This window comes from Juglans microcarpa x Juglans regia, chromosome 8S (genome assembly GCF_004785595.1).
Source record: "Juglans microcarpa x Juglans regia isolate MS1-56 chromosome 8S, Jm3101_v1.0, whole genome shotgun sequence".
NCBI classification, from domain to species: Eukaryota; Viridiplantae; Streptophyta; class Magnoliopsida; order Fagales; family Juglandaceae; genus Juglans; species Juglans microcarpa x Juglans regia.
In genome coordinates, this window is record NC_054609.1 from 85,359 (window position 1) to 208,765 (window position 123,407).

At 35.3% G+C, this 123,407-nt stretch overlaps 11 protein-coding genes and 1 long non-coding RNA gene across 17 annotated transcripts; 6 read left to right on the forward strand and 6 right to left on the reverse strand.

Moving 5' to 3' along the window:
* Positions 1 to 2,206: 2,206 nt before the first annotated feature.
* LOC121244512 (pyruvate kinase, cytosolic isozyme) lies at positions 2,207 to 6,173 on the reverse strand. Its single transcript, XM_041142610.1, has 3 exons — positions 5,754 to 6,173; positions 3,809 to 4,270; positions 2,207 to 3,244 (listed from the first exon to the last, which is right to left on the reverse strand). Exons 1-3 carry the CDS (start codon positions 6,009 to 6,011, stop codon positions 2,432 to 2,434), a joined length of 1,533 nt encoding a protein of 510 aa, XP_040998544.1. The 5' UTR covers positions 6,012 to 6,173; the 3' UTR covers positions 2,207 to 2,431.
* Positions 6,174 to 7,115: 942 nt separating this feature from the next.
* Positions 7,116 to 14,068, reverse strand: LOC121244365 (WD repeat-containing protein 26 homolog). The gene is given in 7 exon segments (XM_041142412.1): positions 7,116 to 7,513; positions 8,460 to 9,089; positions 9,370 to 9,482; positions 11,494 to 11,888; positions 11,890 to 12,046; positions 12,049 to 12,305; positions 13,771 to 14,068. Coding segments are annotated over 6 exon segments (1,743 nt in total). The 5' UTR covers positions 12,278 to 12,305; positions 13,771 to 14,068; the 3' UTR covers positions 7,116 to 7,294.
* Positions 14,069 to 23,857: 9,789 nt separating this feature from the next.
* On the reverse strand, positions 23,858 to 27,420 carry LOC121243962. Of its 2 annotated transcripts, XM_041142017.1 has the most exons (6): positions 26,858 to 27,420; positions 26,669 to 26,770; positions 26,220 to 26,397; positions 24,935 to 25,032; positions 24,251 to 24,312; positions 23,858 to 24,167 (listed from the first exon to the last, which is right to left on the reverse strand). In XM_041142017.1, exons 1-6 carry the CDS (start codon positions 27,314 to 27,316, stop codon positions 24,044 to 24,046), a joined length of 1,023 nt encoding a protein of 340 aa, XP_040997951.1. In that variant the 5' UTR covers positions 27,317 to 27,420; the 3' UTR covers positions 23,858 to 24,043. The 2 variants fall into 2 exon arrangements, with proteins under 2 accessions (XP_040997951.1, XP_040997952.1); XM_041142018.1 differs by lacking the exons at positions 23,858 to 24,167; positions 24,251 to 24,312 and adding an exon at positions 24,460 to 24,794 and having other exon boundaries at positions 24,936 to 25,032; positions 26,858 to 27,411.
* A 9,588-nt stretch (positions 27,421 to 37,008) lies between these two features.
* Positions 37,009 to 41,525, reverse strand: LOC121243964 (mitochondrial intermembrane space import and assembly protein 40 homolog). 2 transcript variants are annotated; one of them, XM_041142020.1, is made up of 4 exons: positions 41,278 to 41,513; positions 39,148 to 39,179; positions 38,945 to 39,070; positions 37,009 to 37,368 (listed from the first exon to the last, which is right to left on the reverse strand). In XM_041142020.1, exons 1-4 carry the CDS (start codon positions 41,396 to 41,398, stop codon positions 37,189 to 37,191), a joined length of 459 nt encoding a protein of 152 aa, XP_040997954.1. In that variant the 5' UTR covers positions 41,399 to 41,513; the 3' UTR covers positions 37,009 to 37,188. The 2 variants fall into 2 exon arrangements, with proteins under 2 accessions (XP_040997954.1, XP_040997955.1); XM_041142021.1 differs by having other exon boundaries at positions 37,122 to 37,295; positions 41,278 to 41,525.
* A 1,303-nt stretch (positions 41,526 to 42,828) lies between these two features.
* On the forward strand, positions 42,829 to 50,614 carry LOC121243963. Its single transcript, XM_041142019.1, has 10 exons — positions 42,829 to 43,139; positions 44,384 to 44,618; positions 44,761 to 44,847; positions 44,951 to 45,120; positions 45,854 to 45,993; positions 46,486 to 46,663; positions 46,761 to 47,382; positions 48,439 to 48,551; positions 48,704 to 48,947; positions 50,205 to 50,614. The coding sequence occupies exons 1-10, from the start codon at positions 42,976 to 42,978 to the stop codon at positions 50,430 to 50,432; spliced, it is 2,181 nt and encodes a 726-aa protein (XP_040997953.1). The 5' UTR covers positions 42,829 to 42,975; the 3' UTR covers positions 50,433 to 50,614.
* Positions 50,615 to 50,886: 272 nt separating this feature from the next.
* On the reverse strand, positions 50,887 to 55,630 carry LOC121243965 (G patch domain and ankyrin repeat-containing protein 1 homolog). 2 transcript variants are annotated; one of them, XM_041142023.1, is made up of 4 exons: positions 55,446 to 55,630; positions 55,221 to 55,274; positions 53,108 to 53,230; positions 50,887 to 51,184 (listed from the first exon to the last, which is right to left on the reverse strand). In XM_041142023.1, the coding sequence occupies exons 1-4, from the start codon at positions 55,512 to 55,514 to the stop codon at positions 51,071 to 51,073; spliced, it is 360 nt and encodes a 119-aa protein (XP_040997957.1). In that variant the 5' UTR covers positions 55,515 to 55,630; the 3' UTR covers positions 50,887 to 51,070. The 2 variants fall into 2 exon arrangements, with proteins under 2 accessions (XP_040997957.1, XP_040997956.1); XM_041142022.1 differs by having other exon boundaries at positions 50,887 to 51,202; positions 55,446 to 55,606.
* A 7,033-nt stretch (positions 55,631 to 62,663) lies between these two features.
* LOC121244720 (phytochrome-associated serine/threonine-protein phosphatase) lies at positions 62,664 to 88,110 on the forward strand. Of its 2 annotated transcripts, XM_041142913.1 has the most exons (11): positions 62,664 to 62,873; positions 64,205 to 64,351; positions 64,457 to 64,524; positions 75,824 to 75,881; positions 76,666 to 76,689; positions 76,780 to 76,890; positions 77,004 to 77,054; positions 86,063 to 86,206; positions 86,278 to 86,373; positions 86,458 to 86,529; positions 87,692 to 88,110. In XM_041142913.1, exons 1-11 carry the CDS (start codon positions 62,793 to 62,795, stop codon positions 87,773 to 87,775), a joined length of 936 nt encoding a protein of 311 aa, XP_040998847.1. In that variant the 5' UTR covers positions 62,664 to 62,792; the 3' UTR covers positions 87,776 to 88,110. The 2 variants fall into 2 exon arrangements, with proteins under 2 accessions (XP_040998847.1, XP_040998848.1); XM_041142914.1 differs by lacking the exon at positions 76,666 to 76,689 and having other exon boundaries at positions 62,665 to 62,873.
* A 1,421-nt stretch (positions 88,111 to 89,531) lies between these two features.
* Positions 89,532 to 92,243, forward strand: LOC121244722. Of its 2 annotated transcripts, none has more exons than XR_005936486.1 (3): positions 89,532 to 89,561; positions 91,243 to 91,289; positions 91,367 to 92,243. It is a non-coding gene; the product is annotated as an uncharacterized LOC121244722 (long non-coding RNA). The 2 variants fall into 2 exon arrangements; XR_005936485.1 differs by having other exon boundaries at positions 91,248 to 91,289.
* Positions 92,244 to 93,768: 1,525 nt separating this feature from the next.
* Positions 93,769 to 101,408, forward strand: LOC121244721 (phytochrome-associated serine/threonine-protein phosphatase-like). The gene is made up of 10 exons (XM_041142915.1): positions 93,769 to 93,991; positions 95,230 to 95,376; positions 95,482 to 95,549; positions 97,617 to 97,674; positions 99,058 to 99,168; positions 99,288 to 99,338; positions 99,901 to 100,044; positions 100,117 to 100,212; positions 100,297 to 100,368; positions 100,991 to 101,408. Exons 1-10 carry the CDS (start codon positions 93,911 to 93,913, stop codon positions 101,072 to 101,074), a joined length of 912 nt encoding a protein of 303 aa, XP_040998849.1. The 5' UTR covers positions 93,769 to 93,910; the 3' UTR covers positions 101,075 to 101,408.
* A 1,125-nt stretch (positions 101,409 to 102,533) lies between these two features.
* On the forward strand, positions 102,534 to 103,912 carry LOC121244748 (probable leucine-rich repeat receptor-like protein kinase At1g35710). The gene is given in 3 exon segments (XM_041142954.1): positions 102,534 to 102,618; positions 102,711 to 103,781; positions 103,784 to 103,912. Coding segments are annotated over 3 exon segments (1,266 nt in total). The 3' UTR covers positions 103,894 to 103,912.
* A 243-nt stretch (positions 103,913 to 104,155) lies between these two features.
* Positions 104,156 to 106,023, reverse strand: LOC121243854 (high mobility group B protein 7-like). The gene is made up of 8 exons (XM_041141920.1): positions 105,767 to 106,023; positions 105,452 to 105,534; positions 105,278 to 105,329; positions 105,079 to 105,195; positions 104,824 to 104,881; positions 104,694 to 104,738; positions 104,520 to 104,606; positions 104,156 to 104,423 (listed from the first exon to the last, which is right to left on the reverse strand). Exons 1-8 carry the CDS (start codon positions 105,874 to 105,876, stop codon positions 104,373 to 104,375), a joined length of 603 nt encoding a protein of 200 aa, XP_040997854.1. The 5' UTR covers positions 105,877 to 106,023; the 3' UTR covers positions 104,156 to 104,372.
* A 12,986-nt stretch (positions 106,024 to 119,009) lies between these two features.
* Positions 119,010 to 120,137, forward strand: LOC121244751. Its single transcript, XM_041142958.1, is given in 2 exon segments — positions 119,010 to 119,554; positions 119,768 to 120,137. Coding segments are annotated over 2 exon segments (915 nt in total).
* Positions 120,138 to 123,407: the final 3,270 nt, after the last annotated feature.

Here is a 123,407-nt window from a genome sequence, read left to right on the forward strand (position 1 = left end):
GCTCTAATGTTTTTGTACAAGTTTTGTTTCTGCATTCTGAAAGTAAATGTTTTGTTCGGCTTATCTAATGTTATAAATGCTCATGTTTACATGCTAGTATATGCACTTTGCTTACTGAGTTGTTGATAACTCACCCCCCTTATCTCCATAATATTTCAGATGACATTGGTGGTTCAGCTGAAGATCAGTATTAGAGTCTATGGAGAAGATTAGCATTGATTTGTTGTTGGGTATCTCATAATATTAGTGTTGGTGTTGGAGGTTAATTATCTTTCTTAAGTTTGCTTCAATGGATTTAGACGGTTTATGGAAACTATGTTAATGTTTCATTATTTCTAGTTTGTTATTTGAGACATGAAGAAGAGTTGATTTTATTTGGGTTATTGGATTGAATATTGGATAAATGAGTTTATTTAATTTATTTAATTGAAGTATTTATGTTCGATTTGAGGTTTGATAAATGGATATATTCTTGAATTTGGAAGTACTCTAGTCTTGTTAGAGCTGATTATCAGGTTTTATGAATTAACTCTCTGGACTCTCGAGATCGGGGCGTTACAGGTACACGGGCAACTTTCGCAGTCCAAAAATACGGCCAGTAAATAAATAGTGCATTGATATTGCCTCCGTAATTTTGGGCTGTTTAGATTTTATTTTCGGCATCCTGTTTGATCTGCTACTTGAGTGTTACGGGTTACCTCTGAACGACACGCGTTGCCAACAAAATTAGAAACAGTCGATCTTCAAGCTAGAACAGGTGTTATCGACAACGGACTGATGTGTGAGGCAGCAGTCATGCGCGGCCTGCGTATCCAGCCCAGAGCGACACACTGCACTGCCCTCCTCAACAACATTTGCTCTCCAAGAAGCGTCCATAGGAACTGCTCGTTAATCGACGTGTGCACCACGCGTGCCTACCTAGAGCTCCATGCTCCCGAGGTGCCCTCCCATGCAAAGCAAACTGATTGACAATCTTCTTATGTTCATCCTTTCCTCTAAGACCACAATCATCATAATTCTCTCCAAAGGAGTTGAGAACTACAATATTTGATTTCATATTAAAAGCCACCAAGCTACACCAATATAGGACTGCATTGGACCCTATTGCCCTACTTCCTAACATAGGTTAGCAGTTCACTTTCCGTTGCAGCTCAGGGAAGAGCCCACCACCAATCAAGGTAATCCTTCTCTTGGCATTGCGCCTAGAGAGCAATGGAGTGGACTCAATAGAGTTTATTTCCAACTTTTATTTTTTATTTATTTGTAGTTATAGATTTCGTTTCCTTTTTCCTTTTGTAGTTTAGTTAAACTTAATTTGTGGTAGTTATTGAGACGAGAAATGATTTATACAAGTCTCAAATATATGAGTCTTATACAAGTCAATGTAAAAAAATGTAAAAAAAAAAAAAAATTATTATTTATTAGTGGGACTCATTTTTTTACAAATGATTTTTATAAGTCTTATCTATTTGGAACTTATATCTAGTATTATTGGATTGAGATACCATCATTCTTTCTAATTTTTTGAATCTTAAGCTGTATTTAGTAAATGAAGTAGTGACATACTATTTCATTATTATTCATAAATAATTAATTATTATTTATAAATTATTCACTATTATTCATAAATCATTTAAAATCATCCCATCCAAACCTAACTTTAATAACATTATAAGTTGTCCCAAAAAAAAAAAAATCCAAGCGTATCAAATTTTCTCCCTAACGTTCAACGCTTCAAGGACGCTCCAGAGTTTATCTCATACGGCCAGAGTAAATGCCAAATGGGCCGGGTTACAAGTCATTGCAATTCAAACTATAATAAAATTTAATGCATGAAAATTACTAGCTCATTTTACGCTGTGTTGGGACGTTAAAATGATATTAAATGATCTGAATTGATCTGTAAATAATAATATTTTATAAATCTTATTAAAATATATTTGAATAGAAATAGGTTGAAACATGTATTTGAATGTATGAAATAGATTGAGACAAGTTTAAACTTTTTATAGAAAGTTAAAAAAATAATATTCCATCAATAATTAGTTTAAAATGGATTGAGGAAATATTGACATCCAAACATAATCTTACATTGGACAAAACATCAGCACGGATAAAGAGGGAAATCCAGAAAAATAGAATACGAGAGAACTCCAAAAAGAAAAAACTAGTAATGAAGATAAAAAAATGATGTGGTGCAAACATCTAATTGCGGCCTCCAACTGCCAAAATATTAGAAAGGGAGCCCTGTTTCTTATGTATAAATTATACCGGGAAAATGATATAGTATTTCAACATTAACAGGAAAAACAGTCCAAGACAATCTAGAGAAACCCTCCAACATGGCTCAAGAAAGACAAAAAATAGAACAAACATAAAAGCAATAAAAGGAAAACACAAGTCCAGTAGATCCCTAGCATTGCATGCCATATCATTTCACAACGCAGATCTTAATAACTGAGGCAGCTCCAATTCGATGAAGTGCCACCACCGCGTCACCAGGCTTGCACAACCCCTTCTCTGTTGCAGACTTCAGGGCAGCTTCCAAAATCACCTCTGTGGACTCTGCATCAGTGGCCTTAGCCGATCCTTCAGCCAGCAGAGGAATCAGACCACGGTATATCAGGCTATGCCTTGCTGGCGTCTCATCACTGCAGGTCCAATCAAATGAATCTGTGGTCAAAACTGGAACAACTACTGAGAGGATTGGAACAGCTGGCCTGTACTTCGCAACCAACTTGGCCGTGGTTCCTCCACGTGTCATCACAACAATGAGTTTTGCTCTGGCCTTGTTAGCAGTCCGAACAGCAGACGATGCAAGGCTCTCCAACGGGCTCATTGGAAGTGGGGTTGACCTAATCATTTCCTTAAAAATAGCACCATAGTCAAGGGATGATTCTGCCTCTATACAAATTCGAGCCATGATCTTCACAGCCAGTTCTGGGTAGGCCCCAGCAGCACTCTCACCACTAAGCATGACACAGTCAGTGCCATCAAGGACAGCATTAGCCACATCGGTGGCTTCAGCTCGGGTTGGCCGGGGAGACTTGATCATGGATTCAAGCATCTGAGTAGCAGTGACAACAGGTTTGCCCACAAGATTGCACTTGTATATCATCATTTTCTGTGCCAAGAAAATTTTCTCAACTGGAATCTCCATTCCAAGATCGCCACGGGCAACCATGAATGAGTCAGTTTCACGCAAGATCTCATCAAAATTGATTACTCCCTCCTGGTTCTCAACCTGAGAACACCACAGCAGCCACAACAATCACGCCTTGACCAATAAAAATGAATGTGGTGTGGCACAGCAACAAGCAAAAAATCAAATTGCAAAGAAAGAAAGGAATTAAAAAAGGAAAAGAAAAAAAGAAAAAGAAAAGCAAAAGCAATAGAGAACAAACAGGCATTACATTGTGCCCTACTATGTGTCTAAGGAAATTATAAGACTGCATAAACACATGCAGATTGAGAGAATGGCTTTCGGCAAGCGCACGTGCGCGCGCATGCAAAAACACACATACACACACACAAGCCTCCAAATGAGATGCCACATCAGCAAATAATGGCTTACTTCTCTCAAAAGTAAAAGAAAGCATTTTTTATTTGGAAATTTCCACTGCACAATAATTTATTTTTCCTGACTAAGTGGTAACTCATGCTTGGAGGGTGCAAAACCAGGTTTTGGAGATTGAACATATAAAACATAAAGGTCGTAATTACAGGAAAAAACGGTTACATCTAATTAAGTTAAATATTGTACTATATGAATGACAGGAAAACTTGACATCAGAAGGAAATAACATACCTTCGACATCAATTGTATATTCTTGGAATGAAGCCCAAGAACCTTACGGACATTAACAAGATCTGAGCCCTTGCGTACAAATGAAAGAGCAATCATATCTATTTTGTTGGGAACACCCCATTGCAAAATGTCTTCCGTATCTTTCTCTGTCAGAGTTGGAAGATCCACTACAACACCAGGAAGATTGACATTTTTTCTCTCCCCCAGTATGGCAGTATTCTGACAACGGCATCTCACAGTCCCAGCATCTGCATTACAAGACAAGACATTGAGTGTGATGGTACCATCGGCACACAAGATGGTATTTCCAGGCTTTAAGTCCTCGGCTAGTTTTTTGTAGCTCATGGAGATCATCTCCTCATCTCCCTTGATGCTGTAATCAGTTGTGACAGTGATTTCCTGACCTTCTTTAAGTTGAATAGGTTTTGAATCCTTGAGAAAACCAGTTCGAATCTCAGGTCCCTGCAATAACAAAGGGGAACACCAGATCAGTCAGTGATTGGGAACCAGTAACGCAGACCAGTCAGTGACCAGTAATTCCAGCAATGCAATTTGTAAATGTGTACCAGATCCAAAATTAAATTCAGTGCAGAAAAAGGAATATTAAGAGAACTTTCAGCCTGGGGCTTGCAAAACATGGAGGTATCACGCAATCAGTGCTGGGATTGACAAAATATGACTCAAGGGACTGATTTACGTTTTCTTTCAGTTTTAAATTGAAATGTTCATCTGTTTTCTTTGTTTGCATGTAACATGAGATCCACTGGACTGATTAGAACATACTCTTAATATCAATGATTTTTAGAACAACAATTGTGCTGTCCCATGAAATTCAGAAAATCCTCCAGTAGACCATGTTTCCAATCATAGGTTATGTATAGGTAGTGTGAGAATTGCCACTGAGCTGGAGGTTAAATGGGACCTCCTCCACTCATAAGAACAGAGTGGAGAGCAAGGTCATTAATCTATGATTCACCATATATGTGTATAACATAGCAGTGAAAAACAAAAATGATATAAGCATTGGATTTCCCTTCATCAAAGTCTTTATTCCAAACAGAAATGGAAGATGTCGGACAAGGTTACTGCTAAAGTAGGTCTTCTTCCTTAGTGATAATCTAAGCAGGACCATATTATCTATGCAGAGGGTGCGAATGGACAGATGGATGTGAGAAGTAAGTGCTGAAAGCATAAATGACCTATTTTATCTTCTGTGTATTTTGCTTTTACCTCTTGGGAAACCTGATTTTACTTTAGAAATGTCAGTGCTTGCCTCTTTATTTTCATGGTATTAAATATCTGAAGTTTGAAGCATTCAAAGTTAAAATGCTTAATTAAGCTACAAGCAAAGAAAGACACACACGACCCTCAAACCATCTTTAATAGGTTAGTTTTTACTTCAATTTCATGCGACCCTCAGAATGTATTACTCTGATTTTGAATGTCTTCTTAAATGCGTATCCACAACCTTCTGTCCTAGATATGTGTGACCATTACATTTTGTTTGTTGCGAACAAAACCTTAAATCCAGGCATGCCATATCCTTATGTTGAGCCGATGCATATGATGACTTTGGGATCAGCCTATTTTCGTGGAATCGTGTGTTTTTTAAAATCAATCATGGTAGAATCTTTATATAATTAGGTTTTGTCATGATTTAAATTGTTATTTTCAAATAATAAATTATCGTGCCTTCTAACTTCACTGGATCAAATTTAAATATTCTGTCGAGTAATACCTTTTTTCTATGAAAGTGCAACAGTGTATACACGGGCTTACATTTTTACCAGTCAGTTTGAGCATTCTTTTCAGAGATAGCATGGAAGCTCAACAGTATGCCCTCCATCCCGTGAAGCAGAATGTAGAAACCCAATACACTAACAACCCCTAAAATAAATAAATAAAGGAAAAAGGGCAATCAAGCAAGTCGAAAAAGAAGGAAGACCTTGGTATCGAGCATGACGGCACAGAGAATCTGAGTGTTGTGCATGGCAATCCTGAGATTGTTGAGGGTCTCCTGATGGTAGTCGTGTGTGCCGTGGGAGAAATTGAAGCGGGCGACGTTCATACCGGCCCTGAGAAGCTTCTCCAGCATGGGCACCGACCGAGATGCGGGACCCAGAGTGCACACGATCTTCGTCTTTGGGAGACGACCATCGTTCGGGAGCTCCTTAAGCATTCCCTCTATGTCGATGTTGGCCATCTATTTTAACTACAAATTCGCAGGACAACGGGAAGAGGATCAGTAGAGGGGAAACGGAGAAGAACCAAGTGAGAGAGAGAAGAATAAAGGAGGAGGCGAACCGATTTAATGCAGATTCGAGTGCACAATGCAGGAGTAATAGAATATTGTTTCCGAGAAGAAAATATTTTACCGCGTGCGTCGCCACCTGATTTGCTAGCAAGCATTTGAACTGTTTTGAAAAACATTCTCAAAATTTTCAAACTCCAACATTTTCCACAACCACACCTTTAAAATTTTCAAACTCAAAATTTTATGATTTTATATTAAATTTAGATAATATTGTAAGGGCATTCTCAATGAATTAGTAGGCTTCGTTGAGAAATCAAATTCATCTCAACTTATTATTATAAATTTTTTAAATTTTAACATAAAATATAATAAACAATTTAATTTTTTTAAATCCTAAAATAATAATAATATTAAAAAATAATATTCTAACAATATTTTATCATCTCAACTCAATTTCACATCTAAACGTAACCTAGTTAAATAACACTCAATGGATTAACCAAAACTAAGGCTGCATTTGGATGTTGAACTAAGTTAAGATGATAAAATATTATTATTATTTTAGAATTTGAAAAAGTTGAATTGTTTATTATATTTTATGTTAAAATTTGAAAAAATTGTAATGATGAGTTGAAATAAATTTGACTTCCAAACAAAGCCTAAAAACATTTTTTATGAATATGAAATGAATTTAACTTTTGACTATTCCATTCACATAAATTTCCACGTAATTCTATACTCTTAAATCTTATTGTGGACTATAACACCGGTTTGGAAGAACAATAGGAGGGAGCACGCAAAAAGGAAAAGGGCTACCGCATCAAAAACATATACAATAAAATAATGATCAAAATAGATGGCCAGACGACTTCACTAGCCACATTGTGACCAGGCCAAATAGACGACGATAAAATTACTGTTTATTTAGCTAGTTTGATATTAGTGTATTTTGAACTGGCCAAACTTTTGCTAGATTTCAACTTTAGCTAGCTCACTAGAAGTACCCTTTAGCATAGCTTGCTCATGCATCTTGTGCAGCAGAATCAAGCGAAGAGAAACAAAAGAGTCACCTGGTTTTATTGCTTGATTGGCAGATAGCAGTAGCATTTTTTGCTGCTATAGATGCCAAGAACTTAAGCAAAAGATAAATTTCATCAACTGTTATAAATTCTTTCAAAGAACATTTGCTTTCTTATAGTCTCAACAAATTTTTGGATGTCTAGAAAATCGTTTCAAATTCTTCCATCCGAGCAGCGAGTGATGCCATTGCTCTGAGAGTCTCTGCGTATCAGGTTGAACTCATCTAAACCCCATATTCGAATAGTATGATCATCGCTGGCGGAAGCCAACATGTGAAGATTTGTAGGATTCCAGCTCACGCAATTAACAGCTCCCGAATGCCCCAGCAATGCCAGTAGGAGTTCCTCAGAACCTCTGTGCCATATATACACCTACATTAAGAAATTGCAAACCTCGAATTTCAATGGGAGTGCGCTTCTTTTTTATTGAAAACAAAAAAGAAACATATCAAACCATTTTATAAATAGGGTGAGTGAGAAGAAACAACAAACAGTTGCAAGTTCTTTCAGGTATGTCTACAATCCAATCGATTTGTGATTCCCTACTGAAAACTTTCAGATCAACTGCCTCCCTTGTATTAGCAAGACTTTAACCAAGGTCGTCATATCTATGGTGCTCTCATCTTAGGCCAATGATTAATAAAAATGATCAAATATGACGAATTTAAGAATTTAAGATTGCATGAAGCACCCAAAATTATTTCTACTGAGAAGAAAATAACTTTTATGATCATAGGCCACAAATTGCACCACATCGAATGCAATGTCGATTCCATGATAAGATGTTTCTCAAAAGAGTCGTGCAACTCATAAGCCTCACACACTGCACACCTACTTAAAAACATGTCATTTTACCTTTTTATCCTATTTTACTTACAAACATGTCTAGAATCATTTTCATTACGTGGGTAAAAGAATAAAATGACATGTTTTTTAAGTGGGTGTGTTGGGTGTGAGGCTTATGTCTAGAATTTTTCTTCTCAAAAGAATCTCCAATTTAAATGAAAAAATAAACAAATGATGAGAGTCAATGGTTGAAGGGATCCCTAGCAGCATGATCTAGCAACCCCCCAACCCCCCCCCCCCCCCCCCCCCCCCCCCCCCCCCCCAAAAAAAAAAAGCCTTTTCCCTATCCTTCATTTTTATTTTATATTTTACATGATCCTAGTGTCCACCCCTTGCTTCTTGGGACTGAAGATACCATTCAAATCCAAAGGCCATGAATGACGTATACCTTCAGACCACTATCCCTGCAAATATTCTTCTAGAGAATTGTAATTTCATTAAGACAAAAGAGTTTGGTCCAAAGTCAGCTTACCTGTGAATCCTCACTCCCGCTGGCAATAAAGGCTTGCTTAAATCCACCCAAACAAGATCTAATGACAAATCTGGCACGCTTGTGACCTTTGCACTTCGCCACAACCTTCAGATCACCCTCTATGCTCCAAAGATGAATTTCTTGATTTATAAGATTGACCAGTAGGAATTTATTGTCCTTTGACAAGGAGAACGAAGTAATTGCTACCTCCTCTTCAATCAATCTCTCAAATTTTGCCTCCCTGTCAAGCAATAATATTGAGGTTTCTCTGCATATGCTTATGATCCTCTTTCCATCATCAGTTACAGCCATGTCTGATATCCTGAGTGTTTGCTGCCCTTTCCAACATTCCAGCTCTCTTCCATCCAAATCCCAGAGGCAGATACTCTTGTCAGTCATACCAGAGAATATCCCTCTACCATCAGGGAACCATCCACAAGAAATCAGGCCAACACCGTTTTTCTCATAAACAAGGAGGCATTCTCCAGATATGGCATCCCAACGTTTGATGACCTCCTCCAGTCCACATGTGAGGAGCTGATGATCATCTGGACCCCATGACACCATCAACACTGGCTTCTGGTGGCCAGTTAGTTTATGCTTCAATGAAACATGACCATCCTCTTTAACCTAAAAGGGTGGAATTCTAAATCCTTTAAGAGAACATTCTGAAACAAGAATTGACATTTGTATAACTGGGAAGGTGATATTCCAGAAACAGAAACAAATATAGTAAGATAAATGGTGCAACAAGAAATATCTGACAGTCAGACGTCTGCAATTTCTGCCATTTCCTCAAATACCCAGATGCCATGCAACATCGTAAGGATCCAATTCACACAGAAAGAGAGAGTAAAAGTTAAATTACTTTCGACCGATGATTAAAGCCAATAATCAGACAAACAGTTACCTCCCATATAATTGTTGATTGATCTTTCGATGATGAAGCTAAATATTTCCCAGCATGTGAAAATTCCAAAAACCAAACTTCATTAGTATGTTTTTGAAGTATCTGTCGGATTCAATGAGCAAAATTTTCAATTTACAGTCCATCTCTAAGGCACATAAGACATAAATAAAACGCCCAAAACAAATTGCATAGGCAGCTTAACTTCAATAAATCACAAATATACAGCAGCATTTTGAGAGACTAGAACTTCATTATCAGTGACAATAAAATTTTAAACTGGCATGTATAATGTTTCATTGGAAATTTTTTTTAACGAAAAGAATCTCACCAATACTAAAGGCATTATAACTTTTTTCGATACTAGGGCCTGACAGGATTGTTGACCCTCAAGGCTCAAGGCTCGACTGGGAAATCAATGACTTACCTTCTCCTCATTCGGGTGGGCATGAGGGGCAATAAGACAAAAACCTTAGGCAAGAATAGTTTGGTGCTTAGTACTTTGACAAACGCTTGCAGTGGTTTGACCATGATACATGACACATGTAATGATCTAAGAAAGGCTTAAGCCACATTTGGCACTATACTCCAAAAAGACTAGTCAATATTATAATTGGAGCTAATTGAAATCATTAAAAAGGGTAGGAAATTCTCTCTCCCAAACAATGTGGGATTTAATTTTTTTTTAAAAGTACTTTTTTTTTTGTATTGGCATCGGATGTCTGAGAACAGCGTCCCTAATCCCGAGGATGCACAGACCCTCAGCAAGAAGTCCTCCGCAAGTGCAACTCGAATAATTCAAGGGGAAAATCCTCTAGTCCAATGGCCCCTAGAGATTGTTTGCACTCAAGGGGATTTGAACCTTAGACTTGGGGAGAGGATACCCCCAAGCCCAAGGCCTTTACAACCTAAGCCAACCCCTAGGGGCTAAAAATGTGGGATTTAATTAACTATCTTCTTATACTCATTCCAAGGTATTACAATATCCACCTCTTATATACTTGACGTCTTTACCAAGCCCTTCCAACATAAGTGGCACAACTAAAGTCTCACACTTCTGGCTGAATTTGACTTTAATACCATTTGTAATAACCCAAGAAAGGCTTAAGCCACATCCTAGGCCTACACTCCAAAAGGAATTGGCAATGTTGTAATTGTAGCCCATTAGAATCATCATAAAAGGCAATAAGTTCTCCCTCGCAAGCAATGTGGGATCTCATTCACCACCTTCATATATCCAAAACTGAGGTATTACACATTACCTTCATTAACACATTACCTTCTTGTGGAATGAGGTTTTGAATCAGTTTGGTCTTCTTTGGGTAATGCCCAAGGAAGTGGTGGATTTATTGGTAGGGTGGAAGGGATTGAAGGGTAGCAAGAATGTTGTTGATATTTGGAAGATGATTCATTCTAGTCTCATGTGATGTCTATGGCTTGAAAGGAATAGAAGATGCTTCGAAGACAAAGAACATTCATTAGGAGACCTTAGGGATTTTTTCTTTAGTACTTTTGAGTTTGTGGGCTAAAACTTTTGTAATGGTTGATATTTTCCAGAATTTGTTTTAAATTTTCCTTTTGGTTTTAGAAAGTAGTAGGTATTTCCTTTGTATATGTCCTATTTAATTGGGCTTATGCCTATTCTTGAAAATAAAATATCTTATTAAAAAAAAACACTTGGGCATTAAAATGGAAATCCTTACTTTGTTTGTTCTCATCAGTAAGAATATGAAAATACGATGTTAAGATTTCTGCAAGTAATGATGCTAACATTGTCTTACAGCTCATGCCATGTCGCATGGCTAAGGTATGAGTCTCGAAATCCAGCATGCCTCCATGGATGTAAAAGGTTTTCTATCATTGGAGTTTATCAGATGTATGAACAAACCTTAGCTTTATGCTAACACAACATAAAAGCCAACAAAAAAAAAACTTCAACGTACAAACTGACATCAAGAAAATGTTGACAGATCCCAATACAGACAGGAAAATAGATTATCTTCACTGGTTTCAATAAATAAACCATCCCAATAAGCAACAATTGTATTATATTTTGCATGCTCTACAAACAAAGCCCAAAAACTGCAAATGAAGCAACTGGAGAAAACAGGAATAAACAATCATAAAGAGAAGGAATTTGGTTTTTCCCACACTGATGATCTGAGTACAAAGACAAATCACTATCCAAAGTGTTGTGAAATATACACGCATCTCGCTGCACATCAAGAGCCTGTTCAACTAGATGTTCTAACCTTTTTCCAGGTGTCATTACTGCTGCAGGAAGCACCTTCTGCAGTTTCTCCAAAATATTTAACCATGACTTTACAACATCAGTATCTTGACTGGAAAGCCCAAGTCTTACATACTGTGAAGGTGAGACAATGCAGGCAGCAAGCTCATGAACTCGGCTCACATTAACACAGAGAGGTACAATCTCATTCCGTAAAGTATCTAAAGCATTAGTTACTTTTTCCATTTTCAGAAGCTCAAGGAACTTCTGCTCCAATATCAGGAAAGATTGATTTCACAGTTTTCTCATCCAAGACACCAATTGTGTGCAGCATAGCCACACATTCATTCCATTTTCCATCATTCACTTGCTGCATAAGCAAATTATATATTAATGAGTGCAATGTTATACCTGACTCTTCCTCTAAAAGGGCCCCACTCTTATCATACCAAGTGAATACAATGCCCTAGTTATAATTTTGATGAATTCTGCTCGTTTGATAATTCCTTTTAAACCAATAGTTTCTTCATCCCCATGCGAGGGTAGAGGCCTAGCCATTGAATATCCCATAGAGCAAGCTACAGGCTGCATATGAGATAAGTCTTCCAATAAGCTATTTGATTCTGCCAAACGAATTTTTGTGCGTTTCAATGGCGGTTCATTGTCCTCTATACCTCTCATGAAATGCTCGACTTAGCCCATATAAATTCTACAAGTCAGAGAGGAACAAACTTTAATAGGAGGAAAACCTTGATCTCAGAAGAATACAAATGAAAAACTACCAGAAATTATATAATTAAGTAGGCAATGAGGAAGGTTTAACAAAGTACATGCAGACTATGGTTGCGTTTGGGTAGTGATGTGATTTCAGATATTCTTTTTTGATAAGTAAAATATTATATATATCAATAGGAGTAACCAAGTACACTGAATGTATATAAGAAAAGACCTTGCCCATATTAGAAAGCCCCTATGACCCAAAAAACCCGTGAAAAACAACCAAAAATACACCAAACCCTACCCCAACCCCTTGTTTCCCGTAGAACTAAAACTCTACCCGAAAATCCAACCCCAACTAGCCCCTAATGATCTTAGATATTCTGTGAATAGTACTGAAAAAGTAATAATAGAATATTGAATAGTAGTGAAAGGTAGGTGAAAAATAATAATAAAATAATGAATAGTATTCCACTACCCAAACTAGCCCTATAACTCAGCACCAAGATCAAAGGACAAGAAACTTAGATTAAAAGGGAAGACAATGATAATAATAAACGGTAATAATGAACAATGAGAAAGTAACAAGATCAGGAAAGCGAGAAGCAATATTCTTTTTCTTACAATTAACTGTAATCATAAGCACAAGAGACCAAACAATCCTTTTAAACTACCTGAAGGAGCCAAATTTCATAATCTCAAACACAGGTCTCCTTCAAAAAAATCAGAAAGCTCAATTTTACGAAACTGAGGACTTGTCTGGCTAACACAACTACACAAGAATTTATAATTGAAATTCCGCCATCGCCATAACGAATTAAAAGAAAAATGAAAGTGGCATTTAGATGCAGTTTTGAAGATGAGAAATGTAATCAGCTAGTATTCTTTATAATCAATCATTTTCGTGAAAGTAATAACAATAACCAAACAAAAAGAACACGAAGAAAAAACTGACCAAAATTCCTATCATACAGAAACAACACCATCCCCCAGACCCCTAATCAGACCAAAGAGAGCGATGACTTTTCTCTGGCATGACAGAGAAAACTGTATGGAAAATCGCGAAATAAAAATGTAAATACAATTACCTATTAAAAAAATAAAAATGTAAATACAATTGCATAGAAGCCTGGAAGGTAATGCTAAAAAGAACAGAACATCGAGAAAATATTATCATCGAATAGAAGAGTTCTTCATCATTGCAATAACGGTACCAAAAACCAAACTAAACACATCGGAACAGTCAAGATTAAGAGTAAAAACAAAAGTAGCATAGAAAGATGAAACCAATCTATGAACAAGGAGTAGAATTTCTCACCAGAAGCATTAACCAGAAAATACTATCTCGATAAAAACAATCCAAGTCAAAGATTCTTACTAAAAGGACAAAGTTCTCACAGGGCAAAATATGAGAGAAATCTAAAGAAAAATGGGTTTTCTACGGAGAGAATGTGTACGGAGATAGACAAGGAATAACTATACACGGAACTCGGAAGACCAAAACAGGCAGCACCGATTCAGACATGCAAGGAGGAGTGATATATATTGATAGATAGGGATATGAAATATAAATCTTAAGGACTAATACTGCTTTTGGCAGTGGGCAGAGAGGTGAAAGGGGCTTCAGATGGCTAACACGACTAATGTGATGACCACGCAACATGGATTGGAGAGAGTGGCGTCTGTCTTTGTCTCACGAGGCCCAAAAAAAGATCATGAAAGGAGGCTGGTAAATCTTACCCGGAAGTAAACAAATCAAAAGATGAATACCATTCATCTTTTGATTTGTTTAGAAAATAAATCTCTATCTCATTTAAAAAATAAAATTCATACATCATTAAACATAAATATTTTTAATTTTTTAATTTTTAATTTTTTTATCTAATCATTATCTAATTATTATAAATTTCTCAAATTTCTAAACAAAATACAAAAAATAATACTACTTCTTCAAATTTTAAAATAAAAATTATATTAAATAATTATATCAAACAATATTTTAACTTTAAAATATTTTTATTCAACTTTTTTTATCACATTTTTAAAATCTAATAAAATATTTTAATTTAAACTATTTCATTACTATTCACAAAATTCTCGTCTCAATCTCATTCTCCAATACCGGAATAAAGCCTATTACTTGCTATTCAATTACATAAGTATTATGTTGTGATAAGCTATCCGTATTACAACAAATATTAATATTTTTTTTAAGGAATATACAGCAGAATAACTTTTTGAGTGGATTCATTTTCATAGGCCTAATTTGGATAGTCAATTCATCTAATCTCATCAAATATTTACAATTTTTTCAAACTTCTTAATAAAATACAATAAACAGTTCAATTTTTTTAAATCCTAAAACAAAAGTGATAATAAAAAATAACAATACTGCTACAGACGGTTCTTGTCTGTAGCAACCGCTGCGTTGATTTATTTAATTAAAAAAAATCGAAGACGGACAAAAAAAAGAGGAAAATTTTACATTTCAGAACAAAAAAAAATCAACAAAAACGTAAAACCGTGAAAGAATAAGATATTGAGCTATGAGGCAATCGATTTTCTGGTCTAGAAGAACCGTAGATCTCCTCGTTCGTGTTCGTGTTCGTGTGAACAGCTATGAGATCTCTTTCATCTTTGTTCTTCGGCTTCGTGTCTCCGTCGCTAGCTTCAGGTAAGACATCCCACATCGTCTGCTTCCTGTCTTCGTGGCTTCCTTTCTTTGTATGTGGTATTTTTGTTGACATTTTGGTAGCTAAAAACATCTATAAGCATTTTTAGTTTTTAAAGAGGAAGGCTCCAAAGCCACAATGTTCGTGGAGGTCAGCCAAAAAGTGTGTAGGAAGTAGGAAATAATTTTCTACACTGGTTATCTCCATTAATTTTGCCACATGGTTTGCATTTTATAGATGTTAGTATTTCATTTTGCCGCTTGTTGCGTAGATAATGTGGTAGTGCAAATGGTCTATTTTTGTTGGCTTCTTGGTTGGCATTCTGTTTTCCTTGGATTAATGGCACATTCACATGTTTAACTACATGAAGACATCATATTAAAAAAATAGAAGGCAATTCTTGAATTACATAATGCAAACAAAAGGGTATGTTATGATTCAATGGGTACGTGGTCATTGGTTCAGTGAATAGTTTGGGTTGGTGTAGAGTACCTCCTGCAAGAATAAGAAGACATTTAGATAATTAAGTCAAGAAATATTATGTGAGATAAATTAATTGAAGTGGACATGTGGAAGAAAAGAGTACTGTATTTTTTTTTTATTCCATAGTCGATTTTTTGCGGAATGATTTATAAATTTCATACTAGGTTCTAAATTTCTAGTAATAAAGGTGAGTGATAGCATTAGTGAGCTGATTTTTGGGTTTAGAAACTAGGTTGTTCAAACAAAACCATTTTATAGTTAATTATTATTAAGAAATTTTCAAATGATAGAGTTCATTCTTCAATTGTTTTTAAATAATCAATTTCTTTTGCTAATAAATTTAATTCATTGCACATGCTAATTGTTAATGTAATTATTTTGTTAACTTATTTGGATCATTTACATTGATGCCTCTGACCTTTGTTTTCACAAGGATGATCAACTTAATCTGGTGATTTTCTTCTTGTTCTTGCAGGAGGTATAGTTTTCCTTAGGATTGTTAGCATGGAAAAATGAGAAGACCACTCAATTGGGCTAACACCAAGTACCTCAAATCCTCCAAGCACGGTATGTGATATTATTTTAAAGATTTATTGGAATGTATTGAATTGATGTTTCATGGTTGCTACTCTCATTATTATTTTTTATGTTAGGACATTCTAACAACTACTCCAAACCTTTCAAATTATATGCACATTTGGCATGGACCAATGCTTGCATAGTCACCGGCTTCTATGCCATATCCAGATGGCAACCAATATCCAATCAACATTCAGATGGTGATGCAACTTTATTAGTATTTTTTTTAATAAATATGCTTTTTCAAAAAGTTTAATTGCGTTAATTTTTGTGATTTATGCAAAATGCTGGTTACAAATTTCAATATGGGATGGGACCTCTCATTCCTTTCATCACTACCAACTCCGCAACGGGCTCAAGAGTTCATACAGAGGATCCACCCAATTGTAAGGAAATTGAAAAACCTGATACATCCTCTAGACTTGATGAGGAGAGTAAAGAGAATACACTAGATTCACGGGATACCGAGGATCGCAGTGCTGGAACACCTAAGTGTGTCCAAATGGACGGTGGTGATACGATTGAAGAGCCAAAGTCGGAGATAAAATTTAATTCTTTTGAAAAGTTATTGACCTATTATAAGTAATATGATAAGAAATGCGAGTTTGGGGTGATAACAAAAATGAGTGAAAAGGTCGAGGATGGGACTGTTAGATATGTCACCCTACCTTGTGATCGCGGTGGGAAAGCCAGGAATAGGACGTTGAATGTCGTCAAACCACGTCCTATAGGAAAGACGGAATGTGCGGTTGACAACATGTCATAATATCCATAATCACGATTTCAGTCCACAGAAATCCTATTTTTTTTGTTGTAATAGAGAAGTTAGCGAGACCGTAAAAAGAGTTCTAGCTACAAATGACCTGGCTGAGATTTGAATGAATAAAAGTTTTGGCAGTCTTATCGTTGGCACGGGTGGATTCGAGAACCTCAATTTTTGGAAAATGATTGTCGTAATTATATGGACAAGGTAAGACATTTGCGACTTGGGAAAGGTGGCGCTGAAGCGCTTCGAGATTATTTTTTAAGGATGCAGTACAAAAATTTCAGATTCTTTGCATTGATGAACTTAAATAATGACGGGAAGTTGAAGAATGTCTTCTGAGCAGACCCCCGTAGTAGGGCATCATATCAATATTTTGGTGATGTGGTCACATTCGACACCACGTATCTAACCAATAGATACAGTATGCCCTTCGCACCATTTGTTGGTGTAAACCACCACATCCAGTCAATTTTGTTGGGAGCAGGATTGATATCCAGTGAAGATACCGAAACATTTGTGTGGTTATTCTAGACATGGTTGAAATGTATGGATGGTATAGCTCCGAGAGCCATAATCACAGATCAGGACAGAGTTATGAAAAAAACAATTGCCATTGTATTCCCAGAAAGTTGACATCAATTTTTTTTGTGGAATATACTGAAGAAAGTTCCCGAAAAGCTTGGCTCCCATAGTTCGTATAAAAGTGGGATGAAAATTGTTTTGATGAAATCTGTATATGACACCCAAAGTGTTCAAAAGTTTGAAAAATGTTGGGAGCAGCTACTCACCACATACAACTTGGATGAAAATGCCTGACTATAAAGTTTATATGATGAGCGTGAGCATTGGGTACCGGCATTCTTGAGGGATAAATTTTGGGCTGGAATAAGTACTATGTAACGGACCAAGAGCATGAATGCATTTTTTTATGGTTATGTTCATGCTAAGATAAATTTGAAAGAATTTTTTGACCAGTTTGACAACGTATTGAAAAAGAAAATTGAGAATGAAACTGTCGTGGACTTCCATTCATTTAGTGTCTTAATTTCCTGATATCTAGATCTCCAATTGAAAAGAGATTTCAAGATCTATAAACGAATGCTAAATCCAGGGAAGTTCAACAGCAAATTACCGGCATTATTGATTTGGATCCAAAGTTACTTAAGCATGATGGTACATTAAAGACCTATCATGTAGAGGATGAAGTTCTAGTTGAAGAATTCACTAAGCTGGTTACACATTATGTGGACTTTAGTGAGGAAGATACAACTGCAAAGTGTTTGTGTGGGTTGTTTTAGATGAGGGGAATATTGTGTAGGCATATTTTGATAGTATTCAAATGTAACGAGATTAAGTCTATCTCAAACATACATTTTAGATCGATGGATGAAGGACATCAAAAGGAGGTACATGTTAATCTATAGCAGCTATGACGCAGGAGATCAGCAAGCAAATGCTGACAGATATTCAAGTTTGTTGAATATATGTTATCAGACGATTACTCATGCTGCGAGTTCATTACAGCATACTGAGGATGCAACTACAAAATTGAATGTAATGATTGACTTATATCGTGCCAACCAAGAACCCCCATCGAGTCCCATAACTAGGGCGAATGTTGGTTGTGTGGCAAATGATACAACTACAACTGGTAGTTCAAATCAAGTACTCAGTCCGAACGTTGTGAGACAGAAAGGCAGACCTTCATCTCTAAGGAGAGCATCGAGGATGGAGAAAGACATGCGAAAGTTAAAGGAAAAATGAAGAGAACATCAGTGAAGGGGAAACGCAAACATGTGCATATTTTAAATATTAACGAATTTAAAATACCATTTAATGCAAATATGACAAAAATACTAAACATTATTTATGACTTATTCATTAGCGAGATGGGGGAGAACCAACAGTCGTTTACACTTGCAGGAGGTTATTTGGCCATTCGGAGATGGATACTCCTAATGTTGGACAAGTCTAGGCCCGAGAAACGGTGATTGGTAGTCAAGAAAGTGTAAGTGGATCTCTTGTGTTGTCGATATTTTAATAGTATTAGTTCAAAGCAAACTAAGTTGGTGTTTACCATTTACAGATGCAATTTGGATTAGATGGATCCCAACCGGAAGAATTTGGGTTGAGTAAATCACAACCGCCGCAATGATTTGATTCATTAGGTATGTTATTAATAATACTGACATTTAATATTGTTACAATTGATATTTTTACTTATCATTTTGGAAACTAAAGTGATCTATGCTGTATGTTTTGCAGGGCTTAGAAGACTTGTTGGTAGTTGTGTATATGGATCCAATTTTTGTTGTTTTGTTAATTGGAAAGCCATTTGTTGATAGTTTGTGTATTGGGGCATTTGTTGGTATGTGTGTATTGTGTAGTGGCAGGTGGAGTGCTGGCCAAAGTGAAGTAAAAAGTAATGTTGGCAATATGGTTCATGTACTCCATTACTTTTATGCTCAATTTGTTCATGTTATGAGTTCCACGTAATTCTTATTATTTTGTGTAATACAGTTTCGTGTTTGTCATTTTGTGTTATCACTTTTTACAAAAATGCTCCACAAAATGCTCAATGGTCAAAGTGAAGTAAAAATTGCGAGCATCTGAGAACAAGTTTGAAAAACTACTCTATAACAGTTATATTATATGTACAAATTGCTTATACAAATTGCATTGTACAACAAACTATTCATTGCAAACTACTTCTCAACAAACAATATCTAACAATGTGCAAAGTAAAAAACAAACTAAGGCAAACTGGTTTACAACCAATATCCATTACAAAACTGCATCCATACAAATTGTACATAACAATTTTAAAAACTACTCAATTTCCATACAAACTGTAACAAATTGCTTTATAAACTACATCCATACCAACTGTACATAACAGTTTTAAAAACTGCTCAATATCCATTACAAAACTGCGACAAACTACATCCATACAAACTGTACATAATAATTTTAAAAACTGCTCAATATCTATACAAAACTGGTTTACAAACTGCATCCATACAAACTGTACGTAATAGTTTTAAAAACTGCTCAATATCCGTTACAAAACTACAACAAACTGCATCCATACAAACTGTACATAACTGTTTTAAAAACCGCTTAATATCCATACAAAACTGCAACAAGCTGCTTTACAAACTACATCCATACCAACTATACATAACAGTTTTAAAAACTGCTCAATGTCCATACAAAATCCATACAAACTGCTCATACATTAACCTAACCATATTGTTTACAAACTGCTTATACATTACATCACTATTTTACAGTTTTACAAACTGTACATTTTGGGAGTGTTACAATCTGCTCAATATCCATACATCAACTACATAGTCCAATACAAAATCAAAACTCCAATACTACCAAGTAACAACCAACATGCAACTAGAAATACAAAAGCCCAATACAACCGAAGCAGTTGGCGTGAATGCCTTATTTCAGCTTCTTATTCCCGAAGCACCAACTCCTTCTTCATAACCTCAATCTCCCTCTTGTGGACATCGTCGAGTATCTTCTCGAGCTCTTTCTCATTTCTTATCAAGTCATTGGTTCTTCCTCAAAGTTGAAGCTCATTCTCCTCATTACTATCTGCCCACTTGAAAAACTTGAAGCATGGTAATCTCTGATGATTTTAAACATAAATAACAAATGTTAGATGTTTTAATATTATTCATTACATGAACAAAAATGTTTTATATACAAATGATGTAGTTACCTTAGTATTGTACTTTGAAAACCTTAAGAAGGGTCGTCCTGGATTCTTTGCAGTACTTGAAAGTCTCAGTGTGGCTGGCTCCTCACAAAAACAAAATGATATACCCAAAGCACATTTAGCAAGGATGAAGAAGCATCCTAACATGTAGCAAAATAACAATTGGTTCAAATTGGAGAGAGGGAACATATAAAGCAGTTTTTGTAGGAAACAAAAAATTATTGGCATTTTTATATTAATTGGTGTTAACAAAATAAGTACAACACTATATCATCCCAATTGATGCTAACCATTCACTACTGTTTTTGTACTCAAGCATAAATAAAAATGTGGATAGGATAGCATAAACAATATTAATGTAGTAGGTACATAGATCTGTCTACTTGGTTGGGATCCCCGAAAATTCATTTATGAAAAGTTTCTTTTCAAGATTCAAAAAAAAATGTGGAAGTTTATCAAGAAGATCAAAAGTTAAAAATTACAGTAAATGTTGTAATGGGAAAAGGTGACTGACTTATCGCATACATCTTCTGGAGTAAAAATTACATTTAATGTAACAGTAAACATACCAATAACAGTAACAATATAACATCTTAATGTAACGAAAAACATCCCAATAACAGTAAATTTTTAACATTTTAATGTAACAATAAACACCCCAATAACAGTAACAGTGTTACATTTTAATGTAACATCCCATTAATATTTAAATAATTATAGTTTAATACAATTTGCTGAAACATCCCACTAAAGGTGTAGTTTTATGCATTCCATAGAAATGCTACTACTCTCATACATGAGTGGAATTTATAAATTGGCAACTTAACAAGGAAGATATGGTATATGATTTGAATAATTACATGACTAAATAGTTAATGCAAGAATTATCATCATAGGCAATGTATTACATAACTAAATGTACAATGTATGATAAAGAATTATTGACTTTCAAATATTTGGAAAGTAAAACCAAAGCACAGACAAGGAGAATTAATGTAACATCCCACAAACATTTTAATAATTACAGTCTAATACAATTTGCTGAAGTATCCCACTAAAGTTTTATTTTATGCATTCCATAGAGATGCTACTACTCTCATACGGAAATGGAATTTATAAATTGATAACTTAACAAGGAAGATATGGTATGTGATTTGAATAATTACATGATTAAATAGTTAATGCAAGAATTATACATCATAGGTAATGTACATGACTAAATGTACAATGTATGATAAAGAATCATTGACTTCCAAACATTTGGAAAGTAAAACCAAAGCACAGGCAAGGAGAAAACAAACGAGATTTTTGCAATGAGGAAACGTTGAAACTCGGCCCGATCGATAAGGGTGTAACCGGTCCGGTTCGGTCCGGTTTTAGATAAAATCTAGGACCGAACCGGTATGTACCAGTTTTGTATTTTTCAAAACCGATTACGTCTCGGTTACCATCCTAAACCGGTTTTACCGGTTTCCAGTCTGGTCCTGTTTTCCGGTTTTTTAAAAATGTAAAAAATATATAATAAAGTGTTACTTCTTATGATAAAATGTTATTAATAATTTAATATATATATTATGTTTAAATCATATGATCAATTAAATTTTCATCTTTAAGATTAAGCTTTTATTTTATAAATTATAATAACATTATCTTACATATAATTATATTACTAACATATGATCAAATAAATTATAAATGTTCATATTTAAGATTAACATTTTATGTTATAATTTATAAATTATAATATAAAATTATTTCATATATGATATATAATTATATATATTATATATAAATATTTAATATAAAATTATATGTTATATATAAATATTTTGTATAATATATAAAATTAATTTTTATATATATTTTTCTAACCGGTCCGATTCGGTTTGGTCCGGTCCCGAAAACTACGGAACTGAAACCGGATCGGATTCGGCCTGTTTTCATAATATAGGAACCGGTTCCGGACCGGAGCGGTTCAAAACCAGACCAACCGGTCCGGTCCAGACCGGTTTTCCAGTTTAAATTTACACCCCTACCGATCGATGATTACAAAAAATCTTTTGAGGTTAGGGTTTGGGTTTGGGTTTCAGATCTTGATAACCAAACAAATTTAGGACTAGGGTTTTGGGCCTTGATAACAAAATAAATTTGGGTTATAGTTAGGGTTTTGGGGTTTTGTGGGAAGGGGATTTCATATCTAGGTGTAGAAGAAGAAAGAAGGGGCTTTGATGGGTTCCTGTGGAAGACGAAGGGGAATGTGGCTTTGTGGCTTCATGGAGAAGACGAAGAGAAGACGAAGACAGTGACTTCGGGTGTTCTTGGGTCCATGGGTAGGAGGGTTCGTGGAGAAGACGAATGGGGCTCTGTGGCTTCGTGGAGAAGATGAAGAGAAGACTTTGCAAAACTGTTGGTTCATGGAGACCACGAAGACTGACAGTAGAGAAGAAGAAAATTGGGCTGCGATGGCTTTGTTGGGTGGCCAGTTCATGGAGAACGATGGGGATTCATGGATGTAGAAGATGAAGAAGAAGACAGAGCGAAGGAAATTTTCGTGGTAATAGACGAAATGGGAAAGGAGGCCAATCAACTCCTTCTGTCTTCGAGGGAAAAGAGCCAAACAACGATGTTGCACATTTACATTTCTGTTTTCTCTTCTGTCTTCGAGCAAGTAGCAAACGGCAATGTTCCAATAATGAATGCCACATCAGACACGATGCCGCAAGGGTGCCACTACCCGATTGCAAGTAGCATTTTTGAAAAAATAATATTCTAATAATATTTTATTCAACTTTCATCTCATCTCATCTCATATCAACTCACTATCTAAATTCCTACAAAAAGCAAAGTATTATTTTATTATGATTAAGATTATTATATTATTTTTAAAAAATATTTTAAATCTGTACAAAATATTATATTTGACAAAAAATGTTTTTATACTTTTCAAGTGTATTTTTTTTTTAAGAATTTAAAGAGTGATTTTTTATTTTTAAGAGGAAAAGAGGATAACATCACAATTTCTTGATAACTTAATGGAGTGATTGGTGATTAGAATAAGTATGGTAGTTTCAAGTTTAAGGGTAATGTGTATTTTTCCCAAAAAGAAGATTTGTATAGCATTTTTAGGCTTTGGTCGTCATGCGTGCATCTTGAATGTAGAATGTGTTTTGGATAAGAGTACCAGTCGCGATGACAAAACCAACCCTCGTGAGAAACAAATGCAAATAAGCTTTATCTTCGGTAGCCGAATGCCACGAGTTCTAGGATCTCAATCCCCCACCGCATTCCATATGTCAATGAGCCCTCGCTGATTTCCATGTGCTGGATTATTCCTAGCCAAATAAATTCATACATCGCTTAAAAATGACCTGCGACAGAATCTGAACCGATGCACTCACGACCTCGAAAATGCCAAAGATAGTTGAAACAAGTAACGAACTTTCTAATAAGGCCCTCGTAGTCCCAAACAACATCTGAAATATTTCGCATGCGAATCAAGCAGCATAAGATGATCGCCCACTAGAATCTTCTGAATCTGAACCATCAACCATCTTCTCAAGGGAATCCATATCCCCAGCTTTAGAGAGGGTGTGTATCCTAAGCTTGTCTGCATCTTCACTGAGTACAAAAATAGATATCATGAGCATGGCTAACAACGTTTTCAAAGTTTTGACTTAATCAAGAAAAGGATAGAGGCATACTCTGTAACTCCAAAAATTTCCTTGACAACCAAGGAGCTGTCTCTCGAACAGAAGTCTGGCAGCTAGCCAGAAAATGAAACAGAAGAACAATCAATTCAAGGGATAATACAACACCTCCCACCCCCCCCCCCCCCCCCCCCCCCCCCCCCCCCCCCCCCCCAAAACACCAAATAAAAACAAAAGGTAAAGCTTAGAATTTACTAAATTCATAATGAAAATATCTTTCCAATTTTATTTTATTCTAACAACAACATGCATAAAACCGTGCAAAGTTTCAAGCACACAGATACACTGGGAATTCTTGCATGCATGACAGACATGTGCCAGGCTTCATAAGGAATTAAGCTTCAAGATCTTTGAGTCAGTGCCAAAACTGACATTTTGATTCTCTTTTACAGAAATCAAAAACCATTTCTATTCAAGAACGTTTTGAAGAGCCAAAGAAGACAGTTCAGCTGTAGGCCACACTCTCAAAACCACTATCCTTAACATCTACTGATCCTTCCACCCATGCAATAATGCAGCTTGAAGCAGGTTTAACTACGGAGAACATGTTTGAAAATTTGATGAGGAGCAAGGACCAAAAACTTTCAAGGCAGTTTTCCTGCTATCACAAGCTTAAATTTTTCAAGGCAGCAGTTTATTAAAAAAATAAGCCCATGCATCAACTTTTCAGCCACTTACCTCAGACAGATAGAAAACCTTTCCAAAGAGGGCCTGGACAGCTAGTTTTCTCTTGAAACCCTTTTCAGAATAACCTGACATGTCCAAGACAACAGGGCCTGAAAATCATAGACAAGCCATAAGTATCTGGTAGCATTGGAGCTACAGTGAGGCATTTATCTAACTAAAATCTTATTCTTGAATTGTTCCTCAAGAAGGTTAATGAGCAAGTTCACTTATGCATCAAGTGCACAAGACGATGAAAAAATCATCAATGCAGACACCCCAACACTAATAGAAAGTGAGAGAGAAGCAGACATGAAGAATAACAATGGGAGAAAACGAGCATCAATTTTCAATATAACAAAGATCTCCTTCCCATAAGTTTCCAATTTTCAAAGGAATGTCTTGGTTTATCTTGTGAACAGCTTTAAATAGAATAACACATCCTAAAATTCAGCAGAACAAAAGAGGAGTCCCAAACAAACCCAATGTGCGTCCGTGCATGCAGCAGGATTATGAAAAGGGTGAAAAGACCTTCATGAAATTCACTGTGGAGAGACTATGGTTTTCTTCCCTTCAAGATTTTAAATGGCGTTCGTATGGTAGGAAGTTGCAATTCCCAATCACGAAAAAGTGTTGCTTGTCGCAAACCATATACAAAGTAATTTCAGAAAAAGAACATTCAGTCTGGAGCAATAGGTTACAACTCCACTTGCATGCGATGGGTTGTAGAGTTGAGATTGTTTAAGCAGACATGAGACAAAAGAATACAATCTAACACTAACAGTGCCATACTGTCATTGCATTGCGACCTGAAGGAAAAATCATTAAGACTCTCAAACAAAAAATTATTAACTCAGGATAAACAGTGTATTAAATTATTAATACTCTTGAATATATGAAGCTAAATCGTAGGATATTTGGAAAGCAAAGCACAAACTTATCCGAAGCATTTCTTATCAAATTACTAGTCTACGTACAACAAAAGTGAAAATAAGTTTTCATTTACACTAGCAAACGCCCTAATCCTAATGTTTTAAATCCCAATAAATTGTAAAAGGGCAATATTGTGGCTTACAACATGATAGGACAATAGTTTTCATTAGAGATTATATAGAGAAGATAAAGTCGAGCGCGTGTCTATGATGCTTTATGTCTCCATCAACATCCAATGTACAACACGGGTGGGAAGGAAAAGTCCTACCTCAATGTATCCCCATCAGATTAGACTTCTAGATAGGCCAGAAGAGAACAGTATGAATCAGACCATACAAGTGCCGCAAGCGATGGAACTAAGAGTTACCTTTATCTCGCACAATGCGTCTTGAAATTTCGTTTAAAATCTCAGTCACTTGGGAATCATCCAACATAGAAGCTTTCCTAAGCTCAATTAAATTGGAAATCAAGTCGGGGTTGAAGGGCTTCTCATTCAAAGCATACCGAATGTACTTGCGCAAGATTTCCTCCATGCCGAAACCAGTCTGGAAATGAATGGGTAGTTGAGTAACAAAACTGAGACAGCTTTTTGTGCGAAACCGACCAACACAAGGAGATCACCCGAGTCATGTTATAGAATAATAAGGAAAATAATCATGATACTCGACACAAAGCAGTTGTCTTTCTCTAGGAACAAGCGACTGGCGCGGTTAGAACAAAGTAGAGGATGCAAGCATAATACATTAGAATGGGAAACCCATCAAAATCAATCAAATTGCATGTGTGCAGGTGGGTGTGCTATGCATGTCATCTCACCTTTCTCTCAAGTCTCTTGAGAGCATCATCAAGTGTTTCGTTATCTCTTTCCTCCAGAAATACCTCATCAATTGATTTGCAAAGCATCACATTTTTATTGACCTGAACTAAGAGAAAAACACCCATTACGAAGATAAATCACTGTTAAAAAACTCCATGGAATGCACCAAAAAAAAAAAAAACTCAGACCAATCGCCTGCGCTTTTCTCTTGGGGAAGTGAACTTTCGGACGGTCTTGACAAAGGCGATGACGAAAGTCAGGCCGGCATATACCAAAGGAAGAGCGAGAATCCAGGGCAAGGAGCTGGAGCCAACTCTAGGCCCGGGAATGGCCTGAGCGACGGAGCCGGTGAACTCCACGAGGTCCAAGGCCTTATCCTGAATCCAAGGCAAGTCTTCCTCCTCCTCCACCACTTGTTCCTTCTTCTGCTTTTTCCCTTGCTCCTGGGGAACGGCGTTGAGATCTTTCTTCGCCGCCGCTAAGCGAGTTGAGGGGTTTCTGTGTATTGTGCGTAAACGAGGGATTTGAATAACACTGTGAGCGGTACATGAAACAGAAGAAGAAGGGAACGCAAATGTGGAAAACTTGGAGCGGGGAAGCAATTGAGACGCATAGGAGCAAGTACAGGCAGCAGCCGCCATAGCCATGGTTAGGGCCGGGGACGGTCACGGCAGAGTAAAAAATACCGAAGGCAATTTATCAAGTTTTGGTAATTAGCGTAGTTGGGATACTGGCGGCATTTCTTGTTATTTATCTATGTATTAAGACAATAAATGGTCATTTGAAGACATTTTGTAATTTGTAGCACTAATGTAAGAGCATTAGCATTGACGCAGGTAAAGGTAAAGATAAAATTCGATTAAAATCACATATTTTATTTTTTATCTATTCCATTTAAAAGAGTTTTTCACATTAAATTATCCACCAAAATAATATTAATATTGTTTTCTTAAATTTTTTTTCATATTTTATAATCATACTAATTATATGTTAATTAATAACTTAATTTTAAATTAAATTATTATTTGTCAACTATCTTTTTCTGCCAACTTAATAATATTTTAGATGAGAGAAATAACTTACAAAATATTCAATAAATGGAAACAATAATCATCCAAATATGTAGATTTATTGTAATTTATAAGTAAAAAAAATGCATTTATCTTTTTTAATGTAGATAATTTAGTAGGGTTGTTAACTAAATCTTGGTTTACATTTATATTTGCCTACACTGCTCTAACAGATTCAAGCACATTAATTGTATTTGAGTAATTTTAAATGCATCAAATTTGAATTTATTATTAATGTTATATTACTCTTCACATTTATAAGGCGAAGTAGAATTGTAACTGCGAAACCACGTTCCCTCGACAAGTTCTATCTATCAGCTACCACCGTATTGGGTTCAGTTTGATCCGATATCGGTTCGGTTTTTCTTAAAATCAATCTGGTTTCGATATATTTTTTTTTTTTAACACTGAATCAATTCATATATATATTTTAATTTTTTATATTGTATAAAATATTTTTTACAGGATTTTTTATATTATATATAATTTTATATATAATTATATATAAAATAATTTTATATTATATGATAAATTACTAATTAATATGACATTAAATCTTAAAATCCTATATAAATAACTATATATTATCACTATGTATCATAATATACTATAATCGTGTCTTAACAAATCAATTCATTTTGATCTAAACTAATTTATATCAAATTTAAGCTCATTAATTTTGTGTCGTTTTCATGTTATTTTGTATGTAAATCATTTTTGTATACAAAGACTAGCGCTGGGCTCGTCTTCGATAAAACATTAAAATTGCTTTATTAATATATGGGTGAAGGGTATCATTGTTTTAAATTTTGTTTTGATGATAATTTCAATTTAAGTATTTAAATTGAATATTTCGGCATTCTTGCATACCATTTCGAGATTAATGATATATATACTTATATATAAAAATTAATAACTAATATAATAAATACATGTCTATATACGTGTATATCATATATGTGTGTGTATATGAAAGAGTTTTTTTTTTTAAATGAATAATTTCATTTATTCATATAGTTTGCAACATAGAACGGATACAAGGAGGAACACTCTCCAAAATAATGCTCTCCCCGGAGAGTTTTAATGCATCCTTTGCAAGACAATGTGCCAGTCCATTACATTTCCTAGGAATAAAAGAAATCGACCAATGCTGAAAGTGTTGCAGCAACAATATAATATCAGAAATCATCAAACCAGTAGGAGTCCAATGATCTACTGCCCCTTTAATATCATTCACCACCTTTTGGGCATCACCCTCCAGAATAATGCTTTGCAAAGTTGTTTACCAAGGATAACAGCTTTAAGTGCAGCAAAAGCCTCAGCTAGATATGCATCAGGGAAAAGATCACGTTGAGATCGAAGTGAGCATATAACTTTCCCAATCCAATCACGTACAATAACCCTTACCCCAACTCTGCAGTTGACTTTATCAACTGATGCATCCCAATTGACTTTAAAGACATGAAGAGGAGGAGCCCTCCACTGGAAAACAATCTGACTTTCAACCACTCTGCCCTCATCAATTTTCTGATTAGCAGCCTTGAAATCCATGTTCTGCTGAATAGCCATTTGCAATAAAACATTTGGATCCAAGAACTTGCCTTCAAATACAAAAGAGTTCCTCCTTTTCCATAACTGGTAAACAGTTATTGCAAAAATAGCCATTTCATCTTCATCTAGAGCAATAAACAAAAAACTCACCAAATCCTTAAAGGAAGAATCCAATACTGCCACCTTCTGCAGTCTTTTGAAACTGAATCCTCACACATCTTGAGCTGATTTGCAACGCCATAAAATATGAGAATCTGACTCAAGTTCCATTCCACACACAGGGCACAAAGAAGATTCAACAATCTTTCTTTTAAACAGATTCTGGTTGGTGGGTAATGACTCGTGGCATGCTCTCCATATCATCATTCTGACAGCATTAGTAGTATTCAGCTTCCATATCATAGTCCAAAAATCTTTCCTCAGTGATCTCTTCGATGACTCCCCCTTTGCAGTTGCCTCCATAACACAAAGCAGGTGATAAGCACTCTTTACAGAGGACTTACCATCACCATTTCCCTCAACAGAACCCGGTTCCAAGCACAAGTAGACTTATCAATTAGGGAGCTAACCTTCCACCCAGCATATCGAGCTTGCATAAGAGATTGAATTTTAAAAGTGGAAGGACAAGGGATCCACTTATCAAACCATATGTTCACAGATTCTCCATTGCCAATTCCCCATAATAAGCCTTCTTGCAAAACTGTCTTTGCTGTCATGAAGCTTCTCCAGAGATAAGAAGCATTGCTACCCACCTTTGCTTGAAAGAAGTTGGATTTAAAAAAATACTTAGCTTTAAGTACCCTGGCAGCAAGTGAATGAGGATGTTGCAAAATTCTCCAGCCTTGTTTAGCAAGGAGAGCCATATTAAAGTCTTCAAAATCTCTGTAGCCAAGTCCTCCTTCCAGTTTAGACTTACCAAGCAATTTCCAAGAAATCCAATGGGTTTTGGTCCTGTCTCCTCTACTGCCCCACCAGAATTTCTGCATAAGTTTGTTGATGGCCATCAAAATTGTTCTGGGAAGCTGGAAGATACTCATGCAGTATGTTGGGATAGCCTGCACCACTGATTTCAGCAACACTTCTTTACCTGACTGAGAGAGAAATTTTACTTTCCAACTTTGCATCCTATTTTGAATACTGTCCAGGATGGGTCTAAAAGCTGTCATTTTTTGTTTCCCCACATAAGAAGGGAGACCCAAGTATTTCTCAAAAGACTTAGCTTCCTTCATTCTTGTAGTAGAGAGAATAGCCAGTTTTGCATCAACTCTAGTGTTCTTGCTAAAGAAAATAGCAGATTTGTCAATATTGAGTTTTTGACCTGAAACAGCTTCATAAGAGTTGAGTAATTTGAAAAGTCTGCTCCACTCCAAAGGATTAGCCTTACAAAAGAGCAAACTATCATCTGCAAAAAAGAGATGGTTAACCAGTAAAGATCCTCTAGCAAAGGGAAAGCCAGAAATAAAACCTCTTTTCTCAGCCTTATCCAACATTTGACCCAACACTTCTGAGCAAAGAATGAAAAGATAAGGGGAAATAGGGTCCCCTTACCTTATACCTCGAGAGGGATTTAAAGTTTGCTGAGGAGAACCATTAATCAAAATGGAATATTTCATTGTGCTAACACACTTTATAATCAGGTCTGTCCATTGGCCCCCAAACCCCATTATTTTCAACACTGCTTCAAGGAAACCCCATTCAACTCTGTCATAGGCCTTGCTCATATCTAATTTGAGTGCCGTGTACCCTTCCTTCTTGCCTCTCATTCTGTTTTGCATAGAGTGTATGGCTTCATAAGCCACAATTATATTGTTTGAAATCAAACGACCAGGAACAAAGGCACTTTGAGCATTAGAAATAATGTGGGGAAGAAGAGATTTAAGTCTGTTGGCTAGAACTTTGGAAACTATCTTGTAGACCACATTACACAAGCTAATGGGTCTGAATTCAGAGACAAGACTAGGATTTTTCTTCTTTGGATAAGGACAATGTATGTTTCATTAATAGCTTCAAAACCTGTACCAGCAGAAATAACTTCTTTCACTGCAGAGACCACACCTTGACCTACCACATTCCAATTCTCTTCGTAGAAGCTTGCCGAGAAGCCATCTGGCCTAGGAGAGCTTAGAGGGTTCATTTCAAATACATCAGCTTTCACCTCTTCATAAGTGCATTCCTTTTGAAGTTGCCAGTTCATCTCATCACTAATAACAGGTTCAACCTCCCTCAGAATCTCATCAGAGCTGCTAGGAAAAGAAGAAGAGAAGAGATCCTGGTAAAACTCTTGAAAGACCTTACAAATGTCTTCCTGATTATTAGCACACTGACCCCTTTCATTAGAGATCCTCTTTATTGTGTCAACTTGTCTTCTATGAGAGGCACACTTATGGAAATACTTAGAGTTTCTGTCCCCTTCCTTCAGCCATTTCTCCTTGGCTCTTTGTCTCCACTTTAAGTCCTCATCCTCCAATAAAACATCAACCTCTTGTTGGAGCCCCTTAATCGTCGCATTAAAATCCCCTTGATTGATATTATGTAATTCTTGAATCATAACCCTTTTGAGGTTTAATTGCTTCCTATGGTCCCCTCTCACGGTTTTGGACCAATTTGTCAGTTGGCTTCTACAACTAGCTAGGCCAAGCTTTAAAGAGTTCATAGAATTACAACCTGTGATTGAAGCACCCCATGCCCTTTTAATTAACTCTTTGCACTCTTGCTTCTTGGACCAAAGGGCTTCATATCTGAAAATCTTGGCAGGTATTCTTTGCTGCTCATCTTCACACTCACAAGAGAAAAATAAAGGATTGTGATCAGAGTGCACCACAGGTAAGACTTGGACAAGACAGTTACTGTAGGACATTTGTAGATCACCATTGCCTAAGACCCTGTCTAGTCTTTCTTTGATGAATTCTCCCCCTTCTCTCTTATTGCTCCAGGTAAACTTGGATCCCTTATACCCCAGATCAGTTAGCTCACAGTCATAGAGGGCCTCTCTAAAACTCTCCATCTGAGAGAATGGTCTATTAGCAGCTCCAAACTTCTCATCATTAGTGAGAATTTCATTAAAATCTCTCATGCACAACCATGCCATATGTTCCAGAGGTTTAAGCCTTCTAAGTAACTGCCAACTTTCTTTCCTTTTTTCCACCAGAGGGTTGCCATAGAAGCCAGACAGCATGCATTTCTGTGTGCCAACCTCCTTAGTAAGAATCAGAGAAATGTGGCTATTTGAATAGGAAAACAACTCAGCATTTACTTCTTGTTTCCAAAACATTGCTAGCCCCCCACTTCTACCAACACAATCCACCACAAAACTACAATCAAAACCAATTCTATTACGGATTTTCTCAAGCTTTTCCCTCCTACATTTAGTTTCTGACAGAAAAAACCACCACTGGGACCTTATCTTTCACCAAAAGGTGAAGCTCACGAACTATCCGAAAGTTCCCAAGCCCTCGACAGTTCCAACTTAGAAGTTTCATGGTGATTGGCAGGGCTGCTCAGCAGCCACTGCCAATGAAATCTCCATATTAATTGCCTCATGAATCAACTTGTGCCTCTTACCCGCCACTAACTCCTCTTCACCCAGCTGCTTTCTTTTATGAGAAATGGAACTCAATTCTAATTCTATACTTCCATTGTTTGGCAACTCAGACACATGAGAACCTGCACGTGCTCTTCTTTTCCAAGTAGAGTACTTTGTAGACCCTGCCTTACCAGCTGGAAGGTAACGAACCTCTTGATTACTAATGCTGACTTGGCCATTTGGTGGATGAGTCATCCCAGATTTTTCTGTTGACTTCACTCCATCAACAATTGTTTCCTCGAAAAGACTGCCCTTGTTTGAAACAGCAATTTCTAAAAACGATTCTGCCTCCACTGACTCAACCTCCACCCCACCTTTATTATTGTCAACTTTCCTTGTAGAGAAAGGAATAAATGAGTTACCAAAATTGGTCTCCTTCTGCTGAGCCGACCCTTGTTTCATGGGATTCTCCTGATTACAAGCCACAGAATCCTCCACATACTGAAGCTTACCATCTTTGGACCCTTCCTTACAGGATTCACTAGAATCCTCACTCCAGCCAATCTCCGATGAACCACCATTACCAGAGACCTTCCTCTCCATAGAAGACTTGTTGAAGGGGCCATTACTCGAAGCCCTCAACCATGCACCATATTGCTGATTGAATCCATCCACTAGAAGCTTTCCTTTTTCCAGTTTTTCACATCTACCTACCTTGTGTTTAAACAAACCACAATGGTAACAAAAGTTAGGCAACCTCTCATATTTAAAAGGGATCCAATACTTAACATCACCCAAAGTAAGAAATCTGCCTCTAGTAAGGGGCTTAGTAATATCAATCCAGACTTTCACACGTAAAAATTTCCCCCAACATGCACCACTGCTGTCAGCATCAACCATAATGACATCACCCATAGTGTTTTCCAATTTTTCACCAGTTCCAATATTCATCCCTGCAAACGGCATATCATGGCATTGAATCCAGAAATGTTCAATATGAAACTGCATCTCCTTAAGAGAATCAACCCCCACACAATCTTGAATACAAATAAGGTTCTTGTCAAAAGCCCATGGGCGCCCATTGAGAATTCTCTTTTTGTCAATCACATCTTTAAGTTCAATTAAGAACTTGTTCACTCCACTTCCTTGAAGACGACCTTACCTTCAACCTACCATACTTTTGCTAAAGTTGTTTTGAAAGCCCCTCGGTTGACTCCTTTGTCTGACATCACGCATGCCATAATGCAAGTCTTACTTTTTGTAACAGAAAAAGAAATGTTTTCCTTGCTAATCTCGACTTCCTGTAGTTCCTCCTCAGTCAACTTCAAACCTTCACATAACAATGACAAGACCCCTTCCATGACACCAATCTCTACAGGCCAAAAACCCAGGAGAAAAACCAACTCTAAGTTTACAGAGAAACTTAGAGAGAAAAACCTCACTTTCTCTCAGAGAAAGAAGGTATTACAAGCCCATATCTGAGAAGCCTGAATAATAGTTATATTTATAATTAATACTACATATTTTTACTTGTATATGAAAGAGTTGGCAATTTATAAAATGAATATACATCGAAAAATTAAAAAAATAGGGATATTGGTGTTAAAATAAAATATTAAAAAAATTACATACTTGAGTTGAGAAACAATAGAAAAAAACAAAGAAAAAAATTAAACGAACTGAAAAAATATTAAAAACAATGATATTTAAAAAAAATAATTAGGGGACATATTTAAAATTAAAAAAATATATATATATAAATACAGTTCATATTTTAGAATTAAATAAATTCCATATAGATTTAAAAATTACAAGAATGCCATCCAAACCCAATAAAACTATAAAACTTCCATTAAAACATTCCACAACAAAATAGGGTTCAAAATGCAAATTTTGGCCGGAATTGCTAAAATTAGCAAGAATGGGCTAGAATTTGGAACGAAAATTAACGATGAGATACAATGTACCGAATACTATACCGGAACGGAAAATTCCAATTGAAATGGCTTGAATGTAATGGAATTGGAAACTATGATTTGTATCCTTCCATCAAAGTCAATTCATGTAAGGCTTGGCAAAAATTTTATCTGACACCTGATCCGACTATATGGAAGTTGAAAAATTCGTAGTTTGGACTCAGAATCCAAGCTCTTAAAATAGTTAGAGTCAGAATCGGAGTTCAACAAGACTCCAAACTACCAACTACCAACTCCGACTCCACTAAATATACTTAATATATTTTATATTGTAAGATAAATGATAGAAATCTGAGTAGCCTAACAGTTGGGACATTTTTTGTAAGCCACATTTTCAATATTCGAGCCCCCACGAAACCGAAATAATGAAACTTTTTATTTTATATGTTTTTTAACAAATTCTTAAAACAATGTCGTTCTGCTCTTCCTATATATTCATCTCTTTCAGGTATTTATGTCTTTTGTTCTCCTCAATTGATTTGTTCTCTCTCTCTCGCTCTCTCTCTCTCTATTTGAGTCTCTTATTCTTGTCTTCTTAATCTTAATTCTTGCTCTTGTAGTCTTGTTGCTGCCTAGACATGGGGTGTAGATACGAGCCATCTCAACTTGTCATCGAAGATTTAAATGAGAGAGTGAGAGATGGGCTATGTGATTATAATTATTGCCTTGATTCTATTATTATATTTGAAATCTATAAGATTATTGTTGTTTTTAGCAGTATAGAAATTTCTTATTATTTGCTTGTATATTGTGAAAGTGTGAATGGGTAGGAAAATTTCTTAATTTTTGTTTGGATGTTAGGAAAGAAAAAATAAACTCAAAATGGAAACTCTCATTCCGTTTTGATACCGAGCAAGTGAAGCGGAGCCAGAGTTAGCTCTCTCTTGGAGTTGGAGTTGGAGTTCTTTTGGACTTTGACTCTTATCGGAGTCAGAACTATGAGTTGAGAAATCCGACTCCATTAGAGTCAGAGCCCACCCTTAAATCCATGTGCTCAATGCCACTGAGTCAATTACACTATGGGTCATAATGTCGATTCCAATTATTATTGCGATAATTCAAAAAAGTTTCATAATTTATTTGTTTCTAAATTAATTCGTTACTTTTGAAATAAATCCAAAAAATAATATTAATAACAAGTATTTTATATAATTATTTTGAAAAAAAAAATCTTAAAAGGGAAATGATTTGTACAGCTTTAGGGTGTGCAAATCCCATGTAATGTTTTTTAAAAAAGTAAGAAAATCCAAGACCCATGTAAAAATCATATTTTTTAATAGTGAATTTTACTATTTTTTCAAAGAAATACATGTAGCTTGTACATATTACAACTATACTTAATTTTACGATTCTAATAATTTTAGCTAAAAATACCTAAAATTTTAGGCAAGCCAATACTAGTGCTCTTAACTAAACAAAAGATATAAAAAAGAGCCAAATGGGAATGCAACTTACGTGACTTTGTAAGCACGGTCCACTGACGGATATCATCCCGGACAAATTCTATTATGTAAAAATAAAAGAGAAATCTTTTAATAACAAATAAATTATACAAAAATAGATCTACAAATAACATAACTTGATGTAGTACATTAGATTATAAAATTATTTTTATTATAAAGTAGATTTAATAAATTACATGAAATCACATTATTTTATGAGTTTACTTATATATAATCTACCTAACATTTCAAACAATTTTACCGCCACCATATTGTTTGCAATACAGGAGTTTTCTTGGGTAGTGATAGACTTACTACCTATCTACTACTTATTTACTACTTATAGTGTTTTTATTTTTTTATCATTTTATTTTAAGTATTTTTTTAACATCCTTAATTATTAAGAAAAAATTAAAAAAATATATAAACTTACCACTAGTCACTTTCTTAACCACTAAGTAAAATTAAAAAATTAAAAAAAAATCAAATACAAAAAAAATAGTAAATAAATAATAAGAAAATAGTAACTCTATCATTTTCCTTTTTTCTTTTGTCGTAAATAGTTGTACATAAAAGTTCACATGCACTGCTCATTTCTTCTAATGTTGGGCGCTCATTGAAAGGAATGGCTAGGGGACGGGTCTCTCGATGTCGTTGCGTCACTATTTTGCTTGTTCCAGTAATATGTGCAACCATCATTTGGTCTTGCAAGGTATGCTTCAGTTCTTCAGTAGACCTCTATATTGAAAAATTCATATCCTGATGTGAAATCGCGAAGATGGGAACAATGTTGGGCCATTTTTTATCATTTCAAAACATCTTCATTTTATTCTTGACAATATAATGTTCGTTCTCCCATTCATGAAGAAGAATCAGTCTTTTCTAATCTCTAAGCAAAAAATTACATATGGAAGGGCAAGGGCAAAAAAAAAAAAAAGAAAAAAGAAAAAGGAATTCTTAGAGCTTGGATTTTGAACTTTTGGATTCTCTGGACCATAGAGGGAGTCTGATGTACTCCTGAGTTGGCTCTTCCCCTTCCTTGACTTTACCCTCTTCTAAGATGCCTTTAGAAAAGGCATTGGGGTTAGCTTTAATACAGTTCTGCAAAGTCACAAATGGATGCACACAGTCTGAACCCTTCAAAATAGTGGAAATTGTTTTAGATTAGTACCTCTTGACAAGCTTCGAGAGTGAGATGAGATAAAAATTTTGTGAATGAATAATGCTATGTACATTCCCCATTTGAGGACTGCCCATGCAAGCCTGGATAATTTTGTCTTTAAAAGTTTTTTAAAATTACAATAATATCCCCCGCAAATTACAATAATTTCTATTTAATAAAATATATCAATGGGTCTGCACACACAGTCCTCATTTAGGGACTACAAATAGAATTTCTTTTTGTGAATAGTAGTAAGATAGTTTATGAATAGTAGTGAGATATTTTGAGATAATGTTTTATGGGGCTTTGTGAAAGGAAAGAGAAAAAGTTAAATAAAAAATATTATAAAATTAAAATATTATTAGAATATATGTTTTTAATATTATTTTTGTTTAGAAATTTGAAAAAATTGATTTGTTTTTTATTTTTTGTTTGAAAGTTTAGGAAAATTGTAATAATTAGTTTGAAAAAGTTGTAATGATTAGTTTGAAAGTATTTGTGTTTGAGTGATGTTTGGGAAGGAGATGATATGAGAATTTTGGGATGGAAACTTTTTCCAAACAAGCCTTAAGGCTGCGTTTGGGTAGTGAGAATACCTGAGAAGTGTTGAGAATGTTTGTGAATAGTTATGAGTAGAGATTAAAGTGGGTCTGTGGGTCCCATTGAGAGTATTTTGAGTTGTTTGGATGTATAAAGTATGTTGAGTTGTTGACTTTTGAATAGATAATTAAAAAAAGTGTAGGTCCCATCAATGATTTATTTATTTTTAATGATGATTTTATTTATATATAATAATGATAAATATTATAGTGATTTTATTTTTTATTTATATATAATAGTGATAAATATTATAGTGATTTTTGGAGAGACTTTGGTACGAAGATGGTTCATTGTGTTTAGCATGTGAAGTATTTTCATCAGTACGAAAATACTTGAAAAGCGTTGAGAAGACTTTGCTACCCAAACGTAGCCTAAGAGACTCTAGACACAAAAAAAAAAAAAAAAAAAGCATAATGATCCTTTAACTTACAAGCATTTAATTTATGTAATTTCTAGCTATCGACCATGTGAAACCCAATTGACAGCATGATGTTGCCATGAAACTAAATAATACAAACACTCTGAATTCATATTTAAAGTTGAAAAAAAGAGAGAGATGGAAAACCTTTCCAAACTCTGCTCACCAGTCTCCTAAGGAGCCCAATGGATCATTAATCACAACCGACTACCTACATCATCTGCTAGAAAGCAACTTTTTTGATCGGTTTCCAATCAAGGGTTTTAAAGAAAGAAACTTAAAAGAGACCATCTGTAAAGATCTATGATTTCATAACACTACAGTATCTAAAAGAGCTTAGTATGTGCTATTGCCCACTTCAATCTTGACATTTGAGGAGTTGTCTCCCCCCCCCCAACCCCCCCCCCCCCCAAAAAAAAAAAAAAAGACATACGAATTTATAATATAAACAAGATATACAGGAGCGAATAATTACTTAGTAGAGATGTACCATCACACTAAGTGCCATTTACCCCTATTAAGTTTACAATTACCTTTTCCTCAGCGGTACTCTTGAGGTAACAAAAGAATGCCTCTGAAAACTGGACCCCACATTGACCATTTCGCAAGTCAGCAATGCAAGGGCATTCTAATGCTTTCTGAGCCTTTGCATCAAGAGACTGAAAAGTGAAAATTTTATGTTTTTTACTCACTTTTAGAAGGAAAGTGCATGTAAATATATTTAAAGTGGACCAACCTCACTCTCATTGTTGCCATATGACGCAGCTTCTGCAAATGCAAAACATTGTCAGCTATTGCATCAATTTCTAAATTTAATCATCCAGAAAGATACGTGATATAAATTCCTTTGGTGTCCCCATCAAAGCATTCTACGCTGCTGAATATAGGAATGTCATTTATCATTACTAAAACAAAAATAAGAGTACCAGAATAGAGACTAGTCCAACCTGTGGACATGCACCTGCACCTGTCACTCATGCTAGAGTCCATGTAAGTAGTGTTTCATGCAGAAAAGTTTTAGGTCCATTGGGGCAGCACTAAAGTGCAAGGAGTATATGCAGTGAATCCTATTACATTCCTCAATTGCTGAGCCCTGAGTTCTATGACTTTCGGACTTATGATATGTCAATTCAACTTCCCGGTCTGAGAAAATAGAGTTTGAACCTGGGAGGGGGTTCCGTCCTACAAACCCACAATCCCAAATTATTGGTATTTCATTTTCTACACAAGATACCAAATCGGTCACATATGCAAGCCCTGAAACAAAATAACTATACTAATTTTTTTTTCTCATTCTCTTATTTTTTTCCTTTCTTGTTTCTCATCCTGAAGAACCCTAGTTTGATTCCTCCATGCAGCGTGTCAAATGGCAAGGTATCATATTAATAAGCAATCCCAATGGTTTCTGTAGATTTTTATCTAAAAATAGCTAACCAAAAACTACTCATCTATTTTAAATAATAAAATTTTAAATCCACTCTACATCTACTTATCTACTCTGTCCCTATATCATTTAAATGTATTCTTAAATAATGATAAAGAAAGTGAGAGATGAAATAGGGAGGGGAAGAACGAACAGAGAGAGAGAGAGATTCATAAAAAAATCATGCATTGATGATTGAAAAATTATACTCATCATTTCTACACCACACACCTGTTTTTATTTTTTATATTTTTATTTTTATTTTCTTTAGCAAGTGTGTGGTGTATAGATGATGAGTAGAACTCTTGATAATTAGTGTCAATCCAAATGTGGGTTGGTATTGTGGTAGAGGTGCATTTTAGATTTTCTTTGCATAACGATATGGGAGGTTTTTTTGAGGTTTGGTTAGCTATTTTACATATAAATGCATAAACCATTGGGATTTGGGAATGCCGTATATATTTTGGTTGGATGATTAATTATAGAAAAATTTTATTTATAAGCCTAGCGCTTACATAATATAATTTGATTTGGAAGAAAAATTTTGTAATTTAATGCTGTGTTTGGATGTTGAGCTAGACTGAGTTCTTTATGAATAGTAGTGAGTTGAGTAGTGGAGAAAGTTATGTGGAGCCCATTTAAACTGAGTTTAAAGTGTGTTTGGATGTTAAGATGAGTTTAGTACTTTTTATGAAAATTTGAAAAAGGTTGTGAGTTCCACGTATAAAGATATTTTAAGTTGAAAAAAGTTATGAATCTCATATGTAAGAAGATTTTAAGTTAAAATGAGTTTAGTAATTTGATAATTGGGTATTTAGATATTAGACTCAACTTAAAATTAGATTGAATTCAGCTGAGTTTGAGAACCAAACGCAGCCTAAATCTTAGAAAACAAATCTTACCATTTAGGTGATGTGAATGATATATTATAAACACCAGTTTGGGAATAGAATAACTCTTATTTATATAAAATTTAATAATAAAGCGAGAAATTTACATGATAGTATAAATAGCCACTTAATTTTCCTTAAGCCCTTTAAAGAAGAAAATTAGAATGCTAGAATGATATAGTGGCATCCCAAAGTCCAAACATTTTGGGAATAAATTACTAAGCACAAATATCATTTTGCAATCATTCGATATTACAATAAAAAAATTCACGAACTAATGAGCAGCCTACATATGTAACATACCAGTTTCTAAACCCACGGAAAAAAAAAAACAAAACAAAACAAATAAAAGAGAAGCAAGACCCAATTCCTAAACTCCGAATAAAATTTTAACAAACGCATGAAACCCATAATCAGATTCCCATTTAATTGATAATTGAATGATATTTCTCATGGATAACCCTTAGAATTTCTTCACGAAAATTTTTCACAAATCACAAAGATGTAGGTGCGCACACAGAGACAGAGAGCTAGTTAGGGTAAATGCTGGCACCTGCAATAAGGGACTCCATGGATGGGGGAGGAGGAGTAGCCTCAGCATCGGGTAATGTTGCTGGGGAAAACTGCTCTCCTTCATCTACTGCCGCTGCGACGTCGCTCTGAACTTGACCCATTGCACCCAAGATTCTGCCGAGGCCTCCGTCGATAACAATTAACACGGAAACAGGAAGTCTTTATAGTCAGTAGTACAAAGACGAAACTCGCAGTCTGAGTTGAATATAGACTGGACTGGGCCCATTAGCTTAACCCGCAATTATATTTCGTATCACCCAGCCCATATCTTTCCTGCCCCCAGGACAGTAATGCAAAAATAAAATTTAATAAATTAAATTATTAAAATTTAGGGATGTTAGAGTATTAGGCATATTTATCTCTTTTGTATATCTTTTGTATATCTATTTTGATATTTAAGCAAAACTTTCACATTAGTTTAGGCATATTTGAGATTATTATTAATTTTTTTCTAAAATCAAATTTTTTATATATATCGTGCAATTAGCATTTACTATATAAATTTGACATTAATAATATAAATATAATAATAAAAAATATAATTTTTTTATATATTATATTAAAAATATAATAAAATGAAAAAAAATATATCATATATTATAATAATAAAATAAATGTGCAGGTGAATATTTGTTGTATTGTTAAAGGAAGAGGATAGAAAAGTATTGTAAGATAGAGAAATAATGATTAAAATATATTTTGTAGAGTGAATAATAACTCTTCAAATTTAGATAAGTAATGTTCATAACTAACTAAATATAAGGAAATGCATAAGCTAATGTAAATGAATTTAGGTTCATATTATACAAATATGACTTTGTATATACATATACATAGATCAATGTGAATACTCTATGCATATCCATATATTTAACTAGCTATGAACAATACTTATCTAAATTTGAAGAGCTATTATTCACTCCACAAAACATATTTTAATCATTATTTCTCTTTCCTCCCACTCTCTCTCACAATTCTTTCCTCTTCTTCCTCCTTCAACAACACAAAAAACATTGAGATACACATTAATTTTATTATTATAATATATTATATATATTTTTTACATTTTATTATATTTTTAATATAATATATAAAAAAAATAGTTTTTATTATTGCAGTTGTATTATTAATGTTAGATGTATGTAGTGGATGCTAATTGTAAAATATATATAAAAAAATTGATTTTAGAAAAAAGCTAATAATAATAACAAATAATATTTTATTATTATTTTATCTCAAATATGCATAAGCCAATATAAAAGTTTTACTTGAATGACAAATGGATATGTAAAAGAGGTGATTTTGCATATGCGTATTCATGAACCAATGCTAATATTCTTAGAGGGTTATGATTGGTTTGGTTATACAAAATTAAACTATCTCATCTCATATAATTATTATAATTTTTTAAAATTTTTACACAAAATATAACAAATAATTTAATTTTTTTAAATATTAAAAAATTATATTATAACATCATTTTATTTAAGTTTCAATAAAACATTTCGCAAATAAGTACCTAGGCCACTGAGAAAGGAAGAGACGAGGGATCGGAAACCGTGAAATGGATGCAAATTTTGTAGAAATTAAGGATCAAGTTTGCGAAGGAAAGAATTTATTTTCTCATTGTGAACTGATTTTTTTTTTCTTTTAAAAAAAACAAGTAAAGAGATAATTTATGGAGAATGCGAATGCAAAGGTCGTGGGGATTTTGGAGAACTTGATGAGAAGCCATTCTTATGTGTTCAATCGCAAAAGGTCGAATGACTCGCCACCCGATTCACCCGATCCAATTCCTCAGCTCTCCGCTCTTGCAAATTCCGTCGTGTTTCGCTGTTCCAAGTACTCTCTCTCTCTCCCTCTCTCCATTGCTTTAGTTATCATTAAATCAGTCTTTTTCCTGGATGGCATGTTAGGGTTAGGGTACTTTCTTTTGAGCGTCTCAAAACACACCCACCCACACACGCGCACTCAAGTATATATGCCCCCCACCCCCCACTACTGGGAATTTATTACAATAAGCTAGAAATGCTGAGTTCCATTTTACAAGTACCTGGATTGAAATCTTTCTTCAGTTGGGGAGACAGACGGCTTACAAGTCAAATACATGGCTTACAATTTATGTTCTCTACAAAGTAGGCCTATTGCGTTTTAGATTTGTGTAAAAAAAAAATGCGAGCTATCAAATGCCGTTTCAGTCGTCATCAGAAGTTCAGATTCATCAAAGTTGGAAACTTGGGCTGAACTTTAAAGGCCATACAATCAACTTGACTCTTTTTTTAAGCTATCCAAACAGGCTATAAAATTAACTAGACATAAGGTGGACTTAAGTTACCGAAAAATTCAACATTGTAAGAAACAGTAAAATAAGCAAGGAAAGAAGAAAATGTCAGAATGAAGAAGAACTTGGTATATTCTTCATTGAAATCGATATCAAAAACGTTTACAGAGAAGGTGATATATGTAGTGCTCTGTACAATGCTTCCTTCACGTTCTGGAAGGAATATTTACACTCTGCAAATAACTAACTAAGCCACTAAAAACTATACACCTCAGCCAAGGACAAAAACAAATAACTAACTACAAAATTACATAAAAGCTCTTCAGCTAGCCTTTCTCATGTGAGCAGAATTGAGGACCATTATGTAAAACTGCTTCATCAGTCTACACCAGCTCGTGATAATGGAGAGGAGGGGGATTATCACCATCATTCTCCAATAAACATTTTGCGGTTTTCTAATTCAAAGTAGATCCGCTAGTTTTCTTTGTACATATGCGTTTCTGTTTTTTATTAGTGTGTGTCCAGAACTCAGTGTCATATGTTTAATACTTTAGCCATATGCTCACCAAAATAAATAAATAAATAAATAGCACGTTAGCCATATCCTTCAGGTCAGTTTTAAGTGTTCATTGACAAGGAATGGAATTGGGCAGGGTGCCCTCTTCCAGTAAAGCATTTTTTCCCGCATTATAGGTGGATTCTCATAACATAATAATTAATTTTGTTCTATAAATGATACGGTTCTTCATAACCAGTTTTTCTCATGATGAATTCATGTCTTTAAACACATCCAACTTTGTTGTAGGATCCTTCAAGTCCCCACTGAAGATTTACTGCACTGTTTTGAGACAGAGCTACCCGAGAGTGTACAAAATATCTTGACATATGCTAGGCATTTTCTGGAATTTTGCTCGTATCAAGCACTTAATCTGTTGATTAAAAGTCCTGATTATTTGAGTGACAAGGAATTCCGTCATTTGACGTATGACATGATGCTTGCATGGGAAGCTCCTAATATTGAGAGTGAAACACCAGATAAAGTGAGACAGCTCATATTTTTTATCCATTGATATTTGAAAGATATATTGAATTATTTATTAGAGGATCCATTTGAAGAAAGCAGCTAAATCTTTCAGTTTTTAGGGTCTTGATAACCCTGTTTTAAACTTTTTTCAACTGTAGGAAAATGCTTCTTGTAGTAATGAGGAAGTAGAGGGTGACGATGGCTGGTCACTATTTTATTCAAATTCTACGACTATGGCAATTCAGGTTCTTTTCATCATCAATCTCCTTGTTTCTCTGTCTGCAAGTAGCAGATTTTAGTGGTATCATGTGCATGAATATCAACATTTACTTGTGTTCTCTCCATCAGGTTGATGAGAAGAAAACTGTTGGTCGAGAGGCTTTTGCACGAATAGCTCCTGTTTGTGCTGTTGTTGCTGATATAATAACTGTTCACAATCTTTTCGATGCACTGACAAGTTCTTCAGGACATCGACTTCATTTTCTTGTATATGACAAATACATTCGAAGCCTTGACAAGTATGAGTTTGCTTCTTGAGTGGTATTAATTGTTTGAACTGTGAACTGAAGTTCTGAGTGTTATTAAAGCTGTTCTCAACTCACTCAGTATGTTGAAAAAGGTGAATGATTTGGTTAAGATATTTCCTGGCACTTTCTTTCTTTTAACATGGTTGTAATTGCCACTATCAGTTTAGGCTTTCTTTACTTTATCCACACAATTTGAGTATATTGCTGATACAAGCCATCGATCATGATGGTAAGATGGGAACTAGAACAGACACCATTAACTTAGACAGAAGTGTAAACTTCATTTAATTTAAGATTCAAATTATTGTGTGCAATGAAAAGGGGGGATACAGAATGTTTGAATTACTCAATCTATTAGTTAAAAAAAAAAAAAAAAAAAAACTACTCAAGAGTTAAGTAATTTCATATGGTTGGTTTAGAAGTCTTCAGATGAATATCACATGCAAATGATAGGAAAATAAATGTATTTTGAAGATCAGTCATATATTGCTAAATTTTCTTTGATGGACTATCTCTCTTAAGGGGAAAAAATATGATACTGAAATTCAATTAATACTGTATCACAGCAGAAACTATGATCATTAGACAAAATTTAAAATGAAATCAGTCCATTTATAAATAATATGTTTCTTCTTCTGTGTTTGTGTTCTCTTAAGGTATTTTGACTCTATAAATGAATAGTAAGTACTATTTTAATATTAATCATACCATGACCCCTCCACAGAATTATCAAGTCTGCAAAAAATGCATTCGCCTCTTCAATTGGAAATCTTCATCTTTCTGAGGGGGAAATTGTCATTGATGTTGATGGTACTGTTCCGACTCAGCCGGTTCTTCAACACGTTGGAATCTCTGCATGGCCTGGTAAGTCATTGTGTTCCTGCTAGTGGAAAATCAACCTAGATGTCCACTGTTGAGTTGGAAACATAAGCCCCTGCCTAAATAGGATCCTAAGAAAGGAGAAAACCTCAATCCATGACACAGCACACTCCTCCATGTGATGCCTATGAGGCACCTATATGGCTGGTGTATCAGCAGTGTTAATATCCTGTGCATAATGCTTCTATAATAAGTGATGTTTTCTTAACATTATCTGGCCAGATTGTCCTCCAATCTCTATGGTACCTAATGACTTCTTAAAGCCAGGTCTCAGTCAGGGCAACATCAGCTTTTGCCCAAAGTTACCAAAAGCTTCTATATATTTTTTGTAAATTCAATGCTTATTTATATGATCTATAACTTTGTTTGCCCAATGTAGTAATGGACTGGTTAGGGTGATGAACTCAGTTAACCCAAAATTTCTAATCAGTAGTTTCTATCCAGACAATGTTGTGTATTGAATTTTTGTCTGCCCAGGGCGATTGACACTGACCAACAATGCTCTGTACTTTGAGTCATTGGGAGTTGGTTTATATGATCAAGCCATTAGATATGATCTGGCAACAGACATGAAGCAAGTCATAAAACCTGAGTTGACTGGACCGCTGGGTGCTCGTCTTTTTGATAAAGCTGTGATGTACAAGTCAACATCTATGTACGTTATCATACATAATCAAGAACTTCTCTATACATCTAAATCATTACCTTGCCCTGATTTTTAGTTTTCTTTTTCTTTGATACTCCCATTACAGAGCAGAGCCTGTTTATTTGGAGTTTCCTGAATTTAAAGGCAATTCTCGCCGTGACTATTGGTTGGATGTATGTCTTGAGATCCTGCATGCACACAGGTTTATTAGGAAACACAACTTTAAAGGGATTCAGAAATTAGAAGTACTTGCAAGGGCTATTATAGGCATACTCCGATTTCGTGCAGTTAGAGAAGCCTCCAACTTTTCCGCATCTCATTACAAAACCTTACTTGCCTTCAACCTGGCTGAAAGTCTTCCAGGGGGTGATACGATTTTGGAAACTTTGTCATGTCGCTTGGCACTTCTGAATGTTGGTGCCACCCATCATGATGGTACTGGGACTGCATGTGCAAAGCGATGGTCGACTCTGTCCCCGACAAAATGGCAGCCAACGTTGTCCCCAGTTTCACTTCTGACTCTAGATCGATTGGGATTCACATTACAAAAAGAGGCAAATCTAGATGGAGAAGTAGTAATGGTTGGAGAAGTTTGTGTCGGAGAGATAAATCCCTTGGAAATGGCAGTGAAACAGTCAGTATTGGAAACGGGGAGGGCTGAAGCTGCTCAGGCGACTGTGGACCAAGTGAAGGTGGAAGGAATTGATACAAATGTTGCTGTAATGAAGGTTAGTTATGATTATATTCCACCAGTAACCTACCGATCAAAAAAAAAATTCCACCAGTAACTTTCTTTTATTTCCATTGGTTTTTGGTAAATATGAGGCAATGGGAAACATAGGAGAGAAAAAGGGGGAATGAGCTCAGAAGTTTTGAAAACAAGGAGCGTTCTCCGGACGAGCTAAGAAGTTTCTTCTTCCATACTTTATTTCTTTGGGCATCTCTTGTGTACTTAATGGATATTGCTTCAATGACTTTCTTGTAACTCTTTCTAGCTTCTTTTTATGTAACTAGGTGTATGCTGTTTGTATACCTTATGTGTACTTGGGCTATGCCTATTTACTACTATTAATAAATTGTTGTCTTACATACTATCAGTGCCTGGGTATACATGGTATATCTTTTCAAATTTCGGACATTGGGTATCTCTTGGTTTCCATACTGGAGAAAATCAGGGTACCTATTTCCTTACTTTTGTCAGGCTATCAGCCAAATTGATCATTAGATTTTGCATAGGCAATAACACTTTCTCTAAACCATGCAATCATGACTGTATAATCTAGTGGAATAGGTTAAGGAAGCACTGTTTATGTTAAAAATTGCACAATATGGGTGGTGAAGATTACATAATTGTTTCTTTCTTTCTTTTTAGGGGGCTGCTAGAGCCATTGAGGATTCTAACCAGTCACCGCTCACAACAAGGCAAATTTTTTTTTTTTTTGGCTTTTTTCACTCATTTTTTTAAACCCCTCAAACATTTTAAAAAATAAAAAAAATCACAAACTCATTAAGCAAAAAAGAAAAAGAAAAAGGACAAATCGGTGAGAATTTTTCGGGAGCCACTCTCGGTGAGAATGGCATTTTCCTCTTTTTTATTACATAAGCTTTAATGGAATACCATTTGGAGAGGATTTTATTAAGCACATAACACACTACAATATTGCATGCTCATTAGGGTTCTATTTTCTGTGATACCTCTGGTTCTTTGGAGACAACATTTTTGGAGCTCATAATGATGAAAGTTCCATTTTTAATCATAAAATGATTGTTTCTGTTCGTTGTAGGAGCTACTGTTTCCAGTTATCGAGTCAGCTAGACGGCTTCAACTGTTGGCCTCATGGGAAGACCCTACTAAATCAACAGTCTTTCTGGTGTTGACTGGCTACACTATTTTGAGGTAACTTGTCCTTGGCTGGAGCTTTGCAAACTTGAGTTCCATATTGATATATATTTCCTTGACCCAGCACACTGACATTGCACCACAAGTGGACCGATAATTTCGTGTAAATGTATAATCTTGGCTACAAAATGATTAAATATGACGTGCAGGGAGTGGATCAGATACATGTTGCCAGCTATTTTTTTTGTCATGTCGATTCTCATGCTCTGGCGCAAGCATTTTAATAGAGGGAAGACATTGGCAACCTTCAGAGTAACACCTCCCCCAAATAGAAATGCTGTAGAGCAGCTGCTGGCATTGCAAGAAGCCATCACTCAAGTTGAAGCACTAATTCAAGCTGGGAATATTATTCTCTTGAAGATAAGGGCTCTCTTATTTGCCATACCTCCACAGGTAAATTCCCAAACCATGCTCTGTTTCCTATATAAAAGATCAGTAAAAATGGGTCCTCTTTATTCTTATAAAAGAATAAAAATACAGTAAAAAGTGGATACCAGTTTAACTTCTCTTTTTCTTTTCCCTAAAATGAAGAGAAGAAATTTGTTATCCATATTCTGAATTTTAATCATCTCTCCATTCTGCTTTTCTACCTTCACTTGTACACAGACTTGTATGATTTCTCTTGTTTTTATAACTGACATTGTAACCGCTGGTATGATTCAAAGTACAAACACAAATGCCTTTTGACTCTCAAGGTTGCTCTAGAAACTTCGACTTGAGTGTTCTTGTAAGTCATAAGCTTGTCACTTTGCAGGCATGACATGAGGTTTGAGGACTAAAATCTCTTTTCCTTAAAATGAAGAGAAGAAAAATTGTATCCATATTCTGGGTTTCAACCATCTCTTCATTATGCTTTTCTGCCTTCTCATGTACACATGCTTGTATGGGTTCTCTTGTGTCTATAACTGACATTGGAACCCCTGGTAATATTCTAAGTACGACACACATGCCTTTTGACCCTAGAGGTTGCTCTAGAAACTTCCACTTGAGGGGTCTTGACTCCCCAAGTGGTAAGGGCCCTGGTCTTTTTGGTGTGCTCCCCTCCAAGTCTAGGCCCCTTGGGTGCAAATGTTTTCTAGGGGACACGTCCCATTGGTGAAAAGTTAATGATTTACCAGATCCCTTGTGATGGGAACCGTTACATGGGTCTGGGGTTTAACTGAGTAAAAAACATACTTCATTTGCATGGTCTTCAGGTTTCCTTGCCACTTTGCAGGCATGACATGTGGTATATAAGGACTAAACTCGGTTGTGCACTGAATAATGTTAAATTGTAACCTATATGAAACATTTGTCTAGAAATACTGTATAGAGAAATACTGCACCAAAATATTTGTCTAGAGATTAAAACTTCAAAAAATATTGTTTAGAGAATTATAGTTTTAAACTGCAAAAAATGCATTCCTCTGAATAATGGCGAAGACTGAAAATCAAGTTAGTTTGAAAAAGCATTGAAGTTGTGTTCCCTCTCTACATTTGCATTCTAATAACACGTTTTGAGGTAAAGATGCAGATCTTTAGTAATTTTGTATAGGTCACATAATCAAATGAGCAAGACCTTAAGCTTTTTGTTTGAACACAAATCTTAGTAGGAATTTTTTTCTCTGGCTCCTGCTAGGTTATATTGTTATCTGATTTTTTCATTTTCAGGCCACAGACAAGGTTGCTCTACTGCTGGTTTTCATGGCTGCAGCATTTGCGTTTGTGCCTTTAAGATACGTAGTTCTACTAGTATTTCTAGAGTTTTTCACAAGGGAAATGCCATATAGGAAAGAAAGCAGCGACAGGTGGGTTAGGCGGGTTAAAGAATGGTGGGTTAAAATTCCAGCTGCTCCCGTCCAGCTCCTTAAAGTTGATGACGATAAAAAAAAGAAATGAGAATTGCTTGTAAACGACAAAGTGAAACTGCAGTTCCAGTTGACAGTCTTGGCTACGATGTGCTCATGTCAATACATAGTTAAGATGCTGATTATATTTGTTCTTGCGGTACCCCTTTTTGTATGTTAATAGGAAACTATATTCCCTCACATTTGGAGCCAGAATAAATTGAATTTGATTCATTCCATGTGTGCGGATCACTAAACTAGCGTGCATGGGTTGAATTGGGTATGAAATTTATGTGATGAGATTTCTATCCCTCTTATGAGATGAGATCTTCATAAAGTTTGTCTTAATGGTGTTTTGAACCTGCATAATGAAAGCGGAGGACCTATCCTGAGACAGTTTTTTTTTTAGCTATTATGAGATTTTCTACTCTTGTGGGAAATTGGAAGTTCTGAGATTCAATCCGGGGGTTGGGGACCCTCTTTAAATTAGGGACAAGAGAGAGCAATAAATCTAATGTTGTGCATACATCATACAACCAGGAAAATCATGGTTTTACAAATTTTCTACTATTCTTTTACAATTCTATTTGAAATAAAAGGTAGTTAGGTAAAATTAAAACTATTTTCAATAAAGTGCACTGGTTGATTATAAAATGAGCTGTTAAATAGTTGCAAGTGGATCGTTGTCCATCAAACATTATCTGGCCAGAACTCCCTATAAAAGGCCCGCTCAAATTCCTTATCCTGCAACTGCTTTTCCAGCTCCTTCATCTTCCTCATCCTCTTTGAGAGTGTCTTGCATTTCTTCAAAGGCAAATTATCCTAGATTAGCAATGATACAAGTAATTTGCAGGAAATGGAAAAGAACGATTTGAGGAAAAAAAACTAGATAAAGCAATTAGAATAATCAAGGCCGAACGCTGTAAGTCGAATATTTCAATTTGATCAGTCGCATTGCAATTTAATCACAATCTGTCTTTAGCCATCGCTTCGAAATTGTAAGCCAATAACTCAAAACCATCCAACCGAGTGGCAAAATAGCATCTTCTAACAATCCGTATATGTACCAGCACCAGTAAGTAATACCGTGAATAGTCTGTTTTATTCATTCCCTTTTCTTCTTTTTGAAATATTCAAAAAGTTAATTTTTAGTCCAATATTTGATCCGGCTCCAATATTGACAACTTCAAGGTTAGGTTTAGATAGTGAGTTGAGTAGAGATGAAAGTTGAAAGTTGAATAAAATATTGTTAGAATATTATTTTTTAATATTATTATTGTTTTGAGAATTGAAAATGTTGAATTGTTTATTATATTTTATGCAGGAATTCAAAAAAGTTATAATGATGAGATGGGTTGAGAATATTTCTCAATCAATCCAAACTGAGCCTAAGTTCTTAAAGTGCCTTTACCGTTTATAAAGTTTTTTTAAAAAACAAAACTTCGAAACAAATGTTATTTAGAAACGAAAAAAAAAAAGTTATAACCCTCGGACTTGTGCAAATAAAAAAGTCAATGAAATGAAGATCCAACTGCAAAACATGCCTTGAAAGAAATACGGGTAAAATAAAACTTAGAACTGACCACCCAGCTGTCCGAAACAGCAAACCCATGAAACCATGCAAGACAACATAAAAAATAAAAGAAAAAAGAACGACAAGATCTTAAAAGCAAAGGGTGTTACTTAATTTGACTCAACAAATTACGTTCCAAACAAATTTGGAGATCATTATTTTCTACCGAGGATAAGCTATTTTTCTGTGGTCTAGATAGTGTAATCTCAAGAATATATACTCAACCAACTTCCACACAATGGACCCTCCTCACATGTGAAAATTTGCTAGGAATATTGAGCTGAGGGATGGATAGGTCAAATTGTTGCCAAATTTTGTATAAAAACGTATAACGGAAACTTTTAGGAAGGAGAGCAACTAGCTCCTCTATTGCTCCTTGTAGGATGTAGTTAAGTGTTGGATCTCAAACACAGAGTTCCTTTTTGAACATTCAACTTGTCATTCAATCGCCTTATATGATGTATTTAGAGGGAAAGCAATTTTATTTAGAGGACTGTGAACGGGTGTTGGAGGAGCTCAAAACTTTCTTTTTCAATAATCTCTTCCTTTGGATAGCTTCTACAGACTTTAATTAGCTCAAATTTCATGATTTTCTCGTATTTCTTCCTCATTCTAGATAGTGGACTCTTTTTTTTTTATCAGTAAATAACAATTTTATTAAAATATGCATAGCCAAGTACACAGGACATATACAAGAACAACACCTACGCATGAGGGTCTAAAGATACAAGAAAATCATGTAGGTTCATCCATTCTATATAGTGGACTCTCTTGTATGCATCATGTGTACTTAGGTAGGGCCTATTGCGCTTTTTAGTGAAGTTTTATTATTTATAAAAAAAAATAATTGGCATCCAAAATTTTAACTACTGACATTTTTTCTACCATCAACCCCTCATTTAAGCCTGTTTCTCCTGCCACAAAAGCATATTTGAGTGTACTTGACAAATCAATATAAACAAATTTCCCTTTGCAAAAACAACCCTCCATTCTAGAACTATGTTCTGGATTTTTGAGATCAGGTTTGTTCAAATAACATTTTTATATATTTTTCAAGGTTAGCAATTCCCACAGACCAAAAAGAGAGAGAAAAAATGAACCATAAAAGTGAACAAAGAAAGAAATAAATAAAATTTTAGGATAAAGCAATTCACCTGGTCATTTTTCTCGTTAGATGCAGCAGTGACATAAGATTTCTTGGCTACCATCTTCACTTTATCTGCTCCCAGGCCTCGTTTATTATTCTTCAAATATGCTTGTACAGGCTCTAACCTACCCTGCTTAAACAATAAAGAAAATAATTACATTTTCCATCCCAGAAACTGGGATTATAGGTAAAGACGCTACAGGGTGAAAAAAAAAAAAAAGAACAGAAAAAAGAGGTGCAGACCAGTTGAACAAAGAGGTATGGAAAGAAGGATCAAAGAAATGGTGCCTTTAAATTTGTACTTGAGTTATGCATATTGTTCAATCAATAAAATTTTATTCTTATAAAAAAAATTGCATATAACTGTGCACATGCCTTTAAGATCATCAACCCACTGTATGTAATTTAGCCCATAAAAATTACAAATTATACGAAAGAAAACTAACATTCCAAAAGAAGACTAACACTGATGGTGTAGCTACTACATAAGGAAAGTCATACTTGTAATTTCTTAGCACCTAAAAAGTAGAGGAAGCTCCAACATGACCAATTCAGGCAATAAACGTGTCAACAACAGCACAACACCCATATATATGGCCTTTTGGCGTGATCCATTCACCAATGTTCTACTCCTTTAAACACTAGTGTATCAAATATTTATTGGCTGGCATTAGGAAACGACAGGTGAAGTTTTTTTCTTTCTCTGATAATTAAGTTATACACGCAATTGGTAGATCTTGAACCCTTCACCTCACCATTCACCCATTATTATAGGGGAGGAAATGTCATTTGAGATATACATGAAACTTGATTGCAATTGGTTCATTTTAGCCCTTTGACAATTTCAATACCTAAACAAACCAAGCTTAGAAGAACATCTAAGCTTGTTGCATAATGGATTCGATCCAATTCCCTTAAAGGAGTTTCACCTGCCTGTATTCATTGTTTTAGGTAAAAATTTAAAAGCCACGAACCTTTCTGAGGTTTGTGAAATGCAAACCTACTTGAAAGGGTAAAGCCAAGAAAATTCTGGGCATGAACCCAAGGAATCTAGGTGTGAAGCCTAAAATCTATCTATCTAGGTGTGAAGTCTTTTGTGGTACATATGGATTGAGAGGAATGGATGTTGTTTTGAAAATATAGAACGTTCATTGGGGCCGATTAGAGATTTATTTTTCCATTCTTTGTTACTTTAGGCTAAGGCTATTGTATTAGAGGGGATTACCTTTAATGATTTTTATGCTGCTTTTTCTAGCTCGTAGATTGTAATTAGGTGTTTCTCTCTTGTATACTACCTGTATACTTGGGCTATGTCTAATTATGAGGATCAATAAATTTTCTTACTAGTCAAAAAAAAATTCCGCAACTAATCAATCCTTTAGAATCTGCAATCAAACATCTATTTCTAAACCTTAAAAACCCTAAATCCAAAGCATAAGAACCCTAACAAAATCAATATTTTATAATTTTTATTAGCTCTCAAACCCACAAAACCAAAAAATTCTAATATTTCTAATCTCGGGTGGGTTACTGTTAATTGGTTACACGATAATGAAACCTTAAACTAACAAAACTTCCTGACCTATATTTTTTTTTTATCGGTAAATAAGATTTAATGATCGTATAAATACGCAAAAGCCCAAGTACACGGGAATCTTCCTGACCTTTCCTACCACAAAACTATAATCCTACCAACCCGAAAAACACTGAAGTAACCTGCTACCATATTCTAGCTTCTAGCAAACTTTTATTTACCACAATTCAATCTTTTCCAGCCAGCTTAAACCTAGAACTCTAGGTTGCATTTGGATATTGAACTGAGTTGAGTTGAGTTGAGTTGAGTTTAGATGATAAAATATTATTAGAATATTAGTTTTTAATATTATTATTATTTTTGGATTTAAAAAATTGAATTATTTATTATATTTTGTGTTGGAATTTGAAAAAATTGTAATGATGAGTTGAGATGATTTTAGTTACCAAACGAAGATTTTCTTCCCGAGCTATAGAACATTCGAACTCCACCTCAAAATGCATTTTCAAGGAAGCGAATAAACAACAATGAATTTTCGAATTTGAAAAAATAAAAAATAAGACAGAAGAAGAACGAACGAAAGAACCTGCTCGCAAGCACCAAGACCGGTACCTTCTTTCCAACCGTGTTTCTTCAATAGCTGCAAAAATCCCATTATATTTACAACCCCAGAACAATAACAATTTCTACAAAAACAAATTCAAACGGCAGAGATAGAGCGAGATATAAATCATTGAATCAATAAAAGAAAGAAACCACGAAGGGATAAAAAGAACAACGAAGAAAGAGAAAGATGAAGAGAGAGACGAACCAGAAAACCAATGTTGGAGGAGTCAATGGATGAACCATCTTTTGAGGAAGAGTCTCCTCCCATGGCCATGGTTTCTCTCGATTCAAATGATTTGGCTTTGGGCAACTACATTGAAAAGTACTTTGCTTTTACACGTGGTTTTTCGAGCAGCGGTGGCGAGGACGAGTACAGGTGGAATGAGCAGATGTAAACAGTTAACAAATCAAACGTTAAGGTTTGTTTGGATGTTAAACTACTCTCAAATCATCTCAATTTATCATTATAATTTTTTTAAATTCTAATATAAAATATAATAAAAAATTTAACTTTTTCAAATTTTAAAATAATAATAATATTAAAAAATAATATTTTAATAATATTTTATCATCTTAACTCAACTCACTTCAACATCTAAACACATTCTAAATAAAATGTTTGTAAGTAATTATATTAAAATCATAATATGACATGATTGCTCTAATAGTTATATGGAAGATGATAGACTATTGGTAGTGATTTATGTATCTTCATATATAAAATTACATTTTTTTAAAGATTGATCTTGCGTATAATGAACTTATCTTACATTGTATTATACATTTTTAAATCAAATAATAATAAAATATTCATTATTTTATAATTTTTTTCCTATAAATCTATATGGTTTATTTAATGCATCTAGATAGTTTATTATTAATGTGGATGGTCCAATAAATTCAAGTCAAATTACACTACCTGAAGGCAAAAAAACTCAATAGGCCATCCAACTCAAATAAATTCAACTCCAAGTCCAATAAGTTTCATACAAATTCACAACTTAATATAATGTAATTCTATACAAATTCAATTGTCCCAAAATAAATTTCATACACATTCAACTTCCAACCAAAAAAAATTCCATACAGATTTATCCTTAAACCTCATGTATCAAAATCAACTTAATAGAAAATGCACAAAGTTGACTTTAATACAACTTGAACTACATAAAGTTGGACTTGGTAGCTCCATATGTCAACCACTATCTCCACAAAAAAATGATGTAATTTGGTACAACCAGCAGTACAAAAATTATCCTAAATATATCACCACAATCAAAACAATTACAAAATACCATCGTACAAACATACAACTATGTACAAGATATAGTCTTATCCCTTTGTTCCTCAATGATCTCCATTTGAAGATGATGGAAATATTCTTGCTGCAAACCATTCATGAAATCAATATCCAAGTTCATAATTTCCATATCAGTTTTTCTCTTTTTAAGAGCTACCAAGTAAGATCTCTCTCTTTCAATCTTAATTTTCAACTCAAGTTTTCTCTTTTTAAGAAATAGTAACTGAAATCTTTCATTCTCATACTTCAATTGTGATTCTCTTCTCTCCATCATAGAAGTCCTCCTATCATCATTCATTTGGTTTAAGGCCTCATTAATTACTATATTTTGTCTTTCGTTACATTTTCTTTCTTTCTCTCTTGCTTTTTCAACCTTCTTGCCCGGAGGTCTCTCACAATCGACAAACACATTTTCCATGTATTCCCCTAAAGGTATTGAGTTTTGAGTAATATCTGAACTTGTCCCATTTTTTTTCTTTTTATGAGGTCCATATGTGTTTGTCATTTCGATTAGTGTCTCAATAAATTTCAACAATGATCCATGTTAAACTTATGTTTTTGGTTTTCTTTATACAAGATTTTTGTCTTATCAATCTACAAAATAGTAGAACAAGATACAACTAAAAGTATTGCAAATACGTAATAATTAGAACCACAAAATATAGGAAAAAGCATTATACATTTTCTTGCTCAGTCGCACTGCTTGGATACATTCCTTCAACTTGGGCTAAGCTACCACATAATTTATTGACGCATTTTTGAATGATTGACCACTGATTGGTCAATGAGGGTATAGACCGTTCTTGACAATTAGGTTTTTTTAAATGTGTGGTAGTGGTCATAAATTCTACTTCACATTTATGCAGATGATTGATCAGTCCCCCATATAGAATCCATACTAATGTTAAGCCAAGTTGAAATGATAGTATCTTCCTCTACAGTAAATGACACACCCCGCTGGAATTTTTGTTTCTTTTTTTCCCGTTGGGGTTGTGTCACTTGGACATCAACACTTGCACTGCTCATAGGGGGTTGTTAATATCACCTTCACCACTTTCCAGCAGTGTGGTGAAGAATGGATCCTCATTAATTAAACAGTTCATCCTTCAACAAAATATTAAAGGATAAAATGTTACTAAAATTTCCTCAATAGAAAAAATATGTATGCAATATGGGAAAAACAAAATACATGGAAAAAACAGAGTATGTATGCAGTGCACATGGGAAAAATATAAATATGCCTTTGTTTTATTTGTGTGAATCTATCTAAAGGCATACATAAACAGAACCGTTCTTTTGATTAATTTGGTTTAAAGGCATGCATACATGCTGACTTAATGGTTTGATACATATACACTCAAAATCACTTTGTTGAAAGAAGAGATCATTAATCATATTAACCTAAAGGAAAACAATATGTTTTTGTACGATATTTTGCTATCCACGAAACACTACTACTTGATTTATCACGTCAAATTTACAGAACCATTCTTTTGATCAATTTGGATTAGAATAAGTGAAAGCAAGAAAAAGAGAAAAACAAAAGGCTATCCCCCACCACAATCTCAAAGATAAACCAACCAACCCCACATGAAACTAAGGTTGTGTTTTACTCAAGGAGGATCTGAAAAGTCACATTCTCATGATAGACACATTATACAGAGTAGTTTTCTTTATTTTGGCAATAAAAGGGTAGAGAATATGAGCAAATCATACCAATTAGTGTAGGTAATTAGAATACATTCTTATTTGCAAACCACAAGAAGCAAATCTCAAATTTTTAGAGACATCATATACAACCCACGAGTTTCTTCACGAGAAATAAGAAGCATGTACAAAGGCATGTACAATCTAAAAAACCCAAGAACCAAATTACACAGCTCTATGTATCCCTATTCTCGGTTCAATATCAGGGAAAATCACACAAAAAACTCTAAAAAAACTCTAATTAGGAGAAATCACACATTCCAAATGAGGGGAAATCACACAAAACAATTTGTGAAATCAAAACAAGGGGCTTGCACGAAATCACATTCTCTAGGGTTTCCAAACAACTGCACGAAATCGAGTACTGAGCGAGAAAAGAGGTCGTCGTTGATGAAGGAACAGCCCCATGGTGCACTTGAGCTTTGCTTTGGGCAATGGTGTAGCAGAGCAAAGAGAAGAGAGAGGAAGGAGGAAAACTTTCGAGGGAGATGTGTTTATCAAAGAGAAGAGAGCAAAGAGAGCAAGAGAGATGAAGGAGAGAGACTTTTTCGAGGGAAATGGGTTTGTCGAAGAGAAGAGAGCAGAGAGAGCAAGAGAGAAGAAGGAGGAAGACTTTCGGGTGAAATGGGTTTCGAAGAGAAGAGAGCAAGAGAGAGGAAAGAGGGAGACTTTTCAAGGAAATACGCGTGAGAGAGAGGAGTTGTTCGGATAGAGAGGGAAAAAACATTATTTTTAATATTTGAAGACTAAAACAGTACTTTCTCAAATTTGAAGAAGTATTGTTTATAGCTATGGATAAAAATGAAGATAGATAAACCAATGTGGATGATTTTAAAGACATATTATTCAAATTAAAAAATGAAGATGAAGATGGAGAAGCCATTACCAGTGCTCTTAGAATGTGGCTTGAGTTTTTGTCTTCATTTTGACAATTTATGTATTTAATTTTTTTTAATTTTTTTATTTAATGATTAAGAAATTAATTTTTAGTGTATTGATATATTTTTATTTTTAAAATATTTAAATATATTAAAAATATAAAAAAAATAAAAGATGATAAAAATAAGAAAGTAACTTTATGCTAGCGGGCACGCCCAATGGTCAAAGTTAGGCGGCACGCTAGCATGACTCTATTTATAAAATCAAATAGATATATAAATAATAATAGTAATAATTTTCTTATAAGGATAAAAATAAAATAATATTATTTGTAATTATATATATCTAGTTGATTATTATGAAAAATAACATAAAGACAGTTATTACTTTTTGAAACCATATCCTATACTAATAAAATATTATTCCTTAAATTTAAAGATAATATAAGAAAATTATATAGCGCTCATTTATAGCAAATGAATACCGTATACAAATAGAGTATGTGGTTACAATAAAATCCCGAAACCAAGTTCCTAAAGAAAAATAAAATGAAAAAATTAATAATATAAGATTACAAAGGGTCCGTAAAAGAATAAAAAACTAGGGTCAATATCGAACTTGAAAAATAAAAACATGTTCTTACCAAAATAACTTTTTAAAGGATAAAAGTTGTAATCGATTCTTTTAATAATAATTTAAAAAATGCATTACAAATATATTAATATGAAATATGTTACCACAAAAAACTAAATTATATATGATAAATTAAAGACTAATTATAAACTTATGCATAAATTGAAACCTATAAATAATAATTTCATTTTGAGAACTGAAGATATTATTAGTCCAATAACTATGATTTATTTTTATGAATGACTATGAAAAATAATATGAAGATAATTTTTATTTTTCTCAAATAATATTATATATGAACACACGAGTATTTTTAAATCTAAGAAGAAATATAAAAAATATCTCAAGTTGTTAATTTGTTCCACAAAAGTTCAATAAACCAAATCTTGAATCTAGATTATTTGTAATTATTAATATTTTTATTATTAATATTAATATTATTATATTTTAATTAATATTTAAAAAACAGAAAATTTAATTATTTAATGATGAATTAGAGGATAAAAATGTAATTGTGCAACTGAGGACAAAAACCTAAGTGTAAACTCAAACAAAAGTTACTATTGACAAAGTTATAGCCTCTTTTATTTATAGAATAGATAATTATTTTTAAAATATTTGTTATCAGAAAAAACTTGTTTATAAACTATTTAATTTTAATTAGAAAAATAATTTATATATATTATATAATTTTGTCTACAAATTTTCAAATATCTTTTATATATAAGTAACTATTATTAATAAGGATTCAAATAATATATATAGCATTAGAAACATGTTTTCTTCTTATTATATTTAATAAACTGAAATCTTATAATGAGTAAGAACTTATCATTTTCAATTAATGTGAGATCTCATATACCACTTACCTTTATACTTATCATATGGGGTATCATAATGGAATTCCATTTGTATAATTGACTAGTCATTTTAAAATATAGGTCATGTGGTTTGGACCTTCCATTGGAGTGTTACAATTGTATTACTTAATAATCGATTTTGTATTTATGAATTAATTATTTAATAAACAAATTGAAATGAAATTAACTTTATAATCTTTGGTTGAAGAGATCAAATAGTATATTTCAGTAGCAAACCACATCAAAATTCAATAAACTTATTGTTTTATATCTATTTATATATTTATTACTTCTTTGTTTAAAATCTTAAAATTCGTATAGAGTTTCAAAAAAAATTACCATCCAATAAACGAGGGAGAAAAAGAGATATATATATATATATATATATATATTGCCAACTCACCTATACAGTAAAAATTACATCAATAATAAGGGTGTAAGTCAATGGTATCGATGCGGTTTTGGTCCAAAATCCAAACCTCACAGATAACTACTACACACTGATAGAACCGGCCGATAAAGGGAGAGAAAATCGGCGACGTCAGTTTTGGCGTGATCCTAGTCAGTCTCCCTTTGGCATTGCAAATGGTTGGAAACTGAGAGGGAGATGGTTCAGCGTCGCGATGAGAGAGAGAGAGAGAGATCGCAGTAGATGACTGCGTGAGGGAGGAGACAGAGGGAGATGCACTACTGCCTCACTCAGAGAGAGGAGAGAGAGAGACTAAAATGAAGAATAAGAGAAGGGGGAGGGGAGATTAAACCTAAACTAAAACGACGACGTTTAAATGAAACGTCGTCGTTTTACTTAAAATATATATAAAAGACATATATATATATATATATATTATATCGGTCGGTTCGCCAGTTTAAACTAAGTTCAAATCAGGATTGAACCGGCCGACGTCAGTTTCTTCAAATTCCCACCGTCTACCAATCGGTTATCCACCGGTTCCTGACTCTAATGGCCGGTTCCAATCGACACCTGCCAGTTCCATCGGCGCATGTACACCCATCATTAATAATATTTGTTGTCCCTAAGAGTGCAACCAGTCCGGTTCTATTCGGTTTTGGATAAATTTTGGAATCGAACCAATATATATCGATTTTGAAAATTTAAGAATCGATACAGATCGATTTATCACCAAAATTGAAACTTTTGATTTTTTGATTTCGGTCTGATTCGATTTTCTAATTTACCATTTACACGTGTGGCATTACATATGTTTAGTATTATAATTTTTTTAATACAAAACTTAATTGTGAGAATTTAGTATTTATTATTAACAATTACTAATTCTTTAATGTTCAATTATAGTAGTATAATATAAGCAGTATCTAACTTATTAGTGAGATTAATAAGCTTGAATAATAAGATTAAAATAATATAATTAGTATCTAATTATACTAATATATTAATTTTATGTTATAAGATTAATCGACTTGAATAATAAGATTATAATTTCATGTTATATTAATTAAAAATATAGCATATAATATATATAATAATAATATAAAAATTATATATAATATAAAATTAAAATATATATGTACAGGTCTGGTTTGGTTTAGATTGGTTTTCAAAATATGAAAATTAGTACCACACTGATTTATGATCGATTTTCGTTTTTAAGAATCGAGACTGCACTAGACTGGTTACAAAACGGACCACTAGGTTTGGTCCAATCCGATTCAATTGATTTTTTCCTTTTTTTTTTAACAACCCTTTCCAATTTCACAACAAAAAACAAAGAAAACGTAAAAAACTCGCATGAATTATGGTTGAAAAAAAATGAAAAGAAAAATAATATAATAAGAGAAATTTTATTTATAGTCTTTACTTAGAGAGTATATGTGTAAGTTTTTTATTAAATAAAGAAAAAAAATTATTTTAAGAAAAATATTTTATAATTTTAAAAAATCTAAAAAATAAAATTATCTAAGCTTAATATGGGATTGTACGTAGCAATTAACAAAAAATTTTTACCAGCGGTGGAATGAAAGTGTCAACTTGGAGCGGTAAAGTATACTTTCTCATATTATAGGTAGAGGCAGACCTGTATATTTGGAAAATTGAGTTGTTTATCTCGGGCGGCTCTTCTTGCTTTCGCTTCATCGAGAAAAACCTAAGCCCCCTTAAGAAATACAGACGAAGAAGAAGAGGAGAGAATCGGAGATGGACTTGGACCAGTGGATCTCGAAGGTGAAAGAGGGTCAGCATCTGTTGGAAGACGAACTTCAGCTCCTCTGCGAATATGTGCGTATTCAACACCCCCCCCAAAAAAAAAAAAAAAAAAATCTGCCGTTTCCTTTTCTAAATCTCTCTCTCTCTCACACACACACCCACCCACCCACCCACCCACCCACCCACCCACCTGTATATGGACATATATTACGTTGTATCTCTATATTATTAGGGTCTTAGTTTCTCACTTCTTAAGAGAAGAAACTGAGCGTGCAAAGTTGAATCCTTACAATATGTCTGGTTGCTGAAAGAAAAAGGGGACATATTTTATTGTTAATTTTATACTCTCGCAATTCTAAGAAGATAGTCGTTCGACTCAAATTGTCGGCCTTATGTGAAGCATCCGGTATTATTTTCAAATGAATGAACTCAACTGTTTTAAAAACTAGGTATCGCCTACTTGTTAAAAGAAAAGACAAGAAAAGAAATAGAAGAAAATGGGTATCATTCGAGGGCTATATTTTTGCCTATAGTGAGTTTGGGTTTAGAATCCCATATTTCTATTTGTAAATATGGGTTGCGAATGCTTTGGAAAATTTGACGTCCATCATGCTAATTAATTAAATGTGGCCCCCTCTTATTCTTTAACATGTGAAAAAATATCTCCTTAATCGTTGAGTTGATTCTTGGTTTTTTAGAGGGACAGTCGACTTGCATTTCATTGATTTCTTGAATGTCTATTTCCTGGACAACTTGAGATATATAGGTCTAAAAATAAAGATGAACTGGCTCCAGGTAAACACGGTGAGCAGCAAAGATTTCTGCCTATCAAGTGAATCTGTATCCTTGCCTAGTAAAGTCATAAAGACACTTTTTTGTAGGCAAGCAGCGTACTTCTTTTATGACAGTTGTGTGATTGCTTACAAAATCTTTAGGATAGAGTTCCTTCAGACTCAAATTGTCTCCAATAATATGAGGCTTCACTGATAGCATAAAGCAGTGCTTACCAACTCACAAGTGTCCGTCACACATTGCTTTGTCTGCTTTCTCAAAGCAGGAAGCATTAAACTAGAATTTATTGTCATATATAAATCATACTTCCCTGATTATGTCACTTTGTGTGTCCATTTACTATCTGAACATGCCTAGTTAGATGGTGGTTCCGTCTTTTTTTTCTTTTCTTGTATTTGTGAAGTTATATTCTACTTGATGTTTATGATGAAACAAATATACAAACAGATGGTTTGCCTAATTGAAAGGATTTGTTGAATTGATCTTGTTTCTTTCAGTTATGGTAAATATGAGTGTTCATGGAAACAAACATACAGATGGTAGTCACCATCCTATGTTCGTTTTATACGTTATCATTTATGGAAGAAGTTCATAGTTGTTACCATTATCAGGTCAAAGAGATCCTTATTGAGGAGTCCAATGTGCAGCCTGTCAATAGTCCAGTCACTGTTTGTGGTGATATTCATGGCCAGTTTCATGATCTAATGAAACTTTTCCAGACAGGAGGTCATGTACCGGAAACAAATTACATATTTATGGTATAGTTCCTCCTTTTTGTTGAAAATTGTGTCGACTTTTAATTGCACCATCTCATGTCACTTGCTCATTTGCTCTATTGTTAAATGTTTCTAATTTATTATCAGGGGGATTTTGTTGATCGAGGATACAATAGTCTTGAAGTTTTCACGATCCTATTGCTTCTTAAAGCTAGGTATGTTCTCTTTAGGTGCTCTTGAATATTTTTTTATAGGAAAAATAAAATTTTATTGACAGAAAAGTAGGCGTAACCCATGTACATAGTGAGCATAGAAAACACTTAACAACAATTAGGAGCTAGACATTGATACAAGCTTATCAAAAAAACTAGTTCCAAACCATAAACAAAAGCCTAAGAAATAGTGTTGAGAAAGAATCTCTTAAGCTCATCCAAGGAACACTCCTAGTCTTTGAAACACCGACCATTTCTCTTCGTCCGACACCGCATGATACAAAGAGCAATCATTGTCCACACTTCAGCTATATGGATGTTACCCCTGAGACCTCTCTAGCACTCAAAAATATCCACCACCCTCCTTGGCATAACCCTTCACTGCACAAATTTGTGTTATTTTTGAGTCAGTATTCTTAAATAAGACCTTTATTAAAGATGGGCATTGCTAAGTACATGGGACATATACAAGAACAACTCCTATGCATGAGCATCTAAAGATACCGGGAAATCATGTACGATCATGTCATTAAAGTCTATTACAATCAACCAATGGAATAATGTATTTAGAAAGAAAATTCTAAGCTCGTCCATTGTCCATTCAAGATCTTCAAAACTCTGACCATTCATTTCCATCCATATGCATCATCATAAATAGATCGGAACCATCTTCCACATAGCTTCTATTCGAGAATTACTTTGGATGCCTCGTTAGCTGGCCAGAAAATCGACTACCCTTCATGGCATCACCCAATGGAGCCCCGCTTAGCAAATATATCATTCCACAAGCTCACATCAAAATGCAATAATAAGTGTACTACTCACTTTTCTTACACATATAACACCAATCCAACACAATGATTTGGTGTTTCCATAGTTTATCAAAGGCGAGAATCTTTCCTAATGAAGCTGTCCATACAAAGAAAAGAGGCTTTTAGGGGGGCTTTAGTCTTTCGTATATTCTTCCATGGGAATGAACTTGTAGATTGTGTCATAAAGGACTTATAGTATGATTGTACAGTGAATCTCCTCTTATTGGACTACAAGATCTTATCTCCTTCATTCACTTTACAATTATACACAAGATTGAAGAAATCTGTAAATGTGTCAATATCCCTATCTTGGGCAGCTCTAAGGAAGGTGACATTCCATTGAGGCGAACCATTAGATGGATCCATGAGCTCTACTACTGAAGCCTTCTATCTTCATGCAATGCCTTATATTGCCGGGTAAGCTTCCTTTAGGATTCGGTCTCCACACCATAAGGTGTCGTTTGGATTCGAAAATGAGTTGAAATGGGTTGTGAATAGTAGTGAGATGGGTTGTGAATAGTAATGTGATTTGTGAGTTAAATTGATGAATAATAATGAGTAGTAGTGAAGTTGAGATGAGTTGAAATGAGTTGAGATGGGTTGCGAATACAAACCTCTCCTAAATCATTCTAGAATTTAATTCTGGAACCATCCTCAACTGAGATGCGTATGTATCGAGAGAAGTTCCTCCATCCTCTTCTTATGTGTTCCAAAAGCCCCACCCCACGTGATCTGCTCACCTCATTTGAGCACCATCCTCCCCACAATACACCATATTTTAGATCTATAATTGCCCTCCACAAAGTCCCATTCTCTGCTTGGTATCTCCACAACCATTTACCCAATAAGGCCTTATTGAAAACCAGAAAGTTCTAAATTCCCAACCCTCCTTCGCATATTGGAGTACAAACCGTAACCCAATTTACCAAATGGAACTTGAATTCTTCATCCAATCCCTCCATAGGAGATCTCATTTCAATTTCTCTAATCAGTGAGCCTCCTTGCATGGTAGTGGAAATAATGATAAAAAGCAAGTTTGCAAGTTGGAGAGAGTACTTTTTATCAATATAACTCTACCACCTTTGGATAAATATATCCTCTTCCAACTAGCCAACTTACGCTCCATTTTTTCCCATCATTGCACAAACTAGTGTTATTTTCCATGTACTTATAAAAAAAACTAGTGTTATTTTCCATGTGAAGTTTATTCTTTATTCAGATTACCTCATATAGCCTTATCCTTCTTTGCATCATGTCATTACTTAACATTTTTGGGCCTCCCAAAGCTCATAGCACACTAGAATATGTTGCATGCAAGTTATTTTAGGTTTGTACATGTAGTTTACTGGCCAGATACTAAGTTATAACTATGTTAGAGGAAAAGAACTTGGTGACTTGTGCCTTTTTTTTCCCTTTCTCAACAATGAAGTTAGGATGACTATCTGTAACACCCCATTCTAACGCCATTTATAGAAACATAGGGAACCCGGAATGCTACTGATTGCCTTTAAAAAATTTCTTAATAAAGTACCGGGTATAAAAAATTTTATAGTTTAAAATAAAACCTACTCCATTAAAATTTAAAGGAGAGTTTATGGAAGCACTTATTTAAACTCATTTAAGTCTCATGTGCGTAACAAAATAAACTTAGGACAAGCTTGAGGAATGAGATGAGATGAGAATTTTGTAAATAGTAGTAAGATAGTTTGTGAATAGTAGTGAGATAGTTTGAGTTAATGTTTTATGGAGTTTTGGGAAAGGAGAGAGAAAAAGCTGAATACAAAATATTATAAGTTAAAATATTGTTAGAATATAGTTTTTTAATATTATTTTTGTTTGGGGATTTGAAAATGTTGAATTGTTTTTTATTTTTTGTTTGAAAGTTTGAGAAAGTTGTAATGATTAGTTTGAAAAAGTTGTAATGATTAGTCTGAAAGTATTTGTGTTTTAGTGATGTTTAGGAATGAGATGGGATGAACTGAGAATTTTGGGATGGAAACTTTTTCCAAACAAGCCCTTAATAATTGAAAACATAAAACTAAATATCTAATAAACTGTCTAGGCCTCGTCTCCTTGAGTCAGGTCCCATCCCGCAACATCTTTCTCACAATAACGATAGCCTGGGGTGGTCAAAACTTTTAAAACATACAAAAAATGAGGTGAATAAGCAATAAGCAATACATCACGTAGTAAAAATAATATAAAATAGGGTCTCTTTGAAAAACTTACATACTTAATACTTATACCAACATAAACATGTAACATGTTCTATGCATAACTCATTAAACTTGTCTTTCCCTTTCTTTAATGGCTAGCACACCTTAACCCTGTGTGCAGGGTTGTGCACTAGTTCCACATCCTGTGGCCACGAGGGAACTGCTTAACTTATTATTGCATATTATGGTAGACCACGCTTAGGTTTGTGGCTTGCACATCCACCATAACTGCATTGGTACCATTCATCTCTTATGGCCATTCTTAAAGCTTCTTTCATAACTTGTCTTTTATCTATCTTACCATGGTGCATTAGAACATATGATAACATGACATTGAAACTCTCTTTCATCATGTCATAACTTGGTATGTAAAAGGGGCTTTCAATAAAGGGCCAGACATACATAATACTTAAAAACTTCGTTTACCATACACATAAGGGTATGATCATGCTACTTACATAATTTATAAAATGTGTGACAATGGGCGCGATCATGTTACTCACCTCACAACTTTGGACATCAATTAGTGCATCGATAATCAACTATCCAATAAATATGTAATCACGTCAATTTATAATCTCGTATATCAATACTTTAAATACTAAAACTACTCTTAGTTGGACTACCCGATTGCCTATTGAGTTCCTAAACATTCAATTAGCCCTTAACTTTTTCTAGATCACTTTAATCATTTTAGTCCATCATCTTCCATCACAATTCATACCTATGCACGTATTTTGGGTTGTTTTTCATGGGATTTTTGGGTTATTAGGGGTTTTCTATTATGGGCAAGGTGTTCTCTTGTATACATCAGTGTACTTGGTTACTCCTTTTGATATATATATATATATATATAATATTTTTACTTATAAAAAAAAAAAAAAAAAAAAAAATTCATACCTATGCACTCTAAGATCTTCAAACCTAGTCTTGTCTAAGCAAACCTGTGACTATGCATGCTATTAGCACTTAGTCATTTGAGTTCACATGACCCTATCCTCAATGCATCCATCCATGTTCAAGCATATACTATATGTCACCCAAATTGCTCATGATCTCTCTTTGTAAAATCTCTCCCAATGTTTAAACCATCAAAATCGTGGGGCTAAGTCCTCAAATATGCATGATCTCATTAAAATAATCTTCCTATATGTAGGCTTGTCCAATTCCGCATATAAACATGCATTTTAATGCCATAAAGGTGGATGAGATGAAGGAGTGTGTGGGTGTGTCTTGTGATGGATTTGAGGAACAATTTAGAGCTCTTTTAATTGCCATTGAGGCTGGTCAGCCTTCGTTGGCTGGATCTGTATTAAAGAAGGAGAGAGAATTGAAGAGGTTGTCGTCCTCGGTAAACTATGATGGGAAGGGAGGAAGCATAGTTAGAAATAAGGGAAAGGATAGGGCTGTGATAGATTCCAGATGAAGCCAAAGATTATTTCTTGGAATGTAAGGGGTCTTAATGACCTTTGTAAGCGTCTTCGGGTGAAAAATTGGTTTAGAAAATGGAGGATGGATGTGATTTGCCTTCAAGAAACAAAACTGAAATTTGTGAATCAGGCCATTGTTTAGAGTTTGTGGAATTGTAGTAGTGTGGGTTGGGTTGAGTTGGTGTCAAATGGGGTTTTGGGTGGTATTATTATAATGTGGAATAGGAGGGTGGTGGAGTTGAGGGATCATTTTGTGGGTGAATTCTTGGTGGCATGTCATTTTAAGAGTATTGAGGATGGGTTTGAATGGGCGTTTGCTGGTGTGTATGGCCCTAATGTGGATAGGAGTTTATTATGGGGTGAAATGTCGGGTGTATGTGGTTGGTGGAATTTACCTTGATGTTTTGGTGGGGATTTTAATCTCACTCGTTTCCCTAGTGAGAGATTGGGGGAATCATATTTTTCACATGCAATGTCTACTTTTTCAGATTTAATTTTTGAATTAAATATGATTGATTTACCTTTGGTGGGAGGAGACTATACTTGGACAAATGGTAGGACATATTGAAGGCTAGATAGGTTTCTGGTTTTGCCTTCTTGTGAGGCTCATTTTTCTGGTTTGAGTCAGAAATTATTGCCGAGATTGTGTTCTGATCATTATCTTATCATGTTGGATTGTGGTGGAATTGAGGTGGGAGAAGGTATTTTAAATTTGGAAACATGTGGCTGAAGGATGAGAGAATTGTGGAAAGGGTGAGGAGTTGGTGGAATTCTTATAATTTTTCAGGTACTCCTTGTTTTGTTCTGGCTGGAAAATTGAAATCTCTTAAGAAAGATATAAAGAGATGGAATAAAGAGGAGTTTGGGAATTTGGACAGCAAGAGGAAACTTCTCATGGAAGAGTTGAGAGGTTTGTTGAGAAGGGGTGCAAGGGGTTATTTCGGGGAGCACATGAAAAGAAAAATAGGGGTGGCTTCTGAACTGGAAAATATAGTGTTAATGGAGGAAATTTCGTGGAGGCAAAAATCTAGGGTGCTGTGGTTGAAGGAAGGAGATAGGTGCACTAAATTCTTTCATCAAATGGTGAACTCTCATAGAAGAAATAATGTGATTGAGGTTCTTCGAGATGGGACAGACTTATTACGGCTCAAGAAGATATTAAGGCTCACATGGTGAATTTTTATGAGCAGTTGTTTTCAGAAGATTTTTCTTGGAGACCAAAACTGGACAGACTTTGTTTCGATTCTATAGATCGGTCGGAGCTGATTGGCTAGAGAGAGAGTTTGAAGAAGATGGAGTATTTAATGTGGTTAAGGGTATGGATAGGGATAAGGCTTCGGGTCCAGATGGGTCCTCTTTAGTGTTTCAAGCATGCTGGGACATTGTTAGAGAAGATATTATGAAGGTGTTCGCTGAATTTCATTTGTACATGAGGTTTGAGAAGAGTTTTAATGTGACTTTCATTGCACTTATTCCAAAAAAGGTAGGGGCTGTGGAGATGAGAGATTTTCGGCCTATTAGTTTGGTGACTGGAGTGTGTAAAATCATTTCTAAGGTGCTGGCCAACTGTTTGAGCAGGGTGATGGAGAGGATTATTTTAAAATCACAAAATGCCTTTGTGAGGGGGAAGACAGATTTTAGACTCTGTTTTAATTGCTAATGAATGCTTGGAGAGTAGGATTAAAATGGAGAAAGCTGGTATTATAATCAAATTGGACATGGAAAAAGCTTATGACCATGTGTGCTGGGATTTCCTTGTTTATATGCTGAGGAGATATGGTTTTGGAGATAAATGGTGTTCGTGGATAAAGCATTGTGTGTCGACTTCGAGATTTTCAATTTTGTTGAATGGAGAACCGGTAGGATTCTTTAGTAGCTCGCGTGATTGAGAAGACGGTGGATGGTAATTTTCCGTCCAGCTTTGTAGTGGGTGATGTGGATTGGAGTAGTTTAAGTGTTTCACACTTATTGTTTGCTGATGATACATTGATTTTTAGTGAGCCCAATTCTGACAATCTTCGTGAGCACTTTTGCTGTGTTTTGAAGCTGTATCAGGGTTAAGAGTTAATTATTGAAATCTGAAGTCGTTCCTGTGGGTTCTGTTCAGAATATTTCTGATTTGGCAAATATTCTAGGGTGCAGAATTTCTTCACTCCCTTTGTGGTACCTCGGGCTTCCTTTGGGGGCTTCTTATAAATCTGTTAATATTTGGGATGGGGTGATTGAGAAAATTGAAAGATGGTTAGCTGGTTGGAAGATAATCAACTTGTCTAAAGGGGAATATTAACTCTTAATAAAAATTACTTGTCTAATCTTCCCATTTATTTCTTATCTTTTCTTCCGTTGCCGGCAAGGGTAGAAAGAAGAATTGAGAGTTTATTTCAGAACTTTTTATTGGGTGGTAAAGGAGAAGAAAAAAAAGTTCAATTTGGTTAGTTGGAAGAAGGTATGCAACCGATTGATTGTGGTGGGTTGGGTATAAAAAACTTGAGATTGTTTAATAGAGCATTACTTGGGAAATGGCTTTGGAGATACCACTTGGAAATAAATGCCTTATGGAGAAATGTTATTGATGTAAAATATGGTAGTTTGAGGGAGGTTGGTGCTTAAAAGATACAAGAGGTGCATATGGGGTGAGTTTGTGGAAGTTCATTAGGAAAGGATGGGGGGAATTTTCTAATCTTATTAGATTAAAGGTGGGAAATGGGAAGAGAATACTTTTTTGGCATGACTTGTGGTGTGGGTAGTCTACACTTAAATTGGATTTTCCCTCTCTTTTCAGAATTGCAAGGGATCAAAATGCAGCTGTGGGATATTATTTCTTTTCCATCGACAATAATATTCAGTGGAATGTTAACTTTTTTAGGGATGTTAATGACTTGGAAGTGGATGATGTTAAGGCTTTTCTGGAAAGACTTTACAGCTCAAAGTTGATGCTAGGTAGGGAGGACAACATGCTGTGGATTCCTGTAGGAAATTCTAAGTTCTAAGTTTCCTCTTTTTACAGCATATTAACCAGTCACAGGAGCTGTGAATTCTCCTAGAAAACATTTGGAAAGTAAAAGCTCCTTCCATGGTCACTTTTTTCTATTGGGTGGTATCCCTGGGCAAAGTGTTGACAACTAAAAATCTTAGAAGGAGAGGTATTTACATTGCTGATTGGTATGTCATGTGCAAGAAGGATGGAGAATCTGTTAATCATCTCTTTCTTCATTGTGAAGTGGCCAGGTTATTGTGGAATGAGGTTTTGAATCGGTTTGGTCTTCTTTGGGTAATGCCCAAGGAAGGGAAGGGATTGAAGGGTAGCAAGAATGTTGTTGATATTTGAATCCCAAGTGGTGAAGGCCTTGGTCTGGGGCTATCACTCCCTTGAAGGTCCAAGGTTCAACACCTTATGAGTGAAAACAATCATTTGGAGCCACACCTCCTGGTGAAAAGTTAGTGATTTAACCAGTTCCGTGTAGGGAAACTTTCGAGGGTGAAGTGCATGGGACCGGGGTTTACTCTGCAGGGGTGGGTCCGAAGGGCCCTACTTTGGAGAGGTTCCCCAACATAAAAAAAGAAGAAGAAGAATTTTTTTGATATTTGAAAGGTGATTCCTTCTTGTTTCATGTGGTGTCTATGGCTTGAAAGGAATGAGAGATGGTTCGAAGACAAAGAACATTCATTAGGAGACCTTAGGGATTTTTTCTTTAGTACTTTGAGTTTGTGGGCTAAAACATTTGTAATGGTTGATAGTTTCCAGAATTTGTTTTAGATTTTCCTTTTGGTTTTAGAAAGTAGTAGGTATTTTCTTTGCATACGTCATGTGTACTTGGGCTTATGCCTACTCTTGAGAATAAAATCTCCTATTACTTATAAAAAAAATGTCATAAACCTAATTCTAGCATGTGTATTTCCTAGCGGACCTAGCCCTTTATGAAATCCGAATTTCAATAATTTCATATGATCTCATGGCATTAGTCTAACATACCTATCATAAAAGAGAAAGAGTTACCTCAAGGAAGAACTTGATCCAAAGGTTGGGTTGGAGTACACGGATTGGCGGCCTTGTTTGTTTTCACGGCTTTTCTCAACTCAACTCGTCTCGTCTCATCTCATCTAATCTAATCATTACAATTTTCTCAAATTCTCACTCAAAATAAAATAAGCAATTCAACATTTTCAAATCTCAAAATAAAAATAATATTAAAAAAATATATTTTAACAATATTTTATTCAACTTTCATCTCAACTCAACTCATCTCGTCTCATCTCATCTCATCTCATTTGCGAAAACAAACGAGGCCTTGTGGTTTGGATCTTGATCTTCTTGCTTAGGGGGTGAATGTTGTAGGGGACTTAGAGATTTTGGTTTTACCACAAAATTTAAGAGAATTTCGTGGCCTAGGAGGGGGTCATGCTTAGGTCTCATGTCATGGTAGATATATGGGGTCATACATAGAGTTTGGAGGGTGTGGTAGTCCCAGTGTTGTTGGTTTACTGTAGTGCTTGAATGTGATTTGGAGTCATAGTTGACTAGAAGTTCTGGTTTCCTTAGGAGTTGTGGTTGGAGCAGGAATAGGTGACTTGTAGTTGGAGGAGAAATAAACTTGTGCTTACGACTAGAAGTGTAGTACTAGTAGGTTTCTGGTATAACCTATGTAGGCTCACTTTCATGGGCTATCTATGGGTTTGGCAAGGATAATACTTGGGCTCACTCATCCTTACATGGGCCTAATGGGCTTGAGCCTAGCGGGCTTGTGGGTTTCTAAATCTTCATAAAATTAATCCTCCATAATCGTAGGGTCTAATCCTAGCTGCCCAATAATTAACCTCAAGGAATGAATGCAGACAAATATGGTGGATTATGGGGGGATGGTGCACCAGTGAAGTGAGAGGGGCATATGGAGTGGGGTTGTGGAAACATATAAGAAGAGGATGGGGGGTCTTCTCTCGTCACTCACGTTTATGCTTAGGAGATGGGGCCAGGATCAAATTCTGGTATGATGCTTGGTGTGATAATGGTGGTTTAAAGGAACTATTTCCTGATCTCTTCAGGGTTGCTAATGATACAGAGGTTTTAGTGGCGGATGTCATGGTGTTAGTAGGGGAACAAATCCAGTGGAACATCAATTTTAGCCGGGCGGCAAATGATTGGGAAGTGGACAGTTTTGCAACCTTTTTCAGACTTTTGTATTCTCTCAAACCGAATAATCAACATGCCGACTCATTGTGGTGGATACCTTCAGGTGGTGCATTCTCGGTTCGCTCGTTTTATAAATAAATCCCTTTCACATGAGCTCCCTATTCAGTTTCCTTGGAAAAGAATTTGGAGACACAAGGTGCCTCTCAAATCAGCTTTTTTGTGTGGACAGCTTCTTGGGGTAAGATCCTCACAACGGATAATTTGAGGAAACGAGGGGTGATCATTGCAGATTGGTGTTGTATGTGTAGGAAATGGGATGAATCCGTGGACCATCTTCTACTACACTGTGAAGTAGCTCAAGGGTTATGGAACGAGGTATTTAGAAGACTAGACTTCGGTTGGGTAATGCCCGAGTTAGTAATGGCGGTTTTGGCTAGCTGGACAGATGTAAGAGGAAATCGGCAGATCAAGGATGTTTGGAAGATGATTCCTATTTGCATCATGTGGAGTGTATGGCAGGAGCGTAATGAATGGATGTTTGAGAACAAAGAGAGATCGATGGAAGAACTTATTGCTTTCTTTTTTAGAACCCTTTGTACTTGGGCCTCTTCCATTAATTTTAATGCACAAGATTTCCATGATTTCCTTGTATCTAATGTCCCTACGTAGTTAGGGCATTCTTTGTACTACACATGGCTTTGCCTATTCTTTTATTAATATACTTTGATTACTTATTAAAAAAAAAAAAAAGGAATGAATGCGGATTTAACCCTAATTCATGCTCTAAAAATAGAAACCCTGATTATATTGTAAACCCAAACTTTCCTAAATTAGAAACCTCAAAAGTTTGGGGTGTTTCACTATTATATATCCACGTGTCTCCTCTGCTTGCAAATGAAGGATTACAATTTTTAGGATGTCTTAACCATTGACATTGTTGGTGATTGTACTATGATTGATTGTTTAGGTTATCAAAAAACTTGTTTGGCACTAGGGAGTAATGTATAAGGGATCAATGTATGCATCAGTTGCCATCAAGAGAGATGGGAAGTACCAATGCAGATTTTTTTTTTTGATAAGTAAAAATATTTTATATATCAAAAGAAGAAACCAAGTACACTGAATGTACAAGAAAACACCTTGCCCAAAATGACCGAAAAAGCCTGTGAAAAAACAACCCAAAATACACCAGACCCGACCCCAACCTCTTGTTTCCTGTAGAACTAAAACTCTACCCCAACACCCAACCCCAATCCCTTGATTCTTGTCTTCACAATGCCCTCCCTTTAGACTACCCTCTAGTTGAGACCGATGCAGAAAAATTAGGATACAATGGTTGTTATTGTCATGTTTTTCTTCTTTTGGTGCTTAGTTTTTGTATATTTTTTAGCAAGTATTATCTTAAAACATTTTTGGCACATTATGACCTAGTTGGGGCCTAAATATCAGAATTATATTTTCCATCATTCTTTTGTCAAAGAAGACATGGAACCATATGAGCATCTGCCTATATAATTGGACTTCTTTGGGGTTTGAATCTCCCATTGATTCTTATACGGTCTCCTTGAGGCTCACATAGTGAAGATTATGGATGGTAGTGCAATTGCTTTCATGATCTATCTGTTTGTTTGTGCACTCGGTAGTTATTAGGTGTAAATGTCATTCCCCAAGAGGCTTGTTTGGCCTTGTTATTTATGGTGCTTTTGTTTGTCACAGATACCCAGCAAATATTACTCTTTTACGTGGAAACCATGAAAGCAGGCAACTAACCCAGGTGTGCTTTTTAATTCTTATTTCGAGATCTCTCCCACCTCATTGATGCCTTTACTACCCTTGTTACATGTAGCACTAACCAAATTGATACATGAGGTTTTATTCCGATAAGCAATTTTCTTTTTCCTGTTTCATTTTTGGCATCAAGATTGGTTTGGTTTTCTGGGTAGTTTTTTTTTTCCCTAATAATGTTGGTATATTGAATGGAAAATTTGTATTTATTATCTACACATTGTAGCTTGTATCATATTCGTGGTGAAATCACAAAAAAAAAAAGTGAAATCGTTGTGATTATGAGCTTTACTAACACTAGATGGATGCTTATTGACAAAATTCTTTTGTTCACGAAAGTGGTTCAACTTTGTTTGACTTTATTAGTTTTCTTTGCTATGTTAAAAATGATCTTGATATGCATGTCAAGATCAATTTGGTTAGTGCACTAACCAAATTGATACATGAGGTTTTAATCCGATAAGCAATTTTCTTTTTCCTGTTTCGTTTTTGGCATCAAGATTGGTTTGGTTTTCTGGGTAGTTTTTTTATTTCTAATAATGTTGATATATTGAATGGGAAATTTGTATTTATTATCTACACATTGTAGCTTGTATCATATCCGTGGTGAAATCACAAAAAACAATGTGAAATCGTTGTGATTATATCTTTACTAACTAGATGGGTGCTTATTGACAGAATTCTTTTGTTCACGAAAGTGGTTTAACTTTGTTAGTTTTCTTTGCTATGTTAAAAATGATCTTGATATGCATGCCAAGATCTTATGCTTGTAGGAAGGGCATCTTACATTTGCCAGAGTAAGATCTTTTGTCTGATATATTTAATTTAAAGAAAGAAAAAACATTTTTGATCTAATACATTATTGTAAAATTCCCAAATTTGCCTAGGTATATGGTTTTTACGATGAGTGCCAGAGGAAGTATGGAAATGCTAATGCATGGCGGTATTGTACAGACGTTTTTGACTATTTGACACTCTCAGCAATTATTGACGGAACTGTAAATCTCTCCCTCTCTCTCTTTCTCTATCTCTCTCGGCCTATCTATAGATATAGGTATAAACTTATACATTCTTTGTATTATTCATTATAACAATTGATGTGCTGTCCCAGGTGCTTTGTGTCCATGGTGGTCTTTCTCCTGACATTCGAACAATTGATCAGGTTTTGTTTTCCCCTCTCTTCAGCAATTGGTCGTTAGAATCATTCAACTATAACAATATTTATATGCATTTTTTAGATTTTTACTGGCAATTACTATGCAATGCATGGATGAAATTATGCTGCAGAGAACATTATATTTCAATCCAATAGAAACTATAAAGCTATTTTCTTTTGTTGATTTTTAAATCAGTTGCAATCTTTTTTGTACATGTGAACACATGAATTGATGTTTTCTTGTTATCATGTATAGAAAGATGGGGGGCCTAACACAACAGAAACTTTTCTCCGTCTCCCCAGTGAGCTATAACATCAAGTGATTTTATGTAAAAGTTTATTTTCTTAGTAAGGATATGTAATCACAAACATATGGCATGTGTCAAAAAAACTGTCCCATTGCAATGGTTAGGAGAGAAAATGTGTAACTTTTGTTTTTCTTTTTTGAATGGTGTAACAACCCAGTCCAATAATTCTAAGGTCGGAATATTGATAATTTTTATTGAGCCGAAATTATATTTAATGGGCCATATTGAATGAGCGCACGAGCGGTTATTGAGGTTGATTATGAGTTTAATTAGGCGCAATAACTAGGTTAAATCTCAATTATTATTTATTGAACGAGTTAGACTCCTTTTAGAATTTAAAGATCGGCCATTATAAATTTTTTTCAATTTAAAATCACCCCTGATTGATTTCCCTACACAGTCTCAATCACTACCAATCCTACATTAAATGAATTATTAGATTAGGTTTTTAAATTCAAACTCTTCTTGAATGATTGCGACATAGTTCAACTCGAACTCGTTGGCACCCTCTCCCAATCTCTCTATAAATATCTCCATTCCATTTGTTATTTGGAAAAAACCATAAACCTCCGTAAGCACAACGACCGAACTCAAGATACCCAGTCTAGCACCATGCGTGTCCCACATTCACCATGCCAATAGCCGACTGCATCATTCCTCTCACAACATCCCTCTTCTCTCTCCTTCTAGTTCATGTGATTGATTTCATGCCGAAAATATTGGATTAACGTTATGAGGCAAGTAGCTTGATTATAAATTAGGATTAGCATATGCTAGCTAGTTTTATGTATTATTATTAAAGGCAATTCTTTGGAAGCTAGTATTTATGTACAACGCATGTCATGATATCTACAAGCACGTCATTCATCATAATTCATGATCATGTTTCATTCAAAATATTATAGTTATGTATGTATTTTGCATTTCATGCATCTCACGTTGCATAAGACTTGTAAGTTTTCTTATGATCAAGAATAAGATAAGATCAGAATAGTTAATGCGATGACAATTTTGATCGTGGTACCAATGCGATTTATGGGTGGATGTGCAAGCCATGGAGCTAAGTGTGGTCCACCATAGTATGCTAGAATATTATTAGCCCTTTGTGGCCACGAGATGTGGAGCCGGTGCACAACCTTGCACATAAGGTTAAGTGTGTGGGCCAGTATGATAAGTAAGATAAGTTAGATAAGCCAAGATAAGTCATGCATGTCATAGTATACGTATGAACAATCATGATTTTAAGTTCTCAACATGAAATATTTTATGAAAAAACTTATGTTAAGTATGTTTACATTATGATGGGTTTCTTACTGAGTCATCAATTCATTTTAGTTGTTTTATGTTTTTAAACTACCCCAGGTTAGATTATTTATGAAGGTAGAGCTGTAGAACGAAACTTAGTCCAGGGAGGCGTGACAGTGGCCTATATCATGTACAGCGATTTTAAATTATAATTTTTATGGTGTGGATTTTGAAAAGTTTTAATAAATGCTTTAGCACACTCTCTCTTATGATCACAATATTTTAATAAAGAATGATTTTATTTATCGAATATTTGTACTTGGTGCTTCCTTCAGAATAAAAGAAAATATTTTTAAGTCAAGATCAGTAGTAGCATTGTGGCTCATGAGAATTTTTAAAAGTGACTTTATTATTAACCGTGAGGAGCAGGGTGTTATACATGGCCGTCAGGGTACTAGAATAAGTCTTGCTTTCTAAGTCATACGTACTTGCTAATTATCATGGGGCCTTTACATTCCTTCACTCTAAGAAACGTGTATCTAGTGATTCATATTATCATCAAAGTGGAGTGGTTTGGTTGGAGTACATACGATATCCCAGGTGTAGGTTATTGTTTTTTGGTTGCTGTCTTCCACGGAAAAATTGTTTAAAGAAGAGAGTTCACTTATGAAGTCCTTTATACCAGGAAATCAAGCATTTATCGCATAGCATTGCTTGAACAAAGGTATCTGGCTGCAACAGATTATGTAGAAGTTTGATAGATGGCTCAAGAAGAATGGACAACCTTTGGAGGGGAACTATGTAAGGTGGGAACTGTTTTTAATTCATTCAATTGCTATGTTCCTGAAGCTGCAAATAGTGAAAGGTTGGGTTACCGTGTGTGGTTCAAGAGGCTTTGTCAGAGGCTAGGGTGGAAGACTGGAAGCCCACTGATGAGGATTGCTCAACGGTCATATGCAAAAGCATTGCTAGGGTATGGGCATCGATCGACTCTCGAGAATCTACAAACGAACAATGTGGGTATTCCCAACATGAGTGGACTTGCCCGATCTGATTGAACACTAGACGAATTAAAAACATACAAAGAGATCCTTAACGTCGAGAAGGCCAATCTGAGGTTGTACCCGAGATTCATGTTGTGAAGTCAGAGATGCTATAGGAGATATGTAGAATTCTATTATCCGCGAAAAAGCCACCGTAGCAAATAAAGGAGGAGTTCGATGGCTAATTAGAGGGGTTGGATCTCAGTTGAGTGTTCCTTAGGTCAAATTTGACAGGCCTGGCAGAACCCTCGACGGATCAGAACCCAAATTTGGCCCAAGAGAAGAATAAGGGTGTAGCATCTTCTTTAGTAGGAGATGACAGTGGAGGATCAAGAGACATTTCAACTCTCAATTTCTCTTTTGTAGCGGACAGACAGAAAAGCCTTATGCCACTGACTCAGGACGACGATGGCCAACATTAGAGAGATTTGAAGACTTTGATAATGGGTTATACATCTGAGTTTCCGATGATCCCATTAGTCCATAAAAAAGGCCCATCTCAATATATGCCCTACTATCTAAATCCAAAAAATGAAGGAAATAGATAAAGAGCTATTCGAAGCATGGAGCAAGAGTAAACCGCTCATTGCATGGGAGATTCATCAGTGCTACATAGTTGAGTGTAAATTGAGATGCCAAAAGGAGCTGGGAGAATGTTGAGAGCAAAGTTGCAAACTTATAGGATCGGAGTTTTTCTTGTGGGGGCTTCCTATAGTTGCCAGTATCAATGGCAAGGGAAAAAACAACCAAGTGGAAACAACAACTAACTATGGTGGCTTGGGAGCACTTTGTTGCTAATGAGGATCATAATTGGTTGGAGGCGCAACGTTGTTATAAGCAGGCCTAGGCAGAGCTTGCGCTGGGTTTTGCGGTTGCGAAGTCGATGCTCATGAAGGGAAGACAATCGGGGTGTCCAATGGGAACCCTTGCTTTTCAGTGGAGGTAGAGTTTCAGATATGGAGGTAGGATGCACTTCCAGACAGAAAGAGGCATGATGCACAATTTGACCATCATCCTCATCCAAGTTGATTCTAATTTCTATGCATGGGGGTGGGGGGGGGGGGATAAATCAAGGTATTGCTTACCATTAAATTGTAACATTCTTATGCTCTATCATAATCATCAAGCTGGGTTATATAGAGGGTTAAGGAATTTCATAATTTGGTAGGGGTGTCTTGTGATGGTTTTGAGGATGAATTGTGGCGTAATTTAAGACATTGAAGCAGCCTGAGATTGTAGAACTCTTGAGTCGGGGAATAAAGGGTCTCGGAGTTAAAACACTTAGATTATTTCCCTCTTTTTAGGATTGCAAGGGATCAAAATGCTGCTGTGGCAGATTATTTCCAACGTACGGATAATAATATTTTGTGAAATTTTGATTTTATCAGAGATGTAAATGACTGGGGAAGTGAATGTTGTTTCTGATTTTTTGCGAAGAATTTATAATTCAAAAGTGATGCAGGGAAGAGAGGACAGTTTATTGTGGGACCATGCAGAAATTTCAGGTTTTCAGTTAGTTTTTTTTATAAGGTGCTGACTTGTCAGCCTGGTTGTGCTATCTCTTGGAAAAGCATATAGAGAGTGAAGGTACCTACTAAGGTGACATTTTTCAGTTGGGTGGTTGCTATAGGAAAGTATTGACCACAAATAACCTTAGAAAACGTGGTTTGTGTATTGTTGATTGGTGTGTTATGTGCAAGATGGATGGTGAATCTGTAAATCATCTATTTTTTCATTGTGAGATGGCAAAGTCTTTATGGAATGAGGTTCTTGGTCGCACAGGTTTATATTGGGTGATGCCAAAGGAAGTTGTGGATTTTCTTGCATGTTGGAGAGGTTTTGAGGGAAGGAAATATGTAGCTGCCAGATGGAAAATGACTCCTTTGTGTTTAATGTGGTGTCTTTGGCTGGAAAGGAATGAGAGACGTTTTGAAGACAAGGAGCATTCTTTCGGAGAACTTCTGAATTTTTTCTTTCTACTTTGTGTTTGTGGGCTAAGATTTTTGTTAGGAATGATGATAATGTATTGAATCTGTATTAGTCTTTTTCCTGCTTACTAGAGTGTAGTAGGTATTTCTTTTGTATACTTCTTGTGTACTTGAGCTGTTCCTATTCATGGTAATAAAATCTCTTATTAATTATTAAAAAAAAAAAAGGTTAAAACACTTCGAATATTCTAGAAACTATGACTCTAACAAGGGCCGGTGTGATAAAGGCAGAGGAAAGAGCTGGAGTGATATTTCTAGATGATAAAGCCAAAAATTTTAATGTAGGATGTAAGGGATTGAGTCAAGGTGATAAACAAGTGAGGGTTAGAAATTTATTGAAGAAAAGGAACTCTGGCTTTCAAGGGCAGATATTCGTAGTTTGTGTCATTGTTCACACGCAGATTTGTGCTATTTTGAGAGTTGTGTTATTAATGTGGCATACTAGGGTGGCTGAAAAAGTGGAGGAATGTAAGGGGGAGTACACCATAGCTTGCAATTTCAAGAAGACTGACACTATAGATGCTGATAGAACCATGTTTCAAAATGACTTGGTTGGATTGTTAAGTTGGTGGAGTGTTCTTTGTTGCATAGGGGTGATTTTAACATCATTCGCCGTTTGAGTGATTGAGTGAGACTTGCATGTCTCTAGCTTTGACAGACTTCTTTGAATTCGTTTTTGAGCAAGGTCTTATGGATATTTCCTTGGTGGAAATTTCATGTGGTCTTATAACTGAGATCCCCCATTGTGGTCTAGACTTGAGAGATGCCAAAAAAAAAAAAAAAAAGGTTACCTCGGTTATTTAGAGATCACTTCACCATGGTACTTGATTGTAGGGATGTGGTTAGAAGTTGAGGGCATTTCATGCTTGAAAACATGTGGCTAAAAGCTAAAAGATTTGTGGACAAGGTTAAACAATGGTGGTGGTTGTATTGCTTTTATGCCACCCCTTGTTTTGTCTTGGCAAGCAAGGTGAAGGCTTGAAAAAATATTTGAAGAAAAGGAATATAGAGGAGCTTGGCCATGTGGATCGAAAAAACTTCTTTCGGAGGAGTTACATGGCATTGATGCCTTAGCAGAAGAAATTCCTTGTCTAAGACGAAAGAGTTGATAAAGAAGGATGGACTACCCTTCTAGAAGAGAGAAGCTGGAGATGGAAGTCAAGGGAACTTGGTTGTGTGATGGTGCTAAGAGTACTAGTTTCTTCCGCTAGAGTAGCCAATCTGAATCGCAAATATAATACCATTAGCTTAATTATGGTAGAAGAGACATTTTATTTAGATCCCACAAAAGTAGAAGTGAAGATCGGACAATTCTACAATAGTCTCCCACAAAAGTAGAAGTGAAGATCGGACAATTCTACAATAGTCTATGTTGTAAACAATTTAGTTGGCGGTCCAAGGTGGATGGGCTAACATTTGATTCTACTGGCAAAGAGGAGGCCAATTTGATGGAAAGAGAGTTTGGGGAGGATGAGGTCGTAGAAATATTGAAACACTTGAATGGCGACAAAGCTCTGAGACCCAATAGGTAATGAGAACCAATAGGTATTTATTGGCATTCTTTTAAACATGTTGGGAGGTTGTGGAAGTAGACTTGATGAATGTCTTTCAATAGTTCCATATGTTGGGGAAGGTTGAAAAAGTCTCAATGCCACTTTTTTGCCTCTTTTCCCTTATAAAGTAAGGTCTTTGGATATCAAGGGTTTTCATCTTGTCAACTTAGTTGGAGGTGTATACAAGACCATTACCACAGTGCTTGCTAATTGGATGAAAACGAAATTGGAAAAGTCATTTCAAGAACTCAAAATGCTTTCATCAACAAGACACAAATCTTATACCAAGTTCTTATCACCAACAATTGTGTCAATGGTAGACTAAGATCAAGATTGGAGTACTTTGTAAGCTGAACCTGAAGAAGGCCTATGATAATGTTAATTGGGGCTTTTTTGTTGTATTTGCCATGAATATATGGCTTTAGCGATAAATGGTGTGGATAGATTGCATATTATATGTCTTTAGCGTGTTACTTATAAAAAATATATATATATGTCTTTAGTGTGGTTTTCCATTCCAATCAATGGTTCCCCAATTAGCTTCTTCTGCAGCTCTTGAGGCCCGAGGCAGGGAGATCCATTATGCCTTATTGTTTGTTGTTTCATGGAGGCGGCATTGAGCAGAATGTTGACTCTGGCTGTGGAGAGAAAACTCTTGTCGGGCTTTTTGACCAGCTACTTATGTTTATCGCATCTACTTTTTTTCCGATGACATTGATTTTTTCCAAGGATAATGTGGATCATTTTTGTCACTTACACTGCATATTATTATGTTTTGAAGCTACATCGAATCTGAAGTTTAACTTGGCCAAATCACAACTAGTTGGGCCATTGAAGATATCAATGAATTGGCTAGTATTTTGGAATGTTGGGTGGCAGGTTTACCTATGAAGTACTTGAGAGACTACCTTTGGTGGCATTGTTTAAGGTAAAAGAAATTTGAGGAAGATTTAACAACGTTTGACAGGATTTTTGTTTTTTTTGTTTCTTTGAGGTAGGTGACAGGTCTAGGATCAAATTTGACTTGACATTTGGTATAGGGGCAGGCCATTGAAGATGTTCCCTGAGCTGTTCAGAATTTTTTTATGACTGACGCATTGATAGCAAACTCTTGGAAATGCATTAATGATACTAGCCAATGGAATATCACCCTTCTCCTAGTTGCAAACGATCGGGAATCGTAGTAATTTTTATCATTATTGAATCTGTTAATTTGATTAGAATGGGAGGTGTTAACAATGATAAGATAAAGTGGATTCCATAAAAAGAGGAGGTTTAATGTCAGCATGTCATATGATGCATTAAGGCCTATAAATACAATACTACTTTTCCTTGTAAAGGAGTTTGGAGAGACAAAGCCCCATTGCGGATGGCGTTCTTTGTATGGAGAGCAGCACTGGGGAGGATCCTTACTATGGATGATTTGAGGAGGAGGATATTAGTAATGGATTGGAGTTGCATGTGCACGATAAGCGGAGAAATAATTGCTCACTAATTTTTGGACTGCAAAATAGCTAGAAGAATTTGGGTCTGGATGTTCAATATTTTCGGTGTTGCTTGGGTGATACCCCGAAGAGTTGTGGAGTTATTGGCTGTTGGAGAAGTCAGGATGTAAGTCACTACAGTGTGGAAGCAAGGCTAGCCCCTTCACGTCTGATGTGGTGCTTGTGGATGGAACGAAATGCATGAAATTTTGAAGATTGTGAGAAGAAAGTGGATGGGCTTTGTTCCTTGGTTCTAAAAATGCACTTTGTATGGATGTTGGCTCGGAGTAGATGTGGTTCTCCTAGTTACTGTTTCCTCCTTTCTATCATATACACAGTGTACTTGAGTTGTGCCTCTTATGCTATTAATGAAATTTGAAATATTTATAAATAAATAAAAAATGTGTAACTGCTATTCCTTTTCAGTGTTTGGAAGAACGTGGAGAGTATAAAGGAAGTGAGGATTTGGCACTTTCTTCTTGGGCCATTAAAGTTCTCTCACCAAGATAGATTAAAATTTAGAGAGTTAGGTGTAATGGAGAAGGGATCCCAGAATTTTAAAAGTCTCTCCATTCAGTCTCATTCTTCATTGCCCTTCTCTTTAATTCATTTTCTCACCTAAGATGTAAACAAAAGGATTGCTAGATTTAATGTTGTTTTAATTGGATGATTTAAACCACAGACAAGCATAAAGCCTGCATATTTTATGGACCATCTATTTCAGGAGAAAATGTAATTATAATTTATGGCACAGTTTTCTATATCACCATGTGGTGTAAGTTCAAACCCTGTATTTTTCTACTTTTGTATGTAATAAATATGGGCATTGGATAATTATGCACTTTTCATTACTATGTTTCTTCGTTGATGGTTATTCTTTGTACTGAATTCTATAAATTGTATAGTTCATATATTTGAACTGCTAAAAGCAGCAATTATTTTGTTGTTTAAAACTGTATGCAGGTACATTTGTGTATGTAATGTATGTACACCACCGGGATTAGTCGGGACTTTGTTCTCAGACATCCGGTAATAGAAGAAAATGTATGTGTGTATATCTCTGTATGTATGTCTGTGTGCCTGTGTGTATGAGTATGTATGTATTTATGTGTATGTGTATGGTTTCTGTTCTTAGTTGGTGCATTTGTCCTAGGAAGTGCATTTATTGAACTGTGTATCAAGCAAGATTTCGCCCCATCGATGTTAGAGCTTCATCATGATTTGAAGTACTCTTTTTTCTCTTTCTTTCTTTTTTCCTTTTTTTGGGTAGCAGTTTTCTGTGAAAAGTAGCTTATTCACCTAGTTTCCACAGAAAACTTTCATGGCTTTGTTGACAGGAAGTTTTGCATTCATTATTATTAGAACTTCATTATTATCAGAACTAATTCTGCAGATACGGGTTATAGAACGAAATTGTGAAATTCCGCATGAGGGGCCATTTTGTGATCTTATGTGGAGTGATCCTGAGGATATTGAAACGTGGGCAGTTAGTCCACGTGGAGCTGGTTGGCTTTTTGGGTCCAGGGTCACTTCTGAGGTAATATGAAAAGCTTTCAACTTTAATAGGATATTTTACTGTTGATCTTATGAATATTTCTTATTATGCAGTTCAATCACATAAATAATCTTGATCTGGTTTGTCGAGCACACCAGCTTGTACAAGAAGGCCTCAAGTACATGTTTCAAGATAAAGGCTTAGTAACTGTGAGGCTCTGTACTTGTAATATTAGTTTTGCTGCTCGGTTATTTTATAGGTTGAATAAGTAGATAGTTTCTGGATCTTTGCAGGTGTGGTCTGCACCAAATTACTGCTATCGTTGCGGGAATGTGGCTTCCATCTTGAGTTTCAGTGATAATATGGTGAGATTACACAGCTCGCTTCTCTAGTTTGATTTTATTAAAGCAATTGGCTTATCTGGTTAGATTATTTCTACATAATATAAAGGAGTTTTAAGTTCAGACTTATGTGTGATACTGTGATATTTAAAGTCCACATGTCATCGCTTGATGCAGAGGGATACTAATCTGTTTAATGCGAGCACTTGGTTTCTTCTCATTCTTTTTTTTTTTTTTGCAGTGTGTACTTGTTAAAAAAATTATGTTACAGTGTGAGATCATTTTAGAACTTATTTCTGATTGTTTCTAGTTGTGCACCCAACGGTTTGTATCTTTGGTTCATGCTTCACATTAGTTTGCATCTTCATTCCATTTATTCCCTCCCTTAGATTTTATCTATGCATATACACTATTTGTGCTGGACAATCTACTTGTGTGTAAATGGACTTGTTTATATATGATAAAATACTAGATGGTAGTTGCTAATAATATTCTTCAAGAAAGGAAAGGGCGGCTTCACCATTTTGTGTGTCATGATAAAGTTTCTCTGGTATTTGTGCTGAGAAGTAGGAAAAAATTATTCTTGGGAGACGATTTGCTGTTACTAGCGGATATTATTCTGTGGTACTTTTGTTGTAGGATCTTGATTTCTGTGCTGATTGGTAAATTACTTAGTAATCCAAATATCTTTATGGCATGATAAGAATGTAAGGTATTTTTTGATTTGACAATGCATGAAAGACTTTTGCTGTTAAAATGAGTACTGTCATGATTAGGTTGATGATTCGGGCTCATGATTGCATACTGCCCGAGCAGGTCCCCGTTGACTAAGGTCTCGTTTGGATACAATAAGTGTTTTATTTCATTTCATCTCATCCCATCATTACAACTTTTTCAAATTTTCAAAAAATATAATAAATAATTCTACTTTTTCAAATCTCAAAACAATAATAATATTAAAAAATAATATTCTAACAATATTTTATTCAACTTTTAATTTTCATTTCAACTCATCTCATCTCAACTCAACTCACTATCCAAATGGCACCTAAAGCTGAATCTAGGGGTTGCCAGCTTGTACTATCCTAGACAGGAGATTTCATATATCATGACTCAATTGTTAAGCATTTGTATTGCCAGAAACAATCTTTGTTCATGGATGCTCATTTTCTGTCATTTGTAACAGGAGAGAGAAGTGAAGTTTTTCACTGAAACAGAGGAGAACAACCAGATGAGAGGCCCCAGGACAGGAGTCCCATATTTCTTATGATTGTGGGGAGGTGTTTGCCTGCATTGCTTGTAAAATAATTGAAGAATTGTGATATGATGTTGAGTGTGCAGTACTGAGGAAGCCTGAATACGTGGGGTATTTGTAGATCGATCTTTCATATGCATGCCTACGGATTTCCCGTATGGTCTAGGCTACTTTGATATTTGTGGGCAGAGTATTAGGTCGCTAATTGTTACTCCATTATTTATCAGTTAATGTGCTCATTCCATGAAGTTTCTTGGCCAGTCTGCTCTTGGATTCTTGTGCTGTGAATCAGGCTGTTATTGTTTTACTTGGGTAATTTTTAATAAGCATCTTGCATATGTATTTTGGCACGGTTTTGTGCATAACCTGTTTCCTAGATAAATAATTTTCATTGCGGAGCGGGCATTATCAGAGAAAATATGCAACGAGCACAAAAGACATTTACCCTTAAAACGTTTCTCTTCTCTATTAGTCTGAGACTTGGAGAATAACCTGTGTGCCATTGGTGCTTCCATCACCCCTGGCTTCTAAATCTAGCACGTGAAGCTGGCAGAGTGCCCACCACCATTGCGACCTTTCTGCGGTGGCTACAGTGGGCTTGACGGGGTGCCCTGTTTAGGTGCAGAGATGGAGGTTTTGGTTTTGATCCTCCACTACTATGAAATTATGTGACCCTTGACCTTGCCACACACCCATTTGAGCTATGCATGGAATTTTATTGCAGTTGTTTCTTTTTAGCATTTTGAGACCCAACCAACCAGAATTGATTCCAAAAACTCAAAACCTAAACAAACCAAGGTTAGAAGAAAATCTAAGCTTGTTGCATAATGGATTCAATCCAATTCCCCTAAGCCTGTATTCATTGTTTTAGGCAAAAATCCAAAAGCCATTAAAATCATAGTTTTAAATTCCGTTCCATTCTGATTGAAACGGCTAGAATTTTTCATTTCAGTGTAGTATCCGGTATACTATACTTTATCATTCTGTTTTGTTCTAAATTTTGGCGCGTTCCAGTCTGTTTAGGCCATTCCGGTCAAATTTCAACAATTCTGACTAGAATTAGCATTGCGGGCCTTATTCCGTTCGGGATTGTTTTGTGATTTTCTTGTACTTCAATGATATTTTTGTAAATTTTAAATCTAGATAATATTTAATTACTTTTAAGATATAAATGTATTTATATAATTTTAATTTTTTTTGTAACTTTAACAATGTCCCTTCATTCTCTCTCTCTCTCTTTTAAATATCATTATTTTTTTATAATTTCTCTAATCTTTTAATTTCTTTTCTTTCTGTTTTGTCTCTCAACTCAACGTATATTCATTTTATAAATCATCAATTCTTCCACACACACATATCATATACACTTACAGTATACATGTATTTATTATGTTAGTTGTTAATTTATATCTACATATAAATATTTATATATAATATATAGTTAATCCCAAAATGGTATATTGGAACACATTGGTATCAAAATATTTTGTTTTAGTACTTAAACTGTAATGATCACCAAAACAGAATTTAAAACATCGATTAAAATGCAAACCTAAGAGAATCTTCAAAATTTGAAGAAATGTAGATAAAATAATCTACATTAACTTCTTCAAAAAGTAAAAACTTGAAATATAAGCTATAATAATTTTAAGTATATCTGTACTATTTACCTTAAAAAATAATATTTTTTTTAATAAAAATTACATCAACTACTTTGTTTTTCAATTTTCATTTCCCACGGATTTCACTTCTCCCAAACGCCGTTTCACTTTCTCCAAGTCTCCCTTCCTTCGAAATCTAGGTAAGCTTCACAGGGGTAAATATATTGCTTGGTCTATGTATTGTGTCTATTGTTTGCTTGGACAGGAATTTTACTTCCTGGGTTTGAATTGAATAGATGCATGTGAGTTTTGCATAATAAATGTTTGAGAATGTGCTATCAGCATCTGTTTCAACTTTGATTATGCTTATGCTTGCTTGCTCACCCTCCATTGACCTCTGACATAATTCATCCCTAATAAAATAGAACCAACGATAGAGTGTATAAAACTCGTTGGAACTTTGCAGTGAGTTGTGGTCTATTGCTTGGTCTATTACACTAAGTCCCAAATTACTTGGGACCCCTTTCCCACTTTGAAGAAGAAGACTAAACCCTAACTATGCATTTTCATAAAAATAAGGCTGATTTCCTTTTGCAATATATAGCTTTTTTAGGGTCTGGACTCAGAAATAAATTACACCAAGTAATGGCTGCTTCTATAGATTTCATATTTCATTTTAGAGGAAATCAGTTGCAGTCTTTCACTGCATATGGTCCCAACCTGACCTCAGTTGTAGACCACACCATAATCACTGCATATGGTCCTTACCTAGAGAAAATAACAAGATATTTACTACATTCTGTTGTATTTAGCTTGCGTATGAATACATATCCTTCACACCACGTAGTTAGTCAGTTGTTATTCTTTTGTCTTACTCCTTAAAAATTACGATTTCTTAAAGGATAGACACTCCATTTGAGGATGACCCATTCTTCACCACTCTCTTACAAAGTGGAGGAGAATGTTGTAATAGCACCCCAACATACACGCAATATTCTAATATTGTGGTCCAAGCAACCCTCCTTGACGGTGAAAAGAGGCCTCCTACAAAAAAAGTTTAAAGAAGTGCATCTTTAACTATAGAGGAGGATAACCTCCTTGTCTCCGGTTGGCTCAATATTTTTTTTTTTTTTTTCTTTCGATCAGTAAAAAGTAAGTTTCATTAACATGAATGAGAATAGGCATAGCCCATGTGAACATGGAGTATACAATATAAAACACCTAAATACATTCTCAAAATGCTAAATTAGAGACAAGAACTCATGTACACCATTTCCATTAAGAACAATTGCTAAAAACCATAGGAGTAAAGTGTGTATGAAAAAATTCTGAAGCTCTGCTATTGTGCACTCCCTATCTTCAAAGCACCGTGCATTCCTTCCTTTCCATCCAGGTACACTACATATTGTACAACGGGATCATCTTCCAAGCTGCTGCTGCTACCTGAGAACAACCTTGTAGACCCTTCCAACAAGCAAGCAGGTTAGCCACCTTTGCCGGCATAACCCACGCGACATCCACTCTACTAAATATCCCGTTCCACAGCTCTCTCGTCACCTCACAATGCAATAATAGATAGTCTACCGATTCTCCATTTTTTTGCACAAACAACACCAATCCGCTTGGCTCAATATTAGCATTGATGTCATACGAGATACTGATAAAAAATCCACTCAGATGTAGGAAAGAATTTCATATTTTTATCACGAGTACCTGGGCTTTGCCTATTTCTATGAATACAATATCTTTGATTACCTATCAAAAAAAAGATTTTTATCACGAGTATAAAAAAACCCAATATTGTGAACCGTTCTGTAGGGCCATTGATCAATCGCTTGTCCATGATCTAGAAATATAAAAATAATTTTTGTGCATTTTTAGCACAGGTAGAATCATTGCACCCGAGTGGTGCGACCGAGCAAGATGATGTACAATTCATTTTCCTTTAATATTGCAATTATGTAGGTAAGATTTATTTTCTAACAATATTCCTTTACCTTTTCAGATTGAAAATGCAAAACTTATGTACAAAGAGATGGAGAAGGCGAACTTCACAATGGAGCACTGTTGGTGTCTTTCGAGAAACCAATCGAAATGACAGCAACACATGATGACACTGAATACAAGGAGAAGGTCACACAATAAACGTCCAACCAATGAGTAGTCAAGTGAGGTTGCCGAAGATGCTAGGGAGGAGAACGTGGAGGTTCTTGCTGAGAGACCTCAAGGGAAAAAAAGCTGAGAAAGAAAGCATGAGGAAGCGGAAAGCCCGGGAATCATGTGATGATGAGATCAACATGGCGTGAGGTCAAATGACCAAGGATAGACGGTTGTGCATGGTAGAGAGGATAACATACATGATGAAAGGCAGATCGCGATAGAGAAGCACAACTGGAACTTGATACAAAAAAGTGGTAGGCGAAGATGATGAGCAAGGATCTTGTTGGCATGAATGTCATGCGGCAAGCCTACTTCCTTACTATTCAGAAGAAAATTTATAAGGCATCTCTGAATAATTTCGAAGGTACATCCGAGAAATCTCCATCCACACCTCACGGAGGTGTGTAACTATTGGGTAAATTTTCAGTTAATTTGATTTTAGTGGCTACCCAGCCACATGTGAAGGAAGAAATATGTGGCTGTGCATCAACTATGAGATCTCATTTTGTTTTTTGAATGGATGATATTCTTTGGAAATTGTGATACGATGAAAACAATAGCAAGGGAGGTTTTGGGTTGTTGAGGGGTTGCTGCTTTGTCCTGGAACAATGAGCAAGTTTCAATTTTGTAATTTTTGTGTTCGGTTTTGTTGCTGTTGATGGGTTGCTGTAATTGCTATTGATGTTGATGTAAGAAATATTATTGTAATTGTTTTGTCCTGGGACACTGAGCAAGAAATATGTGAGAAATATGTCCTGATTTTAATTGCTTTGTCCTGGAACAACGAGCAAGAAATATTATTGTTGTTGTTGATGGGCAAATATAATTGCTGTTGATGTGTTGCAAGAATTTTATTTTTGTGTTCAGTTTTGAAATATGTGAAGGAAAAAATATTATTATTAATTAACATATAGTTAGTATAATTGTAAACTATAAAAAAATAAATAAAAATATTATTATTAAAAAAATAATATTATATTTTTATTTTGATTAATTCAATGGAGGGTTCTATCTAGAAAAATTTTAGATTTATAAAAAATATGTAATTTTTATCAAATTTTAAAGATAACGTCGATGAAGTAAATGTTAATACTCCAATTGAAAGGGAGACGCCAAGAAAATTCTGTGAGCTAGACACCAACGGATCTATAGGTGTGAAGCAAAACATCTATCTTGCTTTTCTTCTTAATTTTCAGTAACTAATCAATCCTACAGAATCTGCAATTAAAGAAAGTGTACTGTCGATTGCCTTAGCAGTACCCAATTTCTAAGGCTGCAGTTAAATATTGAGATGAGTTAAATTAAATCGAATTCTTTATGAATATTAGTGAGTTGAGATGGTGGAATGAATTTTGTGAGACTCACTTAAGATGGATTTAAATGTATTTAGATGTTAAGATGAATTTATATATATTTATGAGAAGTTAAAAAAGATTATAGACCTCACGTGTAAAGATGCATTGAGTTTAAAAAGATTTTAGATTCCACGTATAAATAAGTTTTGAGTTGAGATGAATTTAATGATTTAAGAATTAGTTATTTAGATATTAAAAAAGGAAATAATCTTGAGAGAAGTCACTGTTTGAGAGCAGCCACTTTGTACACCCTATGTGACATCATCCCAACCATCTATTAGAGAGAAGAAGTTAATGAATTGTAGTGTATGTATTGTGTACACCACTATAATAGATATTATATAACACTATTCTTAAAACAGATCAAAACTTGAACCGAACTCAATTGACATGAGTGCAGTCAAAAAACCAAACGAGCCTAAATCTTAAAATCCTAAATCCCAGGCATAAGAACACTAACAAAACCAATATTTTATCATTTTTATTAGCTCTCAACCCCACAAAACCAAATATTCTAATAACGCTGATCTCAGGTGGGTTACTATTCATTGGTTACAAGATAATGAAACCTTATACTAACAAAGGAGGAAAATCGTTTGAATTACTGTTAACAAAAAAATAAAAATAAAAAATAAAAAAGGAAAGAAAGAAAGAAAATGAAAATAACAAATTCACATATATGATCGTTTGTAGTAGAATAAATATAGATAGAAGTCACTATTAAAAATATTTATTTTATATACATGATGTGTTATTATTTAAACTACACATCTCTTTAAATAAGTGTTAAAAATAATCAATTAAAAGTAATGGTGCACACAATATAAAATATATATTATTACAATAACTTTTCTTTAATATTACTCTTTGTAGTATATTATAGGTAGAGGCAGATCTGTACATTTATAAACTTGAGTTGTTCCTATCGGGTGCCGGACGGTTCTTCTTGCTCTCGCCTCTTCTCGTTTCGCTTCATTGGGAAAAACCTAAACCCCCTCGAGAGGGAGACGAGCAGGAAGAGGAGAGAATCGGAGATGGACTTGGACCAGTGGATCTCGAAGGTGAAAGAGGGTCAGCATCTGTTGGAAGACGAACTTCAGCTCCTCTGCGAATACGTTCGTATCCCCCCCCTACCCCCCCAACACACGCACACATATTACGTTTCTATCTCGATATTATTAGGGTCTTAGTTCTCTCACCTTTAAAGAGAATAAGTCGAGCGTGCAAAGTTGAATCCTTACAATATGTTTGGTTGCTGACAGAAAAAAGGGAAATATTTTCTTCTTAATTTTAACTCTAAGAAGACAGTCGTTCGACTCAAATTGTCAACCTTATGTGAAGCATCCGACATTATATTGTAACGAATGAACTCAACTGTTTTGAAAACTAGGTATCATCTGCTTGTTAAAAGAAAAGAAAAAGAAGGAACACCGGTATCATCCGAGGGCTATATTTTTGCCTATAGTGAGTTTTGGTTTTGAATCCCATATTTCTATTTGTAAATATGGGTTGCGAATGCTTTGGCATATTTGACTTTGACGTACATCATGCTAATGTTTTAAATGTGGCCGCCTCTTATTCTATAACATGTGAAAAATATCTCCTTAATCGTTGAGTTGATTCTTGGTATTTTAGATGGACGGTCTATTTGCATTTCATCGATTTCTTGAATGCCTATTTCCCGGACAACTTGAGATATGTAGGTCTAAAAATAAAGATGAACTGGCACCAGGTAAACACAGTGAGCAGCAAAGATTTCTGCCTATCAAGTGAATCTGTATCCTTGCCCAGTAAAGTCATAAGAACTCGTTTTTGTAGGCAAGTAAATTGCTTCTCCTATGACAGTTGTGTGATTGCTTACAAAATCTTTAGGATAGAGTTCATTCTGACTTAAATTTGTTTCCAGTAATGCGAGGCTTCGCTGATAATATAAAGCAGTGTTTATCAGCTCTCAAGTTGCAATGCATCACTCATCGCTTTGTCTGCTTTCTAAAAGCAGGGACGCATTAGACTAGAATTTATTGTCACATATAATCATACTTCCCTGATAATGTAGGTCTGTGTGTTCATTTACTATCTGAAAATGCCTAGTTGGATGGTGGTTTGGTTCCGTGTTCTTTTTTTTTTTGGCTTGTATTTGTGAAGTTATATTCTACTTGAAGTTTATGATGAAACAAATCTACAAACAGATGGTATGCCTAATTGGAAGCATTTGTTGAATTGATCTTGTTTTCTTCAGTTGTGGTAAATATGAGTGTTCCCGGAAGCAAACATACAGGTGGTAGTCACCATCCTATGTTTGTTTTATACGTTACCATTTCTGGAAGAGGTTCATAGTTGTTACCATTATCAGGTCAAAGAGATCCTTATTGAGGAGTCCAATGTGCAGCCTGTCAATAGTCCGGTCACTGTTTGTGGTGATATTCATGGCCAGTTTCACGATCTAATGAAACTTTTCCAGACAGGAGGTCATGTACCGGAAACAAATTACATATTTATGGTACGGTTCATACTTTTTGTTGGAAATTGCTTCAACTTGTCATTGCACCATCTCATGTCACTTGCTCATGTGCTCTATTGTTAAATGTTTCTAAATTTTTATCAGGGGGATTTTGTTGATCGAGGATACAATAGTCTTGAAGTTTTCACGATCCTTTTGCTTCTTAAAGCTAGGTATATTCTTTTTAGGTGCACTTGAATTTTTTTATATGGGTAAAATAATATTTTATTGATTGAAATACTGGGAGTAGGAAGTTCACTGTGCGATCTTTGTACAAGGCTTTGTCATGTCAAAATTATATTTCATTTCCATGGAAGTGCATTTGGAAAAGTAAGGTGCCGCCTTTGGGCTTTTTTCGTATTTAGCCCATTTTAAAAAGAATTTTTTGTGGCCTTTCAAATTTTCCAAAAAATTTAAAACTAAACTAAATCATTCATTGCTAATTTACTTCTATACTAATATCTAACTTTTTTTTATACTAGATTTATACCACAGTGTCTAATTACATGTTATCATACTATAGTATTACATATTATTTTTAGTTTCTAATTACATGTTATTATACATTAGTATTACATGTTATTATATTAATGTCTAACTTATTTCCAGCTTAATTATATACTAGACTTTCTAGTGTCTAATTAAATGTTATTATACTTTAGTAAATTAGTATGTGTTATTAATTTATTATACTAGACTTATTTAAATACTAGTGTCTAATTTATTTCTATACTTGATTATGCTTGGTAGTAATACTATGATATTTACATATACTAAACTATCATTAGTCTATTTATATTATAGTATAAATATATTATTTTATAATAATCAGTTCATACTAGTATATTATTGAATATAACTATATAAGTTCTACTTATATAACTATATAACTATAATAGTATATACAATAAATATATAGATAAATACATATTTTTATAACATATTACAATATTGGAGTCGGATTCAAAGTAAGAGTCGGAGTTGGATGGCAAAGTTGGAGTCGGTCCAACAACACCTTCGACTCCGACTGAAAAATTAAAAAAAAAAAAAAAATCCGACTCCAAATTCATTTTGTCGGAGTCAGAGAGGAGCCAGATTCAAAATCCGATTTTTAGATTTTTGCTCACCCCTATTCTCCGGATGAGCTTAGAAGTTTATTCTTCCATACTTTATTTCTTTGGGCTTCTGCCAGTATATTTAATGGAGCCAGCTTACATGATTTTCTTGTATCACTCTCTAGCTCCTAACTTGTAATTAGGTGTTTGTTGTTTGTATGTATACTTCCTGTGTACTTGGGCTATGCCTATTTACTAGTTTTAATAAAATTTTATATTGCTCATAAAAAAAATGAAGTTGGGCAGACTATTATATATCCACATGTCTCTTCTTGCAAATGAAGGATTACAATTTTCAGGATGTCTTAGGTTGCGTTTGGGTAGTAAGGTGATTTCAGATATTCTGTAAATAATAGTGAAAAGGTAATAAAAAAATAATGATAAAAGATTGAATAGTAGTAAGTGAAAAGTAATGATCAAATAATGAGGAGTGTTCTCAGAACACTTCACTACCCAAACGGAGTTTGGGTACTCACTACTATTCATTATTTTATTATTATTTTTCACTATTATTTACTATTATTCAATATTTTATCATTACTTTTTCACTACTATTCACAGAATACTTGAGAATATCTCACTACCCAAATGCACATCTATGTAGATGATGTACAGTGATTGATTGTTTAGGTTCTCAAAAAACTTGTTTGGCACTAGGAGTAATGTATAAGGGATCAATGTATGCATCAGTTGTCATCAAGAGAGATGGAAGTACTGATGCAGAAAAATTAGGATGCGCAATGGTTGTTATTGTCATGTTTTTCTTCTTTTGGTGCTTAGTTTTTGTATATTTTTTAGGAAGTATTATCATAAAACATTTTTGCCACATTATGACCTAGTTGGGGCCTAAATATTAGAATTATATTTTCCATCATTCTTTTGTCATAGAAGACATGGACCATATGAGCATCTGCCTATATGATGGGACCTCTTTGGGGTTTGAATCTCCTATTGATTCTTATACGGACTCCTTGAGGCTCACATTGTGAAGGTTATGGATGGTAGTGCAATTGCTTTCATTATCTATCTGTTTGTTTGTGCACTCGCTAGTTATTAGGTCTATATGTCATTCCCCAAGAGGCTTATTTGTTCTTTGTTATTTATGGTGCTTTTGTTTGCTCACAGATACCCAGCAAATATTACCCTTTTACGTGGAAACCATGAAAGCAGGCAACTAACCCAGGTGTGCTTTTGAGTCAGGTTTTTAATTATGTTGTGTCAATTGTGCAGCTAAAGTGAGTAAAATCTTATTCTTAGTTTGATGTTATTTCTGATATGTTTTAATGAAGGTATGGTTTATGATAAGTTTTAATGAAGGTATGGTTTATGATAAGTTTTGATGAAGGTATGGTTTATCACAAGTTAATGATCAATTTTTGCCTTCATAATAAATAATTGTGGCTAGAGGTGAAAAAAAATCGGTGAACCAGTGAACCAGACCGTCCGGTTCAAAACCGGTTTGGTCCGGTACCAGTTCCATTTTTTTCGAAACCGGTCTGGTTCTGGTTTTCCATTTTCTAACACTGGACCTAACCGGTTCACATATAAAAAGTGTATGTAACCATCATATTATCACTAACATATATGTAACCAAACGTATTATCACTAACATATATAATCAAATACATAAATAAGTTAGACACTAACATATTATCACTAGTATATTATCAATAACATACATAATCAAATACTATATCACTCTATGATATTATTATATCTATATATATTAATAAAACCAGAAAAAGGGCCCGAATGAGACCGGAACCTGTAAAACCGGAAGTACCGGTTTAGGATATAACCAGTGTGGTTTCGGTTCTTCAAATCTCAAAACTAGCTGGTTTGGTTCTAAAATATGTCCAAAATCGGACCGAACCAGACCAGTTACACCCTTAATTGTGGCCGTGAGAGGGTTAAGAATGAAATGCTACCTTTTCTTTGCTCCAGCTGGGAGTTAGGTGGTTTCTATATCAAATGCATTGATATGATCTTTTTATTCATTGTACTTTTTATATTAGATGTTTTCTTGTTTTTTGGGAAAATTGACTTATTTCAAGATCTCTCCCCACCTCATTGATGCCTTTACTACTCTTGTTATATGTAGCACTAACCAGATTGATACATGAGGTTTTAATCTGATAAGCAATTTTCTTTTTCCTGTTTCATTTTTGGCATCAAGATTGGTTTAGTTTTCAGGATTGTTTTTTATTCCTAGTGATATATTGATATGTTGGATGGAAAATCTGTATTTTTATCTAAATATTGTAGCTTGTATCATATTCATGGTGAAATCACAAAAAAAAATGTGAATTGCTTGTGATTAAGAGTTTTACTAACTAGATGGTTGTATTGACAGAATTCTTTTGTTCACCAAAGTGGTTAGACTTTGTTTGACTTTATTAGTTTTCTTTGCTATGTTAAAAATGGTAGTGATCTGCATGTCAAGATTTTATGCTGGTAGAAAGGGCATCTTGCATTGGAGTAAGATCTTGTCTGATATATTTAATTTAAAGAAAGAAAAAACCTTTTTGATCTAATATATTATTGTAAAATTTTCAAATTTTCCTAGGTATATGGTTTTTATGATGAGTGCCAGAGGAAGTATGGAAATGCTAATGCATGGCGGTATTGTACAGATGTTTTTGACTATTTGACACTCTCAGCAATTATTGATGGAACAGTAAATCTCTCTCTCATCTATCAATACATATAATATGTATAGACTTATAAGTTCTTTGTTTTATGCATTATAGCTGCATGCTTTTGGAATTTTAAATATAATTTCATATACTGTCCCAGGTGCTTTGTGTCCATGGTGGTCTTTCTCCTGACATTCGAACAATTGATCAGGTTTTGTTTTCCCCTCTTCGGCAATTGGTCATTAGAGTCATTCGACTATAACATTATTTATATGCATTTTATAGATTTTACTGGCAATGCCTATGCAATGCATGGATGATATTATGCTGCAGAGAACATTATATTTACTTAAATGATTTTTGTGGAATCCAATAGAAACTATAAATCTATTTTCTTTTCTTGATTTTTAAATCAGTTGCAATCTTTAATGTTTTCTTGTTATCATGTATAGAAATGATGGGTGGCCTAAAACGCAAAGAATTTTCTCCGTTCCTTAGTGAGCTATAACATCTAGGGATTTTATGTAAAAATCTTTTTCTTAATAAAGATCAGTAATCACATACATATGGTATTGTGTCAAAAAAACTATCCCATTGGAATAGTTAGGAGAAAAAATGTGTAACTTTTTTTATTCCTCTTTTGCATGGTCTTTAGCAGTTGTCTGTGATAAGTAGCTTACTCACCTAGTTTCCACTGATCACTTTTATGGCTGACAGGAAGTTTTGTGTTCATTATTATTGCAACTTCAATATTATCAGAACTAATTCTGCAGATACGGGTTATAGAACGAAATTGTGAAATTCCACATGAGGGGCCATTTTGTGATCTCATGTGGAGTGATCCTGAGGATATTGAAACATGGGCAGTTAGTCCGCGTGGAGCTGGTTGGCTTTTTGGGTCCAGGGTCACTTCTGAGGTAATATGAAATGCTTTACTCTTTAATAGGATATTTTTCCTGCTGATCTTATGAATATTTCATATCATGCAGTTCAATCGCATAAACAATCTTGATTTGGTTTGTCGAGCACACCAACTTGTACAAGAGGGCCTCAAGTACATGTTTCAAGATAAAGGCTTAGTAACTGTGAGGCTCTGTACTTGCAATATTAGTTTTGCTGCTTGGTTATTTTATAGGTTGAATGAGTAGATAGTTTCTGGATCTTTGCAGGTGTGGTCTGCACCAAATTACTGCTATCGTTGCGGGAATGTGGCTTCCATATTGAGTTTTAGTGATAATATGGTGAGATTTCATGCACTTGCTTCTCTGGTTTATTTTTTGAAGGCAAATGGCTTATTTGGTTAGATTATTCCTACATAATAAAAGGAGTTTTAAGTTCAGGCTTAGGTGTGATACTGTGATATTTAAAATTTTTGAAGTCCACGTGTTATTGCTTTATGCAGAGGGATACTAATCTGTTTAATTTGAGCACTTGGTTTCTTCTCATTCTTTGTGCCGCAATGTTTACTTATTAAAAAAAATTATGTTAAGAGTGTGAGATCATTTTAGAACTTATTTCTGATTGTTTGTGGTTGTGCACCTAACGGTTTGTATCTTAGTAATCCAAATATCTATATGGCATGATAAGATTGTAAGGTATTTTTTGATTTGACAATGCATGAAAGACTTTTGCTGTTAAAAGGAGTACTCTCATGATTCGGTTGATGATTTAGGCTCATGATTGCAATCTGCTTTAGCAGGTCCAAACTTGCACTTATGCGATTGACTAAAGCTGAATCTAAGGGTTGCCAGCTTGTACTATCCTAGACAGGAGATTTCATATATCATGACTCAATTGTTAGGCATTTGTATTGCCGGAAACAATGTTTGTTCATGGATGCTCATTTTCTGTCATTTGTAACAGGAGAGAGAAGTGAAGTTTTTCACTGAAACAGAGGAGAACAACCAGATGAGAGGCCCCAGGACTGGAGTCCCATATTTCTTATGATCGTGGGGTGGTGTTTACCTGCATTGCTTGTAAAATAATTGAAGAATTGTGATATGACTTTGAGTGTGCAGTACTGAGGAAGCCTGAATACGTGGGGTATTTGTAGATCGATCTTTCATATGCATGCCTACGGATTTCCCGTTTGGTCTAGGCTACTTTGATATTTGTGGGCAGAGTATAAGGTCGCTAATTGTTACTCCATTATTTATCAGTTAATGTGCTCATTCCATGAAGTTTCCTGTCCTGTCTGCTCTTGGATTCTTGTGCTGTGAATTAGGCTGTTCTTGTTACTTGGGTAATTTTTAATAGAAAAAGTCTATGGGTATTCCCATCATATTTAGTTAATGTGCTCCATTATTTACGAATTGCTGATGATCAGATTCTAATCTATCTATGAAATGGGAATTCCCATCATATCCTTCTGCGTGCTCTCTGTCTCATCACAGAAGTTACTATTATTATTTTAATGGACATAACACCTTTTATTTTCAGTAATCTATTCATCTCTTGGCAGGGCATCTCTCTTATAGGGAGCTTCATAGTCTCCTGCCTCGAAACATTTATCAAATGATCCGGACATGACCAAAGAGCCGCTGACCGATGAGATAATTATTATCGGTAAAGTTTGATAGTGACCAAGTGACAAAGTGAAACAAGGGAGGGAGGAGGGGTATTGGATGTCGGGTTGGCATAGGAAGCGTTGGAGGAGGAGGAGGAGGAGTTCACTTAGGAGACCATTTAGGATCAAAGAGACGTTTGTCGGAAAAGTTGTGATACCATGTAGAGATTAATTGGGGTTTTGCCTGCCGAATCGGTTTCAACTTTTATCTCGATGTTTCGAAGCTTGGAGTTAGCCTTACAATTCTTACATCTCGCCAGTTGCATCAACACATCCGTCGGCCATCGTGGGGATTTTTTTTTAAGAGGTTTGATTCAGAGATAGTAATTTGTCAGATGGAGTTCTTCAGCCCAGACAAAGCTAATTATCTCATGGGTCTAAATAAGATTTTAAGTATATCTAGATGGGAACTTCAAGAGGCAGTTAGACTTCAATTTTATAATTTATTCCCTTTTGAAGTGATAAAAAATGGTGTTATGAAAGCATTTTCGTATATAATATAAGGTTTTCCTTGACGAAATATTATATATATATATATATATATATATATATATTTATTGTTATGTAAACATTTTGAGCTAGGTTAGGTACGTGGGGTCGAGGGATGGGTGGGTTTCTCAGTTTTTGCATGGACCGGGTGAGATCAGGCCGGAGCTAGCTAGCAAGCAGTCTTGCATGCAGGAGGATACATATATGACAAATTCCAAGCAACATCACACATATATGATCTAATACGTACGCGGCGCGGAATTAAGATTCTTTGTTTGAACAATATTAATCATTGTTGCAGTGGGGGTCCTCAATTACTGCAATTCAGCCTTCAGGAATTAACTTAGGACCATGACCTTAAACAAATCGATCTTGGACTTGAACAGTACTCTCCAAGATCCAATCATCCATGCAGTTCAGATAAAAATTAAGGACTGTAGAGTCTAGTCAACATTATGTCGATCAACTAGGGCCTATATAATGTAACCTTTCTCACGCAATCAACTCAACTTAATCCATTCATCCCAGCCACTCTCAATAACTTCCATTCCCTGCCGTCTTTGGACCTCAGCTTCAATTTGTTATCTGGGCCAATCCCAGCTTCTATTGGGCAAGTCCGGAACCTAACCTATGTCGACCTATCCAATAACCAATTATCAGGGCAATTACCCATTTCCTTGTTCAACTTGGCCAATCTATTGGACTTGTCCTTGACCAACAACCAACTCACAGGATATATTCCAGACCAGATAGGGGAGTTAAAATCCCTTACCAGTTTTTCATTGAATGCTAATCTGTTTACGGGTCATATTCCAGTCATCATTTCAAGATTACACAACCTTTGGCACCTTAATTTATCTCGAAATGCACTCTCGGGTCCTTTGCCAGAAACCCTCGGTATGGGCATTCCTTCTTTGTTGTCTATAGACCTGTCTTACAACAATCTCAGTTTAGGAGAAGTTCCCGATTGGATCAGAAGCAGACAACTTTCAGATGTCCGCCTAGCTGGATGCAAACTGAGAGGAACACTTCCACGCTTCACAAAACCTGATTCACTCAGCTCTATCGAACTATCTGACAACTTTTTTATGGTTGGGCTCTCCAGTTTCCTTGCAAAATTCTCAAATTTGCAAAAGGTCAAGCTCTCAAACAACCAATTGAGGTCAGATCTTTCAGAAATCAGATTGCCAGGCGGGCCCTATCTTCACTCAAATCAGCTTACTGGGTCTATCTCAAGGATCTTGAATAACAAAACGAGCAGCTTTTTAGAGGTCATAGATGCATCGAGTAATCACATTACAGGCAGCATTCCTGAATTGAAGGAAGGCTTGAACTTGAAAGTGCTCAACGTTGCTAGCAACAGGATTTCAAGCCACCTACCCAGTTCAATTTCAAACCTGACTAAACTTGAAACGTTTGATGTTTCAAGGAACCAGATTAACGGCGCCATCCCTACAGGTTTAGGCCTATTGCTAAAACTTCAATGGCTTGACCTGTCCATCAATGGACTCTCAGGAAGAATCCCGAATAGCTTGTTGGGTATTGAAAGCCTAAGAAATGCAAACTTCAGAGCAAACAGTCTGGATTGTGGAGAGATACCACAAGGCCATATAATATCTTCCCCGCAGCTGCCTATTCCCACAATTTGTGCTTGTGTGGCAAACCTCTGCCACCTTGTAGGACAATGAAACAAGTGTCCAATGAGATATAGGTTCGGCATTCTGCAACAACTCATCTGTCTAGTCTAGCATTCATCTTCAGCATACTATCCGTTTCAAATAATGAGTTATTATTACTTACAGCGCATAAACCATAAAATGGGGAACACAAAACAATTCCAATGACCGCATGCATATCCATCCCAAAGAATCTGCTTCAGAAGCGTTCGTGCAAAGTAAATTAATGCAAATGCATGCCCCCAACAATTAATCGCTTAAGCCAATGAAGAAACCAATTAAGAACAAAGAACCACCACTATAAGAATAACAAGAAAGTGACTTAGGCCAGATACTTGGCAAGTTTACCAACAATTAGCATTCTGAGAAGAATACAAATGGTGCCCCAAACCAAGAAACACTATTTTCCCTTGAGAAAGCTTCTAACATCTACACTCCAACTATTAGACAAAACCAGTTCTAAAAATTTACAATGGACCAGAACCAATCATCACAGATGAAAATTCAACATGCCCTACTCTCCATCAGATGCTCCCTCCACTTCCTTCTCTGAACCTCTATCACCCTGGAAAAGTAATAAAAACCACACAACAAAACAATTTAAATAAAGAAACTTAAAATCAAAACAAAGAACTAACTGCAACATCTAAGAACGGATTACATCTTCATCTTCAGCATTATGACTCTCCAAGGCCTTTGCATACTCCATCTTAAGATCAGAAGCTTTATCCTGATAAACTTTCTTCTCCTGAAAACCAAATATGCCAAAAAGGTCAGGGCACTCGTATAATTTAGCATTCGACTTTGAAGAGAACAACACTAATTCAAAACTCACTTCTTCAGTCAAGTTTCTCCACTTCTCTCCACCCTCCTTTGCAACCTAAGTTTCATCATCCAGCAAGATAATAAGACTAACCACGATCAAATCACAAACCAGAAAATAAATTTAGTGCAAAGATTTATACCACTTTGACGTCCTTGGAATCGGGATGTGCTTCCTTATAGGCCTTTCTAAAGTCATCCCTGAAACATATATGGAATAAATCCTCTCAGATTATATATATCACACAAAGACTAATGCAGGGCATTCTAATACACACAAAAACCAATCAAAACCAGGATCGGATCAGACTGGAGAAGAGAGAGAGAGAGAGAGAGAGAGAGAGAGAGAGAGAGAGAGAGAGAGAGAGAGAGAGAGAGAGAGAGAGAGAGAGGGGTACATGAAGAGAAAGAAGGCAGTGGGAGGGCGCTTGGGCATGCTTGGATCCTTGCCCTTCTTCACCTTCTTCTCAGTTTTTGCTTTCTTTGCCTTAGGTCCTGTTGTACCTAATTTCTTCCTGCGTAAATACTCAATCAATTTATTTAAAATAAAAAAGGGACGTTAATAGCAGAATAACACGCACAGAAAACCAAATATACCTGTCTGCAGGCTTTTTTTTGGATTCAGTGGACATCTCCACGAGTTGAGCCTCTAAACAGAAAATAAACAGGAACAGTAAAAAAATGCATCAAAATAGGTTCTTGTTTATTTGAACGAGAAAGAAACAAGTGATAATTTGAGATACGAATAGACACAAATGAGAGGATACGAACCGAGATTAAGTTTGATTTTGGCTTCGAGGCTGCAACTGTGCATGCTTATGAGAGCCACTGGAACATTCTTGTTGCACTCTTCACTGCGTATAGCAAGCAGTAATCAAAACCCATCCTCGTCAAATATCAATCGAACAAAAATTGAAGGCATTTGATAAAAACTACAGTTCAAAGTCGGCTCATACTGCGTTGTAAAAATGGTTGAGATGTGTATATTAAAAAAATAAAACATAAACGTTTCGTTTTCTTAACAAGCCTTAGAAAACGTTTCTCGACTACAGAAGAGAGGGAGAGAAGGAATTTGGAAAAGGGTACCATCGAGCAAAAGCGCTGCCATCTTTGGCGCGAAGGAGAGAAGCGGCAGTCTGGGGCTCCGAAGAGGCCTCCACTCTCTTCCTCCCCTTTACTCCACCAGTAGTAGCCATTTTCGTGCTTGTGTTTGTTGGAATGCCTGTGTGTTAATCTCGAACGGACACAGGCACAGGCAAATAGACAGATGGGGGGAAGAAAGAAAGGGCAAATGCAAATAGAAAAGGGGAAAGTGGAGAGAGATATATAAAATACGAAATGAAGAGCGGGGCGGGAGCGAAATTTTAGAAACTTTTGGCGCCGTTCTCTCTGTTTTCGTTACCCGCGCGTGGATTTTCCATGCTATGTGCTATGCCATTTGCCTGTAGTACTCGTGGCTTAAAATTTTAAAAGTAATCATTTATCCTCTAATTTAAATTTAACTTTTTTATTTTATTTAAAAATATATTAATCTACGAGTATAATTAACTTCAACAATAAAAGAGAAGAGATATAAGAATATTGAAGCGAAGCATACTCTGATGGTGCCTTCAAAGAGGATCTACCAATACCCATACTTGTGCCCATTTTTACCCTCATGTGTTCTCTTTCAGCTGCTCTCTCCGTTATAATTATCAATAAATTTTCCATCTTGTTAGTTGCCATAAGCGATTTTATCTCATTTTATCTTATTTAATTATTATAATTTTTTAAAATTTTTATATAAAATAAAATAAACAATTCACTTTTTTTTAAATATTATATTTTAACAATATTTTATTCAACTTTCAATTTAAATATATAATCTATTAATTTCTAACCTCTTCATATGCAGGTACAACCATGCAACTACCTTTCCTCCTGTATCATCAGTGGTTTGAATAGTGAGAATATCTTAGAACTGTTGAGAATATTTTTGAATAATAGTTAAAAAGTAATAATAAAATATTGAATAGTAGTAAAAAGTAATGAATAGTAAAAAAATAAGTAAAAAATAATAATAAAATAAAGAATAATAATGAGAGTACTTGAGATACTTTCACTATCGTCTCCATTCATACTACAAAGTTATAGTGAGACGATTGCAGTAGGCATACCAATCGTCTCCACAACATTATAGACCATTATATCAATTGTACTCATTTTTCAGTATCTAACTAGCTACTAAGATTTGGGATCGGATCATTAATTTGGCTCAATTTCTAACATTTTCCACTATTTTTTTTTAATTGTATGAACGTGACATTGTAATGTGGTTGTTGTTGGAACCCTCGACCTCGTATGTTTTAATTATTTCAATTTGCCCATAAAAAAAAATGAAAACAAATTATGTTTTTTAAGTAAACAAGCTTTGCAATATATATGAAAGCCCACCCGAATCAAATAGGGTTGGAAGATTTTTCAAATCTCCCCTTGTATAAGTGTACAATGTAAAAGAAGATTTTTGATAATAAATGAGAAGATGTCAATATGAAAAAATAAAATAAAGTGAAATGAAATGTTTACAAGTAAAAAAAAAATCCATAGGGATGTTAAAATGTTTGTACTGTTCACAATAATATCAATACTAAAAGAAAAAATCTATTCATCATCAGCCAACAACTTTCTATTATGGAGAAGCCGTATTTTTAATACAATGGTCACACCGGCCAGCAAGTAGAATGACATGGAATTGTCCTCTTTGAACTGATATATTATATATTGCAAGATTTTTTGAAGGTTACAAAGAAGAGTGATTTGAGCCATTTTTACTTCAACCATACAAAAAATGTTGTTTTTGGTACAAATAATGCCGAGTTGAGGAATGTAGAAAGACGAGATCTAGAGAAGCTTGGAGAAATAAGCTCGGCAAGTGCATTAGATAAAGCTGGGCCATCAGACCTCATGTCGAGCCATCAGCTCTGCAAGTGTTTCCCCCTTCCCTTGACCTCCATGTTGCTCTTCCCACCGGCACCAAGTGTCCTTCCCGTGACCTCCATGTTTCTCCCCTCGCCACAACTAAGTTTGATAACCATAAATTCAAAGGTTTTCTCTGCCCATGGGCGTAATAAATCTCAGATCATTGCCTTCAAGGTTTTCTGTGCACTGCTTACATACATTGTTGAGCCACAATTTATGATCAAATCACTCGTAAAAAGAAATCCTCCCTAGATGGACAAACTAAGTTGTACATGATACCAATGATCGAAAAAACGGTTGGATTCAGGCCAATTAAGCCAATTCAAATGGAAGAAACCAAATCTATTTTAGTGAACTTTTTGAATCGTTCGCTAAACCTATTCAATCAATCAATTTATGCTGATTCAGACCAATTTTAACCGATTGAAAATTGTCTTTATTTTTAAATTGTCTAATAATTGGATTTTTGTTTTAATTTATTCTATAAAAATACGATAGAACTAAACATATATTAACTTTTTCATTATTGTATTCAATAAGAATCACACAAAAAAAATTAAAGATAAAACATGTAGTTCTTTATTTTCTTTAGTGGAACAAAAAGATTAGGAGATGAATGAGTATTTTGTATTAAATTTTTGGTTATACATAAAATATTACATTTGCCATATACTTAGGAGTAGTTTGGATTGAGAAACACTCTTAACTCTTTTCTTCTCATCTTATCTCATCTCATTATTATAATTTTACAAAATTTTTACACAAAATATAATAAACAGTTCAATTTTTTCAAATTTCAAAACAATAATTGTAATATTTTCAACCTCTCACAAACAAATACTCAAACAAAAAAATAAAATTAACGTAACTGGTTGTAATATGCAATTTAATATTGAATATCAGACAACTAAATCCAAGAAAATATATGATTAACGTGATCGGTTTAATTTTCTATTTAAATTAAATAGAAAATCCGAAATCACAGTATATACTCATGCAAGATCAAAATAAAAACAAGAATAATAAAAGAAACGTGAAATCAACATAAGAAATTACGTGGTTCAACCCTAATGATCTACACCCACGGCAAGAACAGTCTAGAGTCTTTATTATTGAAGAATGCATCAAAGGACTTGAGTTTTCAATCACTTACAACCATTGATCACCGCACAAAATATGGATTGGCTTCCTTGTATAAACCTCTAACAAAACCATACCATAAAATACACTTGATCATCTCCTCAAGCTCCAATTTGATCTTAATAAATCTAGGGTTTGAAAAAACCCTTTCGTTTCTCTCTAGATGCGTGCGGCATCGAATGAAAGGTAAAGTTATTTCTTTGCTTCTGCTTGCAACGATTCTCGTAGCTGACTTTAAATATATACTCAAATATTACAAGTTTGCCATCACTCAAATATTACAACTTTGCCATTAATCTATTTACAAAAAATGCCATTAATGAAATACAAACTTAAAAACTTGACACATCTTCAACAAATCTCCACCTTGACAAGTCTTTTATGCTTGCAAAGTGATCTTCTTCTTCCTTTAGATTGTTCCTGCAAAGTAATCCGAACTCTAATAGCTCCCCATATTAATCAAATTTAGGCAATGCCTAAACTTGATAGCTGGTAGGGATTTTGTCATCATATCAGAAGGGTTTTCCTCAATTGTAACCTTTTCTACTTTAACCTCTCCAAATGTTATTACATCTCTTACAAAATGAAGTCAAATGTCTATATATTTAGACCTTTCGTGGTATACTGAATTCTTGGCAAGATGTATAGTGCTTTGGTTATCACAGATAACCCCTTTAAATATGCCTAACTCATGTGAAAAACCCTTTAACCACATTGCCTCCTTTATTGCTTCTATCATAGCAATATATTCAGCTTCAGTTGTTGATAAAACAACTACAAATTGTAAATTAGCTTTCCAACTAATAGCCCCTCCAAATGCTGTAAATATATACCCAGTCAAAGACTTTTTGGTATCCAAATTAGTAGCATAGTCAGAATCCATAAATCCCTCTAACTCACTCCTCTGTTGCACATCCCTTCCAAACCTCAAACTTAGACATTGAGTTCCAATTAAGTACTGTAATACCCACTTCATAGCATGACAATGTGGCTTCTCAGGGTTACTCATAAACCTACTTACCATGTTGACAGCATAGGTTAAGTCAGGTCTAGAGCACACCATGACATACATGATGCTTCCCACCATGTTTGCATAGGGTATATCTTGCATAAATCTAATGTCTTCCTCTGTTTTAGGGGCTTGATTTATAGACAATTTTGAATGTTGTCCTATTGGTGTGTTAACAGGTTTTAAATTAGACATGCCAAACCTGTTGAGGATCTTGGTGATATAGTTTTTCTTAGATAGATAGAGAAGTCTTCTTTTCATATCTCTAACTATTTACATACCTAATATCATCTTAGCTGGCCCAAGTTTCTTCATCTTAAATTCTGTTTTCAGTATACACTTGACTTTCTCAATTGGATCGGCATCCCTACATGCTATAAGCATGTTATCTATATACAAGAGTAAGTAGATAATGTGGTTCTCGAAATGCCTAAAGTACACACAACTATCATAATGACTCATTTTAAACCCATTTCCAACATATGAGAGTCAAATCTTTTGTACCATTGTCTTGGGGACTGTTTAAGTCCATACAATGATTTTTTAAGTAAACATACATGATCAATGTTGGACTCATTTACATTACCCTCAGGGGGTTGCATGTAAATAGTCTCATCTAGTTCACCGTGCAATAAAATTTTTTTTACATCCAATTGTTCCAAGTGTAAATCTTCATAAGCAGTATAAGATATAATTAACCTTATTGAATTGTGTTTAACAACAGGTGAAAAAAATTGATTAAAATCTATCCCTTCCCTTTGAGTGAATCATTTTGCTACCAGTCTAGTCTTATACCTAAGACCTTCAATTCCTGGTATGCCCTCTTTCTATTTGTAGATCCATTTAGACCCTACCAGCTTAGCCTTTTCAGGCTTAACAACCATTTCCCAAGTATGATTCTTTTTCAAAGAATCAATTTCCTCATCCATGGCCTGTACCCATTTATGAGACTCAATACTTTCCATGGCTTCATTGTAGGATCTAGGATCTATTTCTATAACTTCATCTGCTATGGTCAAAGCATAAACAGTCATCTCAGCTTGACCATACCTCTTGTGGGTTTTATAACCCTCATTTTTCTATCCCTGACCAAGTTGTATGAACTAACTCCACCTTGGTCCTCATAACCTAAAGTGGAAGTTTGAGTCTCAGTATCCTAGCCTTCTAATTTTCTCAAATTATTATCAGGTTGCTCCACCTCAAGATCTATCTTCCTAGGGTTAATATCCTGAGTGGATTCAAGTCTTTTAGCTTTAACTCGAGCCATTTCATGTTCATTAAAGACCACATCTCTATTAATGATACAGTTTTGTATCCCTGGCTCATCAATCCATAACTTGTACCCTTTTACTCCCTCAAGGTACCCTACAAAGATATATTTCATAGCCATTGGTTCCAGTTTGTCAGTTCGGGTGTGAGCATACGCAACACACCCAAACACCCTCAAGTAGTCATAGTTAGAAGATTTTCCAGTCCACATTTCTTGAGGAGTCTTAAACCCTATGGCTGAAAAAGGACTCCTATTAATTAAATGGACAGCAGTTGTGGCAGCTTCAGCCCAAAAGGACTTAGGAAGTCCTGAGTTTGACAGTAAGCATCTAACCCTCTCTAATATGGTCCTATTCATCCTCTCGGCTAGACCATTCTGTTAAGGGGTTTTCCTTACTGTTTTATGCATAGCCATACCCTCCTTCTTACAAAACTGATTGAATTCACTTGAGAGATACTCAAGCCCATTATCAGTTCTTAATTTCTTAACCTTCATTCCTACTTGAGTTTCTACCAATTTCTTCCATTCCTTGAACTTTTCAAAAGTGTCACTCTTATTTTTAAGAATATACAACCATATTTTTTTGAAATAGTCATCAATTATAGAGAGGCAATAACTTCCCCCTCCATGTGAGTTGACCCTAGCTGGACCCCAAAGGTCCGAGTGCACATAGTCCAGGGTTTATTTTGTAGTGTGAGTGGTCGTTTTAAAGCTTACCCTTTTTGCTTTCCCAATGATGCAATTCTTACAAAAAGGTAAATTTTTCAGCTTTTTCTCACCTAGCAACCCTTGTTTATGGAGTTCTAAAAGTCCCTTGTGACTCATGTGACCTAACCTTTTGTGCCATAGAACAACCCTATCCTCACCATTCTCAAGGATAGAAGAAACCTCACCTATAACAATTTTCCCAATGAAGGTATACGAGCCATTTTTAATGACTCCTTTCATCATGATAAGTGAACCCTTAGCAACCCTCAAAGATCCAGATTCAGATCTAAATGTGTACCCGGATTGGTCTAACACACCTAGTGAGATTAGGTTTCTTTTTAATTCAGGTGTGTATCTAATCTTAGTTAAGAGTCTTTCAATACCATCATGGAGCCTTAGTCTCACCAACCCTATACCCTGGATTTTACAAGACTTATTGTTGCCAAGCATCACAAACCCTCATCTAAACTAGTAAAAGTTTCAAACCATGTTTTATTAGGACACATGTGAAAAAAACATCCTGAATCAAGGACCCATTCTTTTTCTGAATCAATCTCGGACACGTTTAGAACCTCGGCACTCTCATACCCATCACTCACAACCGAGGCGTCTCCCTCCTCCTTAGACCCATTTCCTGTGTATTGCCTCTTATTAGGGCAATCTCTTTTGAAATGCTCCTCTTTGTGACATATGAAGCATTTTAATTGCTTCCCTTTAGACTTAGACCTACCCCTCACATTGTTTTTACTGTTCTTTCCCTTTTGACCTCTTTTTTCAATTCTCCCTCTCACAGTCAAGCCCTCCCCAACTTCAAATTTTATTTCAAACATGGCTTGTAATTCCCTGGAGTGTAATACGGCTTGAACCTCATCTAAGTTCAGTGTTTCCCTCTCATACATCATGGTCTCTTTCAAACTAGCATAAGAATTATTCAGAGAACTCAACAATAAAATTGATTGATCTTCATCGTCAATTTTAATATCAATATTAGCCAAATCTAAAATAATTTTATTGAAAGCATCGAGATGGTCATAAATCGATATACCTGTGGACATCTTGAATGTGTAGAGTTTTGTTTTATTGTACAGTCGGTTGGCCAGAGATTTTGTCATGTAGAGGCTTTCTAATTTCAGCCAGATTCCAGCAACGGTATCTTCGTTGGCTACCTCCCTTAGAACTTTGTCTCCGAGAGAAAGAATGAGTGTGCTGTGAGCCTTCCTCAAGATTTCTCTCTTATCATTCTCTTCAACAGATTCCATTTTCTTTTCTTCAAGAAGAGCTTCTTGGAAACCCTGTTGAGTTAGAATGGCTTTTATCTTGATCCTCCACAGCCCAAAGTCATTTTTTCCATCAAACTTTTCGATTTCGAATCTTGCAGTCCCCATCAAACCAAAGCTCTTTATACCACTTATTATATTTTCAGACTCTCACAAACAAATACTCAAACAAAAAAACAAAATTAACGTAACTGATTGTAATATGCAATTTAATATTGAATATCAGACAACCAAATCCAAGAAAATATATGATTAACGTGATCGGTTTAGTTTTTTATTTAAATTAAATAGAAATCTCGAAATCACAGTATATACTCATACAATATCAAAATAAAAACAAGAATAATGAAAGAAATGCGAAATCAACACAAGAAATTACGTGGTTCGACCCTAATGGTCTACATCCACGACAGGAACAATCTAGGAGTCTTTATTATTGAAGAATGCATCAAAGAACTTGAGTTTTCAATCACTTACAACCATTGATCACCGCACAAAATATGGATTGGCTTCCTCATATTAACCTCTAACGGAACTATACCATAAAATACACTTGATCATCTCCTCAAACTCCAATTTGATCTTGATAAATCTAGGGTTTGAAAAAACCCCTTCGTTTCTCTCCAGATGCGTGCGGCGTCGAATGAAAGGTAAAGTTATTTCTTTGCTTCTGCTTGCAACGATTCCCGTAACTGACTTTAAATATAAACTCAAATATTACAAGTTTGCCATTAATTTATTTACAAAAAATGCCATTAATGAAATACAAACTTAAAAAACTGACACATCTTCAACAATAATAATATTAAAAAGTAATATTTTGACAATATTTTATTTAACTTTCATCTAAAATCATCTTATCTCACCATCCAAAAAGCTCCATATTATTACTTAATGGTCTTTATTTTCTTTTTATACGAGGCAAAAAATGTTGACAATTAAGGTTAAATATATAAATTACATGTTTATTAAAATTCTTTAGATTCATAATATATTTTTATTTAAACTAATCAATAAATTTATGTTTTATACTCTTTTATATATGATATTAAATGCTTAAATTGCATTATATATGAGTTTTAATCATTTTTGTAAACATTAAAATAACTAATTTGAAATTTTCATGAATTGCTCAGTTCAATTTGTTAAATCTCTCAATTCAGCAAATTGGTGTCTACCCGATTATGATTTTTCAAGCCTTAGTACATACACAAGAAAAGACTTTGTGCATAGAACAGACATGGCAACTGTGACAATGCTTAACCAGTTTTTTTCAAATTCAAAAGAAAGAATGTTCACTTTGAATTTTCAAATTCACATGACATGCTGTGAGAGAGGTTTTATTGCTCTTTAGCCTTCTGCCATGCCAAAAATTGTTCTTTAACAACAGCTACGACATCTTCATTCCTCTTATGATGGTCACGCTTTGGCTGTTCTGTCGATGGTTGTTCACGGGGAGGGGAAAGACACACTCGATGGAAGATGTTTGGAGGAACAAAAAATGCAAGAAAATGAGATCAAATTCGAGAATGACCTTGCCTCTAGAAGAAGAGAGAAACTGAAAGTTTACTGTATTAAGCTTCTGGATGAAAATTTACAAAGTCTTAATCAACACTTATAAAGGAACATATTGGCAACGATTAGACTAATGGGCCTTCAACCAATATGGGTCAAGCCCACAATTTAGACATTGAGCTTCTAACCATTTAGGCATGTGACAATTACGTCCCCTTTAGGAGACCTTGTCCACAAGGTCAAATACAACTTGACAATACAACCTGTCCTCGTGGTAATGAAAGCCCGATGCTAGCAAGTGGTTTGCCTCCATGAAGAAAAAATGACTGCGACAGACATTGAGAAGTATTAGGATGCTGGAAATCCCCATTAGGCCCCATCCGTGTAGCATACTGATGATGGTCAACATCTCTTCAAACACACTAGTGTTGCAGGAGAAGAAAGGTACACCAGTTTCTCCAGCTATAGCTCTAGCTAACATCGTTTTGCCAGTGCCAGGTGGGCCAACAAGCAAGACACCTTTTGGGAGCTTGCCACCTAAACGAGTAAAGCATTTGGGGTCTCAGAGATAGTGAACAATTTCTTCAAGCTCTACCATTGCCTCATCAACCTCTTTTACATCGTTGAATTTTGTGTTAGATTCCATGCTAGGTTGCACTTCGTCATGTAGCCTAAGCTCTTTACTGAGTTCCCTATCCTCAATGAGTGCTCTTGCACCAAATATCAAGAGAAAGGCAAGTGTGATAGTGGGAATTGTATGCCACAACTGCTATTTGAATTGCCCTCCTTCAGTAGCTAGCATATGAATAGAAGCGCTTGCAGTTCCAAGGATACCATCTTTTGTAGCTTTTCCCACATTCCTAAAAGCTAAAAGACTGCTAATACTTTATTCCTCCATGCCTTTGTTTACAATGCCTCTCTGCAATGTCTTGATTAACTCACTTTCATTCAACCGATCAACCTTGACCAATGCTTTTAACATATTCAAAAAGTGTTGAAGGATTAAAATGTAAAGATGGTTGACTTTCAAATAGTCTTATTACTGCTTCAGGATCATATCAATGGCAAAGTTATTTAAGACGTGCAACCTCACTAGCTTCATCTACATCGCATACCCTGCGAGCCAAACTACCGACATAGCTAGACTGATACCTCTCTTGAACACTTAAAAACTTATTCCCTCCACCAAGTCCAAACTTATTGACATGGAGATAAGTTCTAACAAACAAATTCTTAAGTTGTCCCAACTCAGACTGATGCCTTGAAACCTTTCCATTTGAATCAATAGTAAATCCAACAAAAATTGTTCCTTTAATAATTATGACTCCTTTATGCTCATAATAACTCACATAGAAAGCAGCTATATCACAAGTGAAAAACAAAAACATGAGCCTAACTTCAAGACAAAGCATGCTGACATTGACATTGTCGATTTCCATAATTGCACTGGGCTCAATACCAATGTATCCTCCTCCAATACCAATGTATCCCCTGCAACAATCACAACATTCCCATCCTTTTTTGCTTTAATAGCTTGCATCATCGATGTCTCTCAAGTAAAAAATGTCTTTGACATCAGCTCCTTGTACACCCAAATCAGTCAGCCTTATAAAAGCTGAGCGAGTTGCAACAATCAAAATGTGAAACTTGAAAGTTTCTCCAACAGTGGTTGACATGGTTTTGGCAGCAAGATTAGCTTTAACTATTTCCCTTTTTGATATAACTGATTTTAACGCTTCTTCATTCCAAACTTCCCAAGGCTGAGTTCCATCCACCAAATGATTTCCCACATGATTTATTTCTCTTCCTCTGTTAAAGGACCAATGACGTGGCAATATATCGAGCAACTAAGAGCGAAATTCTCATCTACTAAAACTTGCAACGGCACCAAGATCCTCGTTGAGATCGACGATACCATCAACTGAGTTGTAGCCATTTCCCAGTCGAAGACGAATCTAACCAGAATAAATCCGTACCAAGAATCTCAATCCCCGTTAAACGAACCGCCCCTTACTACCACAAAAAACTCAAATCCAGTCTCATCGCAAGGGACAAGAACGAATCCAAGTCCAGAAATGGATCGTACCTGGTCAACTACTGAAAGGATCGAGAGGAAAGGTTGGACATAGTGATCGCATGTCTTCTCGACGTGTTCCCATAGATGTACAACCAATTGAATTGAGCCAATCTTTGGGGAAGAGACTGGGAAGAGGCGGTAGAAGTAAGTGTTGGCTAAGGTTACGGATTTGGTTGAGTTCTTTGAGGGTGGTGAAGGCTTTAGTGCATGTAGGTCTTCCATGGAGGATGCAATACGAGACGTGGCCATTTACCTTGGACTCTTCCCATTATAGCATACATAGATGAGTTCCTTTTAATTGATCTAGAAACAATTGCGAAGTTTTTGCCAACGATTTGATCGTTTTGAGTTCTTCCCTTATGGCGATGACTCAAATCCTCAGGGCCTTCCACTTTTTCTTCAACCTTTGTTGCTGCTTCTTCATTCTCCTACATCGCGCACACCTGGTGTAGGTTGTACAACCCGATCCAAGAGATTTAATATGAATAATTTTATTGGGCTTAATAAGCCCTAAATTAAGTTCAATGAGGCATTTTGAATAAGTTCATGGGCTATTATTTATGGAGGTTTTTATCGTGGGGAAACTAAATTAAACCATATAATAAAATTTTATTTATTTAATTATATCTTAAAATATTGTATAAAAAATATTATATTGTTAACATATTACTATTATCAATTTTGTCAAATTTTATTAATGACTTGTGTAATTTTAATTCAAATTATCATTATTGTTCTTATTATTATTAATTTTATTTATTATTAAGATGAAGGTTTCTGTTATTCTCTCTCCTCAGTGATCCTTCTTCTGTTCATCACATCACGTTGTAATTAACCTACGTCCGATCCACGTTGAAACCCTCTCTCTCTATCTTGATTTCAAACCCTCCCTCAATAACTCTTTTCCCTTCCAGCCATAGACCGATCGACACATACAGCTTTCTCAATCTCTCTTTTTCTCTCTCTTATCACAGAGACAACTCCTCAGGCCACCGTGGATAATAGCCGGCATACGCATGAAAGATCTCTCTCCTCCCTCATGTCCAGCCGCCTCTCTCCTCCACGGACGTGAAACGCGAAGCCACAACCCCATGTTCAAGCTTTCACCATCATGAGAAAATAGACCATGCCACAACAGCCTACCACCGAAAACCAGTACAAGTGATACCGACACAACCCCTGTTTTTAAACAACAAAACAGAGCAACGCTGCCCAAGACTCCTCCACTGCGACACTCAGTTGAAGTCTCAACACCACCCATGTCCAAAGACCTTCACGTGTTTCTTTACAGTGCCACCATGTGCAACCTTCCTCCAAGGACACGCCATTGCCATGAATGGTGAAGCCCAATGCTTTAGCCACGCTCTGCACCCAGACTTGCAGCACTGTGAGCATCTCTCTCACTCACTCACTCTCTCTCTCTCTCTCTCTCTGCTTGGATGATTTTCTCTATCTAATAGTGTCATGTAAATTCCTCCACCGTGTTCTAGAGGTAGTCAGACATCATCTTGTCATCGGTGTCTTCACCTTAGCCCCTAGACCCACTATGTCTCCTCCATCTCGCCTTGCCATCGTTGATCTTTATCCAACCACCCAGAACAACCTTCGCCTGGAGTCACTTTCTCCCTCTCGATACACTATGCCGCCAGCACTCGTGTGTGTGATACTCTCAAGTGAAAATGAGCCTACGTACATCCATTACCCTAATGTGTAAAAGGGCAGATTCGCATGGGTTTTGATTTAATTGGGTTTAATTAAGTCAGCTTAGAGCATCCCCATTGGATTCCCCATAATTTTTCCTATAATTTAACTAAAAAGTACATTCCCTATAATTGTTTCCTAAATTTTACTCATCTTTCAAAAACCTTCTACATCCCATTCTCCATCCATATCTCTATTCTATTAAATAATATTTTTCTATTATTTCTTTATTATTTTTCTCTCTCACTTTCATTTACAATCTTAACTACTAACTCTTTTGTCTTATTATCTTCTTTTCAAATATTACATTATACTAAATACTTATACGATTTTGACTACCGAATACAGTATTATTTTTAAAACCGAAATCCGTATTAGAAAAATAGTAATTTTTTTTAATATGTGCATTTTCTAATGGTAACATTTTGAACTCCTACCTCCAACGGTAACATCTTGAATTCTTGCCTCTAACGGTAATATTTTTTGTCTTTTCTCCAACAGTAATTTTTTTGTCTTCTCTCAAACGGTAATATTTTTTGTCCTATATGTAACGGTAACTTTTTCCTCTATAAATACACATTTTGCTTGCATTCACATTCTTACAAACTCAAGTCTCATTTGATCTAAAGAACTAAAATTCAACAGTCTCCCCTTATATCTCACTCCCTTATCAAATGACTCGTACATTCTTTTGCAAATTACTCACATGCTTATACTCTGAAGATGAGTTGGATGTTGTTCTTAATGACGAGGCTGATGGACAGTCATCGAGACATCGTACCAATCGTCAACGCTGTAAGTTTATTCGGCGTGATCATATTCAAGGGCACGAGCACCTATTTCGCGATTATTTTACAGAAAATGCAGTATATCCCTCGAATCTATTTCGAAGGAGATTTCGGATGAGCCGTCCCTTATTTCTCCGTATTCTAAATGAGAAAGAGTCATACGAGCCGTACTTTGTCCAAATAAGAGATAGTGCTGGAAGACTTGGTTTATCTTCTATGCAAAAGATAACCGCATCACTTAGAATGCTGGTGTATGGGGTTACTAGAGATTTTATGGATGAATACATATGTATTGGTGAAAGCACCGCAATGGAGAGCCTTAAAAAATTCTCTGGGACAATAGTAAGGGTTTTTTCAGAATCATACTTGCGGTCACCAAATGCCAATGATATTGCTCGATTGCTTGTTGTTGGTGAGCAACAGGGACTCCCAAGAATGCTGGGAAGCATTGACTGCATGCATTGGAAGTGAAAAAATTGTCTCGCAGCATGGAAATGTATGTACTCCGGCCACATTCGTGAACCAACTATTATTTTAGACGCAATTGCTTCATATGATCTCTGGATATGGCATGCATTTTTTGGTATGCCTGGTTCACATAACGATATTAATGTACGAGAGAGATCTTCTATTTTCACAGAACTTGCCCAAGGGCGTGCTCTTCCAGTCAATTACACAATCAATGGCAACGACTACACTATGGGGTATTACTTTGCGGATGGTATTTATCCCAAGTGGCTAACTTTTGTCAAGACGATTTCATAACTATAAGGGAATAAGAAAAAAAACTTTATGAAAGCACAAGAATCCCCAAGAAAAGATGTCGAGCGTGCATTCGGGGTACTTCAACAACGATTTGCAATCATTTGTAGACCTTCCCGAATGTTCAAAGTCAAGGAACTAACAAATATAATGAAAACATGTGTTATTTTACATAATATGATCATTGAAGACGAGGGTGATGATAGTGAGGGTCCGAACATTGACTATGATCAACTTGATGATGAGTCCTAGAACTGTCGCACAATCATACAACTGAGCTTACATACTTCATCATATTAGAGACACCTCGGCACATAATTAGCTCCAAGAAGATCTAATTGAACATCAATGGCTATTATATTCCCAACAGTAGACATGTCGAATTATTGATTGGTATTTCCTTCATGTTATAGTGACTATATTTGAGTTAATCAAATTTCCATTCGTATTTCCTTCATGTTAGTAGTGATTATATTTGAAATAATCTGTAATAGTTTCTGAAATTGTAATAGCCAATTTCTTTGTTTCAAAATATCAATTTACACAATCTAAATTAAAAATTAAACTGTCTTAGTATCAATAATATTGTCATCCATTATTGTCTTAAACAATAAATAAATAAACTTTTTACAGAAAAAGTTTATCAATCCAAATGTCTTGCATCATTGCGTCTCGCCATGATTTCCCTCTACAGTTGTTGGAAATATAACTGATGCAGTCCTGGCATGGCACTCACGTCCATCATCATAATGCACTGATTCGCTTCCTTCTTGGCGAGCTCTAGTTTCTATGCCTCCAACCTCAGTCTTTCGTCCTCTTGGCAGATGAAATTTAGCTCTTTTTCCTTCTCATTTTTCATCTTCTCGACTTCCAACCTCAGTCTTTCATCCTCGAGACGGATGAAATTTAGCTATTTTTCCTTATCATACTCTATCTTTTCGGCCTTGAGTCGAAAATACTCTTTCTGCTGAGCACGTGACTCCTCCAAAAGCGTATACTTCAGCTTGCTGAGCCCAACAATCTCCTGTGCTGATGTGGCTTGGGTATTTCGTTTTCCTTTCTCAGCTTTCCTTCCCATTGGTCGGTCCAATTCGATCACGTCATTGTCTATCACATTATCAGCCTCAAGATCAAAAACTGAATCCACTGTAGCGCTCGAACATCGAGTCGGGGTCGGGGACATCGTCTTCCTTCGCTTTGGATCCTCCTTTGTCGAACGCCAAATCCATTTAGGTTAGTCCTTTAACAGGTGCCAACAATGCTCGAACTGAAAGGAGCATTTCTCTAGCGATGAGTACATAACCTTGGCCTTGTCAAACATGCATGTAGTAAAAAAACTTTATGTTAAACCAATGTATAAAAAAATTAATTATTTATAAAACAAGTAAGAGTATGGATATTCTATCTTGTCTTGTTCGGTCATGCCACTTTGATTCAACCTTTCAACCTAGGCTAGTTTCGCACAAAATCTATTTGTCTCCTTTTGAATAACTTACCACCGATGTATTAAAGACTTTATTTTCCGATCAATTGTGGTTTCTTTAAATTGCTCGAAGTATTCAAAATTTTTTTTCCAAAGTTGGGAGTGTTTTTGGTCCTTTTCTTGGACGGCATTAATACTACAATTAAGCCATGCGGAGACAAGTAACTTGTTTTATTCGGGGGTGAAGTTCGCACCCCTGACTGATTTCCTAACTCCAATAGGATCGTTACGAGGTAGGGGTGGAGAGTCATCAACAATCATATGAGAGTTTCCACTTTGCCCACCGTAAGTGGGGTGTAGTTGAGGATCTTCACTTAGGAGGTTGGTAAAGTACATATGGCTAGGGTCTTGTGAATCCATATCTAAGAATGCATTAAAATGTTAGACATGTAAGAATGAAGTTTGGGGTTTTTCCATCGTTGGCTCAGGAACTGAATGGTGACATCTATGAAATTGGCCACCCTCGATTGGCTAAACAACCGATTGCCACTACTTATTGGCCGTCCGGGTTACCTAGCTATTGAGGAAATGATCATAAATTTCCTGTATCCCCACCACGCTTTGTCATCATCACAGCCGAGGGGGGTTTAATTTACACATTATTTTTCTATCACAAAATAAACCCAAGACAATGACACAACAAAAAGTAACTGCATAGAACTGACCAATTCACATATTCACACAAAACAACAACCAAACAACATGCAAATCACAATAAATTTAAATAAGAGCATTCCCATTGGATTCCCTATAAAACTCTGAAAATAAAGAAATAAATGAGGCTCACATTGAATGGCTACAAAACCCCACCCGAACGTCTATTGCCTTTTATGGAAAGTACCACAAACTGCAATACGGCAATCCGGGTGAGGATTACCCTGCCATATCGATGGGGCCCTATTAATACTTGTGGATTAACCCGCCCTATAACACCATCATCATAGCCTAATAATAGCCCCCTCCCTCGAGAGATACTTAACACTGCAAAGAAACCTAACAACACAGAACAAATTACTCATGGAAAGAGTAATAAAACATACTTGGTTTAAGAAACCTAAAATTACATTTTGTAGGATATCATGAAATTTACATTAGCAGTTTAAGAAACTCATGAAATTTACCCATCATTTCTTATTCTTTTCCATTGTCCACAATCATGATTTTGATCAGGAAATATTAAGTTCTTGGTTGAAGAGAGAAAATTAATACTATTTGTAATTCATTCATGACCTATAACTGCTATAGACACACACACACACACACACACACACACACATACTATAAATATATATAGTTCTGGACACACACACACACACACACATATATATATATATATATTAAGTTTTGGACACATAACTGCTATAGACAAATACACACACACTACAATAACTTATGAAGCACAAAGTGTAATAAGAAAGTTGAACTCAGAAAAAGATCACGAGCACTACATTACCCTCCAAATAGTTCTGCATAAACTTACAAATAGCAAAAACCAATTGCTTAACAAATTGGCCAACATCGTTTAATTACTTTCAATAGTTCCCCTCCCATGAAATCAAACACTACAAATAATTACATAGGACATGTTGAAAGAAGATAAACCACAAGTTGAATCACACATTAAAAAAGAGATAATTCGAAAACTGAGAAAAATAAAACAATAGGTCCCATATTCCATAAAACAATAGGTCCCATATTTAGTTTCTTTTTCTTTCTGCAACTGGAGATTTCCAGAGTAAGCAAATAATCCATCAAGGAAAATGAGAGCAAAATCTAAACGATTCCACACAAGCACAACATAAAACACAATTTTAATTCAATAAATCTAACTGGATTTTCGCAACAACCAAACAGCGGTGAGAAAAATCAGAATAAATCTAACTGGATTTTCACAGCAGTCAAATAGCAACCAAACAGCGGTGAGAAAAAAAATCCGAGAAATATCATCACTTTCTCGGCAGCCAAACACTCAACACAACCAACCAAAATACAGACAAATCAATGGCAACGCAAGGTCAAAATGATAACTGGTTTCCTCA

Bases quoted from the DNA above. Each gene is read 5' to 3' on its own strand.
- LOC121244512 (XM_041142610.1), bottom strand. From the start codon at position 6,011: ATGGCCAACATCGACATAGAGGGAATGCTTAAGGAGCTCCCGAACGAT. The intron at 4,271-5,753 runs GTCTTCCTTCTT...TTGTTATTGCAG, and splicing joins CCGTCATGCTCGATACCAAG to GGACCTGAGATTCGAACTGG. The intron at 3,245-3,808 runs GTATGTTATTTC...TGGTGTTCTCAG, and splicing joins ATATACAATTGATGTCGAAG to GTTGAGAACCAGGAGGGAGT.
- LOC121244720 (XM_041142913.1), top strand. From the start codon at position 62,793: ATGGACTTGGACCAGTGGATCTCGAAGGTGAAAGAGGGTCAGCATCTG. The intron at 75,882-76,665 runs GTGTGCTTTTTA...TTATGCTTGTAG, and splicing joins AAAGCAGGCAACTAACCCAG to GAAGGGCATCTTACATTTGC. The intron at 77,055-86,062 runs GTTTTGTTTTCC...CTAATTCTGCAG, and splicing joins ACATTCGAACAATTGATCAG to ATACGGGTTATAGAACGAAA.
- LOC121243962 (XM_041142017.1), bottom strand. From the start codon at position 27,316: ATGGCTATGGCGGCTGCTGCCTGTACTTGCTCCTATGCGTCTCAATTG. The intron at 26,771-26,857 runs GTCTGAGTTTTT...CTCTTAGTTCAG, and splicing joins GAGAAAAGCGCAGGCGATTG to GTCAATAAAAATGTGATGCT. The intron at 26,398-26,668 runs GTGAGATGACAT...ATTCATTTCCAG, and splicing joins TCAAGAGACTTGAGAGAAAG to ACTGGTTTCGGCATGGAGGA.
- LOC121243963 (XM_041142019.1), top strand. From the start codon at position 42,976: ATGGAGAATGCGAATGCAAAGGTCGTGGGGATTTTGGAGAACTTGATG. The intron at 44,619-44,760 runs GTGAGACAGCTC...TTTCAACTGTAG, and splicing joins AGAGTGAAACACCAGATAAA to GAAAATGCTTCTTGTAGTAA. The intron at 45,994-46,485 runs GTAAGTCATTGT...TTGTCTGCCCAG, and splicing joins TGGAATCTCTGCATGGCCTG to GGCGATTGACACTGACCAAC.
- LOC121243854 (XM_041141920.1), bottom strand. From the start codon at position 105,876: ATGGCTACTACTGGTGGAGTAAAGGGGAGGAAGAGAGTGGAGGCCTCT. The intron at 105,535-105,766 runs GTACCCTTTTCC...TGCTATACGCAG, and splicing joins GGCAGCGCTTTTGCTCGATG to TGAAGAGTGCAACAAGAATG. The intron at 105,196-105,277 runs GTATATTTGGTT...GTATTTACGCAG, and splicing joins AAAAAAAAGCCTGCAGACAG to GAAGAAATTAGGTACAACAG.
- LOC121243964 (XM_041142020.1), bottom strand. From the start codon at position 41,398: ATGGGTCAAGTTCAGAGCGACGTCGCAGCGGCAGTAGATGAAGGAGAG. The intron at 39,071-39,147 runs GTTGGTCCACTT...TTCACTTTTCAG, and splicing joins ATGGCAACAATGAGAGTGAG to TCTCTTGATGCAAAGGCTCA. The intron at 37,369-38,944 runs GTAATTGTAAAC...ACTATTTTGAAG, and splicing joins AGAGTACCGCTGAGGAAAAG to GGTTCAGACTGTGTGCATCC.
- LOC121243965 (XM_041142022.1), bottom strand. From the start codon at position 55,514: ATGGCCATGGGAGGAGACTCTTCCTCAAAAGATGGTTCATCCATTGAC. The intron at 53,231-55,220 runs GTTCTTTCGTTC...TTGTTTAAGCAG, and splicing joins GTCTTGGTGCTTGCGAGCAG to GGTAGGTTAGAGCCTGTACA. The intron at 51,203-53,107 runs GTGAATTGCTTT...TTGCTAATCTAG, and splicing joins CTAACGAGAAAAATGACCAG to GATAATTTGCCTTTGAAGAA.
- LOC121244721 (XM_041142915.1), top strand. From the start codon at position 93,911: ATGGACTTGGACCAGTGGATCTCGAAGGTGAAAGAGGGTCAGCATCTG. The intron at 100,045-100,116 runs GTAATATGAAAT...CATATCATGCAG, and splicing joins GGTCCAGGGTCACTTCTGAG to TTCAATCGCATAAACAATCT. The intron at 100,213-100,296 runs GTGAGGCTCTGT...GGATCTTTGCAG, and splicing joins AAGATAAAGGCTTAGTAACT to GTGTGGTCTGCACCAAATTA.